The 132,291-nt window shown below is 45.3% G+C and overlaps 2 protein-coding genes, 1 non-coding gene and 3 pseudogenes across 10 annotated transcripts; 3 read left to right on the top strand and 3 right to left on the bottom strand.

Moving 5' to 3' along the window:
• Positions 1-5,305: 5,305 nt before the first annotated feature.
• GSR (glutathione-disulfide reductase) lies at positions 5,306-60,185 on the bottom strand. Of its 2 annotated transcripts, XM_053578758.1 has the most exons (13): positions 59,838-60,185; positions 49,086-49,112; positions 43,520-43,608; positions 41,884-41,953; positions 38,170-38,317; positions 29,478-29,532; positions 25,712-25,811; positions 23,198-23,284; positions 20,166-20,324; positions 15,337-15,448; positions 13,238-13,369; positions 11,022-11,155; positions 5,306-7,024 (listed from the first exon to the last, which is right to left on the bottom strand). In XM_053578758.1, exons 1-13 carry the CDS (start codon positions 60,099-60,101, stop codon positions 6,875-6,877), a joined length of 1,527 nt encoding a protein of 508 aa, XP_053434733.1. In that variant the 5' UTR covers positions 60,102-60,185; the 3' UTR covers positions 5,306-6,874. The 2 variants fall into 2 exon arrangements, with proteins under 2 accessions (XP_053434733.1, XP_053434734.1); XM_053578759.1 differs by lacking the exon at positions 49,086-49,112 and having other exon boundaries at positions 59,838-60,164.
• On the bottom strand, positions 44,028-47,432 carry LOC128576541 (60S ribosomal protein L37a-like; annotated as a pseudogene). Its single transcript, XR_008377418.1, has one exon. The product of XR_008377418.1 is annotated as a 60S ribosomal protein L37a-like (transcript).
• Positions 60,186-60,510: 325 nt separating the features above from the next.
• On the bottom strand, positions 60,511-60,701 carry LOC128576614 (U2 spliceosomal RNA). The gene has a single exon (XR_008377450.1). It is a non-coding gene; the product is annotated as a U2 spliceosomal RNA (small nuclear RNA).
• Positions 60,702-77,701: 17,000 nt separating this feature from the next.
• Positions 77,702-120,669, top strand: UBXN8 (UBX domain protein 8). Of its 5 annotated transcripts, XM_053578208.1 has the most exons (9): positions 77,702-77,993; positions 82,984-83,106; positions 95,415-95,485; positions 98,624-98,746; positions 102,859-102,996; positions 109,190-109,228; positions 112,480-112,546; positions 116,608-116,682; positions 120,182-120,319. In XM_053578208.1, exons 1-8 carry the CDS (start codon positions 77,906-77,908, stop codon positions 116,664-116,666), a joined length of 708 nt encoding a protein of 235 aa, XP_053434183.1. In that variant the 5' UTR covers positions 77,702-77,905; the 3' UTR covers positions 116,667-116,682; positions 120,182-120,319. The 5 variants fall into 5 exon arrangements, with proteins under 5 accessions (XP_053434183.1, XP_053434182.1, XP_053434184.1 ...); XM_053578207.1 differs by lacking the exon at positions 112,480-112,546 and having other exon boundaries at positions 77,855-77,993; positions 120,182-120,669; XM_053578209.1 differs by lacking the exons at positions 98,624-98,746; positions 112,480-112,546 and having other exon boundaries at positions 77,855-77,993; positions 120,182-120,669.
• Positions 79,760-81,442, top strand: LOC128576232 (spermine synthase-like; annotated as a pseudogene).
• Positions 120,670-123,691: 3,022 nt separating the features above from the next.
• LOC128576231 (hsc70-interacting protein-like) lies at positions 123,692-125,540 on the top strand (annotated as a pseudogene). The gene has a single exon (XR_008377314.1). The product of XR_008377314.1 is annotated as a hsc70-interacting protein-like (transcript).
• The last annotated feature ends 6,751 nt before the right edge of the window (positions 125,541-132,291 follow it).

Genomic DNA, 132,291 nt, shown 5'->3' with positions numbered 1-132,291 from the left:
GCCCTAGAATCCCCTGAACTTGTAGGTATTTATCTGTTTCTTTTTTTATTTTTATTTTCATTTTTTAAATATCTATACTCAACATAACACTTTAAAAAAAAAAGATAGCCTGGTGTTGTGGCATGCCGCTGTAGTCCCAGCTACTCAACAGGCTGAGGCAAGAGACTCGCCTAAGCCCAGGAGTTGGGGGTTGCTATGAGCTGTGTGAAGCCACGGCACTCTACCGAGGGTGATAAAGTGAGACTCTGTCTCTACAAAAGTAAATAAATATAGCCAGGAATTGTGGCAGGTGCCTGTAGTCCCAGCTACCAGGGAGGCTGAGGCAAGAGGATCGCTTAAGCCCAAGAGTTTGAGATTGCTATTAGCTATGGCATTCTAACCAGGGCAACAGAGTGAGACTAGCTTCAAAAAACAAACAAACAAAAACACCTGTAATCTTAGCACTCTGGGAGGCAGAGGTTTGCTTGAATTCTCTAGTTTGAGACCAGCCTGAGCAACAGCAAGACCCCGTCTCTAAAAATAGCCAGGCATGGGCATCTGTGGTCCCAGCTACTCAGGAGGCTGAGCCAAGAGGTCACTTGAGTCCAAGAGTTTGAGGTTGCTGTGTCACAGCACTGTAGCCTGGACAACATAGCGAGACTCTGTCTCAAAAAAAGAGAGAGAGAGAGATACAGAAACTATAGAAACACAATTTCCCCTCTTCCATCCAAAGTTGCTGCAATGCATCCCAATAATACATGAACATAACATAGAGAAGACAGAAATGACTGCCCTAAGTTCAAAATTGACATACACACTGGCATGGTAGCTCATGCCTATAATCCTAACACCCTAAGAGGCCAACCCCAGAGGATCATTTGAGGTCAGGAGTTTGAGACCAGCCTGAGTAAGAGGGAGATCCCATCTCTACTAAAACTAGAAAAACTAGTTGGGTACAGTGATGCGCACCTATGGTTCCACTACCTGAGAGGCTGAGGCAGGAGGATCACTTGAGCCCAAGAGTTTGAGGTTGCTGTGAGCTAGGCTGAGGCCATGGCACTCTAGCCTGGGAGAAAGGGCAAGACTCTGTCTCAAGAAAAAAAGAAGATGTACAAAAGGTGAAGACGTAGCATTGACCTACTATGTGTCAAGGTGTTAGGAGAATGCACAAAACTATTAAAGAAAGCTTCACAAAGGTACTACTTTAGTCAAGACTTCTGAGTGGGAGATTGCCAGGTCTGATTAAAGATAGCTACAAATTCTTTACCACTGAGCGGTGAAGTCCCAGTCACTTCCTCCCGCATCTGAGCTGGCCTTAGTGACTTGCTTAACAAATGTCATGTGGCAGAAGTGACATTCTAGAACCTCCAAGCTTAGGTCATAAGGCTTACAGCATCTCACTGGGATTCTCAGAACACTCTGACAGCCCAGAGCTCCCACGTAAGTCCAGTACTCTGAGGCTGCCATGCTGAGGGGGATACATGCAGGTACTCTGGTTGACAGTCCCAGCTGAGGCCAGCTTTCCCTTATCCCTGCCTACTTGACAAATGTAGAAATGACTCTCTTTTAGATGGTCTAGGGCTGTCCATCTGCCAGTTGAATATCATCAAATGACCTCTTCATTACCAACAGAAGAATCATCCAGCTGAGCCTTGTCCCAATGCCTGACCCACAAAGTCATGAGATTTAAGAAAGATGGTTTCGGGCGGCGCCTGTGGCTCAGTCGGTAAGGCGCCGGCCCCATATACCGAGGGTGGCGGGTTCAAACCCGGCCCCGGCCAAACTGCAACAAAAAAATAGCCGGGCGTTGTGGCAGGTGCCTGTAGTCCCAGCTACTTGGGAGGCTGAGGCAGGAGAATCGCTTAAGCCCAGGAGTTGGAGGTTGCTGTGAGCTGTGTGAAGCCACGGCACTATACCGAGGGCCATAAAGTGAGACTCCTGTCTCTACAAAAAAAAAAAAAAAAAAAGAAAGATGGTTTCTGTTTTAAGCTATAGGTAGTTATGCAGCAATACAATAATTTGTCCAATCCTGCCTTCACTATACTTTCCACCTGGTCTTTTTCCCTCCAGTCTCCAAACTCCAAATCCTACATAACCTTTTCTCAAAGCCTTCTCTTTTCCAGCAACAAGATGCTTTTGCCTCCTCTGAACTTAAATACTTTTACCTTTCTAATAATATGTAACTAGGATAGTGGCAATGTCCCTTTTGTTTGGGAAAGTACTAATTTCCACCTATCATGTCAATGTTTTGTTTTGTTTTGAGACAGAGCCTCAAGCTGTTGCCTTGGGTGGAGTGCTGTGGCATCATATCTCACAGCAACCTCCAACTCCTAACTACCGGGCTCAAGCGATTCTCTTGCCTCCGCCTCCCAAGTAGCTGGAAGCACAGGAGCCTACCACAACGCCCAGCTATTTTTTTGTTGCAGCCGTCATTGTTTGGTGGGCCTAGGCTGGATTTGAACCCACCAGCTCAAGTGTATGTAGTTGGTGCCTTAGCCACTTGAGCCACAGGCCCCAAGCCTCAATTTGTTTGTTTGTTTGTTTTTTTTGAGATGGAGTATCACTTTGTTGTTCTCAGTAGAGTGTCGTGGCATCATAACTCATAGCAACCTCAAACTCTTGGGATCAAGTGATCCTCTTGCCTCTGCCTCCCAAATGGCTGGGACTACAGGCGCCAGTCACAATGCACAGCTATTTTTTTTTTTTTTAAAGAGACGGGGGGGGGGTGGGAGGTAGGGGAGGTGGGCGGTGTTGTTAAGACCAAATTGCGCCATTGGGAGATCACCAGACACACATGCAAAAAACAAAGGAGTGACTTTCTTCAAGCATGCTCAGGCAGTACCTCTGGCAGAACTCTGCTTAGAGGGGATGATCCCGAGGTAGAAATGACGTCAGGTTTTATACTCTTTGGCGTGATGCATTTGGGTTGCAACAAAACGTGGGGGAAATTTCCTGGGGAAATCGGGACCAAGTTGGGGGGTTGGTCGGTGCAGGGACTGAGGTAACTTAGGAGGTTTAGGATTGGCTGGCTCTATCTGGGACTGGCTCTACCTGGAGGCTGTGAGAACAAAGGCGTGCATGTTGGATTGGTTGGCTCTATCTGGAACTGACCCAGCCCAGAGGCTGTGAGACCAGGGAGGGTGGGCTTTCCCTGGTTTTGGCTGGGGCAACTAGGGCCAACTTTCACCCAGGGGGCGGCCACTGAGAATCTCAGTTCCTGGTGAAAGACCCACTCTGCCCGCCCTGCCTCACCCTGCTAACTAGCCTTTTTATCTTCTCTCTCTCTTATATCCCCTATGTCTTCCACTGTCCTTAACATCTCTGGGTGGGAATTAGTTAACATTGTAGTGTTGCAGTCCAAACCCTCTCTTTCCAGCTATTAAAGAGTTACTACAGAGTTCATTAAAAACTATTTTTTCTGGCTGCAGAAAACCTGTGGTTGCTATGTTACAGTCTTGAGATAAGGTGCTGGCCTTCAGCAAAAGACCCAAGGACAATTTACTCATTTAGAACTAAAGAAGAAAAAATGGTTCTTTGTAAACTGCAGCCACTTCCCGCCCCCCCCCCCTTAGGTGCTGGGCCCTTCAGTGTCTCCCGCTTTCTCAGGCTGATCTGAAACTCATGAGCTCAAGCAATCCACCCACTTCAGCCTCCCAGAGTGCAAGGATTATAGGCGTAATCCACAGTACCTAGCCCTTATTGTCTAAATTATTAAAAGTGCCCTTCATTTTCCACAGTGTCTCATTTTTATCAATAAATCATACGATCATGCTGTGCTTAATTTTGCCCTATTATGGAAATGATTTACCTCATTTTATTTTACTTATTTTTTTTTTTTTAGAGACAGTCTGACTTATCGCCCTTGGTAGAGTGCAGTAGTGTCACAGCTCACAGCAACCTCCAACTCCTGGGCTTAGGGGATTCTCTTGCTTCAGCCTCCTGAGTAGCTGGGACTACAGGCGCGCACCACAGTGCATGGCTATTTTTGTTGTTATTGTTGCAGTTGGGCTGAGGCTGGGTTTGAACCCACCACCCTCGGTACATGGGGCCAGTGCCCTACCTCCTGAGCCACAGGCGCCCACCCGATTTACCTCACTTTAGATAAGGTTACTTGAAAGCAAGTATCCTGCCTTTCCTTCAATGAATATCCACTGAGCGCCTATATTGCCACATATTATAGAACATGTGTCGTTATATTCCCCTGTGCTGTGGGTAATAGAGGTTGTTAGACCACATCATTGAAATGACTGAGCTGGTTTGAGGACTAATGAGAACGCAGACAGAATAGTTACTTTCAAGTTGGTTGTTGAACCAGTTCATAGGCAGCACAAAAGATATGCATGGGGTCAAGAATGCAGGGTGTTAGGATGAATAAGACCATTGGGACCTCCCTCTTCCTGATAGACACACCACAGGTTAGGACCTGTGCAGATGAAGAAACCCACAAGGACAGTGGAGCCCACACCCTTGGCACACTCTTTTAGGCTAGAGGGGAAGAGGACGAAAATGGTTACGTCAGTTTGTACCCAGGTTGGAAATCCAATTTCTTACCCCACAAATATATAACCTACTCATCCAGTATTTTTCTTTCATTGGCATTGGGCCTATTTTAAAAGTCAGTGCAACAACTAGCCATGGCCAACCAGAACGATTTTCAGTAAAAGGGGCAGGTGCGGTGGCTCGTGCCTGTAAGCCTAGCACTCTGGGAGGCTGAATTCAAGGAGGATCCCTTGAACTCAGGAGTTTGAGACCAGCCTAAGCCACATTCTGGGACTCCATCTCTACTAAAAATAGTAAAAACTTAGCTGGGCACTGTAGCGGGTGCCCATAATCACAGCTACTTAGGAGGCTGAGGCCATGGCACTCGAGCCTGGGCAACAGACTGAGACTCCTCACCCTTACCCCACCCCGCTGAAAGGAATAATTCAAGTAGCCTCCCTAGCTGGTATGGGCTAATTAACAGAAATAAGGTGCTGAAAACCTAAGTGATTTCTAGGCTATTCTTCCAACTCAACCATTAATCTGTTAAATCTTTCTTTCATACCAGAGGTTCTCAGTGTGTGGGTCACAACCCCTTTGTAACAATGAAAATACATTGTGGCATTAGGAAGGTTGAGAACCACTGTTTTATACCACTGGTCTTTATTTGTAAAGAGAAATCTCCGTCTGGCATGGTGGTACATGCCTGTAGTCCCAGCTACTCAGGAGGATGAGGTGGGAGGATTGCTTGAGGTCAGGAGTTCCGAGGCCAGCTTGGACATCATACTGAGACCCCCAACTCTCAAAAAACAAACAAAAACTGGTAACAAGTAAATTAATAACAAATTTGATAAGACTGATTTTATTTTCAAGTTTTCAGAAAAAATAAAATGACAAGAACGCATACAGATATTGACATTATTCACTGACATATAAAACCCTTGGCAAAGAAAGAGACTTTTTTGTATCTGAATCCACCTCCTTTGGAAAGCAGAAATCTCTTCTAAGCTGTCCCTCACACATTTAACCAGCTTCCTCCAGTCTTTCCCAAATTTGATACACATTATCTCATAAAAATAATACAAACCATTTTTTTTTTTGTAGAGACAGAGTCTCACTTTATGGCCCTCAGTAGAGTGCCGTGGCCTCACACAGCTCACAGCAACCTCCAACTCCTGGGCTTAGGCGATTCTCTTGCCTCAGCCTCCTGAGTAGCTGGGACTAAATACAAACCATTTTTAATAAAACAAAAGAAAAAGCATAAAATAAAGGAGGCAGGCCTCCTGTGTTACATGCTTTTAGAGAAAGGTCACATCCTGGAAGCAGCTTTGTAATATGCAGACCACAGTACTGGCTTCAAAAAGTCTATACAAATTCTGTGCACCTGCATTGTTGAACTAGAAAGAGCTGTCATCATCTTCCTCTATAAAAATGAACAAGCTATATCCATTCAAGTACATTAACCTAATTGTACTTCACATAGTTTTATACTTCCTTTTTATATTTGGGATGAAGGTAGACAGGAAGAAAAAGAAACTAGCACAGATCTCTTAATAGAAAACTTCAGGGCGGTGCCTGTTGCTCAGTGAGTAGGGCACCGGCCCCATATACCGAGGGAGGGTGGCAGGTTCAAACCCAGTCCCGGCCAAACTGCAACAACAACAACAAAATAGCCGGGTATTGTGGTGGGCACCTGTAATCCCAGCTACTCAGGAGGCTGAGGCAAGAGAATCGCCTAAACCTAAGAGCTGGAGGTTGCTGTGAGCTGTGATGCCACAGCATTCTACTGAGGGCAACAAAGTGAGACTCGGTCTCAAAAAAAAAAAAAGAAAAGAAAAATTTAAGGCTCAGCACCCATAGCTCACTGAGTATGTCGCTGGGCAAATACATCAAGGCTGGCAGGTTCGAGCGTGGGCCCAACTTGCTTAACAAATGACAATTGCAACCAAAAAAAATAGCCAGGCGTTGTGGCGGGTGCCTGTAGTCCCAGCTACTCAGGAGGCTGAGGCAAGAGAATCACCTAAGCCCAAGAGCTGGAGGTTGCTGTGAGCTATGACGCTACAGCACTCGACCAAGGGCGACATAGTGAGACTCTGACTTAAAAAAAAGAAAAAAAAAAATGAAAAGAAAACTTTAAAATACTGTGAGACATGAGCAAATGAAAATCAATTCTGGGGGTACGGCACCTGTGGCTCAGTGAGTAGGGTGCCGGCCCCATATATCTACGGTGGCAGGTTTGAACCTGTCTCCAGCCAAACTGAAAATCAATTCTGGGTGACAACAAATTTCTGATTTATGTACTAAAAATTTCCACTATCAGAAGATCCTGATTAGAATAAAGTAGTATGTAAAATTGGAACAGAAAGTGAATGTGACTGCTTGGTTCATTTCAGAGGGTCTACAAGTCTCTAGGTTCCTAACGGAGTGTGACCAGCTCTTCTGAAGAGGTAGGGTGGATGGCAACCGTGTTGTCAAAGTCGGCCTTTGTTGCTCCCATTTTCACTGCCACAGCAAAACCCTGTAGCATTTCATCACATCCAATTCCCTGCATATGGATTCCGACCACCTGGGGGGGAAAAAGGAGGAAAAAAAACAACAATAATTTCTTTTTTTGAGACAGGCTCAAGCTATCACCTTGGGTAGAGTGCCTTGACTTCATAGCTCACAGCAACCTCTCACTCTTGGGCTCAAGCTGTCCTCTTGCCTCAGCCTCCCTGGTAGCTAGGACTATGGGCACCTGCCACAATGCCTGGCTATAGTTTTAGAGACTTTTGCTCAGGTTGATCTTGAAGTCCTGAGCTCAAGTAATCTACCCACCTTGGCCTCCCAGAGTGTTAGGATTATAGGTGCCAGCCACCTCACCCGGCCCCATTATTTTATTTTAATATTTTTTCCTTTTTCATAACCACTTCTCCCAAGATTTTTTTTTTTTTTGTAGAGACAGAGTTTCACTTTATGGCCCTCGGTAGAGTGCCGTGGCATCACACAGCTCACAGCAACCTCCAACTCCTGGGCTTAAGCGATTCTCTTGACTCAGCCTCCCAAGTAGCTGGGACTACAGGCACCCGCCACAACGCCCGGCTATTTTTTTGTTGCAGTTTGGCCGGGGCTGTGTTTGAACCCGCCACCCTCGGCATATGGGGCCGGCGCCCTACTCACTGAGCCACAGGTGCCGCCCTTCTCCTAAGATTTTAATCACCAGATGGTGGGTATCCTTCCTGTGTTTGCTCTCCACTCAATCTCCAAGGCCAAGCACAAAGGGGCTCAGTCCACATGTGCTGGTTTGGCTAAGTTAATGATCATAAAGAGAGAATTGTTTCAAATCACATTCTCTCGTCAGGTTTCTCAATATATTTAAGAACTCTGTTAATGTTTCTCTTGAACAAATACTTTTAGGGTAACTATTCCATTGGAAATCAAGATTAGAGAACACAAAAGTTAGCCACAAAAATAACTCATTTAAAAACAAATCAAGTGCAGGGCGGCGCCTGTGGCTCAGTCGGTAAGGCGCAGGCCCCAAATACCGAGGGTGGCAGGTTCAAACCCCGCCCCGGCTGAACTGCAACGAAAAAATAGCTGGGCGTTGTGGCGGGCGCCTGTAGTCCCAGCTACTCGGGAGGCTGAGGCAAAAGAATCGCTTAAGACCAGGAATTGGAGGTTGCTGTGAGCTGTGTGACACCACAGCACTCTACCGAGGGCCATAAAGTGAGACTGTCTCTACAAAAAAAAAACAAATCAAGTGGGCAACACCTGTGTCTCAGTGAGTAGGGCGCCGGCCCCATATACTGAGGGTGGTGGGTTGGAATCCAGCCCCGGCCAAACTGCAACAATAGCCAGGCGTGGTAGGCACCTGTAGTCCCAGCTATTCAGAAGGCTGAGGCAAGAGAATTTCCTAAGCCCAAGAGCTGGAGGTTGCTGAGAGCTGTGATGCCATGGCACTCTACCAAGGGCAACAAAGTGAGACTCTGTCTCTAAAAAAAAAAATAAAAAATAGAAAATAAATAAAAACAAATCAAGCATAGGGCAGCACCTGTGGCTCAGTGGGTAGGGTGCCGGCCCTATACAACAAGGTGGCGGGTTCAAACTCGGCCCCAGCCAAAATGCAACAAAAAATAACTGGGCGTTCTGGCGGACACCTGTAGTCCCAGTTACTTGGGAGGCTGAGGAAAGAGAATTGCCTAAGCCCAGGAGTAAAGGAGGAGGTTGCTGTGAGCTGTGACGCCATAGCACTCTACTGAGGGTAATAAAGTAAAGACTCTCTCTCTCAAAAAAAAGACAAATCAAGCATATTCTAATGGCCAGGCACTATGGCTCGTGCGTGTAATTCTCACACCCTGGAAGACTGAGACCACTAGATTGCTTTAGTTCAGGAGTTCAAGACCAGCCTGTGCAAGAGTGAGACACTCTGACTACTAAAAAAAAAGAAAACAAAACAAGAAAAATTAGCTGGGGCACCCCATAGCACAGTATATGGGGCTGGCACCGTACTCACTGAGCACAGGTGATACCCGCTTATGGCACCAGCCACATGCACTGAAGGTGGCGGGTTCAAACCCTGCCCGGACCAGCTAAACAAAAATAAAATAGCCCCGCGTTGTGGTGGGCGCGTGTAATCCGAGCTACTTGGGAGGCTGAGGCAAGAGAATCACTTAAGCCCAAGAGTTGGGGGGTTGCTGTGAGCTGTGATGCAACAGCACTCTACCAAGGGCTACATAGTCAAACTCTGTCTCAAAAAAAAAAAAAAAAACAAGAAAACTCTCAGTATTTCTAGTTTCTTTGTTTTTTTGTAGAGAGTCTTACTTTATGGCCCTTGGTAGAATGCTGTGGCCTCACACAGCTCACAGCAACCTCCAACTCCTGGGCTTAAGCGATTCTCTTGCCTCAGCCTCCCGAGTAGCTGGGACTACAGGCGCCTGCCACAACGCCCAGCTATTTTTTGGTTGCAGTTTGGCCGGGGCCGGGTTTGAATCCACCACCCTCGGTATATGGGGCCGGCGCCTTACCGACTGAGCCACAGGCGCCGCCCCTTGTTTTTTTTGAGACAGAGTCTCACTTATCACCCTTGATAGAGTGCTATTGTATCATAGCTCACAGCAACCTCCAACTCTTGGGCTTAAGCAATTCTCTTTCCTCAGCCTCTGGAGTAGCAGAGACTACAGGGGACTGCCACAATGCCTGGCTATATTTAGAGATGTCTCGATCTGATTGAGGGTGGTTTCAAACTGGTAAGCTCAAGCAATCCACCCACCTCAGCCTTGGCATGCTAGGATTACAGGCATGAGCCACCGTGCCTGGCCCACTAAATTTCCTATCTAATTTGCCTTATTGGTCAACCATGGCAAACTTCTGGTCGTTTTGATGTTTCTCCCTTATTTTAAAATATTATTTTAATTAATTAATTAATTTTTTGTTGTAGTTGTTACTGCTATTTGGCAGCCCTGGGCTGGGTTCGAACCTGCGAACCCTGGTATATGTGGCCGGCGCCCTAGCCACTTAGCTACAGGTGCCAAGCCTATTTTACCTTATTTTATGTATGTCTTGGAGATAGAGTCTTGCTCTGTCACCTTGGCTAGTGTACAATGGCAACAGAATGAGACTGTATCTCTTCTCACTGCAACCTCAAACACCTAGGCTCAAGCTACCTCCTGCCTCAGCCTCCCAAGTAGCTGAGAAGTATAGGGATAAGTGTGGGTTACCACGTCTGGCTAATTTTTCTTTTTTTGTAGAAATGGGGTGTTGCTCTTCCTCAGGCTGGTCTCGAACATCTGGCCTCAAGCAATCTTCTTGTCTTGGCTTCCCATAGTGCTAAGATTGCAGGTGTGAGCCTCTTTGCCTAGTTCCCCACCACCTTATTTTTTAAAAAAGGAGTGGAACCTTTTTTTCTTTTTTGAGACAGAGTCTCACTTTGTTGTGCTTGGTAGACTGCCCTGGCATCACAGTTCACAGTAACCTCAAACTCTTGGGCTTAAGCAATTCTCTTGCCTCATCTCCCAAGTAGCTGGGACTATAGGCACCCACCATAATGCCTGGCTATTTTTAGAGACAAGGTCTTGATCTGGGCTCAGCGCCTGTAGCTCAAGCGGCTAAGACGCCAGCCACATACACCAGAGCTTGCGGGTTCAAATCCAATCTGGGCCTGCCAAACAACAATGACAACTACAACCAAAAAATACCTGGGTGTTGTGGCGGGTGCCTGTAATCCCAGCTATTTGGGAGGCTGAAGCAAGAGAATCTCTTAAGGCCAGGAGTTGGAAGTTGCTGTGAACTGTGGTGCCACACCACTCAAGGTCTCTATCTGGGTCAGGCTGGTTTCAAACTAATAAACTCAGTCAATCCACCTGCCTTGGCTTCCCAGAGTGCTAGGATAACTACCTCAACTGGCAGAACCTTCTTTCTAAATGAAATATTATGAAGAATCCCAAAATATGTATGAGACAGATAATAACTGTCCCACTTAATCAGAAAGTTTAACAACCCTGTGCCCTTCCCCTTAAGCACACCAACATACCACCGTCCCTGTGAACTTGGCAAAGCACTGTGGGGCTTACTCCATCTTTCCATACCTTTTCCTCTTTGTTGGCACAGACCAGTTTCATCACACATTTTGTTTTCCTTTTGGTAACCGCATGATACATTGGAGTAAAGGAGGTCGAATAGGTCTTCACATTTTCTTTTCCATACTTATGAAAGGCCTCATCTATAACACACATAAAGAAAGCATCTATAAAAAAAACTAAACAGGGCAGCGCCTGTGGCTCAAGGAGTAGGCTGGTCCCATACGCCAGAAGTGGCGGGTTCAAACCCCAGCCCCAGCCAAAAAAAAAAAAAAACCCACAAAAAAAAAAAAAAAACTAAACAATTGGGCAGCTCCTGTGGCTCAAAGGGGTAGGGCACCGGCCTCATATGCCAGAGGTGACGGGTTCAAACCCAGCCCCGGCCAAGAAAAAAAAAAGAAACTACAAAAAAACTAAACAATTATACTGAGTTGTCAAAGGAAAGATGGCCGGAAATAACCCTAATCAAGTCATGAGGAAACAAACATCAAACACTACCAAGATGAGGAACATTCTATAAAATAAATGCCAACGTCAAATGAGACAAAAGAAAGACTGAGGAAGTTTTGTCTTTAAAGAAGCCCAAACAATTATGAAAATTAAATCCAGGGCGGCGTCTGTGGCTCAAGGAGTGGGACGCCGGTCCCATATGCCAGAGGTGGCGGGTTCAAACCCAGGCCCGGCCAAAAACCAAAAAAAAAAAAAAAAAAAAAAAGAAAAAAAAAGAAAAATCCAATACATTATTCTGGACTTGGAAAAATAGTATTAAAATGATATTTTTTTTGGCTCAGTGCCTATAACACAGTGGTTACGGGGCCAACCACATACACCAAAGGTGGTGGGTTCAAGTTCAGCCAGGGCCAGATAACCAACAATGACAACTTCAACAAAAAAATAGCCAGGCATTGTGGTGGGCGCCTGTGATCCTAGCTGTTTGGGAGGCTGAGGCAAGAGAATCATTGGAGCCCAAGAATTTGAGGTTGCTGTGAGCTGTGACGCCATCGCACTCTATTGAGGGTGACATGGTGAGACTGTCTCAAAGAAAAAAAAAAATTTTATTTGGAGACAACTGGCAAATTTTACATAAGGTTTAGATGATATTACATTGAAACAGTTTCATTTTGAAAGCTCCACCATATTCACGTAAGAGAATAGCCTTGTTCTTAGAAAATACATACTGACTATGTTGTATACAGTGAGGAAATGATAAAGGAAAGACATTAAGGGTATACAGAAGTCTTCTGTACTATATTTGCAACTTTTTTTTTGGAGACAGAATCTAGTTCTATCACCCAGGCTACAGTGCAGTGGCACTGTCATAGTTCACTATAAATGTCAACTCTTGAGCTCAAGTGATCCTCCTGCCTTTGCCTCCTAAGTAGCTAGAACTATGGTTATAGGCCATGCCTGCAACATTTTTTTTTTTAATTTAAATTCAACATTTCTTTAAATGTGAAATTAGCGCAAATAAAAAAGCTGAAGAAAGGCTTGGCGCTTGTAGCTCAATGGTTAGGGTGCCAGCCATATGTAAAAACCCAGCTTGGGCCTGTTAAACAACAACAACTAAAAATAAAATAGCAGGGCGTTGTGGCAGGAGCCTGTGGTCCCAGCTACTTAGGAGGCTGAGGCAAGAGAATCGCGTGAGCCCAAGAATTTGAGGTTGCTGTGAGCTGTGACGCCATAGCACTCTACCAAAGGTAACATAGTGAGACTCGGTCTCAAAAAAAAAGCTGAAGAAAGCTCAAAAAGAAAGGGTGGTGTTAGGGAAAGGCACTGTACTCTCGAAGTATTAGTAGTTATAGAGGAAATGAAATTGTGATAAGAGACAGCAAAAACGAGTGTAACTTGCGGCTGAGACAGATTTAATCAGCTGACAGAGACCTAATTTAACGTTGGGAGTGTAGAGAAGGAAACCATAAATGACCTTCATTTTTTTTTTTTTTTTTTTTTTTTTTGTAGAGACAGAGTCTCACTGTACCGCCCTCGGGTACAGTGCCGTGGCCTCACACGGCTCACAGCAACCTCTAACTCTTGGGCTTCCGCGATTCTCTTGCCTCAGCCTCCCGAGCAGCTGGAACCACAGGTGCCCGCCACAACGCCCGGCTATTTTTTTGTTGCAGTTTGGCCGGGGCTGGGTTTGAACCCGCCACCCTCGGCATATGGGGCCGGCGCCCTACTCACTGAGCCACAGGTGCCGCCCATGACCTTCATTTTTAAATACTTACCTTCTGTGAGTCCCACTGTGCCAATAGGAGGGTGACTGAAGACCACAGTTGGGATGTTGTCATAGTCTAATTTGGAATCTTCTTTGCATTCAAAAAGTCGATGGGCAAGTTTTCGGCCAGCAGCTATTGCAACTATGAAGGTATTTTAAAATTAGTGTTTACCTTATTGTTAAATAGCACAGTCACTATTTATCCCACTTGGTGTAATGCACTAATTCTGACAAAGTTTTACATCAGTGCTCATCATAATACCTAGTTCAATGTACAGAAGACATTATCAATATTCTAGTGAACAAGTCAAAACCATTGGTTTGTGTCAGTTCTGTGTGGAACAAATAATATTAGTTTTGAGCATCTCCAGTTCTACTTTCTAACCCTATTCATTTTGCTTAAGCCCAAGAGTTTGAGGTTGCTGTGAGCTGTGATGCCACGACACTCTACCAAGGGTGACAAAATGAGACTCTGTCAAAAAAAAAAGGAAAGAAAAAGAAAGCATGTTTTAATTATTCTTGCCACAAAATCATGACAAGTATATGAGGTCCATTCATTACCTTGATTTAGCCATTGCCTGGTCTATACACATTTTAAATAATCATATTGCATACCATAAAATATATAAAACTTTTATTTATTTGTTTTTAATTAAAAGCAGGAGCTCATGGGCCGCGCCTGTGGCTCAAAGGAGTGAGGCACTAGCACCATATGCTGGAGGTGATGGGTTCAAGCCCAGCCCTGGCCAAAACCTGAAAAAAAAAAAAAAAAAAAAAGCAGGAGCTCAAGGTTCATTGCCCATGTGGGATTCTGGCAATGGCCATACTTAATTAAAAAAAAAAAAAAAAATTTTTTTTTTAGGGCGGCACCTGTGGCTCAGTGGGTAGGGCGCTGGCGCCATATACCAAGGGTGGCGGGTTCAAACCCGGCCCCGGACAAACTACAACAACAATAAAAAATAGCCGGGTGTTGTGGCAGGCACCTGTAGTCCCAGCTACTCGGGAGGCTGAGGCAGGAGAATCGCCTAAGCCCAGGAGTTGGAGGTTGCTGTGAGCTGTGTGATGCCACAGCACTCTACTAAGGATGATAAAGTGAACTCTGTCTCTACCAAAAAAAAAAAAAAAATTTTTTTTTAAAGAGGGAACTTTTTTTTTGCAGTTTTTGGCCAGGACTGGGTTTGAACCTGCCACCTCCGGCATATGGGGCCAGTGCCACACTCCATTGAGCCACAGGCGCCGCCCAACTTTTTTGTTTTTAAAAGTGTCTAACTCTGTTGACCCAGGCTAGTGTGCCATGATATCATAGCTCACAGCAACCTCAAACTCCTGGGCTCAAGTGATCCTCGTGCCTCAGCTTCTTGAGTAGCTGGTACTATAGGCGCCCCCACAATGCCCAGCTAATCTATGTTTTTTTGTTTTTTGACAAAGTCTCACTTACATCACCCTTGGTAGCTCATAGCAACCTCAAACTCTTGGGCTTTAAGCAAGTCTCTTGCCTCAGCCTCCCAAGTATCCGGGACTACAGGTGCCCACCACAACACCTGGCTATTTTATTTATTGCAGCTATTTAGCTGGCCCAGGCCAGGTTCAAACCCACCACCCTCGGTGTATGTGGCTGGTACCATAACCACTGTGCTACAGGAGCCGAGCCCTAATCTATTTTTTTTTTTTGAGACAGAGCCTCAAGCTGTTACCCTGGGTAGAGTGCTATAACATCACAGCTCACAGCAACGTACAACTCCTGGGCTCAAGCGATTCTCCTGCCTCCACCTCCTAAGTAGCTGGGACCACAAGTACCCACCACAACGCCCAGCTATTTATTTATTTTTTTTGGTTGCAGCGGTCATTGTTGTTTGGTGGGCCTGGGCTGGATTCGAACCCACCAGCTCAGGTGTATATGGCTGGAACCTTAGCTGCTTGAGCCACAGGCACCGAGCTTACTTTAAGCTTTAAGAAAAAATGAATATTATTCAGAAAAAGGTCAGGTACCCAATCAACATCTATTTTAATACATTTCCACCATTTTGACCATGCAAAGACACTCATTCTTTTAACTGTGAAGGGCTGCTTCGGCGGGGCACCCCTCACCAAGCATGGAAGAGGCCTTACCTGGAGTAAGAAGAGCTCTTCCACACACATCCCCAACTGCATAGATGCCTTTCACGCTGGTATTCTGGAATTCATCTACCAAGATATGACCTTTGGCGTCGGTCTGAATCCCCTAAAATTATAAAGAGACATCATGTACAGACTTGGCCTATCTACTAAAAACGGCAGATCAGACTTCAGGATCACTCTCATCTCACGATGGCAACTCAGCCCAGCTTCAAAAAACCTCAAGACTCAACAGTAATGTGAAACACATTTAAAGTGGGCAAGCTTCTGATCTTTTGCTTAATGTAAAAGGTAATATTTTATCCACTTTGGAAGTCTTTTTTTTCTTTTTGAGAGAGAGTCTCAAGCTGTCTCTCTGGGTAGAATGCCATGACATCACAGCTCACAATAACCTCAAACTCTTGGGCTTAAGCAATTCTCTTGCCTCAGCCTCCCAAGTAGCTGGGATTACAGGCGCCCACCATAACGCCTGGCTATTTTTCAGGTTGTAGTGGTCATTGTTGTTTGGCGGCCCAGGCTGGGTTTGAATCTGTAGCTCAGGTGTATGCGGCTGGCGCCTTAGCCACTTGAGCTATAGGCGCCAAGCCTCTTTGGAAGTTTTTTAACAGGATGTGATATTGCAATACACAACTCAACTGGCCAGGTAAACATGCAGAGGAAATGGCTCAACTGTCAGAGGCCCTCCTGGCTACCTCTTGGAGCTGGTGCTTCTCACCTCCTTCCACCAATGGAAGCACCTTCCAGAAGCCCACCAACTCATACTGCAGGAGGCACAGCCCACAGCAGGTACCAAAAACACATTTCAAGTGAAGTTTATCAATTTATCTTTTTTTTTGAGACACAGTGTCACTCAGTCACCATGAGTAGCATGTTACAGCGTCATAGCTCCCAACAGCCTCAAACTATTGGGCTCAAACAATCTTCTTGCCTCAAACTCTCAAGTAGCTGGGATTACAAGCACCCGCCCGCCATAATGCCCAGCTATTTTTTCTACTTTCAGGAGAGACAGAGTCTTGCTCTTGCTCAGGCTGGCCTCAAACTCCTGAGCTCAAGCAATCCACTCATCCCAGCCTCCCAAAGTACTGAGATTACAGGCATGAAACACCATGTACACCGGACTGGCCTATCATTTTATCTTTTAAAAAAATCCAAGCAAAGGCTTAGTCCCTGTACCTTAGCAGCTACAGCGCCATCCACATACACAGGAGCTGGTGGGTTCGAATTCAGCCTGGGGCTTCCCAACAATGACAACTACAACCAAAATATAACTGGATGTTGCGGCGGGCGCCTATAGTCCTGAATGCATCAATGGCTATATCTGTACAATGGCAAAATATCTCTTAAAAGGTAAAATGTCAGATGATTAGTTTTGTTAGTATGAAAATAGACATGTAATTTTACTAAATTTCATTGAATGATAAGAATAAAAGAAGAACAAGCAGGGCTGGGCATGGTAGCAGGCACCTGTGGTCCCACCTACTTGAAAGGCTGAGTGAGAGGAGGGCTTGAGCCCAGGAGTTCAAGTCTGGCCTGGGCAATATAGTGACATCCCATCTCAAAAAACAAAAAAGAAGGGAAGGAAAGAGCAAAGTATCACCCTAGACATTTTACATTTTCTTTCAAATGCTGAAAAATAACCTTTATAGAAATGAAAAAGTAAGAAGTATGGTTCAGTGCCTATAGCTCAGTGGATAGGGGGCCAGCCACATACACTGAGGCTGGTTGGTTGGAACCTGGCTCAGGTCTCCTAAACAGCAATGACAAATGCAACAAAAAAATACCCAGGCGTTGTGGTGGGCACCTGTAGTCCCAGTTACTTGGGGAGCTGAGGCAAGAGAATCACTTAAGCCCAGGAGTTGGGAGGTTGCTGTGAGCTGTGATGCTATAGCACTCTACCAAAGGAGACACAATAAGACTGTCTTAAAAAAAAAAACCAACAGGGCGGCTCCTGTGGCTCAAGGAGTAGGGCGCCAGTCCCATATGCTGGAGGTGGCGGGTTCAAACCTAGCCCCGGCCAAAAACCACAAAAAAAAAAAAAAAAAAAAAAAAACAAACAAAAAAAACCAACAAAAAGAACAGGGGTGGTGTCTGTGGCTCAAAGGAGTAGGGTACCGGCCCCATATGCCAGAGGTGGCAAGTTCAAACCCAGCCCCGGCCAAAAACTACAAATAAATAAATAAATAAATAAAGCTTAAAAAAAAAAAGGGGCGGCGCCTATGGTTCAAGGAGTAGGGTGGCGGTCCCATATGCCAGAGGTGGTGGGTTCAAACACAGCCCCGGCCAAAAAAAAAAAAGAAATAAAAAAGTATAACAGAAATTAATATTAGAACATAAATCAGAATGTTACATACTAGTCAAGAGGCTCTATTAAACATATAAACCTGAAACACAAAATACTCTATTATTAGTAACAGAGTGGTACAGCACATCAGAAAAAACATCATCATAGCCGGGTGTTGTGGCGGGCGCCTATAGTCCCAGCTACTCAGGAAGCTGAGGCAAGAGAATCGCTTAAAGCCCAGGAGTTGGAGGTTGCTGTGAGCTGTGCGATGCCATGGCACTCTACCGAGGGCCATAAAGCGAGACTCTGTCTCCACAAAAAGAAAAAACATCATCATCAACACAGCAGGTTACACTTCTGTGTTCACACTATAGCCCTGTCTAGCTGGTAGCTTGTACACGCTTCCTCATTTACTCTTCTCTAGAACCCAATGAGGAAAGTGCTTTTTTTTTTTTTTACAGACAGAGTTTCACTTTATCGCCCTTGGTAGAGTGCTGTAACATCACAGCTCACAGCAACCTCTGACTCCTGAGCTTAGGCGATTCTTCTGACTCAGCCTCCCGAGTAGCTGGGACCACAGGCGCCCGCCATAATGCCTGGCTATTTTTTTGTTGCAGTTTGGCTGGGCTGGGCTCAAACCCACCACCCTTGATATATGGGGCCAGTGCCATACTCACTGAGCCACAGGCACCACCCGGGAAAGTGCTATTTTTCGAGTGCTATCTGTCTCTTTTTTTTTGAGACAGAGTCTCACTATGTCACCCTCAGAAGAGTGCTGTGATGTCACAGCTCACAGTAACCTTGAGCCCAAACTCTTGGGCTTAAGAGATTCTCTTGCCTCAGCCTCCCAAGTAGCTGGGACTACACGTGCCCACCACAACGCCTGGCTACACACACACACACACACACACACACATATATACACATACATACATACATATATACACACACATTTTTTTTTTTTTTTTTTTTTTTGTAGAGACAGAATCTCACTTTATGGCCCTGGGTAGAGTGCCGTGGCCTCACACAGCTCACAGCAACCTCCAGCTCCTGGGCTTAAGCGATTCTCTTGCCTCAGCCTCCCGAGTAGCTGGGACTACAGGCGCCCGCCACAACGGCCGGCTATTTTTTGGTTGCAGTTTGGCCGGGGCCGGGTTTGAACCTGCCACCCTCGGTATATGGGGCCGGCGCCTTACCGACTGAGCCACAGGCACCGCCCACATTTTTTTTTTTTTTTTGCAGCTGTTATTGTTGGTTAGCTGGTGCTGGATGGGCTCAAACCCCCCAGTCTTGGTGTATGTGGCTGGCACCGTAACACTGTGCTACGGGCGCCAAGCCTATACCCTTCTCTTTTTTTATTTTTTGAGACAGAGTCTCAGTCTGTAGCCCAAGGCAGACTGCCATGGTGTTAGCCTAGCTCATAGCAACCTCAAACACCTGGGCTCAAGCAATTCTTCTGCCTCAGCCTCCCAAGTACCTAGGACTACAAACCAACATTGAAACATCCAGCTAATTTTTCTATTTTTGGTAGAGATGGGGATCCCACTTTGGTCAGGCTAGTCTCAAACTCCTGACCTCAAAGGATCCTCCCATCTTGGCCTAGAGTGCTAGGATTATAGACATGAACCATGCCTGACCTTAAATATGAAGCAACTGGAATTTAGAGAAATTAAGCTGCTTGCTCAAGGCTATGAAACTGTTAAGTAATAGAACTCATGTTCAAATTCGGGTTAAACTCTGGCAACCATGCTGCAAGCTACTACTATTCCAGATTCTACTTCAAAATTATAAAAAAACAAACAAATAAGAATGTCAGCTGTCTGCATATGTAGCATTGGTCCAGCCAAGAGAGAGATGGCTTCACATTTTTTTCCATCTCCAAGTACCACAATGTCCAGGACAGTTACACACCCAGCAATCTGGATTAGATACTGTAGATGATAAGGGATCAGTATAGGACTTTGAAAAGACATTCACATAGCAAAAAGGAACTCCGTAAGAAGGTCAGGCAGGAAACTGCTAGGCAATCTAGATCAGAGGTGGCAGGGGCTTGATCCAGGGTAATAACGAGAAAGAGAAAATAATTTCCTTGTTTTTTTTTTTTTAGGGATAGAGTCTCACTATGTTGCCCTCGGTAGAGTGCTGTGGTGTCCCAGCTCACAGCAACCTCCAGCTCTTGGACTTAAGCGATTCTCTTGCCTCAGCCTCCCAAGAAGCTGGGACTATAGGTGCCCACCACAATGCCCGGCTATGTTTGTTTTTTTTTTTAATTGCAGTTTGGCTGTGGCCGGGTTGAAACCCACCACCCTCGTATATGGGGCCAGTGCCCTACTCACTGAGCCATAGGTGCCACCTGAGAAAATAGTTTCTTGATTTCAAAGGAAGAAGCGATTGAATCTGATGACAAAGTGGATATAGAAAATAAGGAGAAAATCCAATATCCAATATCACCTAATCAAGCTCTGGCTGTCTAGGAGAAAGGGGTGGAACTCACAGGGCTACTAACAGATTTGAGAGTGTTCCAGGCACACTGTCAGCTTACCAGTTTGTTTAAGTTCAAACCCCCAGAATTTGGGTCCCTCCCAATGGCCCAGAGCAGGCAGTCAACATCTGGAATCGTGGACACAGTGGGTTTTCGACCAGGAACTGAAGTAACCATGATGAGTTCCAAGCCTGAAGAAGTCTTTTTAACCTCCTTGACCTATTGGCAAAAAAAAATATGTTCAATGGGGTAGGGGGGTAGAACAAACTAGAATTTTTAACGTTTTAAAAAAATCCCCGGGCGGCGCCTATGGCTCAGTGAGTAGGGCGCCGGCCCCATATACCGAGGGTGGTGGGTTGAAACCCAGCCCCAGCCAAACTGCAACAACAGCAACAAAAAAAATAGCTGGGCGTTGTGGCGGGCGCCTGTAGTCCCAGCTGCTCGGGAGGCTGAGGCAAGAGAATCACGTAAGCCCAAGAGCTGGAGGTTGCTGTGAGCCGTGTGACGCCACGGCACTCTACCGAGGGCGGTAAAGTAAGACTCTGTCTCTACCAAAAAAAAAAAAAATCCCCACCAAATTGTATATACTGTCATAAATATTTACTTTTACCCAAAGTCCACCAACACTATAACTCCCTGAAGCCAATCCTGTTCCCTGGGTGGCCTCAAATCTTTCAGGCAATGGCCAGGAACATCAGCTCATATTACCATAGAAACACCTTAAAACTGAGTACCTTTTTTGTTTGTTTTTGAGACAGAGTCTCACTTTGTCACCCTCAGTAGAGTGCCGTAATGTCACAGCTTACAGCAACCTCAAACTCTTGGGCCCAAGCAATTCTCATGCCTCAGCTTCACAAGTAGCTGGGACTACAGGCACCTGCCACAACGCCTGGCTATTTGTTGTTGTTGCAGTTGTCATTGTTGTTTACCTGGCCTGGGCTAGGTAGCCTCACTGTATGTGGCTGGCACCATAACCACTGTGCTATGGGCACCGAGCCACTATCTTCAAGTATAAGTCTTAAAAACTGTGATAAAATTTTAAGTCATAAATCTAAAGCACAGTGGTTAGAAGTGAGATATGGCAGCATCACTAGGAATCTTTCTAAACTGTGCAAACAGTGCTTCTCCCTGGACCTTCTCCCTTTGAGAAGGATTTTGCTCTGTGGCCCAGGCTGGAATTTGGCACAATTATAGCTCACTGCAGTTTCCAACTCGCTGGCTCAAGCCATCCTCCCTGTCAACCTCCCTAGTAGCTAGGATTACAGTCATGTACCACCATGACTGGCTGTATTTAATTGTTTTGTTTTAGAGATGGTCCTGTTGTGTTTGTCCAGGCTGGTCTCAAACTCCTGGCTTCAAGCATTCGTCCACCTCAGCCTCCGAAAGTGCTGAGATTACAGGTATGAGCCAGCATGCCTGGCAGAGCCTAGCATTTTTGCATTCATTATTTAAAGTTACATGGGTAGGCCAGGCATGGCGGCTTACGCCTGTAATCCCAGAACTCTGGGAGGCTGAAGCAGGTGAATTGCCTAAGCTTACAGGTTTGAGACCAGCCTGAGCAAGAGTGAGACCCCGTCTCTAAAAATAGCCAGGCATTGTGGCAGGTGCTTATAGTCCCAGCTACTTAGGAGGCTAAGACAAGAGAATCACTTGGGGCTCAGCACCCATAGCACAGTGGTTATGGTGCCAGCCACATACACTGAGGGTGGAGGGTGTGTACCTATCCTGGGCCAGCTGAACAACAATGACAACTGTAACAAAAGATGGCCAGGCAGGTGTTGTGGTGGGTGCCTGTGGTTCCCAGCTACCTGGGAGGCTGAGGCAAGAGAATCACTTGAGCCCAAAAGTTGGCGATTACTGTGAGCTGTGACATTACAGCACTCTACCGAGGGCCACATAGTGAGATTCTTGTCTCAAGAAAAAAAAAAAAAAAAAAAAACAACATTCCAAGCTCAGCACCCATAACTCAGTGGTTAGGGCGATGGCCACATACATGGGGGCTGGCGGGTTCAAACTGGGCCTGGGGCCGGCTACACAATGACAACAACAACAACAAAAATAGCCAGGGGCTTGGCGCCTGTGGCTCAACGGCTAGGACGCCAGCCACATATACCAGAGCTGGCAGATTCAAATCCAGCCCGGGCCTGCCAAACAACTATGACAACTACAACTAAAAATAGCTCAGCGTTGTGGCGGGCGCCTGTAGTCCCAGTTACGTGGGAGGCTGAGGCAAGAGAAACACTTAAGCCCAAGAGTTTCAGGTTGCTGTGAGCTGTGACACCATAGCACTCTATTGAGGGCGACAAAGTGAGACTGTCTCCAAAAAAATAAAAAGATTCCTGGGCAGCGCCTGTGGCTTAGCGGAGTAGGGCGCCGGCCCCATTAGCCAGAGGTGGCGGGTTCAAACCCAGCCCCTGCCAAAAACTGCCAAAAAAATAAAAATAATAAAAAGATTCCATAATATTTATTTTCTAAAAAATATATAATTCTGAAAAATAAGGTTGTGCTATAAGGCATCTGAACACAAAAGTCAAAGTTTTAAAATTAAAATCAAAGTTGATCTAAATTCAAGTCAGTTTTCTATAATCTCTTGTACCTTGAGTTCATTAATACTGTGCTGTGGGCTTGGCATCTATAGCTCAAGCGACTAAGGCTCCAGCCACATACACCAGAGCTGGCGGGTTTGAATCCAGCCTGGGCCTGCCAAACAATGACAACTACAACCAAAAAAAAAAAATAGCCGGGCATTGTGGCAGGTGCCTGTAGTTCCAGCTACTTGGGAGGCTGAGGCAAGAGAATTACTTAAGCCCCGGAGTTGGAGGTTGCTGTGAGCTGTGACACCACAGCACTTTACCCAGGGTGACAGCTTGAGGCTCTGTCTCAAAAAAAATAACTGTGCTGTGAAATACTCCTGCTCAGGAGAAAGAAAATAATCAGGAGTACTTGAGAAGTGAAATAAAGTGAATGGAGTAGACAGAGAGTTTGTGATTACAAAACTAATTTTGTGAGCCAAAAGGGAAAAAGTGTGATTGGAGGCAGAAAGGCAGACAGCTGGCCAGGGGCTGCTGGCGTGGTGGGCTCGGCCCGCATACCTGGGTGAACTTGAGCACCTCTACGCCGCCATTCTCCAGCTCTTCCGTGCAGTTGGTGCTGATCATGGAATCAAAATTTCTAAGTACCTGTGTATAGACCATAGGGATGGATGGTGGGAAAGGAAATTTCAGTATTATCCTTGTTTTAATCTTCATTAGTGGCTAAATTGGGAGAATTTGAATCAATTCTCTGCTTTCCCACGTAGCCAAGGATGTCCATGTTACATGTAATCTCTTTAACTCCTGTCTTATAATTAAATAGATAACCAAACTTTAGGCCTCTCCTATCTTCATGGTCCTCTCCTACTAAGCTTAGTTCTCTTTTCCTTAAGTTCAGGCAACAGAAACCATCTCTCCCCTTTTAGTGTCCCAGGGCCTGATTTCCCTGATACCCATGAAGGGAAGATTCTCTAGCAAAATGTCCTTGTCTAAACAGAAATCTCAACAGCTTAGCCTTGGATAACCTACACACAGGGCTCAGGTGGAGGACATGAGTTATTTATAGAGAAGTTCTAGAATGGACTTAGACGGGGATGCAGACAAGAGAGAGAATGAGCCTGAGGCATTAGGGATGGAGCAGGCAGGAAGCCCACGCAGGATGTGGCTGCAGAGGAGCCAATTTTCCAGATGCAGGAATTGTCTACTCTACTGATAGACAGCTGTCGTTTATTTACATAAAAACTTAGGTTCTGGGGCGGCGCCTGTGGCTCAGTCGGTAAGGCGCCTGCCCCATATACCGTGGGTGGCGGGTTCAAACCTGGCCCCGGCCAAACTGCAACCCAAAAAAAAATAGCCGGGCGTTGTGGCGGGCGCCTGTAGTCCCAGCTACTCGGGAGGCTGAGGCAAGAGAATTGCTTAAGCCCAGGAGTTGGAGGTTGCTGTGAGCTGTGTGAGGCCACGGCACTCTACTGAGGGCCATAAAGTGAGACTCTGTCTCTACAAAAAAAAAAAAAAAAACAACAAAACACTTAGGTTCCCTATCTCTCTGCCTTTCCTTTCTTCCAGCTTGCTGGATATATTCCAGGGATGCAAAGAACTGTTTACCTATGAAAAACAGTATTGGGACGTAAATCACCTGGGGTTAATTATAGGGCAAATCTCAAAGCTAAAAAGAGAAAGTTCCTTGGAGTCCACATTGCCTGTGATTGTTAGCATCCCTTGTTGCCCTCCATTTGCTAGTGTGAGAAACAAAACTGTAGCATTTGGGCAGTCAGAGGTCTGATAAATCCTGTTGCTGCAGAACTAGGCTCCAATGATATTAAAATGGCTTGCCCAGGTTTGGCGCCGGTAGCTCAGCGGCTAGGGCACCAGCCACATACACTGTGGCTGGTGGGTTCGAACAGAGCCCAGGCCTGCCAAACAACAATGACAATTACAAAAACAACAAAAAAATAGCCGGGAGTTGGGCGGATCCTGTGGCTCAAAGGAGTAGGGCACCGGCCCCATATGCCGGAGGTGGCGGGTTCAAACCTAGCCCTGGCCAAAAACTGCAAAAAAAAAAAAAAAAAAAAGCCGGGCGTTGTGGGGGGCGCCTGTAGTCCCAGCTACCTGGGAGGCTGAGCACGCCATGGCACTCTACTGAGGGCAACACAGTGAGATTCTGTCTCAAAAAATAAATTAATTAAATGAAATGGCTTGCCCAAGTCACATGTCTGTGAGGGACAGCCAGCAATGGGACCAGATTCTTAGACCAACACTTGCTGCGGCCACACAGTTTCTCTGGAAGCTCCAATATGGTGTCACAACAGCAGCAGGGCTCAGTAAGGGTTAATCAGCCACACTAAACAACACTTCATCAAACAATGATGGACATGGGGGCTGCATCTGAGCGCAGAGAGGACTGGCTTGGGCTTTCAGAAACCTTAGCTGACGCCCAGTTTGATACTAATTAGCAGCCACAGAACCTCTCTTGGCCTTGGTTTCCTCATCTATAAAATGAAGTTCAAGTGGGTGATCTACAAGTTTCCCTTGATTGCAAAGAATTTAGTGAATGTCCTGAGTGGCAAGAAGCCAACAGTACCTGACAATATGAAATGGCTTTCGAGAACTGAGAAAGTCACCTAGCAGTGTGTTTACCAGGACTAATACTTACCCTGCATCCTCCCTCTCAGGGCATCTGATAACTATCGACCAGTTTGACCAACTCTAAATTATCATCCTCAATTACAGCTGAGAGGGATACAGGCCAGAGCCACGTAACTCGGACACAGCTGCCTGTGAATAGACCACCTGAACTTTGCCTACCCACCTCTTCCTGCTTCCCACCCTAGTATATAATGACAAGGTAAGAAAAAATTCTCCCTCTAATTTGTTTTTTTAATTAACATCAAGGCCAAGGCCAATGTAGTCAATAGACAACTAATACACACCCACATAGAGAAAAACTCAATTTAATTCAAGTTAGGGGAGGGAGGAGTAAGGAATGGAGAGAAGAGAAAAAAGAAGAGAAATTTTTAAAATTTTAATTGTAAAATTAAATTATCAAGGTAAGGAAAGAAAAAAGGCAGAATTTACCTTATCATGCCGTATCATTAGTGACGTCTTAGAACCCAGGGCTGAAAGGATCCCAGCTATCTCCACAGCAATATAACCTGCACCAACTATGACACTGCGGCTAAAATGAAAGCAGAGGGTTAGTATCTTTTTTAAAAACTTGTTTTGGGGTCGGCGCCTGTGGCTCAAGCAGCTAAGGCACCAGCCACATACACCTGAGCTGGCGGTTCGAATCCAGCCTGGGGCCCGCCAAACAACAATGATAGCTGCGACCAAAAAAAAGGAGCTGGGCATTGTGGCTGCTGCCTATAGTCCCAGCTACTTGGGAGGCATTGGCAGGAGAATCGCTTGAGCCCAGGAGTTGGAGGTTGCTGTGAGCTGTGATGCCACGGTACTCTGCCCAGGGTGACAGCTTGAGGCTCTATTTCCAAAAAAACAAAAACAAAAACTTATTTTGGGCTTGGTGCCTGTAGCTCAGTGCTTAGGGCACCAGCCACAAATACCAGGGCTGGTCGATTACAAACATACCCACCTCCTGCTAAACAACAACAAAAAATAGCCAGGCATTGTGGCAGGTGCCTTAGTCCCAGCTACTTGGGAGTAAGTACTACTTGGTCAGACAAGAAAATCACCTGACCCCAAAAGTTTGAGGTTGCTGTGAGCTATGAGCAACGTAGTGAGACTGTCTCAAAACAAAACAAAACAAAAAAACCTTCTTTTGGAGTAATTTTAGATTTGCAGAGAAACTGCAAAGATAGTACAGAGATTTACTTGATATCAATGTTTTTCCTTTCTCAGTTTTCCCTAAAGTTAACATTTCACATAATCAGGGTACATTTGTCAAAATAAATTGACAGCAGTCACAGTGGCTCACAATGCCTGTAATCTTAGCACTCTAGGAAGGTGAGGCAGGAGGACCCCTTGAGCTCAGGAATCTGAGGTTGCTATGAGCTAGACAGACACCAGGGCACTGTAGCCTGGCCAACAAGTGAGACTGTATCTAGAAAGAAAAAAATTGAAATCGGCACATCACTACTGACTAAAACCTGGACTTCACATTTCACCAGTTTTTACGTTAATGTGTTTTTTCTATTCTAAGATCTGGTCAAAGAGGCCACACTGCAATTTATTTTAATTTTTTTTTAGAGACAAGATCTCACTTTGCCACTTAGACTACAGTGCAGTGGCAAGATCATAATAGTTTACTGAACCTTGAACTCCTGGGCTCAAGAGATCTTCCTGCCTCAGCCTCCCAGGTATCTGGGATATATAGGGGCATTATCACACCTGGCTAATTCTACTTTTTTTTTTTTTTTTTTTTGTAGAAACAGAGATTTTGCCATGGTGCCCAGGCTTGCCTTGAACTCCTGGCCTCAAACGATCCTCCTGCCTCGGCTCCCCAAAGTGCTGGGATTACAGGTGTGAGTGACTGTAGCCCATCTACATTGCAATTTTGGTTTTTTTTTTTTTTTTTGAGAGAGAGTCTGACTTTGTCACTCTAGGTAGAGGGAAAAGGTATAAGCATGTGAAAGGCTTTATGTAAGCACAGAATTAGGGCCTCAAACTGTATTGGCAATAGCTGCTGAGGGAATTGAGCAAATACGGACTCTAGAGCAGTGTTTTTCAACCTTTTTATTTACTCTCACAGCACACTTGAACCTATAGTTAAACTCCTGCGGCACACTTAAATTATGTTGCTCAAAAAAAAAAAAGAGTAAAAGGAAAATATATACTTACTGTGCTTTGAACTTCTTTTGAAAATAATTTAATTAATGATCTTTAAAAATTTTCCCAGCACACCTAAGATCCTCCCACGGCACATCAGTGTGCCACAGCACACTGGTTGAAATTCATTGCTGTGCAGCAAAAGCTACTTGAGATGCCAGTCTTTGAGCCCATCAATTTCACTTTCACTTCATTCCTTTTCATTTCTTTCTTCCTTCCTTTCTCTCTCTCTTTTCCTTTCTTTCCTTTCCTTCTTTCCTTCCTTCCTTTGTCTCTCTTTCTTTCTTCCTCTCCTTTCTCTCTTTGACAGAATCTCACTTGGTCACCCTCAGTAGACTGCCCTGATGTCTTAACTAAACAGCAACCTCAAACTCTTGGGCTCAAATGACCCTCTTGCCTCAGCCTCCCTAGTAGCTGGGACTATAGGCACCCACCACAACGCCCAGCCATTTTTAGACATGGAGTCTGTCTCTAGGCTCAGGCTGGTATCGAACTCCTAAGCTCAGGTGATCCACCCGCCTCAGCCTCCCTGAGTGCTGGGATTACAGGTGTGAGGTACCACACCAGGCGCCCCCAACCCCCGCCAATTTCCTAAGTGTCCTCTCTTTTCATGAGTGAAGTTAGGAATCCTCTAACCTACAAAGCCTGCAATGTGCAACATATTCAAATTAGAGAAAGAATCATCCTCATTATCTGTTTTCCCCTCTATGACTCGAAATCCTTATCTGAAGTTTATTAAGGTTATTCAGACAAACATGTATAAAAAACAATGTCAAAAAAATGTATTTTTGAGGCTGGGCATGGGCTAACTCCTGTAATCCTAGTACTTCGGGAGGGTGACACAGGAGGATGGCTTGTGGCCAGGAGTGCAAGGTCAGCCTGACCAAGAGTGAGACGCTATCTATAAAAAAACAGAAAAGAGGGCAGTGCCTGTGGTTCAGTGGGTAGGATACCAGTCCCATATACTGAGGGCTGCGGGCTCAAACCCGGCCCCAGCCAAACTGCAACAAAAAATAGCCAGGCGTTGTGGCGGCACCTGTGGTCCCAGCTACTCATGAGGCTGAGGCAGGAGAATCGGCTAAGCCCAGGAGTTGGAGGTTGCTGGGAGCTGTGTGATGCCACAGCACTCTACCGAGGGCAATAAAGTGAGACCTTGTCTCTACAAAACAAACAAACAAACAAATACGGAAAAGAGTGAGATCTTGTCTCTACCAAAAAAACAGAAAAATTAAGTGGATGTTTGGGGGCTGCCTGTAGTCCCAGCTACTCAGGGGGCTATGGCAGGAGGATCGCTTAGAGCTCAGAGTTCAAGGCTGCAATGAACTATGATCATGCCACTGCACTCCAGCCTGGTGACAGAGTGAGATTCTTTCTCTAAAAAACAAAAAGGAAAGAAAATGTATTTTTGTGAGACTGAAGAACCTTCATTTGTGGAGTCCCATCTGCACTTAGAGGCTTTGAAAATCAGAATTAGCTACTTTGGACACTATCAATGCTAAGAAAAGAAGGGCGGTGCCTGTGGCTCAGTGAGGAGGGTGTCCGCCCCATATACTGAGGATTCAAACCCGGCCCCGGCCAAACTGCCACTGGGCATTGTGGCGGGCGGCTGTAGTGCCAGCTACTTGGGAGGCTGAGGCAAGAGAATCACCTAAGCCCAAGAGCTGAAGGTTGCTGTGAGCTGTGATGCCACAGCACTCTACTGAGTGTAACAAAGTAAAACTCTTCTCTAAAAAAAGTAAATAAATGTTGAAAAAAAGAAGACAGTTTTAAGACTTTGCTATTTAGTCTTCAGATCACTCTGTACCCAGTTACCAGGTACCCAGTTAGCCAGGCTCAGTAACCGCAGATCTGGTTCTAAAAATCTGGTCAATTGAAAAATGTGATTGATCTACTGAGGGTTCCTAGTAGATGGGAACCCCAAGGTCATAAAAGAGAAGACATAGGACAATAGAACTCAGGAAAGACCTACATTTTAAGTGGTTGGGAGGGAGAGGAAGAAAAAAATGTTACCAGGAGAGTTGGAGGAAGCATGAATCACTGAGGTCAGGTCAGTTCAGCTTACCTAGGCAATTCTTCCAGCTGAAAAAATCCATCACTGGTTATTCCAAGACTGGCACCTACATAGAAAAATGCAACCTGGATCACACGAGGATTATTCTTTCTCTTGTAAAATAGTCACAACACTTTATACAAGAATCACTTTCTCAGCCAACATTCCATCTGTTTTGACAAGTTTTGTGAAAGTCTCCATTTGGGAAGCTGCCAACCAAATCATCCCTGGCTGAGTCAACATTTTTATTTTCTCTCCAGAAGTAGAACCCATGATGACTAAATAACTTTTAAATTTCTCCGAGGACCTAAAATCCTCTCAGCTTTCATGAATAAGCTCTTTGCTGGCTTCGCCTCACCCTTTCTCCCCCAGAGTTGGCAAGAACCCTCCTGGTTCAGCCCTGACCCTCTTCTTGCAGCTTGTTCCTTCAAAGGTTTCAACCAAACTTCACTATGGAGGATTTCCAAAGGCAGAGTTCTGCATTTGACCTTCTCCCCAGGTGCCAGGTCCAGTTTTGAACTCAACACTTAATTCTCAGGCTATTTAGAATTGAACCTTAACTTTATCTCCCAAACTACATCTCTCTCAAGTTTACCACTTCTGTTAAGGAGCCACCCTCCCTCATTAATCCAGACAAAGCTTTGAGTTGTCAAGCTGTGATTCCTTCTCTTGGTAACTGATGGGACACAGGAGTAGGGAGGAGGTAAGTATGTTGCATTTTATCAAATCCTCATTTCAGAGGTGTTGAATATTTTTTTCTAAATGTGTCTTGGAATCAATGAAGTACAGTAACTGATGCTTCCTTCTGTCTTTTTACACCTGTTGTTGCCTCTAGTACTTGACACAGTGAAGCCTCAATAACTCTCTACACATTTGAACTGAGATTTTTCTAGCACGTGCCAGGGGCAAACACTAACTAAAAACCCTACCACCACCTTCTGAACAAACAACTGCAGCTTTCTTCCTTTCTCTCTCCCTTTTTTTTTTTTTTTGGAGGCAGAGGTAGAGTGCCGTGGCATCACAGCTCACAGCAACCTCAAACTCTTGGGCTGCTCGAGCGATTCTCTTGCCTCAGCCTCCCGGGTAGCTAGGACTACAGGCTACTCCCACAATGTCCAGCTATTTTTGTTGTTGTTGTTTAGCAGGGCTGGGCTGGGTTTGAACCCACCAGCCCTGATGCATGTGCCTGGTGCCCTAACCACTGAGGTATGGGTGCAGACCCACAACTGCAGTTTTCTAACTGGTCACCTTCTGCCCTGTTCAAGTCACTGTCAGATAAGTTTCTAAAACTGCCACTTGGATCTTCTCACTACTCTATTTATACACTAATAATAATTTTTTGTCACAGTTGCCATCTATTTAGAAGACTCCTTAATTTGGCTTGAGAAGTCTCCACAATCTGGCCCTAACCCAATTCCATTCTCAGCTCAGAATTTTAGTGCTACAAACATTGGTTGAATTGACTGATGTATTTCAAAGACATCTTTAGTTATCTAATGGTTCTACTACTCCTCAGTACATATGCTCAATTTGCAAGCCCTTGTCCTAGGAAGTCTGAGTCATGCCTGTCCCACCTTTTAACATATCGGCCCTCACTGTCTGGCAATCACCTTGGAACATGTACATTTTATTCTTTGCATTTGTACATATATACATATATATATAACTGCCACCAGAGTGTGTATATATATATAGTTTGTAAGTTTTAAATATATATATATTTTTTTTAAGAGACAGAATCTCACATTATTGCCCTCGGTAAAGTGCCATGGTATCACAGCTCACAGCAACCTCCAGCTCTTGGGCTTAGGCGATTCTCTTGCCTCAGCTTCCCAAGTAGCTGGGACTACAGGCGCCCGCCACAACGCCTGGCTATTTTTTTGTTGCAGTTTGGCCAGGGCCATGTTCGAACCACCACCCTTGGTATGTGGGGCTGGCGCCCTACTCACTGAGCCACAGGTGCCACCTACATTTTTTTTTTTATTAAATCATAGCTGTGTACATTAATAAATTTGTGGGATACAATGTGCTGGTTTTATATACAATTTGAAATACTTTCAGCAAACTGGTTAACTCAGCCTTCACTGCACTTTCTCAGTTATTGTGTTTAGGCATACTCTACACTAAGGGTCCTCAAACTGCGGCAGGCAGGGTGTTTTTGCCACGGCTGCCTGTCCTGCTTAGCAGCCGACTTGTCCTGGGCCTCAGTGCACATGTGTGGAATGTGCACCAACCCTCCAACTCCAGGTCCTTCTCTCTGTCTCTCCCCGCAGGGTGTTTTTGCCCTCCTGCCTAGCAGCCCACTCGTCTGGGCCCGCAGTGCAGGGCGCATATGTGGAATGTGCCCCACACCCTCCGACTCCCCTCCTTCTCTCTCTTGACTCCTCTCAGTCTCTGGTGTAATCGGAGGAGTCACCAGGTTGCCTGTGCAGAGCCTGCTGCTGCCTAAGGATGGAGGTAAGAACAAATTAGGATTTTTTTTTTTTGAAGTTAGGAGATCTATTTTTTTTTTTTTTTGCAGTTAGTAGGGCCTTTTTTTTCCCTGAAGTTAGGAGGTCTTTTTTTTTGCAAATAGGGGGTGCCTTTTTTGAAGTTAGAAGAGCCTTTTTTTGAAGTTAGGAGAGCCTTTTTTTTTTAAGTTGGTTAGCTGGGGGTGGTTTCTAGGAGGGTCGCATCACAGTGATAACTCAAATAGTCAGCGCTCAGTGCTAATGCAAATTGTCAGTACTCAGACGTAATGCAAATGGTCAGAGCTCAGAGGTAATACAAATTGTCAGCAGTGTTATCGTAAATGGTCAACGCTCAGTGTTATTCCAAATGGTCAGTGGTCAGTGTTAATGCAGATGGTCAGTGCTCAGTGTTATTGCATGGGGGCCCCAAACTGGTAATCTGCCTAGGGATCCATGGGAACTTAATCCAGCCCTACAGACAGCCAGCTCTGCAGACAGCCGAGGAGTAGGAAACCCAATTTAATTGACAGTAAGTGCATTTATATTCTGATTGCTGTTCAGTTGTGTATAATGTTGTAAGCTGGGTGCTGTGTAAGCCCGGTTCACACTATTGCGATCTCTGAGCAGTGCAAGTTCAGCCATACAAGCATATGGCTGAACTTGCATTAGATTTGGAAGAAAAAGGCATACATGCCTTTTTTTTTCCTGCAGTGGAATCTGATCGCTATTAGTAAATAGGTGACCCATGCAATCAGATTCTTGTGTGAGTTCACAGATCGCAGTGCAGTTCACACAGGGTACTGTGAACTGGCAAGGTGGTGGAGGAACCGGCTTTGTAATTGTGCCTGTTCCCACACCACACCAGTGCGAGCCTGACGGAAAAGCGAACTTCCACCATATGGGCACTGGCGAGGCTGAAATGATGTGGACTAGCAAGGCTGCATTGACGGACACTGATCAGACTGCACTGATGGGCAGTGCAGTCTATATGTCTCTGTGTGGGCAAAGTTATTGCTGGTGTATTGTTTTTGGAGTGCTGTATATATATATTGGTATTTTACTAACAGCAATTTGGAATCCCTAGGAAACAATGATATCAAGAAAGAGAAAAACTGACTCGGAGTATAGGATATTCAAAGAACAGTGGACTTATGATTACTTTTTCATGCAGTACAAGGAAAGAGCTGTGTGTTTGATATGCCAGAATATAGTGTCTGTGTTCAAAGAATACAATTTGCATCGATACTATTAAACTCAACATAAAGATAAATATGATTGTTTGGTCAGAGAAGTAAGAAAAGATAAAATATTAAAACTGAAATATACATTGACAACTCAGCAAAATACTTTTGTGAAGCAGAAACAGCTAAATACTTCATCACTGCGAGCAAGTTTTCAAGTTGCCCAGCTAATAGCGTGCACTGGCAGACCATTCCTGGAGGGAGAATTTGTTAAAGAATGCCTTCTTTCTGTTGCCAAGAGATGTGTCCAGAGAAGGCCGATTTATTTAGTACAGTGAGTCTTTCAGCACCCTCAATTACACAACGGATTAAAGAAATGGGAGACAATTTGCATCAGCATTTGCAAAACTCCACAAAAAAACTTTCCTATTTTTCCTTGGCACTCAATGAAAGTAATGATGTTCGTGATTCTGCACAACTTCTAATTTTTATTCGTGAGACAAAAGACTATTTTAAGTCACAGAAGAGCTTGCTGCACTGCAAATTTGGCATCAAAGGAACAACTACAGGAGAGGATATCTATGAAAAGGTTTGCCAAACTGTGAATAGTTTGGAGCTGGACTGGGCAAAACTAGCCTGTGTGACAACTGATGGTGCTCCTAGCATGGTGGGGTCTAAGAAAGGAGTAACTGCTCACATTAACAAAGAGATGGACAAACATAACCATTCTCATCCAATAGCCATACACTGCCTCATCCACCAACAAGCGCTGTGTAGTAAATCACTGAAGTGGAACTCTGTTATGAAAACTGTGGTATCTTGTGTTAATTTCATTAGAGGTAATGCACTAAACCACAGACAATTTCAGGAATTTCTGTCTGAACTAAATGTTGCCTGTGAAGATGTTCCGTACCACACAGAAGTCTGTTGGCTGAGTTAAGGAGAGTTTTGAAACATTTCTGACTTACTTCCACAGATTACAGCTTTTCTGCTTTCAAAAAACAAAGAAGTGGGCGGTGCCTGTGGCTCAGTGAGTAGGGCTCCGGCCCCATATGCCAAGGGTGGTGGGTTGCCAAACTGCAACAAAAAAATAGCTGGGCGTTGTGGTGGGCGCCTGTAGTCCCAGCTGCTCGGGAGGCTGAGGCAAGAGAATCGCGTAAGCCCAAGAGTTAGAGGTTGCTGTGAGCCGTGTGACGCCACGGCACTCTGCCCGAGGGCGGTACAGTGAGACTCTGTCTCTACAAACAAAAAAAAAAACAAAGAGGGTGGCGCCTGTGGCTCAGTCGGTAAGGCACCGGCCCCATATACTGAGGGTGACGGGTTCAAACCCAGCCCCAGCCAAACTGCAACCAAAAAAATAGCCAGGTGTTGTGGCGGGCGCCTGAGACAAGAGAATCGCTTAAGCCCAGGAGTTGGAGGTTGCTGTGAGCTGTGTGAGGCCACGGCACTCTACGGAGGGCCATAAAGTGAAACTCTGTCTCTACAAAAAAACAAAAAACAAAAAACAAAGAAGTACCAGAGCTCAATGATACAGAATGGAAATGGCACTTTGCCTTTCTGACAGATGTAACAAAGCTACTCAACAGTTTCAATGTGCAACTTCAAGGAAAGGGGAAGCTTATTTGTGATATGCAATCACATGTGAAAGCATTTGAAGTAAAAGCAGGCCCATAGTTCCCATTGAAGTACTGGTAAGTTTGTTGATTTAACTTTACTTGTTCTTCATTTTTAATATTGTATTTGTTCCCCTTTTGTTTTTTTACTTCAAAATAAGATTGTGCAGTGTGCAAAAGGAATTTATTCATAATTTTTTTTTTAAACTACAGTCCGGCCCTCCAACGGTCTGAGGGACAGTGAACTGGCCCCCTGTTTAAAAAGTTTGAGGGGCGGCGCCTGTGACTCAAGGAGTAGGGCACCAGTCCCATATGCCGGAGGTGCCGGGTTCAAACCCAGCCCTGGCCAAAAACCACAAAAAAAAAAAAAAAAAAAAATTTTGAGGACCCCTGCTCTACACTTACTAGATTTGACATGTACCTTTGTAAAATGCACCATAGGTGTGCTTCCACCAATTACCTTCCCTCCACCCAGCCTCTCCCTTCCCCACCCCTCCCCCTCCTCTTTCCCTTTCATCTTGGGCTGTAGTTGCATTACAGCTTTCATATGGAAGTGTGGGTGCTTATATATTGGTTTCATAGTAGAGCTGAGTACATTGGATACTTTTTCTTTCATTCTTGAGATACTTTACTAAGAGTATGTTCCAGCTTCATCCATGTAAACCTAAAAGAGGTAAAGTCTCCATCTTTTTTTTTTTTTTCATTTTTTTTGTAGAGACAGAGTCTCACTTTACCGCCTTCAGTAGAGTGCCATGATGTCAAAGGACTCACAGCAACCTCTAGCTCTTGGGCTTCTGCGATTCTCCTGTCTCAGCCTCCCGAGCAGCTGGGATTACAGGCGCCTGCCACAACGCCCGGCTATTTTTTGGTTGCAGTTCAGCCCAGGGCTGGGTTTGAACCCGCCACCCTCAGTATATGGGGCCGGCGCCCTACTCACTGAGCCACAGGCGCCACCCAGTCTCCATCTTTTTTTAAGGCTGCATAATATTCCATGGTATACATATACCACAATTTATTAATCCATTTGTGGGTTAATAGGCACTTGGGCTTCTTCCATGACTTAGCACTTATGAATATTATACAACTTTGTATTAATAAATGCATGTTAAAATTTTCAAAATGGGCTCAGCACGTTGGTTACAGCACCAGCCACATACACCTAGGGTGGCCAGGCCAGCTAAACAACAACAACTGTAACAAAAAATAGCCTGGCACTGTGGTGGGCACCTGTAGTCCCAGCTATTTTGGAGGTTGAGGCAAGAAGATCACTTAAGCCCAAAAGTTTGAGGTTGCTGCGAGCTGCGATGCCACAGCACTCTACCAAGGGCAACGTAGTGAGATTGTCTCAAAAAAAAACAAAACAAAACAAAATACCCCCAAAATTCAAAATGTACAGCAGGGGAGTATATAGTGAACTAATGGTGAAAAGGAGGTCTCTTTTCAACCCTCCAGCTCTCACTCTGTCCTTGGATGGAGGGATGACATGGTTTCGGAGTATCTTTCCAGAGATTCAGTGCCTATTATGGTCTCCCTGCCTTTTTAAAAAGACAAAAATTAGGCTCCACACCTGTAGCTCAGTGGTTAGGGTGCCGGCCACATAGCATACTACATACACTGTTCTACTCTTTTTTTTTTTTTTTTTACTTAACAATAAACCTTAATCATTCTTGAAATATGCTAACATCCAATATGCCCCCCTTTGAGACACAGAGTCTCGTTCTGCTGCATAGGATAGAGTACAGTGACGTCAAGCTAGCTCACCACAACCTCACATTCCTGGGCTCGAATGACCCTGTTGTCTCAGCCTCCCAAGTAGGCCTACAGGTACAAACTAGCACATGTGGCTGATTTTTCTGTGTGTATGTGTGTTTTTTTTTAAGAGGTGAGGTCTCACTACAGTGCTCAGGCGGCTCTCAAACTCCTGGCCTCAAGCAATCCTGCTGCCTTGGCCTTACAGTGTGAGCCACCACACCCAGCCCCAACTAAATTTTTTTTTTTTTGGGGAGCGAAGTCTTACTATGTTGCCCCCGGTAGTTCACAGCAACCTCAACCTCTTGGGCTTAAGTGATTCTCTTGCCTCAGCCTCCCAAGTAGCTGGGAGTAGGTGTCATTGTTGTTTGGCAGGCCAGGTCTGGATTTGAACCTGTCAGTACTGGTCTATGTGGCTGGCGTCCTAGCTGTTGAGCGACAGGCACCAAGCCCCAACTAAATTTTTTAAGTTACTTGAGAATAATTATCTTTTTATCTTTTATAGCAGTTTTTCTTTACCCTTTGGGGTAATGAAACTTTTTCTTTTTTTTTGCAATTTTTGGCCAGGGCTGGGCTTGAACTCGCCACCTCCGGCATATGCGCCCAGCGCCCTACTCCTTTGAGCCACAGGCGCTGACAGGTAATGAAACTTTTTTAAAAGCAGGTGAAAGTGATGAATCCTCCCACTAGAGAGAACGTAAAAATGTGTAAATGCATACATGCTCAAAATTTTGCATATAAATTCAGATTGGCCATGGGTCTTTTTGTTTTTTTGAGACAGAGTCTCATTGTGTTGCCCACGGTAGAGTGCCGTAGTGTCATAGCTCACAGCAACCTCCAACTCTTGGGATTAAGTGATTCTCTTGCCTCAGCCACCCGAGTAGCTGGGGCATGGCTATTTTTTGTTGCAGTTTGACCAGAGCCAGGTTCGAACCCCCCACCTTGGTGTATGGGGCTGGTGCCCTACCCACTGAGCCACATGGCCGTGGCACCACCTGGCCATGGGTCTTATGAAATCAGTCTTTGGAGACATACAAAGACACATAAACTATGTTCATCATTCACAAAGTTCTTATTATCTAGTTGCAGAGAAATACATGGACAATTCTTTTTCTTTCTTTCTTTTTTGTCTTTTACAATGTTTCTTCTGAGAGAGTAAGCAGGTATGTTCATGATTCATTCCAGAGGCTTAGCTCCCAAGAATGCATAGGCGGATATGACCGTCTCCGAAATTCCTTACTGTTTTCCTCTACAGTGTAATTCTACATTTGAGAATTACTGTTTTCCTCTACAGTGTAATTCTACATTTGAGAAAAGTAGGCATGTAAACGTTTACTTAGCTAGTTAAGCAACATCTTTACAATTTTTCTCTCCTATAAACAAAGCAGTAAATACATCATGTATCTTAGAAATAACCCATTGGACAAACTGAAGCTGGAAACAATCTAGTCCATGCTGAGAAGGCAAGGATGAGGCTCTCCCTGATTTTTCTCTATCATCTGTGATATGTCCAAAACTTGAACCCAGTGAGATCTCTTTCTTTGTCCCATGGTGGGCGACCACTTACATTTAGTTAGGCTCTGCAGAGACCTTCTCTAGTGGGCTTTTGGAGAGAACCAGCATACAGATACCCCGGTTTGGCGTGGCAGGTTGAAAGCTATAGTACACTCCTCCCCACTGATGTTAATAAGTATTTGCCTTGAAGACTCACCAGGGATCTGGCTGTCCTGAGGAATGGAGGGCACACCACCAGTGGCAATCAGGATGTGCGGAGCAGTGTATTTTTTCCCATTGACCTCTACTGTGGGTTGGGGATCGCTTGTGAATGATGCATGGCCATAGATGATTTCTATATTGGACTAGAGAAGAAATTGAGGCATTAGCCTGTTCTTAAGATAAAACAAAAACACCTGCTGTAACTTATCAGATCTTTCATTTCTCTATTGAAATGATTTGCTGATGCTAAAAAAACAAATCTGCATTGAATTTCTGTAGAATTCCTGACTGGTATCTGAAATGTAGGGGAGGGGGTTGCCATTAGATGCCAGAAGTGCATAAGATAAACAAAGGTGCTATCTTTGGTCAACACCCAGTGACCAAAAATGCAATGGTTGCTTGTGTTTTTTTTTTTTTTTTTTTGAGACTGTCTCAAGCTGTTGCCTTGGGTAGAGTGCCATGGCATCACTGCTAACAGCAACCTCCAACTCTTGGGCTCAAGCAATCCTCTTACCTCAATTTTTCTATTTTTAGTAGAATGAGGTCTTGCTTTTTGCTCAGGCTGGTCTCAAACTTGTGAGGTCAAACAATCCACTCACCTCAGCCTCACAGAGTGCTAGTAATCGATTACAGGCCTGAGCCACCAAGTCCTGCTGCTTGTATTTTTTTGTTTGTTTGTTTGAGATAGAGTCTCACTATATTGCCCTCAGTAGTGTGCCGTGGCATCACAGCAACCTCAAACTTTTGGGCTTAAGCAATTCTCTTGCCTCAGCCTCTCAAGCAGCTGGGACTACAGGTGCCCAGCACAATGCCCAGCTATTTTTTGTTGCAGTTGTCATTGTTGTTTAGCTGGCCTGGGCCTCGGTATATGTGGCTGGCGCCGGAAACACTGTGCTGTGGGCACTGAGCCCGCTTATGTTTTCTTAAAACAAAAAAGGAAGAATATCACAAAATTACATGACAGTGTAAGTCTATGCTAAGTATGCTGAGAACTCAGACTTTGGTTTGCTAGAATCTCCTGCACTAAGACTTCCACTTGGGGGCTGCTGGCAAGCTTCTGCCAGCCATGGTACGTGTCCTGGCATGCAAATATGGGCAACTTAGGAGGACAATGGAACCAAGGAAGCATGATTACTGAGTGGAATGTGTTAACATTTTGGAATAGCCTTGGCTCTGAATTGAGTTATCTTCTCCTCTCCTTTCCAACCTCCCCTCCAGGCCAGTTCCTACAAGTGCCTGGCTTAAACTGAATCAAGATCAAAGATAACCCACAAGCCTCCAACAATCTTTCCTCAAGGAGGTAATGAATGATAAAAAGGAGAGTGGGGGGTGGCGCCTGTGGCTCAGTCGGTAAGGCGTCAGCCCCATATACCGAGGGTGGTGGGTTCAAGCCCAGCCCCAGCCAAACTGCAACCAAAAAATAGCCGGGCATTGTGGCGGGTGCCTATAGTCCCAGCTACTCGGGAGGCTGAGGCAAGAGAATCGCTTAAGCCCAGGAGTTGGAGGTTGCTGTGAGCTGTGTGAGGCCACGGCACTCTACCGAGGGCCATAAAGTAAGACTCTGTCTCTACAAAAAATAAATAAATAAATAAATTAAATTAAATTAAAAAAAAAAAAGTTTATTCCAAAAAGAAAAAAAAAGGAGAGTGGGTCAAGTGGCCTAGTTTAGGGGGAGAAGTTTAGAGACTTTTATTTTGACTTTCTAGCATATTAGAAAGTTTCCTCCCTCACACAGAATTTCTGGATCAACTATACTAATTCCTCCATATGGCCATTGTAAGGTATACCATACAATGAGATTATTAAGGGAACTCTTTTTTTTTTTTGGTTATTGGCCAGGGCTGGGTTTGAACCCGCCACCTCTGGCATATGGGACCAGCGCCCTACTCCTTGAGCCACAGGCGCCACCCACAATGAGATTATTAAGTATTAAAAAATGCTGATTCTGGCTCGGCACCTGTGGCTCAAGCGGCTAAGGCGTCAGCCACATACACCTGAGCTGGCGAGTTAAAATCCAGCCTAGGACCACCAAACAACAATGACGGCTGCAACCAAAAAATAGCCGGGTGTTGTGGCAGGCGCCTGTAGTCCTAGCTACTTTGGAAGCGGAGGCAGGAGAATTGCTTGAGCCCAGGAGTTGGGAGGTTGCTGTGAGCTGTGATGCCACAACACTCTACCCAGGGCAACAGCTTGAGGTTCTATCTCAAAGAAAAGAAAAGAATCTACTGATATAACTAGAACCTAAGAAATCTAAGAAAATGCAAAGTGAGACTACAAAGACAAAAGAAGGTGCTGGGAATATACCGTCAAGAAAGAAGAAATGAGGGGCGGTGCCTGTGGCTCAGTGAGCAGGGCACTGGCCCCATATACCAAGGGTGGTGGGTTCAAACCCGACCCGGGCCAAAATGCAACAAAAAAATAGCCGGGCGTTGTGGCAGGCACCTGTAGTCCCAGCTACTCGGGAGGCTGAGGCAGGAGAATCGCCTAAGCCCAGGAGTTGGAGGTTACTGTGAGCTGTGTGACGCCACGGCACTCTACCGAGGGCAATAAAGTGAAACTTTGTCTCTACAAAAAAAAAAAAAAAAAAAGAAAAAGAAAAAAGAAATGAAATGACACACAATTTATCAATGTCACCTGCATGTTCACAGGTAGAAGAGGTCTGATATCTACCCACTAAGGTTCAAAATGCCTCAGGATTTGTTGGAGGCAAATACACTTCTGCCCAGTTTTTTTGAGACACAGTCTTACTATGTCACCCTCAGTAGAGTGCTGTCGCGTCACAGCTCACGGAAACCTCAAGCTTTTGGGCTTAAGCGATTCTCTTGCCTCGGCCTCCCAAGTAACTGGGACTACATCCACCCGCCACAATGCTGGCTATTTTTTATTGCAGTTGTCATTGTTAGCTGACCCAGGCCAGGTTTGAACCTGCCAGCCCTTGTATACGGGCTATGGGTGCTGAGTCGTGCCAGGTTTTCCCCAGACTTCACTCACAAAAACAACCTTCTGAATCACAATTTGGTCTCCGGAGTAGATCCAGCCACCAAGGATGAGGCTGTTCTGTCCAAATGAACACTAGCAGGTTTTCAGCCAGATAGTGTTTCTGATCTGAATTAAAAAACTGACATTCTGGCTTGGTGCCCGTAGCTCAGTGAGTAAGGGCGCCAGCAACATACACTGAAGGTGGCGGGCTCAAGCCTGGCACGGGCCTGCTAAACAATGACAACTGCAACCAAAAATAGCCAGGCGTTGTGGTGGGTGCCTATAGTGCCCAACTACTTGGGAGGCTGAGGCAGAAGAATCGCTTAAGCCCAAGAGTTGGAGGTTGCTGTGAGCTGTGATGCTACAGCACTCTACCGAGGGCAACATAGTAAGACCCTGTCTCCAAAAAAAACCTGACATTCTGAAGCATAAACACTCTCTCATGTGTGGGATTTCAGAATCTATGTAGCACACCAGATCCATAGATGCAGCCTCAGGGGAGGTCTTGTCTACCATCTTGGCAACATCACACTCATTCTCCACAGAAAAAAGACTGGATAACGGGTCAGAGGTTTCTCCTCTGACAGGTCAACTTTATAAATGTTAATCACAAACAAGACAATGGAAAGAACAGGAACTATATATTCAAAGGCTACAAGTCTAACCAGACGTGGTTGTATACTCCAGCCGAGAACATCTCTTTTCAAAGTTGAAACCCAGCATTACCCACCTTGGTTAAATTGTTTTGATATATGGTGTTCAGGCGGCTCACATAGGCATCTCGCTTTTCCTTAATAACACTGCAACGAAACCTGAGTCAGTTCTCATAAACAGGATTTTCCTCTTTCAGTTACTACCAGGGACATCTGTCCCTGAACACCCTTGAGCAGAGAATCACAGACTGTCAACAATTCATTCACTACAGTGAATGAAATGAAAGTCTCTGAAAATAGTCATCCCTTCCCCAAGCCCATCTGCTTCTCTACGTGTTGAGAACCCTGATTCTACTCAGCGGGGAATGCTCGGTTGGCTTCCTCTTTCTGCAGAGAAGACAAGGAGAGAGGCTTCAGCACAATGTCTAGGATGTGGTGGCCACTCAATAAATATGTGTTGAATAAATGAATTTGCTAGTCTCGGCGCCTGTGGCTTAAGCAGCTAAGGTGCCAGCCACATACACCTGAGCTGGCGGATTCGAATTCAGCCCGGCCCTGCCAAACGACGGCTGCGACCAAAAAAATAGCCGGGCATAGTGGCGGGCGCCTATAGTCCCAACTACCTGGGAGGCGGAGGCAAGAAAATCGCTTGAGCCCAGGAGTTGGAGGTTGCTGTGAGCTGTGATGCCATAGCACTCTACCCAGGGTGACAGCTTGAGCGTCTCAAAAAAGAAAAAAAAAAAGTGGTATATCCATGTGATGGAATTTTTCATTTCCTTAAAAAGGAATGAAGTTATACATGCTACAAAATGTATAAAACCTTGAAAACATTATGTTAAGTGAAATAAACCATAAAGGTTTATACATATATCGTATAATTCCACTTACATGAAGTACTCAGAACTGGAGACATAATTCATAGAGACAGAAGATAGAATATAGCTACCTAGGGGCTGGGGGGTGGAGGGCATGAGTTTCCATTTCGGATTTCTGGAAATGGATGTGGTAATGGTTGAACAACAGTGCAAATGTACTTAGCGCCACTCAATCATACACTTAAAAATGGTTAAAATAGGGCGGCGCCTGTGGCTCAGTGAGTAGGACACCGGCCCCATATACCGAGGGTTCAAACCCAGCCCTGGCCAAACTGCAACAAAAAAATAGCCAGGCGTTGTGGTGGGCGCCTGTAGTCCCAGCTACTTGGGAGGCTGAGGCAAGAGAATCACCTAAGCCCAAGCGCTGGAGGTTGCTGTGAGCTGTGACGTCATGGCACTCTACCAAAGGTGACAAAGTGAGGCTCTGTCTCTATAAAAAAAAAAAAAGTTAATAGTAAATTTTATGTGACATATATTTTACCCACAATAATACCACCATAAAAGATTATGCCTTAGTTATGAAAGAAAATATTTTTTTTTTTTTTTGTAGAGACAGAGTCTCACTGTACCGCCCTCGGGTAGAGTGCCGTGGCGTCACACGGCTCACAGCAACCTCTAACTCTTGAGCTTACGCGATTCTCTTGCCTCAGCCTCCCGAGCAGCTGGGACTACAGGCGCCCGCCACAACGCCCGGCTATTTTTTGTTGCAGTTTGGCCGGGGCTGGGTTTGAACCCACCACCCTCGGCATATGGGGCCGGCGCCCTACTCACTGAGCCACAGGCGCCGCCCGAAAGAAAATATTTAAATAAATTGAATCCTCTCAGCATTAACACTTACCGCCAATTGAATTTACTCTCACAACTTTGAAAGCCGTAATCAACATGATCGTGCATGAATTCAGAGTGGACTGCTGTGTTCCACATTACCTGTAAAAAAAGGACCCAAGGGAAGACAGGAATAGCAGATGAGTGGTAACTCAGTAATGGCAGATAAAAGTACTAATCTTAAATTAAAAACCAGGCCACGTACAGTGGCTCAAACCTATAATCCTAGCACTCTGGGAGGCTAAGGCAGGTAGACTGCTTGAGCTCAGAAGCCACACTCTACCGAGGGCAATAAATTGAAACTCTCAGTCTCTAAAAAAAAGGAGTACAGTTCAGAATAAAGATACAAGGATACAGGGGAAAGTGTCTTTTTTTTTTGAGACAGAGACTTATTCTGTTGTCCTCAGTAGAGTGCGATGGCATCACAGTTCACAGCAACCTCAAACTCTTGGGCTTAAGCAATTCTCTTGCCTCAGCCTCCTAAGTAGCCGGGATTACAGGTGCCCGCCACAACACCTGGCTATTTTTTTTTTTTTTTTTTACATAAATTAACCCATTTATTAGTAGCTTGTGTTGTCTGAAAAGGTTAGAGCTTCTATTGGTCTTTCAGTTCCTTCAGTCTTCTAATCACAGACTTTACTGTAACAGCAGAAGTGGTGTTGTAGGTCCAGGCACCACCAGCTACTGTTTTCATGCAGGAACCACAGTGCCAGATCCCCACAGCTCGTCTCTTCATCTTGGTTTTGCCACAGAAGGAGCAGCACTTGGCGTGCTGGCTGATTTCTCTCTTCTTCACCATTTTCCGGAGGGAGGCACCATAGTGGGTTCCGTACAATCCCAACCTTCTTGGTGCGTTTAGCCATGTCTCCACGAACCAGGCCCAAGCCCAGAAAGGAAGAAACGCAGGGCGCAGGCGCTGTATCAGTTGGCGGGGCGGAAGTCAACACCCGGCTATTTTTTGTTGTTGTTTTAGAGACAGAGTCTCACTGTGTCGCCCTTGGTAGAGTGCTGTCGCGTCACAGCTCAAAGCAACCTCCAGCTCTTGGGCTTAGGCAATTGTCTTGCCTCAGCCTCCCAAGTAGCTGGGAATATAGGCACCCGCCACAATTTTGTAGTTGTAGTTGTCATTGTTGTTTAGCAGGCCCCAGCTGGGTTCAAACCCATCAGCCCCAGTGTATGTGGCTGGTGCCCTAGCCACTGAGCTATAGCACCAAGCCGGAAATTGTTCATTTTATGTTCCGGTTCAATAACGCATGGACAGCCTTGTAGAAATATGACAGGACAAAGGGTGGTGCCTGTGGTTCAGTGGGTAAGATGCTGGCCCCATATACCAAGGGTGGTAGGTTCAACCCAGCCCCAGCCAAACTGCAACAAAAAAATAGCCGGGCGTCTTGGCGGGCGCCTGTAGTCCCAGCTACTCGGGAGGCTGAGGCAAGAGAATCACCTAAGTCCAAGGATTTGGAGGTTGCTGTGAGCTGTGACACCATGGCAAGACTCTGTCTCAAAAAAAAAAATTAAATAAATTAAAAAAAAAAAGAAATATGACTGGACAAAAAGGGTATGCTCTAATGCTAACAGACTGAGTGGGGAAGTCCAGCTAGGCCTGTCTATCTAGAATCTAGACAGATTTGCATTGTTGTGCAACCATCACCACGATCCATTTCCAGAAATCACAAATGATCCTTTTTGACCTCTCTGAGCAGCCTCCTTCTTTGGGTGTTGGGCAGGGCCCTCTCTGGAAGTCTCACGACCCACAGTGAAACAAGGTAGGTCAGATAACTTTTTACGGCTAGTTTTTATAAGGAATAATTTGGGGTTTTATGGCTGGCAGTAGGGAAAAAGGTTCTGGCTTTTACAACCTGCCCTGAGGTAAGAGCAATCCTAGTTTCTGTGGTTAATCTCAAGGAAGAATGGGACTGAGGGGCTGGCGAACAAGAGACTTCAGAGAAAAACCTTTGTTTCTGAGGCCTTCATTTTGGGGTACTGTTTTCTGAGCTCCAACACAGCTCACAATCTGTAAAGGTCTTATATCTGTCATGAAAACAGACAAATTGTCACCCAGAACTCTAGATGACAAACTACCATTTTCCCTTATCAGACAAGCTTAGAGTCCTTTTTTTTTTTAAGACAGTCTCATTTAGGGCAGTGCCTGTGGCTCAGTGGGTGGTAGGTTCAAACCCGGCCCCAGCCAAACTGCAATAAAGTTAGAAACAAGGCAAAGGAACAGACATGAGACATAGAGTAGAATTAACAGTGGGAGCTCAGGGAGCCACTGCCCCTTTGTTTCACTCTGCTTTTATCAAAGTCTATTTGCCCAGAGGGTAAGATGAGGGAGGGAACAAAGATACCAGCAGTTTCTAAGTGAGTGTATCAGCTCCTATTGTTATTATTTAAGGGTTTGACTAGCCTTGAGAAATCTGAGCCTTATATTGGGAGAGGCTCCCGCTGGAGATCACACACACAGATTTCTAGGATGGCATTAAACTCCTCTGAGGAACTGGTGGGAGGGAGGAATTTTCCTCCCATCACCACCATAAGGAATATAAGCTCTTTTGCCCATATCTCAGGGCTCCAGCTATTCCCTTGATCTCTGCCCCAGGCAAACGCAAATCTCCACAATGGGTATCCGCTTTGCCTCTTTACTAGGCAGGAGACCACCCAGTTAATGTATCTTTCTAAGTCTTTGCCATAGCCTCTTCTATGACCATTTTTCCTCAGAGTGCTCACAGATGGGGGGGGGGGAGGTGTTTATAAGCTGTATCCCCAACAGGCTAGAATTTCAGAAAAGGAAGGAAGCTTGCTAGCAATAGTTAGCTTAAATGTAAACTAGCTGACTTTGTTCCGACTCACTCAACCTACTTTTTAATTTTCTTCTTTTTCTGGGGGAGCTTTCCCTTGCCAAGAATGGGGTCTTCAGTCCCCATTCTCCCAGGAAGTCACCCTCAGTAAAGTGCCATAGCATCATAGCTCACAGCAACCTCAAACTCCTGGGTTCAAGAGATCCTCTATTGCCTCAGCTTTGTAGGTAGCTGGGACTACAGGTGCCTGCCACAACACCCAGCTATTTTTTTTTTTTTTTTGCAGTTTTTGGCCAGCGGTGGGTTTGAACCCACCACCTCCGGCATAGGGAGCTGGCACCCTACCCCTTTGAGCCATAGGCACCGCCATAGCTTTTTTTTTTTTTTTTTTTTAAGAAATGGGGTCTCACTCTTGCTCATGCTAGTTTCAAACTCTTAAACTCAAGCAATCCAGCCACTTCAGCCTCCCAGGGCACTGGGATTACAGGCTGAGCCAGCCTACACTCCATTTTTGACAAGCCTTAGCCTTCTTTGTACCCCTCTCTCCTTATGCCTAAAGATGGATATATTTGGTAACTCTGCTAGTTTTTAGAATCATGGTGAAATTCATGTAGCATGGAATTAACCATTTCATCTGTTTATTCTTTATCTTACACAATGCATATGAAAGATTTGTAAGCACAAATAAATCATGTTAATGAACATCACTTCACCTCTTCACATTACCTCATTCTCATGAGGTAATGCATTTATTTACTTCTAATCTGCACTGTGTGCAATGCTATGGCTTTAAACACCTTTGGGGGAGGTGCTTCTACATGAACTGCTCTGGGGATTCAGGCAGACCTAATCAGGGCGGTATGCACCAAGCAGGCCCATCCTTCTGGTTCCTTCTCTACTGCTACCTCACTGCCAGGGGGAGATAATCTGGGCTTCAGTCTGTTCAAGAAAATAAGAGGCAATTAACAACTGATCCTCAAGAATGTAAAGCACTTTGAAATCAGTAGAGTCCTAAAAAAATATAAGATCACTGCCTACCACATGTGATCAGAAGAAGTAAATAAAACACTATATGAGACAAAATATTTCAGATTCAGGTTTCTATGTAGTATTAGCTCTGTGGTATTGTTTTTAAATAAGAAGGCAATACCAATCAACACTGAATTTACTATCATAATTGGCTTAAACTACATAAAACCACCTTACAGTTCATTTGCATGACTCCAAGTAGAATAGATTCCAAAAAGCAGAACTAAAAGGAAAGAAAAAAAATTGAGAGAAAATGCCCCAAAGGAAAAAAGAAATCTTCCTAAAACAGAAAGAAGAAAAAAAATGTACCTATCCTAGGGAACAGAGGTCAGAAAACCTTTCTGGAATTAGATGCACCACTGATGAGATTAGGATATTTACATACATAATAACAAAAGATTTTCTTTCCTGTCCTGACTACAAATATTACAAATATTTTCAGCTGGTCGTTGTGCCTGTTAGGCCATCAGAAGTTTGAGACCACTGTGTTCCATTCCTGGCTACCTCCCACTGGGCCCACCCAGGAACACTGTCACTCTGAGAATATGCCACATGGTGAAGGATCAGAATGACTTTCTTCTGCATGTGCGATACTATCAGTTAGTGTCCAGGAGCTAACACTTCCATGGTTATCTCCCCCTCCTCCATTTCTTCCTACCTAAAAATGCCACTCACTCGCCTGTAGTCCCAGCTGCTCGGGAGGCTGAGGCAAGAGAATCGCTTAAGCCCAGGAGTTGGAGGTTGCTGTGAGCCGTGTGAGGCCACGGCACTCTACCGAGGGCCATAAAGTGAGACTCTGTCTCTACAAAAAAAAAAAAAAAAAAATGCCACTCACTGTCCACATAAAGCAATCTGCAGACATTGCAGGGTGAGGATATCCTATCTGGTGCTCCTGGAACCAACTGAGGCCACAGGATACTGATTATACACACCCAGGATGGCAGGAAAGGCAGCAGAAGCCAGGATCTTTCTAGATATCCTCAAGTGCTAAGCCAATCTCAGCAACTCCCCATGTCCAGGATTTTTGGGGGGTTTTTTGGCAGTTTTTGGCCGAGGCTGGGTTTGAACATGCCACCTCCAGCATATGGGGCCTGAACCCTACTCCTTTGAGCCACAGGTGCTGCCCTATCTCCAGGCTTCTTGATAAGTGATATTAAAAAATACAAACATAAGGGCGGCGCCTGTGGCTCAGTGAGTAGGGCACCAGACCCATATGCCGGAGGTGGCGGATTCAAACCCAGCCCCGGCCAAAAAAAAAAAAAAAAAAAAAGCCACAAAAAAATACAAACATAAGCCAGGTATTGTGGCAGGTGCCTGTAGTCCCAGCTACTCTGGAGGATCACTTAAACACACTAGTTTGAGGCTGCTGTGAGCTAGAATGATGCCACAGCACTCTAGCCCGGGTGACAGAGCAAGACTCTGTCTCAAAAACAACAACAACAACAACAAAAAAAACAAACCCAAAATAAAAAACCTAACAAATAAAAACCATCTATTGCTTAAGCCACGTTTAGTGGGTCCTCAATTAGTTTTTGCAGAAAGGATTGTAACTGATATATTTGGAAAACGTTTTTTTTTTTTTGCAGTTTACGGCCAGGGCTGGATTTGAACCAGCCACCTCCGGCATATGGGGCCGGTGCCCTACTCCTTTGAGCCACAGGCGCCGCCCTGGAAAACATTTTTATTCTGATCATGATTTACCAAATAGAAAAATGATTATGAAAGGAAAAAGAAATTTTAAAAAAATCCTACCTTTTTGGGTACACATCCAACATTTACCTAAAAAAGAAAAAAGACACACTTTAAGAATATTGAACTCCAGCCATCAAACGAACCTGGAAGAAGTAATACATTAAGCCAGGAAACTGTCCCAAGTTCTGAGTCGCAATGAATTAAATCCTATAATTACTTCTTTTTGTCTACTATAGAATTTTTTTTGAGACAGAGCCTCAAGCTGTTGCCCTAGATAAGAGTGCCCTGGCATCACAGCTCACAGCAACCTCCAAATCCTGGCCTCAAGTGATTGTCCTGCCTCAGCCTCCCAAGTAGCTGGGACTACAGGCACCCGCCACGACGCCCGGCTATTTTTTTTTGGTTGCCACCATCATTGTTGTTTGGCAGGCCTGGGCTGGATTCAAACCCACCAGCTCAGATGTATGTGGCTGGCTCCTTAGCTGCTTGAGCCACTGGTGCCGAGCCTCTATTATAGAATTTATATAAGAACATTATTTTCCTTATGTGATGAAGTAAAGAGTGTTACTCATTAGCATTTTCTGAGGAAAAGCACACAGAGACAGAAAGGACAATTAGACCATCTGAGCAGCTGCCTTAGGAGATTTCTGGGAAATTGACTGTGGGGTAGGTGGTAAAACACCCTCGATGGCGGCTCAGCGCCTGTGGCTCAAGCGGCTGAGGCACCAGCCACATACACCTGAGCTGGCGGGTTTAAATCCAGCCCAGGCCTGCCAAACAACAATAACGGCTGCAACCAAAAAAATAGCCAGGCGTCGTGGCGGGCGCCTGTAGTCCCAGCTACTTGGGAGGCGGAGGCAGGAGACTCGCTTGAGCCCAGGAATTGGAGTTTGCTGTGAGCTGTGATGCCACAGCACTCTACCCAGGGTGACAGCTTGAGGCTCTGTCTCAAAAAAAAAAAAAAAACACCCTCGATGGCCCACTTAATATAGCCTCTAGTGAGCTACATTATTCTTTGGGATCAGAGGACAACGAACCAAGCAATGAGATTCATCCATGCTATTGAGTTTTTTTTTTTTTTTTTTAGAGACAGAGTCTCACTTTATGGCCCTCGGTAGAGCGCCGTGGCCTCACCCAGCTCACAGCAACCTCCAACTCCTGGGCTTAAGCAATTCTCTTGCCTCAGCCTCCCGAGTAGCTGGGACTACAGGCGCCCGCCACAACGCCCGGCTATTTTTTGGTTGCAGTTCAGCCGGGGCTGGGTTTGAACCCGCCACCCTCAGTATATGGGGCCAGCGCCCTACCAACTGAGCCACAGGCGCCGCCCCATGCTATTGAGTTTTACAGACTAGCTGCTATAGAGCACAAATTTGACTCTTAGCCTTCTGGCAGACAATACACAAAGCGAAATACAAATCGTTGTAAGATTTCATCATGAAAAAACTAGCCAGGGCAGCGCCTGTAGCTCTGGGTTGAGCGCCAGCCACATACACTGAGGCTGACAGGTTCAAATCTAACTGGGCCAGCTAAAACAACAATGACAATTGCAACAACAACAACAAAAAGCCTGGTGTTCTGAAGGGCACCTGCAATACTAGCTGCTCGGGAGGCTGAGTTAAGAGAATCACTTAAGCCCAAGAGTTTGAGGCTGCTGTGAGCTATGACGCCATAGCACTCTACTGAGGGTGACAAAACGAGCCTGTCTCAATTGAAAAAAAAAGAGGGGTGGCGCCTGTGGCTCAGTGAGTAGGGCACCGGCCCCATATGCCGAGGGTGGCGGGTTCAAGCCCAGCCCCAGCCAAACTGCAACAAAAAAATAGCCGGGTGTTGTGGCGGGCGCCTGTAGTCCCGGCTGCTTGGGAGGCTGAGGCAAGAGAATCGCCTAAGCCAAGGAGTTACAGGTTGCTGTGAGCTGTGTGACGTCATGGGACTCTACCCGAGAACGGTACAGTGAGACTCTGTCTCTACCAAAAAAAAACAAAAAACAAAGTGGGGCTCTGCGCCTATGTCTGAAGCAGCTAAGGCGCCAGCCACACACACCTGAGCTGGCGGGTTCGAATCCATCCCAGGCCCGCCAAACAACAATGACAGCTGCAACCAAAAAATAGCCAGGCATTGTGGCTGGCACCTGTAGTCCCAGCTACTTGGGAGGTGGAGGCAGGAGAACTGCTTGAGCCCAGGAGTTGGAGGTTGCTATGAGCTGTGATGCCACAGCACTCTACCCAGGGGGACAGTTGAGGCGCTGTCTCAAAAATAAATAAATAAATACATAAATAAAATAATAAACAAATAAATAAAAGAAGGCAGTGTCCGTAGCTCAGTGGTTAAGGCGCCAGCTGCATACACTGAGGCTGGTGGGTTCCAATCCGACCCAGGCCAGCTAAAGCAACAATGACAACTGCAACGGATAAATAGCTGGGCTGTGAGCTGTCTACCCAGGGCGACAGCTTGAGACACTGTCTGAAAACAAAAGAAAAAAAGTTAAATTAGACTCTAATTTACAAGCCTTTGAGGGTAAAAACTTTGAACTTGACTTAATAAATAAGCCATTTAGTTAATACCAAATAATACCCTACCCTTTTGCTTACAAAAGGAAAACTAGATAGAGCTCTCATTTTCGAAAGATAAATTAAACCCTTAGCTCTCCTGACCTATGGCTGAATGTGTATTTCAGATGTCCTTTTAAACTTGTAAACATTGACTGGAAGGCACTGGTGATAATGTCTTTGCCAATACAATGAAGTTCTGAGACTTAATTGTGTAACTTAAAAAAAACAAATCAGGCGGCGCCTGTGGCTCAGCCGATAAGGCACCAGCCCCATATACCGAGGGTGGCGGGTTCAAACCCAGCCCCTGCCGAACTGCAACCAAAAAATAGCCGGGCGTTGTGGCGGGCGTCTGTAGTCCCAGCTACTTGGGAGGCTGAGGCAAGAGAATTGCTTAAGCCCAGGAGTTGGAGGTTGCTGTGAGCTGTGTGAGGCCACGGCACTCTACCGAGGGCCATAAAGTGAGACTCTGTCTCTACACACACACACACACACACACACACACACACACACACACACACACACACACACACACACACACACACACACACACACACACACACACACACACACACACACACACACACACACACACACACACACACACACACACACACACACACACACACACACACACACACACACACACAAAAAAAAAAAATCAGTGGATAGGGCGCCGGCCCTATATACCGATGCCCGGGCCAAACTACAAGAATAACAAATAACAAGAATAACAAATAACAAGAATAACAAATAACCGGGCGTTGTGGCGGGCGCCTGTAGTCCTAGCCACTTGGGAGGCTAAGGCAAGAGAATCGCCTAAGCCCAAGAGCTGGAAGTTGCTGTGAGGCCACAGGACTCTACTGAGGGTGACAGTGAGACTCTGTCTCAAAAAACAAAAACAAAAACAAACAAAAAACCCCAAAGAACTATGTTTTGTAGAAAAACAGAAACCATGAGGGATTCAGAGGTAGTCTTTCTTTTTCTAGCCCTGTAGACTTAGCAAGTTTTGAGGCAGATGGCAAAGCAATGTTATACTAAGACAGGTGCAAAAAATTAAAAATCAACAAGGTAATTAAAAGTCAAATTTCAATAGCAGTATTTGCCTTCTTCAACTAACCCCACACTTCATGAGCACACCTTTATTTGGCACTTTATGAATATAGGTGGGCCCTATTTTGAGAAGGAAACAAATTACAGAGTCTTCTTTTGTGTTTGAGAGGTATCTGTCAATATTGAGGGAACCGACCTCCTTTTAGTAAACTATATTTAAAAATGCATGTTTAGCCTTATCGAGAGACAGGCATCATAATACCAAGTACACAGTATCACTTCTGAGTTAGCTTATGATTTACATGTTTCTGTGTGACTGTTTTCAGCCTAAATGAGCAATGATCTACTGAGCAGCCTGTTCCTCGGGGCTCTTTCAAAACCCCAGCCTCTCCTGTAGTTGGTGCCTTGCAGAAGGGAGGGTTCACAGAGACTTAGTGATCTAGAAGTCACATGATCAAACCTTACTACCCAACTCTCCTGGTGAGAACTACAAGCCAAAACCACAGGAACCTGGTACTTCTTATCACAGAATCAGTACACTCAGCAAGAACCTGTGAGCTCCCACAGGCCCTGGAGCAAAGGGAGCAGCGAGTAAGAAAGGTTTTCCCAAGCTGACTCTCCCACCACCAGCCACATGGGGAGAGAACTGAAGGGCAGACTAAGCTCCCAGAAGGTTCTAACTCATCTTGCCTTTGGACAATCTTTGTAATTCTCCTCAGTCTACATGTGATGATGAGAGAAGAGCACGCACTCTCTCTATATATATACTTTTTTGTTTGTTTGTTTTTTTGAGACAGAGCCTCAAGCTGTCACCCTAGGTAGAGTGCTGTAGCATCACAGCTCACAGCAACCTCCAAATCCTGGGCTCAAGTGAGTCTCCTGCTTCCTCCCAAGTGCTAGGACTACAGGAGCCCACCACAACACCCGGCTATTTTTTGGTTGCAGCTATCATTGTTGTTTGGTGGGCCTGGGCTGGATTTGAACCCACCAGCTCAGGTGTATGTGGCTGGTGCCTTAGCCGATTGAGCCACAGGCGCCGAGCCTTTTTTTTTTTTTTTTTTTTTTTTTGAGACAGTCTCAAGCTGTTGGCCTGGGTAGAATGCCGTGGTGTCACAGCTCACAGCAACCTCCAAACTTGGGCTTAAGTGATTTTCTTGCCTCAGCCTCCCAAGTAGCTGGGACTACAGGCGCCCGTCACAATGCCCAGCTATTTTTTGGTTTAGTTATCATTGTTATTTGGCAGGACCTGGCTAGATTCGAACCCACCAGCTCTAGTGTATGTGGCTGGTGCCTTAACTGCTGAGCAGCATTCACTCTGTTGCCTTAGGTAAAGTGCTATAGCATCATAGCTCACAGCAACCTCAAACTTCTGGGCTCAAGCGATCCTCCTGCCTCAGCCTCCTGAGTAGCTGGAACTATAGACATGAACCACCACACGTGGCTAATTTTTCTATTTTTAGTAGAGATGGGGATCTCACTCTTGCTCAGGCTGGTCTCAAGCTCCTGAGCTTAGGCAATTCACCTGCCTCAGCCTCGTAGAATGCTGGGATTACAGGTGTGAGCCACTGGAGTCAGCCAGAAGCAATATATTTAGCTTTTTGGAGAGTTTAACAACTGGACTCAAGCCAGGGATAGTAGTGCACATCTGTTGTCCCAGACACTCAGGAGGCTGAGGCTGGAGGATCACTTAAAGACCTGCTAGAGATAGACCACAAGGAGGTGGGAGGCTGGGAGGTTGAGGCCAGCCTGCGCAACACAATGAAATTCTATCTCTCAAAAAATTAAAAACTTGGCTTGACACCTGTGGCTCAAGCGGCTAAAGCGCCAGCCACATACACCTGAGCTGGTGGGTTCGAATTCAGCCCGGGCGCCACAAAACAATGATGACAGCTGCAACCAAAAAATAGCCAGGCATTATGGCAAGCACCTGTAGTCTCAGCTACTTGGGAGGTGGAGGCAGGAGAATCGCTTGAGCCCAGGAGTTGGAGGTTGCTGTGAGCTGTGATGCTACAGCACTCTACCCAGGGGGACAGCCTGCGGCTCTGTCTCAAAAAAAAAAAAAGTTAAAAATTTTTTTAAAAAACTGAGTTCAAAGATCATCTCATATTTTCTCTGCCTCCAGAAACAACTGAATTGTAGGAGACAGCAAGGCATTACTTACCTTTATGGAATTCCAGAGAATAAGAGATGATTTCTTTCAGTTTTGAATTTTTAAAGTCTAATCCAATAAACTATAATTTTTTGATCCAAAAAAATAAAGATAAATTTAAGTGTGGAATCACAGCATTAGAGCTACACACACACACTGCTTTCTATGGTTCATCCACTAGACTTTAGTGGTAGTTCTGGCCTCTGTCACTTCTTGAGCTTTGAACACAATATGGGGCAAGGTCATCTCATACCTGAGCTTCTAACCCTTTTCCTTCAAATGTCTCCAGGTAACAGGTTCTATCAAAGAAAAATGAACTTCAAGCTGCTCTCACAAAAATACCACCATTGAGTAGCGTAAACTGCAGACATTTACTTCTCAGAGTTCTAGAAGCTGGAAGTCCAAGATCAAAGTGCTGGCAGGTGTGCTTCCTAGTGACAGCACTGTTACAGACTTTCCCTTCCTTCTCGCTGTGTCTTCACATGACACAAAGAGAATTCTGGAATTTTTTCCTCTTCTGAGAAAGGCACCCCACTCTGATGGCCTCATCTAAATCTATCTCCTCAAAGTGCCCCTCCGAAACTATCAGACTGGGAGTCAAGGCTTCAAGATACGAATTTGGGGGCTGTGGGGAGACACAGTCATTCAGTCCATGCACCAACACAAGTCCCTCATCTGAAAATACATGTCTCCTAGGGAAGGGGAGGGAAATCCTTCCAGAGGAAGACTGAGGAAGTGTCAGAAAAACCAAGATAAGTAGTCACAGCGTACAGACACCCTCAGAAAACTGAATTCAAGGATCAGGCTGGTTACGTCAGAAGCACAAAATTATGCAGGTAGAAAATCTAAAGATCTCTAGGACCAAACTCATTGTCATCTGTGTCCTACAATTATTCAGGGTTCCATTGCATGAAAGTCTTCCCACAGCCCCTACCTCCACGAAGACCAGGCATGTGCCTGGCTCCTGTACCAGAATCATAATCAAGTTTTTACTTTTTTTTTTTGTTTCCCAGTTTTTGGCCAGGGCTGTGTTTGAACCCGCCACCTCCAGCATATGGGGCCAGTGCTCTATCCCTCTGAGCCAAAGGTGCCACCCTTTTTTTTTTTTTTTTTGCGGTTTTTGGCCAGGGTTGGGTTTGAACCCGCCATGCCACCTCCAGCATATGGGGCCGGCGCCCTACTCCTTTGAGCCATAGGCGCTGCCCCCACAATCAAGTTTTTAAAAATCATACCATAGGCTCAGTGCTTATAGTTCAGTGGCTAGAGCGCCAGCCACATACACCGGAGCTGGTGGGTTCAAACCCAGCCCGGGCCTGCCAAACAACAATGACAACTACAACCAAAAACTAGCCAGGCGTTGTAGTGGGTGCCTATAGACCGGCTACTTGGGAGCCTTAGGCAAAAGAATCGCTTAAGCCCAAGAGTTTGAGGTAGCTGTGAGCTCTGACCCCATAGCACTCTATCGAGGGCGACATAGTGAGACTCTGCCCAAAAAAACAAAAAGTCTCGGCACCTGTAACACAGTGGTTACGGTGCCAGCCACATGCACTCAGGGCAGTAGGTTCAAACCCAGCCCGGGTCTGCTAAAACAATAACAACTGCAACAAAAAAATAGCCAGCTATTGTGGCAGGCACATGTAGTCCCAGCTACTTGGGAGGCTGAGGCAAGAGAATCACCTAAGGCCAAGAGTTGGAGATTGCTGTGAGCTGTGATGCCACGGCACTCTACCAAGGGCGACATAGAGAGACTCTGTCTCAAGAAAACAAAAATCATACTCTAGGCTGCTGGGACCTGGTGCAGAGGGCTGATACAAAACAATGACCTCCTAAACTTTGTTGAATAGCTGAATACCTAAATGAAAGAACACAAATAGCAAGAGACACAACAATCCCACTAGCTGTAAATAACCACTGCTGGAAGAAAACTATTATTCGAACATTCTGTGTGGTTTCATCCACCAACTTCAAAAATTTACCAGGCTTTAGAATTAATGTATTTTGTGGAGTAAGGAACTAGTTGAGAAAGGCCAGGAGAGGTGGCTCAAGGCTGTAATCTGAGCACTCTAGGAGGCGGAGGCAAGTGGATTTCCTGAGCTCAGGAGTTCAAGACCAGCCCCAACAAGATTGAGACCCTATCTCTAAAACTTAGCTGAGTGTTGTGGCTTGGGCCTGCAGCTACTTGGGAGGCTGAGGCAAGAGGATTGCTTGAGCCCAAGAGTTTGAGGTTGCTGTGAGCTATGACGCCAAGGCACTCTGGACAAACTGAGACTCTGTCTCAAAATAAAAGAAAAAGAAGAAGTTGTCACTTGCTTGGTTTATGTGGTATGTCCTAAAATTCTTTTCCTGGTTTTCACCAAAAATTTAGAAAAACCACCACTCGGAGGTCACTAAAAAGATGAGATAGGCCAGGCACTCTAAAAAGCATCAGTAAATAGCTGACCATCCTGAGCTGCTCTTTGTTCAACACTCAGAAGTAGTTTATCTCTCGGTATATTCACATTTATAACAGAAATCCAAAAATGGGTAAGCCTCTTCCAGATTAATACCAGCGGAACCAGGCAACCACAGCAGATGCCACAAGCAAATTCCATCATAAACAGGTTAAAAAGGCCGGAAAAAGCAAAGAGATAAGAAGAAGTGTTCAAGTACTCTAACCATCTGTCCTTAGTGGCACCCTGTAGAGACAGACTTCAGGTCTAGAATAAGGTGTCAAAGTACAAGTTAATAATTAGCAAGGTTGGCAGGGCACGGTGCCTCATGCCTGTAATTCTAGCACTCTGGGAGGCCGACGTGGGTGGGTGGATTGCTTGAATTCACAGGTTCAAGACCAGCCTGAGCCAGAGCAAGACCCCCTATCTCTACTGAAAATTAAAAAAAACAACAACAAAAAAACAACTGAGGCAAGAAGATCACTTGAGCCCAAGAGTTGGAGGTTGCTGTGAGCTACGACACCACAGCACTCTACCCAGGGCGACAGCTTGAGACTCTGTCTCAAAAATAATAATAGGCTCGGCGCCTGTAGCTCAAGTGGCTAAGGCGCCAGACACATACACCTGAGCTGGCGGGTTCAAATCCAGCCCAGGCCTGCCAAACAACAATGACAACTGTAACCAAAAAATAGCCAGGCATTGTGGCAGGCGCCTATAGTCCCAGCTACTTGGAAGGCTGAGGCAAGAGAATCGCTTAAGCCCAGGAGTTGGAGGTTGCTGTAAGCTGTGATGTCATAGCACTCCACCCAGGGCGACAGCTTGAGGCTCTGTCTCCAAAAAAAAAATAATAATAATAAACAAGGTTTCTTCCTTTCTTCTCATCTCCATGTTCATTTTGAAAATAAGAACAATGGGGGGCGGCGCCTGTGGCTCAGTCGGTAAGGCGCTGGCCCCATATACCGAGGGTGGCGGGTTCAAACCCGGCCCCGGCTGAACTGCAACCAAAAAAATAAATAAATAAATAACTGGGCGCTGTGGCGGGCGCCTGTAGTCCCAGCTACTCGGGAGGCTGAGGCAAGAGAATTGCTTAAGCCCAGGAGTTGGAGGTTGCTGTGAGCTGTGTGATGCCATGGCAACTCTACTGAGGGCCATAAAGTAAGACTCTGTCTCTACAAAAAAAAAAAAAAAGAAAAGAAAGAAAATAAGAACAATGGAGTCAGCCATTTTATAACTGTCCATTTTTTTTTTTTTTTTGTAGTTTTCTGGGGCTGGGCTTGAACCCACTACCTCCTGCATATGAAGCCGGCGCCCTACTCCTTTGAGCCACAGGCACCACCCTCATTTTTTGTTTAATTCATTTCACAAATGCTTTTGGAGCAAGGGATTTTAAGGTAAGAGGTACATAAACATAGGACTCCATCCCTGCCCTCAGGAGTTCCTCATTTAAAATAATTTAAACATCAGTCACCAAAGAAATTTAGTGAACCCACCCTCAAGCCCAGGTTCCTCTTGGATACAGCACTTTAATAGTCAACACCCAAGTCTTGTGATAGAAAAGGCCACACCAATAAGGTGGGAACAAAACTTATTTTTAAAAACTATGGGCCAAGCATAGTAGTTCACACCTTTAGTCCCAGTTACTCCAGAGGGTGACGCAGAATTGCTGGAGCCCAGGGAGTTTGGGACAGCGATGAGCTATGATGATACTCCTGTACTCCAGCCTGGAAGACGGAGGGATACCTCACCTCTTAAAAAAAAAAAAGTTTAAAATGGGAGAGGCACAGTGGTTCAACCCTTAGGTGGTAAGATCCTTTGGGGACAGGAGTTCCAGATCAGCCTGGGCAGCATAGGGAGACCCTGACTCAAAAAAAAAGAAAAGAAAAGAAAAAGAAAGAAAGAAAAGGGAAGGGAAGAGAAAGAAAGAGAAATTATTAATAGCTTTTTGGTAGTTTGAAGTCCATCCCAAACCAAGACAAAACAAACAAAAGCAAATGGTCTGAGAAATCTTATCCTAAGCCCTACACCAGGGCAGCCTGTGTTCAACACCTTGGTTGCAATTCAGATCACCTGCCAGGTTTCTCAAAATCCCAAAGCCCAGGCTACAACTCCAACCAATTTACATCAGCTCTGGCAGCGAAACGAAGACAGCAGGCTGTCTCCAAGTGATTCGAATGTGCGCCCCACGTTGAGAACTACTGCTACATAAATGGCTCTGCCCTGGAAATGGGAGGTCAAGCATCCTCATTCCTCAGGGATATGTACCACCCGCCTCGCCCCTACAGAGACCACTAGCAATTTTCCTAGATGCGGTTTTGTGCTGCACGAGATCAAGCAAGGGAATACAATCCTCTCCCACCTGCAGGGCGGAGCAACGATGCAAGAAATCCATGTTTGATTTTTAACAAAGCCACAGCTCTGGCTAATGTAGCGTCTGTGCGGGAACAGTCGCGGGCTCGGCTCTGAGGGTACCAGAGAAGCACCTCAACTCTTCTCCCATCTCCACTTGGCTTGGAGGTGGGGAAGCTCAGCGCCGGGGCACGCGAGCACAAAAGGAAGACCACAGGCTGCCCCTGAGAGGCCGGGACAAAGCGGTACAGCGGGGCGCGGGACAAGTGGCCAGGGGCCGGGTACTCACGCAAGTGCCACCGAGCTTGTGGCTCTCCACCACGGCGGCCCTGGCGCCGAGCTCGGCCGCCCTGCGCGCACTGGCCAGCCCGCCCGAGCCGCCCCCGATCACCAGGTAGTCGTAGCCGACGGCGGGCTGCTGCGACTCCGGCCGGCCAGCCATGGCGCAGAAGAGGGCGCGCGGGACGCCGGCGGGCACAGGTAGCGGGAGGCCGGGGGTGGAGCGCGCCGCCCGCAGCCAGCTCGAGCTCAGCACCCGGGGCAGCAGGGCCATGCACGCGGAAGTGGCGCGCCGCGGGGGGCGGGCGGCCTGGGGGCGGGCCCGGGAGTGGGGGGACGCGGGAGGGGGCCAGCGCAGCCTCACCGTGACTAAGCACCTCGCCGCGGCGGCGGAGGGGTGGGGGGAAGCAGGGGGGCGGGGAGGGCGACTGGACCCGAGGACGCGCCGCCTCCCTGGGCCCCGCCCCCATTGAGCCGGCTGGCAGCTTCAGCCCCAGGGCCTTGGTCTTCACCTCGCAGTCTGAGTCCCCGCCCCGGGCGGCACTTGCCAGATGTAAGTTTCTGGAGTCCTGAGGTTCAAGGACGCCTTCCCTTGCTTTACCAGCTCTACCGGAGCGGAGGCTTTGGGGAATTACCAGTGGTGCCGGCTTCTTTTTTTTTTTTTTTTTTTGTTAGCCCCCCGAGGGGGGTGCACCGTTCCTGGAAGTACTGCAATACCAGGTCGATGCGTGGAGTGGACGGAGCAAGCTCCTATTCCAACTCCCTGCTCCAAAAATCCATTTAATATATTGTCCTCGGATAGAGGACGTATCAGATATTAAACTGATAAGAACAGATACTACACTTGATCTTAGCCAAAAGGCAGAGAAGCGATAAGGTGCCGGCTTCTTGAAATTTATCGTGTTTGGTTGTTGATGTTTCTCAAAGTTTGTTCCAGAGACTACCTGGCGTGCTGATTCCTGGCCTTAATCCTGAGTTGTAGAATCAGAATCTAAGAAGGCAAAATCCCCAAGAATCACTTTTTTCTTTATTTTCCTTCCTTACTTTTTCTTCACCCCTTCTTGAAGTAGGGTCTTGATTTGTCGCCCAGACTGGAGTGCAGTGGCGCGATCATAGTTCACTGCAGCCTAGAACTCGTGGGTTCAAGCGATCCTCCCACCTAAGCCTCCTGAGTAGCTGGGACTATAGGCAAATAACTGGGACTAAAGGCACGCAGAAGCCGCCATGCCTATTTTGCAGTTTTTGCAGTTTTTGGCCAGGGCTGGGCTCGAATCTGCCACCCCCTGCCTATGGGAGGGGGCCTATGGGCCTCCCAGGAACCTACATTTTAAACAACAGCCTCGGGCGGCGCCTGTGGCTCAGTGAGCAGGGCGCCGGCCCCATATACCGAGGGTGGGGGGTTCAAACCCAGCCCCGGCCAAACTGCAACAAAAAAAAAATAGCCGGGCGTTGTGGCAGGCGCCTGTAGTCCCAGCTACTCGGGAGGCTGAGGCAAGAGAATCGCCTAAGCCCAGGAGTTGGAGGTTGCTGTGAGCTGTGTGACGCCACGGCACTCTACCGAGGGCAATAAAGTGAAACTCTGTCTCTACAAAAAAAAATAATAATAAAATAAAAAATAAACAACAGTCTCTCCCACCTTGAGGTGATTCTTAAGCTCGTTTAGTTTGAGAAACATTGAAATACCGGGGTGAATCAGAGGAATGCTATCTGTGATCCTCAGGTGAAGCATAAGGATAGGGTTGAAGGCCTAGTGGGGTGCCTGCCCGTAATCCTAGGGATACAAGATTCCCCCACTTAGGGCTGGATAGGGACCCTCCCATTCTATAGGCCCAAGTGAGCTTAGAAATCGGACCCCCATCTCTGGGCACACAAAGGCTGCTCTTTCCAGGCCACACCCTCTGGGCTCTAGCAAGGTCAGGAACAAAGCACTGGAACGGTTTTTTTTTTTTTTTTTTTTTTGTAGAGACAGAGTCTCACTGTACCGCCCTCGGGTAGAGTGCCGTGGCGTCACACGGCTCACAGCAACCTCTAACTCTTGGGCTTACGCGATTCTCTTGCCTCAGCCTCCCAAGCAGCTGAGACTACAGGCGCCCGCCACAACGCCCGGCTATTTTTTGGTTGCAGTTTGGCCGGGCCTGGGCTTGAACCCGCCACCCTCGGCATATGGGGCCGGCACCCTACTCACTGAGCCACAGAAGCCGCCTGGCCGGAACGGTTTTTTTGGGGTGGTTCCACCTTGAGTGGGGAGCACACACCCTAGTCCCTTACCTGAGAGGAAAACTGCAAGGACCTGATAACCTTGCCTTTGTGGAGGAGGGACTGCATTCATTTATTAATGTGCTCATTAACTGAAAAGATCAAACTGGAGAGACTAGAGACTCGGTGACCATAACTCAGTTTTTCTACCTACCAAGTCCTGGCAAAACGTAATATGGAACCCTACCAAAGGGCCCATATGAGAGACTTCCAACTTAGGTCTTCACTTTGCCAGAAGCTCTGGTGCTTTTTATTCCTGTATTCCCTTTTGTCTAATAAAAATCCTGTCTTGGCTTGGCAACTGTGGCTTAAGCGGCTAAGGCTGAGCTGGGGGGTCCGAATCCAGCCTGGGCCAGCCAAACAACAATGACTGCTTCAACCAAAAAAAAAAAAAAAATAGCTGGGCATTGTGGTGGGCACCTGTAGTCTTAGCTACTTGGGAGGCCCAGGCAGGAGAATCGCTTGAGCCCAGGAATTGGAGGTTGCTGTGAGCTGCGATGTCACAGCACTCTACCCAGGGTGACAGCTTGAGGCTCTGTCTCAAAAAAAAAAAAAAAATCCTGTCTTACCACTGATCTGTAGTCAGTGACTTCATTCTTCGAATCCCTTACCAAGGACATACTGAGGAAGAAATTCTGATAACCTAACACTCTGGGAGGCCGAGGTGGTGGGTGGACTGCTTGAGCTCACAGGTTTAAGATCAACATGAGCAAGAGCGAGATCCCGTCTCTACAAACAGCCAGGCATTGTGAGGGGCACCTGTAGTCCCAGCTACTCAGTTTGAGGTTGCTGTGAGCTACAGCATTCTACCAAGGGTGACAAAGTGAAACTCTGTCTCAAAAAAAAAAAAAAAAAAGGCCCCCAAAAAAGTAATGTTGAGATGGAAACAAACAAGCACTGTCTGCTCAAACTGGAGAGACTGGAGGCTCGGTGACCATAACTCAATGAGTAGGCACCAGCCACATACGTCAAGGCTGGCAGATTTGAGTCCAGCCTGAGCCTGCTAAACAACAATGACAGCTGAAGCCAGAAAATGGCTGAGCGCTGTGGGGGGCACCTGTAGTCTCAGCTGTTCAGGAGGCTGAGGGAAGAGAATTGCTTAAGCCCAAAGAGTTTGAAGTTGCTGTGAGCTATGAGGCCATAGCACTCTAATGAGGGTGACATAATGAGACTCTGTCTCAAAAAAAAAAGAAAGAAACTGGAGAGACTGGAGTATCCTTTTGGAATTTCTAGCAGGACCAACTGCACAATACATAGTAGTAAGGGTGGCTTTGAATTTGTGTCCTGATAGCCTATGATCCCATGCTCACAAGGACAGTATACAGGTTATCTGACCACAAGGCCGAGTGCTGGAGGCAAAGAAACGAAGGTCAGGGTGGTAGAATAGCTCCTCCAGGCTTGCTTGGGGAATGGTAAACAACTATACCAAATTAGAATGGTATCCTGGGTAGAGTACCATGGCATCATAGCTCCCAGCAATCTCAAACTTTTTTTTTTTTTTTGCGGTTTTTGGCTGGGTCTGGGTCTGAAACCGCTACTTTCGGCATAAGGGGCCGGTGCCCCACCCCTTTGAGCCACAGGCACTGCCCCAATCTCAAACTCTTGGGCTCAATGAATCTTGCCTTAGTTTTTCTGTTTTCTGTGACGCCACGGGGGTCTGGGTTTTTGCTCAGGCTGGTCTGGAATCCGTGAGCTCAAGCTATCCACCCGCCTCAGCCTCCCAGAGTGTGCTAGGATTACAGGCTGAGCCACCACACCCAGCCTAGTATACAATTTTTTAAGCTTCTTTTTTACCTTAAGAAATAATACAGGAGGCTCAGCGCCTGTGGCTCAAGCGGCTAAAGCGCCAGCCACCTACACCTGAGCCTGCGGGTTCGAATCCAGCCCGGGCCCGCCAAACAAGGACGGCTGCAACCAAAAAATAGCCCGGCATTGTGGCGGGTGCCTGTAGTCCCAGCTACTTGGGAGGTGGAGACAGGAGAATCGCTTAAGCCCAGGAGGTAGAGGTTGCTGTTAGCTGTGATGCTACTGCACTCTACCCAGTGGGTAGGTGCCAGCCCCACATACCGAGGGTGGCGGGTTCAAACACAGCCCCAGCCAAACTGCAACAAAAAAATAGCCAGGCGTGTGACAGGCGGCTGTAGTTCCAGCTACTCAGGAGCCTGAGGCAAGAGAATCACCCAAGCCTAGGGGTTGGAGGTTGCTGTGAGTTGTATGACACCATGGCACTCTACCGAGGGTGATAAAGTCAGACTCTGCCTCTACAAAAATAAATAAATAAATAAAAATGCTGTAGGCGGGCCCTGTGGCTCAGTGGGTGGGATACCGGCCCCATATACCGAGGGTGGTGGGTTTGAACCCAGCCCCAACCAAACTGCTGCAAAAAATAGCTGGGTGTTGTGGTAGGTGCCTGTGTTCCCAACTGCTCAGGAGGCTGAGGCAAGAGAATCTCCTAGGCCCAGAAGTTGGAGGTTGCTGTGAGCTGTGATGCCATGGTACTGTACCAAGGGTGATAAAGTGAGACTCTGACTCTAAAAAAAGAAAATGCTGGATGTAGGCTGGGCACCCGTAACACAGTAGTTATGGCATAAGCAGCAACATACACCAAGGCTGGTGGGATCGAACCCAGGCTGGGCCACCTAAACAACAATGGCAACTGCAACAAAAAAATAGCCGGGCGTATAGTCCCAGCTACTTGGGAGGCTGAAGCAAGAGAATCACTTGAGCCCAAGAGTTTGAGGTTGCTGTGAGCTGTGACGCCACAGCACTCTACCGAGGTGACATAGTGAGACTGTGTCTCATAAATAATAAATAAATAAATAAGATGGACGTTTTAAGCCCAGTACGATGGCTCACACCTCTAATCCTACGGCTCTGGGAGGACGAGGCAAGAGGATCCCTTGAACTTGGGAGTTCAAGACCAGCCTGAGCATGAACAAGATCCTATCTCTATAAAAAAATAGAAAAATTTGGGTGGCGCCTGTGGCTCAGTCAGTAAGGCACCGGCCCCATATACCGAGGGTGGCGGGTTCAAACCTGGCCCCGGCCAAACTGCAACCAAAAAATAGCCAGGCGTTGTGGCGGGCGCCTGTAGTCCCAGCTACTCGGGAGGCTGAGGCAAGAGAATCGCTTAAGCCCAGGAGTTGGAGGTTGCTGTGAGCTGTGTGAGGCCACAGCACTCTACAGAGGGCCATAAAGTGAGACTCTGTCTCTACCAAAAAAAAAAAAAAAAATAGAAGAACTAGCCAGACATCGTGGTGGCACTTGTAATCCCAGCTACTGGAGAGAAAGAGGCAGGCGGATCACTTGAACCTGCAACTTTGAGGTTGCTGTGACCTATCATGCCATGGCACTCTACTCAGGGCAACAGAGTGAGACTCTGTCTCAAAAAAAAGAAAAAAAAAGGAAAAAATAGATGTTTTGGCTCTGCACCTTTAGCTCAGAGGCTAGGGCGCTGGCCACATACACTAGAGGTAGAGGTTCAAACCCAGCCTGGGCCTGCCAAACAATGACAACTACAACCAAAAAATAGCCGAGCGTTGTGGCAGGCGCCTGTAGTCCCAGCTACTTGGGAGGCTGAAGTAAGAGAATCACTTAAGCCCAGGAGTTTGAGGTTGCTGTGCACTGTGACGCTACGGTACTCTACCAAGGGTGACATAGTGAGACTGTCTCAAAAAAAAAAAAAAAAAATCAATGTTTTGAAAACAAAGCAAGGAGGCCAAGGAAGTTTTCCAGATTAAAGATGATTGAAGAGGGCGGCGCCTGTGGCTAAAGGAGAAGGGCATCGGCCCCATATGCCGGAGGTGGTGGGTTCAAACCCAGCCCTGGCCAAAAACTGGAAAAAAAGAAAAAAGAAAGATGATTGAAGAAATTTGCTCCAAAAGACAACTGCTGAAATTTGAATGTGGTCTGTATAATATATAACAGTATTACATCAATGTTAAATCTCTTGAGTTTGATAATTGTCCTGTGGTTCTGTGAGAGAGTGTCCTTGTCAAGAAGTTCATACTGACGAATTTAGGGCTAAAGAGTCTGAGTCAGAGAAACTTGGATTCAAGTCCTACTCCAAGCACTGCCATAATCCCTTAAACTCTCTGACTCTCAATTTCTTCATCCATGAAATGGGGCGGGGGGGGGAGGCTGATAAAAAGGAGAGGAACATGTGTTAACGGGAAAGAATCCAAACTCCATAAAATAATTTAAAGAGGTTTATTCTGCGTGGAATGTCTCTTTCTTTTCGCCTATGTCAGTATCTTGCTCTAGTGTGCCTGAAAAACATTACTCAGGGGACAGATGGTTAGGCCTCTCTCCCTATCTGGGTTTTCCAGTGGCTGGGAAACTTTTCGAATTAGTTTGGGCCATGCTGTCCCATGTTGTCTCCCTTGGTCATAAGTGTGGCCTAAGTCCTGTCCCTACACTGTCTCACAGGTGTGGTTTCAGCTTTGTTCAATGGCCTTAGGCCTGTTAATGATTTACTAAGTTATTGTTACAAAGAGTAACTTCAAAGGGAAGAGGGCATGACAAGGCCTGTTTGACTTCCCTTGTCCTCATGGCTGGCAACTCAGCTTTGAGGTTTTTCCAAAGTCCCCTTGGCCAAGAGGGTATTGGTTCTGTCTGTTGGAGTGCTTAAGATCTTATTTTAGTTCACACGTCAAGAAAAGAGAATAACTAGCCGGGCCTTGTGGCGGGCACCTGTAGTCCCAGCTACTCGGGAGGCTGAGGCAAGAGAATCACCTAAGCCCAAGAGCTGGAGTTTGCTGTGAGCTGTGACACCGTGGCACTTTACCGAGGGTGACAAAGTCTCACTTTCTTGCCCTCAGTAGAGTACTGTAGCATCACAGCTCACAGCAATCTCTAGCTCTTGGGCTTAGGCGATTCTCTTACCTCAGCCTCCCTAGTAGCTGGGACTACAGGCGCCCACCACAATACCCAGCTATTTTTTGTTGTAGTTTGGCCGGGGACCCGCCACCCTTGGTATATGGGGCCAGTGCCCTACTCACTGAGCCACAGACACCGCCCAAGATAACAAATCATTTTTTTTTTTTTTTTGGTCCAGGGCTGGGTTTGAACCTGCCACCTCCAGTACATGGGGCCAGCACCCCACTCCTTGAGCCACAGGCGCCACCCACAAATCTTGACATTGGATAAATGGGAGAAAAAAAGTGCCATGAAACAAAAAGAAGATGAAAGATGGGAAAGTTCTATGTGTCTGCTAGTATTAAAGGAGAGAAGAATTTTTTATCACCTAATTACATAATCCCATGCAATGTGTTAAAACCAAAGATTCATAAGGTATTATTTGGGACTACAATACTTTTTATTTATTTATTTTTTATTTATTTTTTTTTTTTTTGAGACAGAGTCTCACTAGGTCACCTTCAATAGAGTGCCATAGTGTCACAGCTTACAGCAACCTCAAACTCTTGGGCTTATGTGATTCTCTTGCCTCAGCCTTCCAAGTAGCTGGGACTACATGCCCCTGCCACAACACCTGGCTATTTTTTTGTTGCAGTTATTTAGCTGGCCTGAGCCAGGTTCGAGCCAGCCACCCTTGGTGTATGTGGCTGGCATCGTAACCACTGTGCTACTGGTGCCCAGCGGATACTTTATTTTCATGTAAGCAGTTCTTTTTTTTGCTCTGAGTTAGGTGGGAAGGTGGAGACTTTATTTCTAAGCTTTCTCTTCTTCAAGCAAAGAAATGTCAGCTAAAAGTTAAAATTTAGGGCTCAGCGCCTGTAGCTCAGCAGCTAGGATACCACCGGCCACATACACCGGGGCTGGCTAGTTCAAACCCGGCCTGGGCCTGCCAAACAACAATGGCTACTAGGATAACAATTAAAAAAATACCCCGGCATTGTGTCGGGTGCCTGTAGTCCCAGCTACTTGGGAGGCTGAGGCAAGAAAATCACTTAAGCCCAAGAGCTGGAGGTTGCTGTGAGCTGTGACGCTGTGGAATTCTATCCAGGGTGACAGTTTGAGGCTCTGTCTCGAAAAAAACCCCAAATAAATAAAAATAGGGAAAAAATTACCCAGACATTGTGGCAGGCATCTGTAGTCCAGGTACTCCAGAAACTGAGACAAGGAGAATTGCTTGAGCCCAGAAGTTAGAGGTTGCTGTAAGCTATGATGGCATAGCACTCAATCCCAGGGTGACATACAGAGACTCTGACTGAAAAAAAAAGAAGTTTTATTTCAAACACTAGACAAACTTAGGTGATTTCTACAAAGCCTCAGTGAAATATTTGTCCCAGACGAATAAACCCACAGTTAATATACATTGAGCTGAGCACTGTGCTAGGACTTCACATGTTATTCCCCCAACCCAAGAACTAAATACTGTACTATTATTGTCTCCATTTTATAGATGCAGAGACTGAGGTTCAAGAGGTTTAATAACATGCACAAGATTAAACAGCTCCTGAACAGGAATTCAAATCATGGAGGCCTAACTCAGGAGCCTCTGATCTTACTCATGAATACAATGAAGCCATTATACTGAGTGTCCCTTCCTCTGCATTTTTTCTGTAGGATAATTTATAGGAACTGTATTTATGACTCATAAGTGACTAATTTATATTACAACTTTGTGTTAAGGTTGAAGGTCAAGAGCTATTATGTTAGCAGGAAGGTGTAAATGGTGCTTCTGTAAACAATTTGAGAAATTTACACAGGAAGTAGTGTTATACAAAGAACCTTACACATGTTACTCAATAAAATGCAGTTCTCGTGTCCCACATATGGAGGTAATTACAGTCTATTAGGAGAAGGATAAAAGTAATATGAGGAAAGGAATAATTGAGTATTACCTAATTATACGATGTCAATGCTTAATGTTGAGATGACAGATAAACACTGAGAAGACAGAATAGTAACTATAATTGAACGTGAAATTAACCCAAAGCAAAATTATACTGTGAAGAAAAGACGCTGTCAGAGAGGCATAGCAAGTCAGCTTTATTGAGAAACTGGATAGAACCTCAGAAGATACGTATTTTGCAATATTGAAGATAAACAAAGTACCTGTATAAAGCATCATATGACTGGGTGTGGTGGCCCACACCTATAATCCTAGCACCCTGGGAGGCGGAGACAGGTGGGTTGCTTGCGTCCATGACTTCAAGACCAGCCTGAGCTAAAGGTGAGATCCCAGGTGGTGCCTGTGGCTCAGCGAGTAGGGCCCCGGCCCCATATACCGAGGGTGGCGGGTTCAAACCCAGCCCCAGCTGAACTGCAAGCAAAAAATAGCCGGGCCTTGTAGTGGGCGCCTGTAGTCCCAGCTGCTCGGGAGGCTGAGGCAGGAGAATCACGGAAGCCCAAGAACTAGAGGTTGCTGTGAGTCCTGTGACGTCATGGCACTCTACCGAAGGCGGTAAAGTGAGACTCTGTCTCTACCAAAAAAAGAAGAAAAAAAAAAAAAAAGGTGAGATCCCCATCTCTACTAAAAATAGAAAAAATTGAGGCAAGAGGATCTCTTGAGCCTAAGAATTGGAGGTTGCTGTGAGCTACAATGACACCATAGCCCTCTACCCAGTGGGACAGCTTAACACTTGTTCTCAATAAAATAAAATAAAGGATAATACCATGCACATTCATAACTTTCAGTTTAAGAAATATACTCTTGGGGGCGGTGCCTGTGGCTCAGTGAGTATGGCGCTGGCCCCATATACCAAGGGTGGCGGGTTCAAACCCAGCCCCAGACAAAAACTGTAAAAAAAAAAATAGGGTGGCGCCTGTGGCTCAGTGAGTAGGGCGCCGGCCCCATATGCCAAGGGTGGTGGGTTCAAACCCAGCCCCGGCCAAACTGCAACAAAAAAATAGCCGGGTGCTGTGGCGGGCACCTGTAGTCCCAGCTACTCGAGAGGCTGAGGCAAGAGAATCACTTCAGCCCAGGAGCTGGAGGTTGCTGTGAGCTGTGTGATGCCACGGCACTCTACCAAGGGCCATAAAGTGAGACTCTGTCTCTACAAAAAAAAAAAAAAAAAATAGCCCGGGGTTGTGGCAGGCACCTATAGTCCCAGCTACTCAGGAGGCTGAGGTAAGAGAATCGCCTAAGCCCAGGAGTTGGAGGTTGCTGTGAGCTGTGTGGTGCCACGGTACTCTACCGAGGGCGATAAAATGAAGACTATCTCTACAGAAAAAAAAATAATAATAATTAAAATAAAATAAAATGAAAAAGAAATATACTCCTGGCTTGGTGGCCGTAGCACAGTTTTCATGGCACCACACCGAGGCTGGCGGGTTTGAACCTAGCCTGGGCCAGCTAAACAAGACACCTACAAGAAAAAATAGCCGGGCATTGTGGTGGGTGTCTGTAGTCCCAGCTAATTAGGAGGCTGAGGAAAGAGAATTGCTTAAGCCCAAGAGTTTGAGGTTGCTGTAAACTGTGACATCCCAGCACTCCACCTCTACTGAGGGTGACAATGCGAGACTCTGTCTCAAAATAAAAAAATAAATAAATAAAATAAACCTCAGCATTGGGCGGTGCCTGTGGCTCAGTGAGTGGGGCACCAGCCCCATATGCCGAGGGTGGCGGGTTCAAACCCAGCCCTGGCCAAATTGCAACAAAAAAAAATAGCCGGGCGTTGTGGCAGGCGCCTATAGTCCCAGCTGCTCGGGAGGCTGAGGCAGGAGAATCGCGTAAGCCCAGGAGTTAGAGGTTGCTGTGAGCCGTGTGACGCCACGGCACTTTACCAAGGGCGGTACAGTGAGACTCTGTCTTTACAAAAAAATAAATAAATAAAATAAACCTCAGCATTTATGGACAGTTGCCTGTGAAACACTGAGAAGTTGAGAAGTTCAGTTAATCACTTAATTGTACAATTCTCTACCCTGTCAAAAATAGGCCAAATTTGGGCGGCGCCTGTGGCTCAGTGAGTAGGGCGCCAGCCCCATATGCCGAGGGTGGCGGGTTCAAACCCAGCCCCGGCCAAACTGCAACCAAAAAATAGCCGGGCGTTGTGGCGGGCGCCTGTAGTCCCAGCTGCTCGGGAGGCTGAGGCAAGAGAATCGCGTAAGCCCAAGAGTTAAGAGGTTGCTGTGAGCCGTGTGACGCCACGGCACTCTACCCGAGGGCGGTACAGTGAGACTCTGTCTCTACAAAAAAAAAAAAAAAAAATAGGCCAAATTTGTCTCCAATTCCTTTACCTTATTGGGTGTACCAGTTTCAAAATATTATGCTTTTTCAGTGTTATCCTAGTGAGATTCCCGTATTGAAAAGACCATCTGGGGCAGTGCCTGTGGCTCAAGGAGTAGGGCGCTGGTCCCATATGCCGGAGGTGGCGGGTTCAAACCCAACCCCGGCCGAAAACCACAAAAGAAAAAAAAAAGAAAAGACTATCTGTTTTTTTTTTTGTTGTTTGTTTGTTTTTGAGACAGAGTCTCAAGCCATCACCCTGGGTAGAGTGCCTGGTATCACAGCTCACAACAACCTCCAACTCTTGGGCTTAAGTGATTCTCTTGCCTCAGCCTCCCAAACTACAGGCACCCGGCACAACACCCGGCTATTTTTTTTTTTTTTGTAGAGACAGAGTCTCACTGTACCGCCCTTGGGTAGAGTGCCCTGGCATCACACGGCTCACAGTAACCTCTACTCTTGGGCTTACGCGATTCTCCTGCCTCAGCCTCCCAAGCAGCTGGGACTACAGGCGCCTGCCACAACGCCCGGCTATTTTTGGGATGCAGTTTGGCCGGGGCTGGGTTTGAACCCACCACCCTCGGCATATGGGGCCAGCGCCTTACTCACTGAGCCACAGGCACCGCCCCAACACCCGGTTATTTTTTGATTGTAGTTGTCATTGTTGTTTGGTGGGCCCAGGCTGGATTCAAACCTGCCAGCTGCAGTGTATGTGGCTGGCGCCCTAGCCAGTTGAGCTACAGGCACTGAGCCACCATTTTTTTTTTTTTTTTTTTTTGAGACAGAGTCTCACCATATTACCCTCAGTAGAGTACCCTGACATCACCACGCACAGAAACCTCTAACTCTTGGGCTTAAGCGATTCTCTTTTTTTTTGCAGTTGTCCTTGTTGTTTAGCAGGCCTGGGCCTGGTTTGAACTTGCCAGCCCGGGTGTATGTGACCAGCGCCCTACATTGAGCTATGGGTGCCGAACCTGATAAGACCATCTTAAACCACTGCAACCAAACCACAGAACCCTATAAAAACAGTTTTGATCTCCTCTCTGAAACACTACTAGTATTTTTTAAAATTATTATTCTACCTTTCTGAGACAGAGTCTCACCATGTCATCCTTGGTAGAGTGCTGTGGCATCACAGCTCACAGCAACCTCCAACTCTTGGGCTTAAGTGATTCTCTTGCCTCAGCCTCCAAAGTAGCTGGGACTACAGGCACCCGCCACAACACCTGGCTATTTTTTGGTTGCAGTTATCATTGTTGTTTAGCTGGCCCAGGCGGGGATTGGACCCGCCACCCTCGATGTATGTGACTGTGCCGTAACCACTGTGCTACAAGCACCAAGCTGTATTATTCTCCCTTAATGCAGTAAGAAACTCAGCTTTACTTAAGGAACAGACTTATTCTGGTGTCTTTGTTGGAGGGGAGGAGGAGTTGGCAGTTGCAGTAAAGAGAATTCACAACCAACAAATTTTGGGGGATGCTGGCTTCCCAAAACTAAGCTGGAATAGTTGGGAACCTCCACTTTATGGTCCAGGCAGAGATTCACTGGCACAATCAACAGATTTAATTTGGTAATATAAAAAGCAAGGATGAAGAAAAAGTACCATAAGGAGGAAATCATACCAAATAGAAGATGGTTAGAACTGGGCGGCACCTGTGACTCAGTGGGTTGGGCACTGGCTGTATCTACCAAGGGTGGTGGGTTTGAACCTGGCCCCAGCCAAACTGCAATAAAAAAAACATAGCCAAGTCTTGTGGCAGGCACCTGTAGTCCCAGCTACTTGGGAGGCTGAGGCAAGAGAATAGTCCAAGAGCTGGAGGTTGCTGTGAGCTGTGATGAAACAGCACTCTACAGAGAGTGACATAGTGAGTCTGTCTCAAAAAAAAAGATGGTAAGAACCATAGGACTTATTCTTTTTTTTTTTTTTCTTGAGACTGAGTCTCACTTTATTGCCCTTGGTATGGTGGCTCACACCTGTATTCCCTCCACTTGGGAGGCTGAGGCGGGTGGATTGCCTGAGGTCATAGGTTCAAGACCAGCCTAAAACAGAGTTGAGACCTCCTCTCTATAAATAGCCGGACACTGTGGTGGGTGCCTATAGTCCCAGCTACTTGGGAGGTTGAGGCAAGAGAATTGCTTGAGTCCAGGAGTTTGAGGTTGCTGTGATCTATGATGCCATGGCACTCTACTGAGGGTGACAAAGTGAGAGTGTCTCTAAAATTAAATTAAAATAAAAATAGAAAAATCAGCGTTCTGGAGGCTGAGGCGAGAGGGTTGTTCAAGACCAAGAGTTTGAGGTCGCTGTGAACTATCATGCCATTGCACTATACTCAGGGCCACCAAATCAGTAAGACTGTGTCTCAAAAAATAAAAATAAAAATAAAAACAAAGATCCTAGCCTCTAGAATTCAGCCCAAACCATCTGTCCTATGAGTAATGTTTTATAGGGTGACTGAAACAAGATACTGACACAGTCTTATACGGCATCTAGCTATAGAAGAAGCCTATCTATGTAGATCCAACCACCTCAAGCCAGAAGAGACCACCCCACAATCCTGACCTTACACTGACATTTCACCATAATCTCATTATTATGCTATAGATCATGTCCATTTAATATACTAATGGGACAGAAGATGCTTGTAGAAACATATAATAGAACTACCTAGACACAAGAAAAATCTCTACCTCTATCTGCATGTATGTCACCCTTTTACCACCTAAGGCCTTTTTCTTTTCTTTCTTTTTTCTTTTTTTTTTTTGAGACAGTTTCACTCTGTCACTCATTCTTGAGCTCAAACAATCTACCTGTCTCGGCCTCCCAAAGTGGCCACCTGGTCCAGCTAGGAAAGGCCTCTTCAAAATTCTCCCTGAATGGGCCAGCAGTGGCTCACACTTTAATCCTAGCACTTTGGGAGGCCGGGGCAGGTGGATCACCTGAGCTCAGGAGTTTGAGACCAGCCTGAACAAAAGCAAGTTCCTGGTCTCTAAAAATAGCTGGGAGCTGTAGTGGGTGCCTGTAGACCTAGCTACTGGAGAGGCTGAAGCAAGAAAATCACTTGTGCCCAGGAGTTTGAGGTTGCTGTGAACTATAATGCTATGGCACTCTACCAAGGGTGACAAAATTGAGACTCTGTCAAATAAAAAATAAAACAAAATAAAAAATTAAATTCTCCCTGAATGCCCTCAGGAGTGGGCCAGACAACTCTTAATCCTGTGCTGTGTCTCCCTTGTGCTGAGGCTCAAGCTGTAATAAAGCCTTGCGGGGGACTCCCCTTTGGGTTCTTGGTAATTTCTACTGCAGAGGAGGCCGAGGGCTTGTCCTGGTAACATTGTTATAATTTACATTATCTCATCCTTAGTGATCTTGACATTGTACTCCTTATATTTTGCAGCTTCATTTTTTTTTTCATGAGCAATCTTAGTTTATTTATTTAAGCCATCTCCTGCCACAAGTAAAGGGATGGAAGACTGGTAATCATATGATAAAAGAAGGTGAGCTTAAGGTCCCGTACACTTTCTCTGGTCCATGTACAGAGAAATGATCCAAACTGATGCTGTGGTCCCCAAGGTCTGGGTAGTGGTCTAGGTTCTCTTTATTCATCTTCATAACCAGTTGGAAGCGGATTCACGTGAGGGTTGTAGAATAGAGTATGGTTACCATCTCCCCAGGGAAAGGGCTTGGTCCTGATGAGAAGATGGGAGTAAGGGATGAACTCAGGGTCTCTTGTGTTCTCCATGGTGGGATTTCAAGAAGACATTCAGCATGCTCACTCCCACCCTGGGAAGGGTGATGAAGAAGGTGAGGGCCCTCCACATGTGAGCTGAGCGCTCCTCACCAGGGGTGCCACTCAACATGGGCTGCCCCAGCTGTGAGCAGGACCGACCCTGTGGCATCATAGCTCACAGCAACCTCAAACTCTTGGGCTTAACCAATTCTCTTGCTTCAGACGCCCAATTAGCTGGGATTACAAGCTCCCACCACAATGCCCAGCTATTTTTAGAATAGGGGGTATTGCTCTTGCTCAAGCTGGTAAAAAAAATAAGCTTCATTTGGGGTCAGTGCCTGTGCTTAGTGGCTAAGGCACAGGCCACATACACCGGCCTGGCAGGTTCGAATCCAGACCGGGGCCTGCTAAACAACAACAACTACAACGAAAAAATAGCCGGGTGTTGTGTTGGGCGCCTGTAGTCCCAGCCACTTGGGAGGCTGAGGCAAGAGAATCACTTAAGGCCAAGAGTTTGAAGTTGCTGTGAGCTGTGACTACACAACACTCTACTGAGGGCAACGTAGTGAGACTCTGTCTCAAAAAAAAAAAAAGCCTTCATTTTGAAGATAAAGTTCCTGTTGATGGAAAAGAAGCCATACTCTGTAAAATAACTGAAAGAGGTTTGTTTATTCTGAGCTACATTTGAAGACTGTGACCCAGAGCCTTAACCAAGAAGCCCTGGCAAGTGTGAAAGCACATATAGAAAGAATAAGATGGAGTCTGGGGCGGCGCCTGTGGCTCAGTGAGTAGGGTGCTGGCCCCCGCCAAACTGCAACAAAAAATAGCCGGGCGCCTGTAGTCCCAGCTACTCCAGAGGCTGAGGCAGGAGAATTGCCTAAGCCCAAGAGCTGGAGGTTGCTGTCAGCTGTGACACCACAGCACTCCACCAAGGGCGACAAAGTGAGTCTCTGTCTCTAAAAACTAAAAAAAAAAAAAAAAAGATGATGGAGTTTGTTAGGTTGGGCAAACATGACATAGCTGGTCTGGTGTCTAGGTCCGGTGTGACCTTCACCCCCTCCATTCTTACTGTTTTGTAAATTTTAGCTCCCACTGGAAAGACTGTTTATTGTTTGTGAGTCATGGATTCTGCTGATTATTGTTTAAGATACGGGAAACAGGAAAGCAGAAAGGTTCTTTGAGGATATATCCTCACTCTTCTCTCCAGAATTGCTGGCTTTTCTGTAAACAAAGAGAAATTGTTGATCCACTTCTCCCTTGATTGGCTTAGGTGATAGGCAGACAGACTCCTTGGTCCTGCAACAAGGATGCTGGTTTTGTAGCACCGTGTGGACATCCTAATCACAGGATGGAGGCCCTGTACGTCTTTATCTATTCAGAGGGTTATCTTTCCCACCAAGTTGAGTTTCTTGAAGGCAAAATCAATAATGTGCATATACTTGAATCTCCTTGAGTTCTACAGTACCAGGCAGGTTGCAGGGTTCAATGAATGTTAGATATAGTAAATTAAAGAATGAAGCTGGCGGGTTCAGTGGCTCATGCCTGCAATCCTAGCACTCTAGGAGGCAGAGGCCAGTGGTTCTCCTGAGCTTAGGAGTACAAGACCAGCCTGAGCAAGAGGGAGACCTCACCTCTACTAAAAATAGAAAAACTGAGGCAAGAGGATCTCTTGAGCCCAAGAGTTGGAGGTTGCTGTGAGCTATGATGTCACAGCACTCTACCCAGGGCAACAACTTGAGACTCTGTCTCAAAAAACAAAAAAAAAGAAAGAAATACTAAATACTAGCCTGGCCTTTTGTGGGGGTAGGGGGTGCCTGTAGTCCCAGATACTAGAGAGGCTGAGGGAAGAGGATGGCTGAGCTCAAGAGTTTGAGTTGGCTCAGTGTCTGTGGCTCAAGCGGCTAAAGCCCCAGCCACATACACTTGAGCTAGCGGGTTCAAATCCAGCCCCGGCCCGCCAAACAACGACGGCTGCAACCAAAAAATAGCCTGCCGTTGTGGCAGGCGCCTGCAGTCCCACCTACTTAGGAGGCGGAGGCAGGAGAATCGCTTGAGCCCACGTAGTTGGAAGTTGCTGAGTTGTGATGGCAGGGCACTCTACGCAGGGAGACAGCTTGAGGCTCTGTCTCCCCCCCCAAAAAAAGCTAGAGCTATGACGCCATGGCATGTCGCCCTACTTAGGGCGACAGAGATTGTTTAAAAAAAAAAAAATCAAGCACAAGGATTGATGGATGGTCAGAAAAATGAATGTCAATGTCAATGTATGAATTCTTGTAAGTTGGGAGGACGTCAATGGCTTAACTTGAGTTGCAAGTGGAGAGATTCGCCATAGAGATGAGTGGTCATGGGCTACCAATGACGTCACAGAACTACAAGACCAAGGTTATGTCATTAACAGTAACCCCTACAGGGAAAACTGACAAGGGGTGGAACAAAGGGTAGCAGTCTCCGGGACCTGGTGTTAGGGTGTGGGTGGGCAGGGGGCAAGTATCTGGCCTGAGGCCCCACTTCTGCGTTGTCTTATCCCAGGAACCATTCATTAGGGAGACAAGCAGGTGCGTGGTAGCTGGGTTCCAAAAGCTCACAATCACCCTCTAGGGCCGCAAGCTCCGGGGGCGAGGCTACCTTCTCACCGGGTCAACTGCCAGTGCCCTTTCCTTCCCACTTCATTTCGCTCCTGAGAGCTTTCTCAGACTGCACAGGCCTACCGCCTGAAGGGCAGGGAGCCACCGCTTCCCGGGCATCGTGTGACTTGGTGACGTCACTCGTATTCCTTCTGACACAGGCTACAGACGGTAAATTCAAAATCAAAGGCTCTAATCTCAGTCTGATCTCCGGCCGGATCTCAGCGTCCAGCTCTCACCTCACATTCCCGAGGTCAGGAAGGGCCCAACCCCCGCCCCCTCCGGCGGGCGCGACCGGAAGGGGTGGGCCTTCTGCCCTGAGGAGGGCTGCGCCACCATGGCCTCTCGAGGGGTCGTGGGCATTTTCTTTCTCTCTGCTCTCCCCCTCTTGTGTCTGGAGCTCCGGCGTGGGATTCCAGAAGTAGGTAAGTGTTGATGTCTTCCCTCTGGCCACTCACATCTGGGTGATTTTCACAGGAACCTTGGGTAGAATTACCGTCTCTCCGGGGGCGTCGCCTGTGAATGGCTTTACTACAGTTCCCAGACTGCAGCGCGCCTGCTCCCACTTCCGGGGTCGGCTCCACTTCGCGCGGGAAGCCGGGCTGGCGCCCTCGGGAGAAGTTGTGCGTGTAGAGGCAGAGAGGCGAGAAGCGCTTAACCACCGAGCTACGGGCGCCCAGCCTGGACCCAGATTTAAATAAGGAGGCAAATCTGTGAAACGCCGGTGTGTGTGTGGGGGGTATATGCTCGGCGGCGAAAGGATTGTGAGACGTTGGAGGTAAAGGATGTAGACAATCGAGGCTGGATCAAGGAGACTCTTAACTTCCTCAAATGAAAATAAAATGTTTTCTAAAAAAATCTACATACACTCTCCAGAAGCCTCCTACTCAGACTATATTGGAATATAAGACCATTATCCAAGTGAGTAGGAATGTTGAATTCACACTCACCTTTTCCAAAATTCACCTGTTCCCTTGCCTTTTTCTTTTTTTTTTTTTGTAGAGACAGAGTCTCACTTTATTGCCCTCGGTAGAGGGCCATGGCGTCACACAGCTCACAGCAACCTCCAACTCCTGGGCTTAGGCGATTCTCTTGCCGCAGCCTCCCGAGTAGCTGGGACTACAGGCGCTCGCCACAACGCCCGGCTATTTTTTTGTTGCAGTTTGGCTGGGGCTGGGTTTGAACCCGCCACCCTCGGTATATGGGGCTGGCGCCCTGCTCACTGAGCCACAGGCGCCGCCCTGTTCCCTTGTCTTTGAGTCTCTCGTCATTGGGTCTTTCACATTGCACTGATATTTGAGTCAATAGTCCAGGAGAATGTCGTCACTGAGGGTTGCATAAGTTTGCTTCCACGATCAGTTCTGATTACAGAGAAATATACTTCTTTTCTTTTATACTTCTTTTCTTTTTTTTTTTTTTTTTGAAACAGAGTCTAACTTTGTCGCTTCTATAGAGTGCTGTGAGGTCACAGCTCACAGCAACCTCCAGCTCTTGGGCTTAGGCGATTCTCTTGCCTCAGCCTCCCAAGTAGGTGGGACTACAGGCGCCTGGCTATTTTTGGGCAGTTTGGCCCAGGCCGGGTTTGAACCCGCCACCCTCCGTATATGGGGCCGGCACTCCACTCACTAAGCCACAGGCATCACCCGAGAAATACACTTCTTAGGATAAGAGGCCACATCAAGTTTGTTTCTGTATTCCCAGCTCTTGCCACACTGTTTCATTTAATAAAACTAGGCCAAGACTTTTAGAAAATGCCAATATTATAGGTATTAAATTAATTTGTAATGTCCAGAGATACCCTAGATTTAATATACGTCATGTGTTGTATTGAACACCTGAATCAGTTAATACAGTTGAGTTGGATGACAGAAAAATGATACTTCTTGCCTAAATTTCTCAGCTGTAGCTCAGTAGTTAAGGCACCAGCCACATGCACAGGGACTGGTGGGTTCGAACCCAACCCGGGCCTGCTAAACAACAGTGACAACAAGAACAACAAAACATAGCCGGATGTTGTGGTGGGCGCCTATAGTCCCAGCTACTTGGGAGGCTGAGGCAAGAGAATTGAAAGAGTTTGAGCTCGCTCTGAGCTGTGACGCCACAGCACTATACCTAGGGCAACAAAGTGAGACTCTGTCTCAAAAAAAAAAAAAAAGTTACATAGCAGCTGACCACAGCCTGACACGCCACATGGCCCCCCAGTCTCCCATAGTCGCCTCCCCTAGGCATGGCATAGAGCCTCACTTCACTATGGCAGCAGCACGGCACAGCACGCTGGTCTTCATGCTTGGTGCCAAAACTGATGGCGAAACCATCCTGAAAGGCCTCCAGTCCATTTTCTAGGAGCAGGGATGCATACCTGGCAGGACCATGGCTACTCAGCAACCTACACAAACAAAAACGGCAGCTTTGCCAATTTGAGAATTTACCCACATGGATTGGTGCTGCTGGACCTTCAGAGTTAATGACACAGAGCAATGAAGAAATTGACAGGCTTTTGAACAAAGTTGAAAAAAGAATGAAAGAATTGAGTCAGGACAGTACTGGGTGAGTAAAGTGATTACCACCCATAGTTCGAGGAGAGGCCATTGACAGATATTGGCCCACTGCTGATGGGCGCCTAGTTGAATATGACATAGATAAAGTGGTGTATGATGAAGATTCCCCTTATCAAAACATTAAAAGTCTACACTCGAAGCAATTTGGAAACAGTCACATCCTTAGTGGGCATGTTAATTTGGTGGAGAGTGATTTGCCATGTAACTGGGCCATCATGGGTAGTGGCAAAGAAGATTACACTGGCAAAGGTGTACTGATTTTAAGAGGTGGAAATGGGGGCATTTTAGGTGAAATAATCAAACTGAAACCAAAGATGGTCACCATGGTGGAGATTCACCAAGTGGTAATTGATGGATGTAAGAAATACATGTGAAAAATGTGTGGTGATGTCTTAGACAATCTTAAAGGAGACTGCTATCAGGTTCTAATAGAAGACTGTATTTGAGTACTTAAGAGGTACGCAAAAAAGAAGGGAGAAGGTTTGATTATGTGATTAATGATTTGACGGCTGTTCCAATCTCCATGTCTCCGGAAGAAGATTCCACATGGGAGTTTCTCAGACTGATTCTTGACCTCTCAATGAAAGTATTGAAACAGGATGGGAAATATTTTACACAGGGGAACTGTCAATCTGACAGAGTCCTGTCGCTCTATGAAGAACAGCTCTGACGCCTGTATTGTCCTGTGGAATTCTCGAAGGAGATCATTTGTGTCCCTTCGTGTTTGGAATTGTGGGTATTTTACACTGTTTGGAAGAAAGCTAAACTTGGAAGATGAATATCCCTAATCACGTGTGCTGCAAATAGCCTTCCTGACCTCCATATACTGTACAAGACATCAAAATGAGTCAGGCAATTGATTGTGAATCCCTTACTCTTTTTTTAATTATTATTTTTAATTTAAAAAAGCAAACCAAAAATGTATATTTTGATCAGCTAGGGTGTTATTTTTTTGAAAGTTAGCTGAAGGACAGACAGCACAGCGAAGACTGCTAAATGCACTGACCCCCTAGAATGTGAGTTTTGTTTTTATTTCTGTGTGGCTTTTTTTTTTTTTTTTTGGGTAGACTTTGAATTTGGATGTTTGGAGGAATGAACATTTATTCTTTTGTTCTGGAGGGAAGTTCTTGATGGTGTTTCTTTCCTCAAAAAATTGACTTTGATATTAAAATTGTTGCTTATAAGAGTTAAAAAAATGAATAGCAATGCTTCAATTAAAGTTACAAAAGAGAAAAAAGTTACATAGCAGAAATATAGAGGACGCATCTTACCAATGTGATCAGGGTTCATAATGAGTCAATCAACTAAAGCACAAAAAGGAGATTATAAAAACTTACATATAGGGCGGCACCTGTGGCTCAAGGAGTAGGGCGCCGGTCCCATATGCCGGAGGTGGTGGGTTCAAACCCAGCCCTGGCCAAAAAAAAAAAAAAAACAAAAAACTTACATATATGCAAACTTCTGTTTTATTTTTAACACAAAATATAGATATATTATGTAAAATAAAAACTAAAACGCAGCAAATTGCACACAGTTATACAATTTAATTGTGAGAAAAAAGAGAATTATATATCCTGAAAACATTTTGTGGAAATGACAACCATGATGAGTTTTAGTGCCCAAAGGAGAATGTGGTTGGCCTATGGCAGGCGTCCTCAAACTGCTGCCCGCGGGCCACATGAAGTGGTGTGAATTGTATTTGTTCACGTTTTGTTTTTTACTTCAAAATAAGATATGTGCAGTGTGCATAGGAATTTGTTCATAGTTGTTGTTTTTTTGTTGTAGAGACAGAGTTTCACTTTATTGCCCTCGGTAGAGTGCCGTGGCGTCACACAGCTCACAGCAACCTCCAACTCCCGGGCTTAGGCAATTCTCCTGCCTCAGCCTCCTGAGTAGCTGGGACTACAGGTGCCCGCCACAAAGCCCGGCTATTTTTTTGTTGCAGTTTGGCCAGGGCCGGGTTTGAACCCGCCACCCTCGGTATATGGGGCTGGCGCCCTGCTCACTGAGCCACAGGCGCCACCCTGTTCATAGTTTTTTTTTATTTAAACTATACTCCGGCCCTCCAATGGTCTGAGGGACAGTGAATTGGCCCCTTGTTTAAAAAGTTTGAGGACGCCTGGGCTGTGGTATCTATCCATGGGTTCTACATCTGTGGATTTAACCAGCTGTGAATTGGAACATATTCAGGAAAAAAGAAAAGGTGGTTGCATCTGTACTGAACATGGGTAGACTTTTTTTCTTGTGATTATTCCCTAAATAATACAGTATAACAATATAGCATTTACTTTGTTTTAGGTATAATTTGCCTACAGGTAATTGAACGTGTACAGGAACCAATCCCCTACAGATACCAAAGGAAAACATGTGCACCAAATCGAAGGGAAATGTAACTTTCACTCTGCTTTTCTTTTTATTTATTTATTTATTTATTTTTTTGTGGAGACAGAGTCTCACTGTACCGCCCTCGGGTAGAGTGCAACCTCTAACTCTTGGGCTTACGTGATTCTCTTGCCTCAGCCTCCCGAGCAGCTGGGACTACAGGCGCCCGCCACAACGCCCGGCTAATTTTTTGTTGCAGTTTGGCCAGGGCCGAGTTTGAACCCGCCACCCTCGGCATATGGGGCCGGCGCCCTACTCACTGAGCCACAGGCGCTGCCCTATTTTTATTTTTTTTTTATTTTGGCCAGGGCTAGGTTTGAACCCGCCACCTCCGGCATATGGGACCTGCGCCCTACTCCTTGAGCCACAGGTGCCGCCCTTTACTCTGCTTTTCTAGTACAAATAATCTTCTAATGTGTTATCATTAGTATATCAAAAAAAGTGTTTTTAATTTTAATTTCTTTTTCTTTGTAAGGAATTAAAGATTTCATTTTGCTGTGTGGCCGAATTTTCTTACTACTTGCTATTCTTACTTTAATTATTTCTGTGACTGCTTCATGGCTTAATTCATTTAAATCTTCTGAAGTTTATCTGAAAGGTAAGTTTATTATTTATGCTACTCTTATACTTTTCTACTTAAATTTCTTTTTTTTTTATTGTTAAATTATAGCTGTGTACATTAGTGCAATCAAGGGGTACAATGTGCTGGTTTCATATACAATCTGAAATATTCTCATCAAACTGTTCAACGTAGCCTTCGTGGCATTTTCTTAGTTATTGTATGTAGACATTTGTATTCTGCATTTGGTTAAGTTTCACTTGTACCCATTCTAAGACGAACCGTAGATGTGGCCCCAACCATTACCCTCTCTCCACCCAAACCTCCCCCCTCCCTTCCCCTTCCTTGGCCCTTTCCCCATATTCTTGTGCTATAGTTGGGTTATAGCCTTCACGTGAAAGCTATAAATTAGCTTCATAGTAGGGCTGAGTACATTGGATACTTTTTCCTCCTGAGATACTTTGCTAAGAAGAATATGTTCCAGCTCCATCCATGTAAACGTGAAAGAGGTAAAATCTCCATCTTTCGGGCGGCGCCCGTGGCTCAGTCATTAGGGCGCCGGCCCCATATACCCAGGGTAGCGGGTTCAAACCTGGCCCTGGCCAAAATTGCAACCAAGAAATAGCTGGGCGTTGTGGCGGGCGCTTGTGGTCCCAGCTACTCGGGAGGCTGAGGCAAGAGAATGGCTTAAGCCCAGGAGTTGGAGGTTGCTGTGAGCTGTGTGAGGCCACGGCACTCTACCGAGGACCATAAAGTGAGACTCTGTCTCTACAAAAAAACAAAACAAAACAAGTCTCCGTCTTTATTTAAGGCTGCATAATATTCCATGGTATACATGTACCACAATTTGCTAGTCCATTCATGGGTCAATGGGCACTTGGGCTTCTTCCGTTACTTAGCAATTATGAATTGGGCTGCAATAAACATTCTGGTACAGATGTCTTTTGTTATATCGTGATTTTTGATCTTCTCCGTATAAACCTAGTAAAGGAATTATAGGATTGAATGGCAGGTCTATTTTTAGGTCTCTAAGTATTCTCCAAACATCCTTCCAGAAGGAACGTATTAGTGTGCATTCCCACCAGCAGTGTAGAAGTGTGCCCTTTTCTCCACCTCCATGCCAACTTCCCTGGTTTGGGGATTTTGTTATCTGGGCTACTCTTACTGGGGTTAGGTGATATCTCAAAGTAGTTTTGATTTGCATTTCTCTGATGATTAAGGATGATGAGCTTTTTTTCATGTGTTTGTAGATCGTGCATCTGTCTTCTTTAGAGAAGTTTCTCTTCACGTCCCTTGCCCACCCTGAGATGGGATCACTTGTTCTTTTCTTGCTAATACATTTGAGTTCTCTGTAGATTCTGGTTATTAGACGTTTATTGGAAATATAACCTGCAAATATATTCTGAGGGCTGTCTGCTTGCCTTACTTACTGTGTTCTTGGCTGTGCAGAAGCTTTTTAGTTTGATCAGGTCCCAGTAATGTATTTTTGATACTGCTTCAATTGCTTGGGGAGTCCTCCTCATAAAATATTCACCCAGGCCGATTCCTTCAAGAGTTTTCCCTGCACTTTCTTCAAGTATTTTATAGTTTCATATCTTAAGTTTAAATCTTTTTCCCAGTGAGAGTCTATCTTAGTTAATGGTGAAAGGTGTGGGTCCAGTTTCAGTCTTTTTAGAGACAGAGTTTCACTTTATCACCCTCGGTAGAGTACTATGGCATCACAGCTCACAGCAACCTCCAACTCCTGGGTTTAGGTGATTCTCTTGCCTCAGTCTCCCAAGTAGCTGGAACTACAGGTGCCTGCCACAACGCCCAGCTATTTTTTTGTTGGAATTTGGCCGGGGCTGGGTTTGAACCCACCACCCTTGGTATATGGGGCCGGGACCCTACTCACTGAGCCACAGGCGCCGCCCTATTCGAGGTTTTTTTCTGATTCCATATAAAACAACGTATTATTTTTTCAAGATCTTTAAAATATGACAGTGGAGCTTTAATAGAAATTGCATTAAAATTATATATTGCTTTGGGTAGTATAGACATTTTAACAATGTTGATCCTTCCCAGCCATGAGCATGGTATGTTTTTCCATTGGTTAACATCTTCAGCTATTTCTTTTCTTAAAGTTTCATAGTTCTCTTTGTAGAGATCTTTCACGTCCTTTGTTAGGTATACTCCCAAATATTTCATCTTCTTTGGCACTACTGTGAAAGGAATAGAGTCCTTTACTGTTTTTTTGGCTTGGTTATTGTTGGTATATATAAAGGCTACAGATTTATGGGTGTTGATTTTGTAGCCTGAGACATTGCTGTATTCCTTGATCACTTCTACAAGTTTCGTAGTAGAATCCCTAGTGTTTTCCAGATATACGATCATATCATCTGCGAAGAGTGAAAGTTTGATCTCTTCTGACCCTATGTGGATACTCTTGATCACCTTTTCTTCCCTAATTGCAATGGCTAAAACTTCCATTACAATGTTAAAGAGCAATGGAGAAAATGGGCAACCATGCCTGGTTCCTGATCTAAGTGGAAATGATTTCAATTTAACTCCCTTCAGTACGATATTGGCTGTGGGTTTGCTGTAGATGGCCTCTATCCGTTTAAGAAATGTCCCTTCTGGGCAGCGCCTGTGGCTCAAGGAGTAGGGCGCTGGTCCCATATGCTGGAGGTGGCGAGTTCAAACCCAGCCCTGGCCAAAAAAACACACACACAAAAAAGAAATGTCCCTTCTATACCAGTTTTCTTAAGTGTTCCGATCATTAAGGGATGCTGGATATTACCAAAAGCTTTTTCTCCATCAATTGAGAGAATCATATGGTCTTTATTTTTTAGTTTGTTTATGTGCTGAATAACATTTATAGATTTACGTATATTGAACCAGCCTTGAGACCCTGGGATAAATCCCACTTGGTCATGGTGTACAATTTTTTTTTTTTTTTTTTTTGTAGAGACAGAGTTTCACTTTATCGCCCTTGGTAGAGTGCCATGGCGTCACACAGCTCACAGTAACCTTCAACTCCTGGGTTTAGGCGATTCTCCTGCCTCAGCCTCCCGAGTAGCTGGGACTACAGGCGCCTGCCACAATGCCCAGCTATTTTTTTGTTGCAGTTTGGCCGGGGCCGGGTTTGAACCCGCCACCCTCGGTATATGGGGCCGGCGCCCTGCTCACTGAGCCACAGGCGCCACCCGGTTTACAATTTTTTTGATGTGTTGTTGGATTCTGTTTGTTAGGATCTTATTGATTATTTTAGCATCAATATTCATTAGTGATATTGGTCTATAATTTTCTTTTCTTGTTGGGTCTTTCCCTGGTTTGGGGATCAAGGTGATGTTTGCTTCGTAGAATGTGTTGGGTAATATTCCTTCTCTTTCTATATTTTGGAAGAGGTTTAGAAATATAGGTACTAGTTTTTAAAGGTTTGGTAGAATTCTGACGCAAAGCCATCTGGTCCTGGCCTTTTCTTTTTGGGGAGATTTTGTATAGTTGATGCTATTTCAGAACTTGATATAGGCCTATTCAACATTTCCACTTTGTTCTGGCTAAGTCTTGGTAGGTGGCATACTTCCAGGTATTGGTCGATTTCTTTCAGATTTTCATATTTCTGAGAGTAGAGTTTCTTGTAGTATTTGTTAAGGATTTTTTGAATTTCTCAGGGGTTTCTTTTTATTTCATTGTTACCATTTCTGATTGATGAAATTAGGGATTTTACTCTTTTTTTCCTGGTTAGGTTGGCCAAAGGTTTATCTATTTTATTGATCTTTTCAAAAAACCAACTTTTGGATTTATTGATCTATTGTATAATTCTTTTGTTTTTAATTTCATTTAATTCTGCTCTGATTTTGGTCATTTCTTTTCTTCTCTGGGTTTGGGGTTGGAATGTTCTTCCTTCTCCAGTTGCTTGAGATGTCCCATTAAGTTATTAAGTTCTCCTCTTTCCGTTTTCTTGAGGAAGGCTTGTAGTGCTATAAATTTCCCTCTTACAACTGCCTTTGCCGTATCCCAGAGGTTCTGATAATTTGTGTCTTCATTGTTGTTTTGTTCCAAAAATTTGGTAGAAGAAATTTTCTTCTTAATCTCATCTATAACCCATCTATCCTTCAGCATAAGGTTGTTTAGCTTCCATGTTTTTGTATGGGTATGCAGGTTCCTATTGTTATTGAGTTCAACTTTTATTCCATGATGGTCTGAGAAGATGCAAGGAATAATTTCTATTTTTTTAAATTTGCTGAGGTTAGATTTGTGGCCTAGGATGTGGTCGATTTTGGAGTATGTTCCATAGACTGATGAGAAGAATGTGTATACAGTTTTGTTGGGATGAAATGCTCCGTAGATTTATGTTAAGTCCAGATGTTGAATGGTTAAGTTTGAATCTAAAATTTCTTTGCTTAGCTTCTTTTTGGAGGATCTATCCAACACTGCTAAAGGGGTGTTAAAATCTCCAACTACTATGGAACTGGACGAAATCGAGTTGCTCATGTCTGTTAGAGTTTCTTTTATAAATTGAGGTGCATTCTGGTTGGGTGCATAAATATTAATTGAAATCTCATCATATTGAGTATTACCTTTAACAAATATGAAGTGTCCATACTTATCCTTCCTTATTTCGGTTGGTTTAAAGCCTATTGCGTGTGCGAATAGGATTGCAACGCCTGCTTTTTTCTGCTTTCCATTTGCCTAGAGTGTAGATGACCATCCCTTCACCTTGAGTCTGTATTTGTCTTTTAATGTAAGATGCGATTCTTGTATGCAGCAGATATCTGGCTTGAGTTTTTGTATCCAGTCAGCCAACCTGTGCCTCTTTAGAGGACAATTTAAACCATTCACTTTATAATTGAGAATATTGATAAGCCTTTCAAGAGTCCAGTGGACATTTTTAATCCTTTTGCGACTGTGGAAGTTGGAATTTGATCAAAATTTTCTGGGTGGATTTACTTTTGTGGTGGAGGGTTACGCTGGTCTTTATGAAGGATAGGTCTGAGAATATCCTGATTTAATTATGGCAAATTTCTTTAACTGTTAATGTCATTAAAGTATTTAATTTTTCTGTCATAAATGAAACTCAGTTTAGGTGGGTACAGGATCCTGGGTTGAAAGTTATTTTGTTTTAGGAGATTAAAAGTTGATGAACATCCTTTTCTAGCTTGAAAGTTTTCAGCAGAGAGATCTGCAGTTATTTGAATATTCTTCCCCTTGCAGGTTATGGTTTTCTTTCGTCTGGCTGCTTTCAGAATTTTCTCCTTCATATTAACTTTAGTGAAATTGATTAACACGTGTCTGGGGGGTGTCTTATTTGGGTTAAGTCGTGCTGGAGTTCTGATACTGTCTGCTATCTGAATTTCAGAATCTTTTGGCATGTCTGGAAAGTTCTTCTTCATAATCTCATGGAAAAGAGACTGCCTTGTGAAGCCACTTCATTGCTTTCGGTGATCCCTGTAAGACGACTATTGGTTGTTTTTGAATTATCCCAGCGCTCTCTGAGAGAGTGATCTGTTTTTGCCCTCCATTTCTCTTCGTCTTTGAGAGTCTGGGAGCCTTCGAAAGCTTTGTCTTCAATGTCAGAAACCCTTTCTTCTGCTTGCTCCATTCTGTTACTGAGGGATTCTACTGTGTTTTTCAGATCTTTGAGGACTGCAACTTCTTGTCTCAATGTGTCAAAATCTTTGGTCATTTGGTCTTTGAATTCGTTGAATTCTTGAGATATCTTTTGGGTTACTGCTTGAAATTCTAATTCGCCTGTAGTCCCAGCTACTCTGGAGGCTGAGGCGGGAGAATCGCCTAAGCCAGGAGTTGGAGGTTGCTGTGAGCTGTGTGACTCCATGCACTCTACCGAGGGCAATAAAGTGAATCTCTGTCTCTACAAAAAAAAAAAAAAAGAAATTCTAATTCGATCTTATTTGATATCCAGATTCTGAATTCGATTTCTGACATCTCAGCTATTTGTTTGTGTATGGGATCTTGTGCTGTGTTTGCCCCATTGATCTTTGGGGGAGTTGATCTACTCTGATTATTCATATTGCCAGAGTTTTTCTGTTGATTTCGCCTCATGATTGTTTTTCACCGTTGCCTCTGGCTGTCCTCAGAGTTGGGAAGGTGTCTCTCCAAGATTAGACCCCAGCAGGATCACTCTATTGTTGCTGGATCTTTGTAGGGAGTGGCCCTGTGTAGTTCCTCTGGGGCTGCCCCAGCCAGGGAGTTCTGGTTGTGGAAGCAGCTCTGGAGTGTTACACACCTGGATCCTTAAGAGATGGCAAGTAACAGGGCGGCAAGTGGTGTACACGGTTCTGGGAGTGCCTGGCACCCAGTGATTTTGGAACAGAGAGCCCAAGGCTCCAGCAGTCTGTGGCTAGGAGAAGGGCTCCGCGCGGAGGCAGGGAGCGCTCTGGAGGGCACGCGGCTACCAGAATCTCTGGCCAGACAAATGGGTCGGTGTGGAGGCAGGGAGGGTACAGGAGGGAGGATGCGGGGTTGCGTGGCTCCTGCAGTTCCTGGTCAGGGTGTGCGGAGGCCTGGCTGGCGCGGTTGCGGGTCGGGGGTCTCGGTGCAGCTCTTACTGAGGTCCCGGCAGGCGCCAATCACAGTCGCGGCGCAGTTCTTACAGAGGTCTGGGCAGTGCATCTCTTAAGGAGGTCCAGGCGGGAGCTGATGGCGGTCGCAGTGCACCTCTCTGTACTGGACTTTTATAGGTTCTATCTTCCCTCAGTTTACAGTCATGCCTTATTCATGTCTTTGGTTTCTGGCAGCCCCTATAGTTGCAAGCAACCGGGGCCTCTCTGCCAGGAAGACCGCCTGTGACTCAAAACACGCTCTCCAGTGACCTAAATTTCTTTATTTATTCTGGAACTTGGCAGAATAAGAACTATTACCATTAATTTCAGATGTATAATTTCTGTTTTTTTTTTTTTTTTTTTTTGAGACAAGAGTCTCACTATGTCACCCTTGGTAGAGTGCCATGGTGTTACAACTCACAGCAACTTCACAGCAACCTCCAGCTCTTGGGCTTAAGAGATTCTCTTGCCTCAGCCTCCCATATAGCTGGGACTGCAGGCGTGTGCCACAATGCCCCACTATTTTTTTTTTTTGTTGTTGTTGTTGTTGTTGCAGTTGTCATTGTTAGTTAGCTGGCCTGGGCCAGGTTCAAACCCATCAACTTCGTGTATGTGGCTGGTGCCCTAACCACTGTGCTATAGGTGCTGAGCCTCTTTTTGTTTTTTTTTTTGAGACCGAATCTTTGGGCAGCGCCTGTGGCTCAAGGAGTAGGGCGCCAGTCCCATATGCCAGAGGTGGCGGGTTTGAACCCAGCCCCGGCCAAAAAAATAAAAAATAAATAAATAAGAGACCAAGTCTTTTTTTTTTTTTTTTTTTGTAGAGACAGAGTCTCACTTTATGGCCCTCAGTAGAGTGCCGTGGCCTCACACAGCTCACAGCAACCTCCAACTCCTGGGCTTAAGCGATTCTCTTGCCTCAGCCTCCCGAGTAGCTGGGACTACAGGCGCCCGCCACAACACCCGGCTATTTTTTTTTTTTTTTTTTTTGGTTGCAGTTTGGCCGGGGCCGGGTTTGAACCCGCCACCCTCGGTATATGGGGCCGGCGCCTTACTGACTGAGCCACAGGCGCCGCCCGACCAAGTCTTTTTTTTTTTTTGAGACAGAGCCTCAAGTTATTGCCCTGGGTAGAGTGCTGTGGTATCATAGCTCACAGCAACCTCAAACTTCTGGGCTCAAGCAAGTCTCCTGTCTCCATCTGCCAAGTAGCCAGGACTACAGGCGCCCGCCACAATGCCTGGCTATTTTTTTGATTCCAGCCATCATTGTTGTTTGGCGGGCCCGGGCTGGATTTGAACCTGCCAGCTCAGGTGTGTGTGGCTGGCACCTTAGCCGCTTGAGCCACAGGCGCCAAGCCAAGACAGAGTCTTACTTTGTCACCCTCAGTAGAGTGCTGTGGCGCCTCAGCTCACAGCAACCTTCAACTCTCTGGGCTTAAGCAATTTTCCTGCCTCAGCCTCCCAGGTAGCTGGGACTACAGGTGCCCGTGACAATGTCCCACTATTTTTGTTATTGTTGTTGCAGTTGTCAGTTGTTATTGTTGTTTAGCTGGTTGGGGCCAGGTTCAAACCATCACCCTCCATGCATGTGGCTGGCACTGTAACCACTGTACTATGGGCACCGAGCCTTGTGATACATAATCTCAGAAGGATTAATTGTTACAAGTTTAGTTATGATTGGTTTGAATGGACTATAAATCCTAGCCTTTTCATGAGAAATTGTTCATTTTGGCCAGATGTAGTGGCTCACGCCTGTAATCCTAGCACTTTGGGAGGCCAAAGCGTTGGGTTGCTTGATCTCACAGGTTGGAGACCAGCCTGAGCAAGAGTGAGACACTGTCTCTACTAAAAATAGAAAAACTGAGGCAAGAGGATCACTTGAGCCCAAGACTTTGAGGTTGCTGTGAGCTATGACCCCATGGCACTCTACCCAGGGCCACAGCTTGAGACTCTGTCTCAAAAAAAAGAAAAAGAGAAATTGTACATTTTCCTTATACGTGTTTTTTGAAACTATCATTTCCAAGTTGCTACACTATGGATTTTTTTAGTTTCAAATTATGTATTTGTGCCCCTTAATTACTGGTTGACACCTACAGTTTATAAACTGTTCTACAAACAGTAAATTTATCTACCATTAATCTCTAAAAGCTTTTCATCCTAATTTTTCATTTCATTCTAACAGTTTTTCTTTAATCACCTATATCTTATGTATAGTTAAGTGCTTTTTTTTTGTTAAGTGCTTTTAATATTTGTTAATGATGCTTGTTCTTATATTTTTGTTTCTTTTTTAATAAGCAAAAATCCTTACCTTTTTTTTTTTTTTTTTTTCTTTGGTAGAGACAGAGTCTCACTGTACTGCCCTTGGTAGAGTGCCATGACGTCACAGGACTCACAGTAACCTCCAGCTCTTGGGCTTCCGTGATTCTTCTGCCTCAGCCTCCCGAGCAGCTGGGACTACAGGTGCCCGCCACAACACTGGCTATTTTTTTTGTTGTTGCAGTTCGCCGGAGCTGGGTTTGAACCCACCTCCCTCACCATATGGGGCCGGCGCCCTACTTACTGAGCCATAGGCGCCACCCTTTTCTTTTTTTTTTTTTTTGAGACAGAGTCTCACTTTGTCGCCCTTGGTAGAGTGCTATGGTGTCACAGCTCATAGCAACCTCAAATTCTTGGGCATGAGTGATTCTTTTGTCTCAGCCTCCCAAGTAGCTGGGACTACAGGCGCCTGCCACAATGCCTTTTAAAACAGCATTGTAGGGTGGCGCCTGTGGCTCAGCGGGTAGGACGCCGGCCCCATATGCCGAGGGTGGCGGGTTCAAATCCAGCCCTGGCCAAACTGCAACAAAAAAATAGCTGGGCATTATGGCGGGCGCCTGTAGTCCCAGCTACTTGGGAGGCTGAGTCAAGAGAATCGCCTAAGCCCAAGGATTTGGAGGTTGCTGTGAGCTGTGTGACGCCACGGCACTCTACCAAGGGCGATAAGGTGAGACTCTGTCTCTACAAAAAACAAAACAAAACAAAACAATATTGTACTTAGCCTCAGAACAAATGAATCTTAAAACTAAAAGCTGCATCTCTTATATGCTATCAGGAAGAGGCTTGCCAATAGTGAATTTGGTACACTGTGTTTTGTTTTACTGTTTAGTTAGGTGTAAGTAAACACAAAGAAAATAAGTAGTGTTTAATTTATATCTCTTGCAAATTAACTGTGAATAAAACCATAATCTGAAAAGGTTTTACTACTCAACACAGACATAAAAGACAACGGGGATGTTTCAAGGCCTCTCATAGAGTTTGGATTTTGTTTTTCCTTTTTTTTTTTTTTATTGAGACAGTCTCACTTTGTCACCTTGGGTAGATATATGGTGTCATAGCTCACAGCAACCTCAAACTCTTGGGCTCAAGCGATTTTCCTGGCTCAGCCTCCTGGGTAGCTGGGACTACAGGCACCTGCCACAACTCCTGGCTATTTTTAGAGACGGGGTATCGATCTTGCTCAGGGTGGTCTCTAACCTTTGAGCTCAAGAAATCTACCCGCCTTAGCTGGGATTACAGGCATGAGATTGTTGTTTAGCGGGCCCAGGACGGATTTGAACCAACCTCGTGCATGTGGCCAGCACCCTAACCACTGAGCTACAGGCGCCAAACCTACTAAGGAATATCTTTTTTTTTTTTTTTTTTGGCCCGGGCTGGGTTTGAACCCCCCACCTCCGGCATATGGGACCGGCGCCCTACCCACTGAGCCACAGGTGCCGCCCGGAATATCTTAATACTACTATACATAGTACCTAATTATTGTCAGATTTTCTTCAAAGTAGTAAAAAATCAGCTTGCTCACATTTTCTATTCTTCCTACTGTCATTAGATATTGAGATGTAAACATTTACAAGATGAGGTGTATCAAAAGTTCAAAAGCAGTAAGTTCTCAGAGGCTTTAAAGATTATCCCTTGGTGATCAATCAGAACCATCAATTGTAGGTAAATAACAGTTCCCTGAAGCTGCAAGCCCTCCCCTTAAAAGCGCTTTATTTCCAGGGAGGGCAGTTTTACTTTAAGATGGGAGTCTGCTATTCTCTCATTTGCTGGCAAATTAATAAATCTGTTTCCTGGCTCTGCGCCTGTATCTCAGCAACTAGGGTGCCAGCCACATATACTGGAGCTGGCAGGTTCAAATCCAGCCCGGGCCTGCCAAACAACAATGACGCTACAACCAAAAAATAGCCAGATGTTGTGGCGGGAGCCTGTAGTTCCAGCTACTCGAGATGCTGAGGTAAGAGAATTGCTTAAGTCCAGGAGTTGGAGGTTGCTGTGAGTTGTCACGCCACAACACTCTACCCAGGGCGATAGCTTGAGACTCTGTCTCAAAAAAAAAATCAAAAATAAAAAATCTGTTTCTTCTTAAAAAAAAAAAAAAAAAGAAAAAAAGGGCTGGGCACCCTGGCTCATGCCTGTAATCTCAACACTCTGGGAGGCCAAGGCCGGTGGATTGCTTGCACTCACAGATTCGAGACCAGCCTGAGCAAAAGCCAGACCCTCTCTGTACTAAAAATAGAAAAAAAACTGAGGCAAGAGGATCTCTTGAGCCTGAGTTGGAGATTGCTGTGAGCTACGACCCTACAGTACTTTATCCAGGGTGACAGCTTAAGACTCTTGTTTCAAAAAAAAAAAATTATCCCTTGTTATCGATTAATTTTAAAAGTATTTTATTCACAGCTTGGGAGGTGTCTTAAGAATACTGAGTCTGGGGTGGCACCTGTGGCTCAAGGAGTAGGGTGCTGGTCCCATATGCCGGAGGTGGCGGGTTCAAACGCAGCCCCGGCCAAAAACCACAAAAAAAAAAAAAAAAAAGAATACTGAGTCTGATTGATCACACAGCAAATCAGTGGCCCAATTGGGCCCTCTGATTTCTTGCTGAGTTTACTACCCTAAACTTAGTTTTATAAAGTTTGGGAAATATTTACTGCCATAGTAATCAAGTTGTCAGTAAAAGGATATGCTCCTATTTAAGGAGCCAAGCAGTTCAAAGGATGTATTTTCCTGAAAGATGTATTATTCCTCAAGGCAATGCAGTTTCTGGTTCATTTTTAATATTTGTCAGCCATTTTTTTTTTTTTTTTTGTAGAGACAGAGTCTCACTTTACTGCTCTCGGTAGAGTGCCGTGGCGTCACACGGCTCATAGCAACCTCCAGCTCTTGGGCTTACGTGATTCTCTTGCCTCAGCCTCCCGAGCAGCTGGGACTACAGGCGCCCGCCACAACGCCCGGCTATTTTCTTTTTTTTGTTGCAGTTTGGCCGGGGCTGGGTTTGCACCCGCCACCCTCGGTCTATGGGGCCGGCACCCTACTCACTGAGCTACAGGCGCTGCCCCTTTTTTTTGGTTGCAGCCATTATTGTTGTTTGGCGGTCCCAGGCTGGATTCGAACCCACCAGCTCAGGTGTATGTGGCTGGCGCCTTAGCCGCTTGAGCCACACACGCTGAGCCAAGACTAACTACATTTTCAATCTGGAGTTGGCTGATGCCGTGAAACACTTGGATTCAGAGGGCTGACTGTACATACAATATTAGTACACATTGGAGAATTTTTGGTTCAGAACAGAGCTTTTATTACTGATTTTACTTGTGGATTTCCTTGTATAAGCTGTCTGTCTATATCACATTTTCATTACATGAGAGAATAGAATCTGTTTTGAAAGCTTCTTATTGTTTCCCAAATGTTAAAATCTATAAACTATTTTCAGAGAAAAATACATTTGATCTGTTGATAGCTGGGATTAAAAAGCACTTTTATGTTTTGGTATCTTAGAAGAAGAAGAGAAGAATGAGAAAAGGCAAAAACTTACGAGAAAAAAACAACAAGAGATACAAGGTGAAAAGGTAAAGCATAATTTTTGGAGTGCATATAGAAAGAATCCAAAAAATGGCTGGGGGCTTTTTTTTTTTTTGTAGAGACAGGGTCTCACCTTATGGCCCTCGGTACAGTGCCGTGGCCTCACACAGCTCACAGCAACCTCCAACTCCTGGGCTTAGGCGATTCTCTTGCCTCTGCCTCCCGAGTTAGCTGGGACTATAGGCGCCTGCCACAACGCCCGGCTATTTTTGGTTGCAGTTTGGCCGGGGCCAGGTTTGAACCCGCCACCCTCGGTATATGGGGCCGGCGCCCTAATAACTGAGCCACAGGCACCGCCCATGGATGGGGGATTTAAAATTAAGCTTTCTGTATTTATGATAAAAATTTTTCTTTTTTTTTTTTTTTTTTGGTAGAGACAGAGTTTCACTTTATTGCCCTCGGTAGAGTGCCATGGCATCACACAGCTCACAGCAACCTCCAACTCCTGGGCTTAAGCGATTCTCTTGCCTCAGCCTCCCAAGTAGCTGGGACTACAGGCGCCCACCACAATTCTCACTTAGTAGAATGCTGTGGTGTCTCAGTTCACACGAACCTCAAATTCTTGGGCTCAAGCAGTCCTTTTGCCCCAGCCTCCCAAGTAGCTGGGACTATAGGTGCCCGCCCCAACACTGGCTATTTTTTATTTTTATTTATTTTTATTTTTTTCTGAGACAGAGCCTCAAGCTGTCGCCCTGGGTAGAGTGCCGTGGCATCATAGTTCACAGCAACCTCCAACTCCTGGGCTCAAGCGATTCTCCTGCCTCAGCCTCCCAAGTAGCTGGGACTACAGGCGCCCACCACAATTCTCACTTGGTAGAATGCTGTGGTGTCTCAGTTCACACGAACCTCAAATTCTTGGGCTCAAGCAGTCCTTTTGCCCCAGCCTCCCAAGTAGCTGGGACTATAGGTGCCCACCCCAACACTGGCTATTTTTTATTTTTATTTATTTTTATTTTTTTCTGAGACAGAGCCTCAAGCTGTCGCCCTGGGTAGAGTGCCGTGGCATCATAGTTCACAGCAACCTCCAACTCCTGGGCTCAAGCGATTCTTCTGCCTCTGCCTCCCAAGTAGCTGGGACTACAGGCACCCACCACAATGCCTGGCTATTTTTTGGTTACAGCGTCATTGTTGTTTGGCGGGCCCAGGCTGAATTCGAACCCACCAGCTCAGGTATGTAGCTGGCGCCTTAGCCGCTTGAACCACAGGTGCCGAGCCCCGGCGATTTTTTTAAAGACAGGGTCTCCCTCTAGCTCAGGCTGGTCTCTACCCTGTGATCTCAGGCAATCCATCTGCCTCAGCCTCCCTAGTGATGGGATTACAGGCGTGAGCCACCAAGCCTTACAATTTTTCAAATTATTGAGATCAAATTCATATGACATAAAATTGACCATTTTATTCATTCATTCATTCATTCATTCATTCTTTGAGAGAGAGTCTCATTTTTTTCACCCTCAGTAGAGTGTCTTAGTGCCATAGCTCACAGCAACCTCAAACTCTTGGGCTCAAGTGATCCTCTTGCCTTAGTCTCCCTAGTAGCTGGGATTATAGGCACTTGCCACAATGCCTATTTTTTTTAGAGGCAGGGTCTCCCTTTTGCTCAGGCTAGTCTTGAACTCCTGAGTTTATTACACCAATCTTGGCCTTGGCCTCCTAGAAAATTGACCATTTTAAAGTGTATAATTCATGGCATCATAGCTCACAGCAGCCTCAAATTCTTTGACTCAAGCGATTCTCTTGCCTCAGCCTCCTAAGTAGCTGGGACTACAGGTGCCCACCACAATGCCTGGCTATTTTTTTGTTGTTGCAGTTGTCACTGTTTAGCAGGCCCAGGCTGGGTTCAAACCCGCTGGCCCCAGTGTTTGTGGTCAGTGCCCTAACCACTGAGCTACGTGTGCTAAGCCAAGGGTGTTATACCTTGAAGAAACTGCTCAGATGTTAAGCTCCTTATAGTCAGAGATTGCATCCTCTTCACCTTTGTATTCCTAGATCCTAGCAAGTTTTTATTGCACTGAAAACCCAAAGGATCAGGTATGGTGGCTCAGCACTGTAATCCTAGCACTTTGGGAGGCCAAGGTGAGTAGATTGCTTGAGCTCAAGAGTTCAAGACCAACTCAAGCAAAATTGAGACCCTGTCTCTAAAAACCAGCTGGGTGTTATGGAGGGCATTGGTAGTCCTAGCTACATGGGAGGCTGAGGCAGGAGGATCACTTGAGCCCAAGAGTTTGAGGTTGCTGTGAGCTATGCTGCCATGACACTCTACCAAGGGTGACAAAGTGAGACTCTCTCCAAAGAAAATAACACAATTAAACAATATGTAGTCACATCTCTAAAAATCTGCATTTACAAAATGCAAATAAATACAAACGTTGTATATTTATGTTTGTAAGTGCAGATGTTTAGAGAGTGAGGCACAGTGGAGGGTGCTGATTTTTTTTCACAACTGAATTAGTAGCCAGGTACATGGTTCATGCCTATAATCCCAGCACTTTGGTACATCGAGGAAGGGGGATAGCTTGAGGCCCCATGTTGGTGACCAGCCTGGACAAGATAGTGAGACTCTGCCTCTCTAAAAGATAAAAGAAATTAGCTGGCTGTGGTGGTGTGTATGTGTAGTCTCAGCTACTCAGGAGGCTAAGCCAGGAGGATTGTTTGAACCCAGGAGTTCCAGGCTGCAGTGAACTATGACTACACCACTACATTCCAGCTTAGGCAACACAGCAAGACCCTAACTTAAAAAAAAAAAAAAACATGGGCGGTGCCTGTGGCTCAGTCGGTAAGGCGCCGGCCCCATATACCGATGGTGGCGGGTTCAAACCCGGCCCCGGCCAAACTGCAACCAAAAAATAGCCGGGCATTGTGGCAGGCGCCTGTAGTCCCAGCTACTTGGGAGGCTGAGGCAGGAGAGTCGCTTAAGCCCAGGAGTTGGAGGTTGCTGTGAGCTGTGTGAGGCCACGGCACTCTACCGAGGGCCATAAAGAGACTCTGTCTCTACAAAAAAAAAAAAAAAAACATTAGTGTGAGAACACAGTTTCTTCCCTGGTTTGTATTTATAACTTTATAGACAATGTCAGTTTTTTTAAACTATAATAATAATATTTAATTTTTATTTTTATTTTTTTGAACAGGCCAAAAAATACAAAGAGAATGTTTTAAAACCTCACCAGGAAATGAAATTGAAAAAACTGGAGGAGCGTTTTTATCAAATGACGGGTGAAACCTGGAAGTTAAGCAATGGTTATAAACTTGGGGTTAGAAAATATTCTTATTTTATGTTCTGAATCCTGTTATTACTTATGTTTTCTTTTACATTTTTGATTTTTGGCCGGGGCTGGGTTTGAACCTGCCACCTCTGGCATATGGGACCGGCGCCCTACTCCTTGAGCCACAGGCGCCGCCCACATTTTTGATTTTTTTTTAAGTTGAAAATGATGCTGAGCTATTAATAGTCTGTTCTTAGGAGTTTTTACTGATAATAATTATATTAATATATCAGTTTTTATTCAGTATATTTGTATGGCAAATGGTTAAGTGGTTTTTGGTGCCTAAAAAGCATGTAACTTGGATCATTAAAAAGCTCTAATGGAATATAGTTTTTGAGAAAATGGTTGATCGGTGCACATAGCTCAAGCGGCTAAGGTGTCAGCTACATATACCAGAGCTGGCGGGTTCGAATCCAGCCCAGGCCTGCCAAACAACAATGACAACTACAGCCAAAAAATAGCTGGGCACTGTAGCGGGTGCCTATAGTCCCAGCTGCTTGGGAAGCTGAGGCAAGAGAATCACTTAAAGCCCAGGAGTTGGAGGTTGCTATGAGCTGTGAGGGCACAGTACTCTACTGGGGAGACAAAAGTGAGACTCTGTCTCAAAAATAAAAAAACTCAAAAGATCTCTCTTTCTAAAATAAAACAGGGATCTTACTATGTTGCTCAGGCTGATCTACAACTCCTGGCCTCAAGCAATCCTCCTGTCTCAACCTCCTCAGTCACATGAGCTACCTTGCTGGGTGGCACTAGATTCCCATTCCCTATGCTCTTTCTACCAAATTTCCTTAGTATAAATAAAGAGGGTCAAACTCTACCAAATAGTGAACATTTTAGTCTGATAAAAAGAACTTTACTTAGAAGGTTAGTAGCTAGGGAAGGAAGTGTAAGAGGAGAAACAGCCTTCCCTCTTAGCTGTAAAATTTACTTATTGATCTAACAAATTATAGATCGATCACATCAGCCAGTCGTCTCTTGGTTCCAACACTGTGAAGGCCATAACTACCCTGGGCTGAAGAAGAAACAAATGCAACCTGTGTAAATTAGAAATGTGACAGAGGGGCGGCGCCTGTGGCTCAGTCGGTAAGGCACTGGCCCCATATACCGAGGGTGGCGGGTTCAAACCCAGCCCCGGCCAAACTGCAACCAAAAAATAGCCAGGCGTTGTGGCGGGCGCCTATAGTCCCAGCTACTCGGGAGGCTGAGGCAAGAGAATCACTTAAGCCCAGGAGTTGGAGGTTGCTGTGAGCTGTGTGAGGCCACGGCACTCTACCGAGGGCCATAAAGTGAGACTCTGTCTCTACAAAAAAAAAAAAAAGAAATGTGACACGAGTTCTACAGCTGGAGATAGGAGGGCTGGATGATTTATAAGTTACTAAAAATAGTAACTTTTGAGGTCAGACATAGTGGCTCACACCTGTAATCCCAGCACTTGGGAGGCTGAGGCAGGTGGATTATCTCAGGTCACAAGTTTGAGACTAGCCTGAGCAAGAGTGAGACCCCGTCTCAAAAAAATAGCCAGGACTTCTGGTGGGTGCCTGTAGTCCCAGCTACTTGGAAGGCTGAGGCAAGAGAATTGCTTCAGCCCAAGAGTTTGAGGTTGCTGTGAGCTTTGATGCCACAGCACTCTACTGAGGGCAACAAAGTGAGGGCAAAAAATAAAAATAAAAAAAAAATAGTAACTTTTGCACAGGGCATAAGAACTTCTTGGGAAGTTCTCTCAAAGTAAGGCAGGCTTTGAGAATGATAACCTTGTCTTCCTGGGATTCTGCATCTTGGTAATAAAGGACAGCTTTGACCCACACGTGTATTTGGCTCTTGCTCCTGCTTCTGGCACCCCCATTACAGAAGGAGTTACTGAACTAACAAGCATATGTTTGAGAATTTGACATTTAAGTAAATTATTTTGCTGAGAAAAAGTTTTTTTTTTTTTTGAGACAGAGTCTGACAATGTTGCCCTCAGTAGAGTGCCATGGTAGCACAGCTCACAACAACCTCAAACTCTAGGCCATAAGCGATTCTCTTGCCTCAGCCTCCCAAGTTGCTGGGATGACAGGCCCATGCCACAACACCCAGCTATTTTTCCTTTTTGCAGTTGTTATTGTTTAGCTGGCCTAGGCTGGGTTCGAACCTGCCAGCCTCGGTGAATGTGGCCAGTGCCCGTAATTGAGACTCTGTCTCTACAAAAAAAAAAAAAAATCCTTTGACTCCTGAGGTGATTAATTAAAATGGAAGATCAAAGTTTGAATTTGAAAAGTCTTACTAAAAGAAATTATTATTTCTTTTGAGACAGAGTCTCAAAAGAAATTATTATTTCTTTTGAGACAGAGTCTCAAAGAGTGCAGAGTGCCATGGAATCGCAGCTTATAGCAACCTCAAACTCTTGGGCTCAAGTGATCCTCTTGCCTCAGCCTACCAAGTAGCTGGGACTGTAGGTGCCCACAACACCTGGCTAGGTTTTTCTATATTTAGAGAGATGGATTTTTTTCTTTTGCTCAGGCTGGTCTTGAACTCCTGAGCTCAGGCAATTCCCATGCCTCGGCCTCCCAGAGTGCTAGAATTGCAGGTGTGATCCACTGCAGCCAGCCAAAAGAAATTATTTTTGAGACTAGTCAAGTGCAGTAGTGAGAAGGGGGAAGAGTTTATATATAACAAGATTCCAAGGCAACATTCAGTTCTGGAAATTTGCATGATCACATACAAAGATGGGTTTTTACATAATGTTCTATTTTCAGTCTTTTCTTTCTTTTTGGGGGGAGAACAGAGCCTCAAGCTGTCACCCTGGGTAGAGTGCCGTGGCACTCTGACTATAGGTGCCTGCCACAACACCCAGCTATTTTTGGTTGTAGTTGTTGTTGCTTGGCAGGCCCGGGCTGGATTCAAACCCGCCAGCTCTGGTGTATGTGGCTGGCGCCTTAGTCGCTTGAGCTACAGGCACCGAACCTTTCTTTTTTTCTTTTTTGAGACAGAGTTTTATGATGTTGCCCTCGGTAGAGTGCTATGGCGTCACGGCTCACAGCAACCTCAAATTCTCAGGCTCAAGTGATTCTATTGCCTCAGCCTCCCACGTAGCTGGGACTACAGGCGCCCGCCACAACACCCAGCCATTTTTTGGTTGTAGCAGTCCTTGTTTGGCGGGCCTGGTCTGGATTCGGACCTGCCAGCTTGTGTATGTAGCTGGCACCTTAGCTGCTTGAGCTATAGGCGCCGAGGCACAGCTATTTTTTTGTTGCAGTTATCACTGTTGTTTAGCTGGCCCTGGCCGGGTTTGAACCCATCAGGCTGGGTGTATATGGCTGGCTCCCTAACCACTGCGTTACAGGAGCCAAGCCTCTTTTCTCAGTCTTTTTTTTTTTTTTCTTTTGTAGAGACAGAGTCTCACTTTATGGCCCTCGGTAGAGTACTGTGGCCTCACACAGCTCACAGCAACCTCCAACTCCTGGGCTTAAGCGATTCTCTTGCCTCAGCCTCCTGAGTAGCTGGGACTACAGGCGCCCGCCACAATGCCTGACTATTTTTTGGTTGCAGTTTGGCCGGGGCCGGGTTTGAACCTGCCACCCTCTGTATATGGGGCCGGTGCCTTACCGACTGAGCCACAGGCGCCTCCCTGTTTTCTCAGTCTTAAAGCATAATGCCTTGCACTGCCTTGCTTCCTTTGCTTAGGAGAGGAAGGGATGTCATCCAGGCTGTTTTTTTTCTTCCATGCTACTGAGAAACTTGAGGTTAAAGGTAGAAAGGGCCCGGTCAGTCTTTTGTCTGTCCAAGGGGACTCTTGAAGTGGATAAGGCTAGTGACTAATAGACATTAGGCTGCGTGTTTTCTTTTCTTTTTTTTTTGGGGGGGGGGGGGTTTTGGCCGGGGCTGGGTTTGAACCCGCCACCTCCGGCATATGGGACCGGCGCCCTACTCCTTGAGCCACAGGCGCCGCCCAGGCTGCGTGTTTTCTTGTCTAAGGAGATAATACTTTAATTTTCTGTATCTCATAATGGCTTGCTTATATTTTTACCCTGAAATGCCATCAGGGTAAAGAAAAGCCATTCTGAATGGAATAAAGTCTATAGAAAGCATCTCTTTAGAAACTGCTTGTTGTTTTTGACCAGGGTAATGAAGATTCGGCACTTGAACATGCAAGTCAGACATCTTTCAGAACATCAAACAGAGAAGCTGCAAGGAGACGGAGTCTTCCTAAGCCTTTAACCAAAGCTCCACCACCTGCAGAGCAGCCCACTGGCAAGGAGGTTCAGTATCTTATGCCTGTCACTGAATTGTAACTGTGTTCTGGGCGAGGTGGTCTACTGAGTGAAAACTGGAGCTGCCTTTTCATCCCCTTGGTATCTGCCTACTGTCTTACAAAGTAATCACTTTCAGCCAGGGATGGCGGCTCATAGCTGTAATCTTAGCACTCCAGGAGTCCAAGTTGAGAAGATTGCTTGAGGCCAGGAGTTCCGGACCAGCCTGAACAAGAGTGAGACTCACATCTCTACTAAAAAAATAGAAAAATTGGGCGATGCCTGTGGCTCAGTGAGTAGGGCGCCAGCCCCATATGCCGAGGGTGGCAGGTTCAAACCCAGCCCCGGCCAAACTGCAACCAAAAAATAGCCAGGCGTTGTGGCGGGCGCCTGTAGTCCCAGCTGCTCGGGAGGCTGAGGCAAGAGAATCGCGTAAGCCCAAGAGTTAAGAGGTTGTTGTGAGCCGTGTGACGCCACGGCACTCTACCCGAGGGCGGTACAGTGAGACTCTGTCTCTACAAAAAAAAAAAAAAAAATAGAAAAATTAGCTGGGCACTGTGGATTGGGCCTGTAGTACTAGCTACTTGAGAGGCTGAAGCAGGAGTGAAAGGCTGAAGCAGGAGGATCACTTGAGCCAAGGACTTTGAGGTTGCAGGGAGCTATGATGATACTACTTTACTTCTAGCCCAGGGAACAGAGTGAGATTCTCTTTTCTTCTTTTTTTTTGAGACAGAGTCTCACTTTGTTGCCCTCAGTAGAGTGCTGTGGTGTCATAGCTCACAGCAATCTCAAACTCTTGGGCTAAAGCGATTCTCTTGTCTCAGCCTCCCAAGTAGCTGAGATGACAGGCACTCTCCACAGTGCCTGGCTATTATTAGAGACGGGGTCTTGCACTTGCTCAAACTGGTCTTGAACCTGTGAGCTCCGGCAGTCTACCCACTTGGGCCTCCCAAATTGCTAGGATTACAGGTGTGAGCCACCGTGCCCCAGTCTCTTCTCTTTTTTGGGGTGGGGGGAGAGTCTCTGTTGCCCTAGATTAGAGTTCCATGGCATCATAATGGGTCACAGCAACCTCAGACTTCCAGGCCTAACTGACTCCAAGAGTGTTAGGATGACAGGTGTGAGCCTCTGCACTTGACCTGAGACTCTGTCTCAAAAAAAAGAATCACTTTCATAAAGAATTACTTACCTTCTTTAGGCCAGGTAAACAAGGTAACAAGTATATAATATACAACCATTTTGTGTTAATTTTTTTTTTTTTTTTTTTTTTGTGGTTTTTGGCCGGGGCTGCGTTTGAACCCGCCACCTCCGGCATATGGGACTGGCGCCCTACTCCTTGAGCCACAGGCGCCGCCTGTTTTAATTTTTTTAATTCAATTTTTTATTTCTTTATATTCAGGTACTTATTTTTATATTACTAAGGAATTTTAGCATTTATTTTTTATTATTTTCTTTTTTTTAGAGACAGAGTCTCACTCTGTCGCCCTTGGTAGTGTGCCGTAGCATCACAGCTCACAGCAACCTCCAGCTCTTGGGCTTAGGCGATTCTCTTGCCTCAGCCTCCCAAGTAGCTGGGACTATAGGTCCTGCAACAATGCCCGGCTGTTATTTGTTGCAGTTTGGCCGGGGCTGGGTTCGAACCCACCACCCTCGGTATATGGGGCCAGCGCCCTATTCACTGAGTCACAGGCACCACCCTAGCATTTATTTATTTATTTTTTAAACAATTTTTTTTTTTTTTTTTTTTTGTAGAGACAGAGTCTCACTTTATGGCCCTCGGTAGAGTGCCGTGGCGTCACACAGCTCACAGCAACTTCCAACTCCTGGGCTTAAGCGATTCTCTTGCCTCAGCCTCCCAAGTAGCTGGGACTACAGGCACCCGCCACAACGCCCGGCTATTTTTTGGTTTTGCAGTTCAGCTGGGGCCTGGTTTGAACCCGCCACCCTCGGTATATGGGGCCGGCGCCTTACCGACTGAGCCACAGGCGCCGCCCAACAATTTTTTTTTTTTTTTTTGGCCGGGGCTAGGTTTGAACCCGCCACCTCTGGCATATGGGACCGGCGCCCTACTCTTTGAGCCACAGGTGCCGCCCTAGGGTTTATTTTTTAATATAGTATGGTATAGACTTGGCGCCTGTGGCTTAAGCAGCTAAGGCGCCAGCCACATACACCTGAGATGGCGGTTTTAAATCCAGCCCAGGCCCGCCAAACAATGATGGCTGCAACCAAAAAATAGCCAGACATTGTGGCGGAAGCCTGTAGTCCTAACTACTTGGGAGGCAGAGCAGGAGAATTGCTTAAGCCCAGGAGTTGGAGGTTGCTGTGAGTTGTGATGCCACAGTACTCTACCCAGGGCAACAGCTTGAGGCTCTGTCTCAAAAAAAAAAAAAAAAAAAAATAAATAAATAAATATATATATATATAGTATGGTATAGGAAATTTTAGGCCAGGCTCAGTGACTCATGACTGCAATGGTAGTACTCTAGGAGTCTGAGGTGGACAGATTGTTCTTGAGCTCATGAGTATGAGACCAGCCTGAGCAAGAGTGAGACCCCCATCTCTACTAAAAACCCTGGGCAGCACCTGTGGCTCAGTGAGTAGGGTGCTGGCCCCATATCCCAAGGGTGGTGGGTTCGAACCCAGCCCCAGCCAAACTGCAACAACAACAACAAAAAAAGGTCTTTAAAAATAGAAAAATCAGCCAGGTGCTGTGGCAGACGCCTGTAGTCCCAGCTAGTTGGGCAGCTAAGATAAGAGGATCACTTGAGCCCAGAAGTTTGAGGTTGCTATGAGCTATGATGCCATGTCACTCTATCCAGGGTACCAGTGTGAGACTCTGTCTCAAAAAAGTAAAAATATTGTGGTGGGCGCCTATAGTCCCAGCTACTAGAAAGGCTGATGCAAGAGAAGCGCTTGAGCCCAAGAGTGGAGGTTGTTATGAGCGATGATGCCACAGCACTCTACCGAGGGTGACAAAGTGAGACTCTGTCTCAATTTAAAATAAGTAAATAGGGTGGCGCCTGTGGCTCAGTTGGTAAGGCGCTGGCCCCATATACCGAGGGTGGCGGGTTCAAACCCGGCCCCGGCTGAACTGCAACCAAAAAATAGCCGGACATTGTGGCGGGCGCCTGTAGTCCCAGCTACTCGGGAGGCTGAGGCAGGAGAATCACTGAAGCCCAGGAGTTGGAGGTTGCTGTGAGCTGTGTGATGTCACGGCACTCTACTGAGGGCCATAAAGTGAGACTCTGTCTCTACAAAAAAAAAAATAATAATAAGTAAATAAAACAAAAAAATAAGAAATTTTATGTAACAGTTAATTACAAAACACAAGAACAGATATAAGTAAGGTATAAGAAATTTTATGTACTAAAAACAAATTTACCATATTTATGCATTATAGAGGGGGAAGAGCTCATTTTCACTGTCAGTATCCCAAGTATTATCCTTCCAGGGCTTCAGGTGGCTGGGACCTCTGCAGGCCCATATGCCCTCCAAAAGGTGCAGACGATGCACTTGTGAGGGGTGCTGTGCTATTCCCTGCTCCAAGGGCCAGCTGCAGGGATAGCAAGCTATCTACCACCTGGAGGCCGAGGTCTAGACTCCTTTCCACAGTGTGCTCCACCAAGCCAGCACTGCCTGGGGGTCCCTGGGCAGGGTCACCTGCACTGCCATGTTACAGCTGCTGGCCCTGTGGAGGTGCCAGCCCTGGCTCACCTGCAGTAGGAGGCTGTGAGCTACCTCCTGGTAATTATGGGAGAACCTGCTTTCCCTGCAATCAACACCAATTACCATATTCTAGTGTATTATTTTACATATGGATATTGTTGTTTTCTAGAGTTACACTTTTAATGGATAAGTATAAATAAAAGATTTAAACATTTATATAGACATGGAATAAGTACTACCCATGTATAATGTGCATCTGTATATATTCCAAAAAAATTTAGGCAAAAAGTATGCATTATATAAGGTAAAAAATATGGTACTCAGTTCTTTTTAAGGAAGTAATTTAATTATGTAGATAGGAAAAATATAATGTTTACTAAGGGAAACCATCCTATGAGGTAGCTTAAGACATTATTAAGCCATATTTTATGAGTGCTTAATACCTTTTATTAACACGGGTATATAGTTTTCCTTACTGGTGCTTCCAGGAAGTAGGTTAGTAATCAGTCACTTTGGAATACAAAAGTTATTATACATGCTTTTCTTTTTTTTTTTTTTGGCCGGGGCTGGGCTTGAACCCGCCACCTCCGGCATATGGGACCGGCGCCCTACCCGTTGAGCCACAGGCGCTGCCCTACATGCTTTTCTTTAAAATCTTTATTCCCTAAATTGATTCTGGTTTGGAGCTGGAAAAGACTGGAAATAAATATTTTTACTGACTCTTAGGGAAAGCTGGGAAACTGTCTATTCCTTGAAAGCAATATTTAATATATTACATTTTTATTTATTTATTTTTTTTAGAGACAGAGTCTTATTTTGTCGCCCTCGGTAGAGTGCCATGGCGTCACAGCTCCCAGCAACCTCCAGCTCTTGGGCTCAGGCGATTCTCTTGCCTTAGCCTCCTGAGTAGCTAGGACTACAGGTGCCCGCCACAACACTCAGCTTAATATATTACATCTTAATCTGGTCCTATAGTGGAGACTGAGGGTAGGTTATTGAACTATTACTAATGTTTCAAAAAGGTCTAATGAACTAAATGAAATAATTAAAATTCAACTTTTTTTTTTTTTTTTGAGACAGTGTCTCACTACGTTGCCTGGGTACAGTGCCGCGTGACGTCACAGCTCACAGCAACCTCAAACTCCTGGGCTTAAGCAATTTTTCTGCCTTAGCCTCCCAAGTAGCTGGGACTACAGGCACCTGCCAAAACGCCCCGCTATTTTTTTTGGTTTTGGTTGCGGTTGTCGTCGTTTTAGCTGGTCCAGGCTGGGCTTGAACCCGTCAGCTTTGGTGTATGTGGCTGACACCCTACTCACTGAGCTACGGGCGCCGAGCCTTTCTTTGTTTTTTGTTAATAATAGTCTTATACTGATGGTAAATTTTGCTTGATAGTAACTTAATGCTTTTGACACCAGAGGAATATTTAGTAATGGAAATCAATGGAATATTTAGTAAATGCAAGTAATGTTTGTTAGATAAAATGTAATAAAACATGCAGTCTATGGTATTAAAAAATAAAAGAGTCTCGAAAAATAAATAAATAAATAAAAGAGAGTCTAGAGGTAAAGTCATTGGTAACTAGTATTTAATGAGAGAAAATGGTGTGAATATCTGATTTCTTAGTAGGTGAACAGAAATGGGGAAATCTGAATAAATGACAAAAACAACCAGTAAATAGTTGCCAATAATTTCCTGGGAGTGTCAGTGAAGAAAAATACATATTCATGTTAAAATGTGTGTATCAATGAACCTAAATAATTTGGGTGTCTTATTGAACTTAGTTCATGTTAATATTTATCCTCTGTTTTTATATGTGGGTATATATTTTTCTTTTTTTTTCCTTAAAGAGACAAGGTCTTACTATATTTTCCAACCTCAAACTCCTAGTCTCAAGTAATCTTCCCACCTAAGCCTCTCAAATAGCTGGGACTACAGGCATGAGCCATAGCGCCTAGCTTGTTTTTCTTTCTTTTTTTTTTTCTTTTCTGCAGTTTTTGGCTGGGGCTGGGTTTGAACCCGCCACCTCTGGCATATGGGGCCGGCACCCTACTCCCTTGAGCCACAGGCGCCGCCCTAAATTTTTATTTTTTTAAGAGATGCCGTGTCGCTATGTTGCCCAGGCTGGAGTGCAGTGGCTATGCACAAGTGCAATCCCACTACTGATCAGCACAGGAGTTTTGACCTGCTCTGTTTCCAACCTGGGCTGGTTCACCCCTCCTTAGGCAACCTGGTGGCCCCCCACTCCCAGGAGGTCACCATATTGATGCCGAACTTAGTGCGGACCACCTGATTGGCATAGCGCACTACAGCCCAGAACTCCTGGACTCAAGGGATCCTCCTGTCTCAGCCTCCTGAGTAGCTGGGACGACAGGCATGCGCCACCGTGTCTGGCTTTTTCACTGTAAATTTTTTAGGGATGTATATTGAAGGAAAAGATTTCATTAAGCTTAGATGTATTGAAAGGAACTCTTCTTACTGATTTTTTTTTTCTTGAGAATGTTTATATTCCTTTCACTAATACTTAACTTTTCTTTAGGTTGATTTACCTGAAGAACCACCTGAAACAGCTGAAGAAGTAAGCATTTTTTTCTTTGAAAATTAAATGTATTTTTCTTTTTCTTTAACATCCAGTAATTATGTCTTATCTAATCTAAACTTGAATTAGATAGAAAAGATAGCATAATTGTTCTTGCCTTACTGTAATTAGGTCTTGCTTTGAATTTCTGGAAGTCTGTATTCTGCTGAGTTATCTTTTAGAGCCTATCTATTGCCTCAGGCATGGAATACTTATAGGGTTTTCCATAACTTCAGGTCAGCAAATGAGTTAATTATTAAAATGGAATCAAAATAGGCAGAAGACATAAAACTGTACTTCTCCTTTTCAAAAAGAGAAAATGAAGACTGTAGTAAAGGTTTTCATTTAAGGATGGTTTGCTGTTTGGGGGTTGGGTTCGGGACTCATTCTCTCTTTTGCATTGAGCTGCCTTCTTTCCAGCTTCATGGTCTGTGCTGCCTTCCTGTCATCAGCCAGCTTTTTTTTTTTTTTTTTTTGTAGAGACAGAGTCTCACTTTATGGCCCTCGGTAGAGTGCCATGGCATCACACAGCTCACAGCAACCTCCAACTCCTGGGCTTAAGCGATTCTCTTGCCTCAGCCTCCCGAGTAGCTGGGACTACAGGCGCCCACCACAACGCCCAGCTATTTTTTGGTTGCAGTTCAGCCGGGGCCGGGTTTGAACCCGCCACCCTTGGTATATGGGGCTGGTGCCCTACCAACTGAGCCACAGGCACCACCCCATCAGCCAGCTTAGTTAGACACTTCTCTAATGTACAGGGAGTGTCATTTGAGCAATAAACCCAGAAGCCCCAGAACCCAAAGCCTTGGGGCTCAGCAGCTGTTCACACACATTGGAAACCACTTTTGAGGTAGTCATGAAAGAACTGGGAGGGTCTCTCTCTCTTTTTTTTTTGAGACAGAGTCTTACTCTGTCGCCCTCAGTAGAGTGCACAGCTCACAGCAACCTCAAACTCTTGGGATTAAGAAGTTTCTCTCTTTTTTTTTTTTTTGCCAGGGCCAGGTTTGAACCCACCACGTCTGGAATATGGGGCTGGCTCCCTACTCCTTGAGCCACAGGTGCTGCCCTAAAGCGATTCTCTTACCTTAACCTCCCAAGTAGCTGGGATTACAGGTGCCCACCGCAACACCTGGCTATTTTTTATTGCAGTTATCGTTGTTTAGCTGGCCTGGGCTGGGTTCGAATCCACCAGCCTCGGTGTATGTAGCTAGCACTGTAACCACTGTGCTATGGGCACTGAGCCAATGTGTCTATCTTTTTATTTATTTATTTTTTTGAGACAGAGTCTCACTGTGTTGCCCTCAGTAGAGTGCCGTAGAGTCACAGCTCACAGCAACCTCAAACTCTTGGGCTTAAGTGATTCTCTTGCCTCAGCCTTCTGAGTAGCTGGGACTATAGGTGCCCACCACAACACCCAGCTGGTTTTTTTTTTTTTTTTTTTTTGTAGAGACAGAGTCTCACTTTATGGCCCTCGGTAGAGTGCCGTGGCCTCACACAGCTCATAGCAACCTCCAGCTCCTGGGCTTAAGCGATTCTCTTGCCTCAGCCTCCCGAGTAGCTGGAACTACAGGTGCCCGCCACAGCACCCGGCTATTTTTTTGTTGCAGTTTGGCCGGGGCTGGGCTTGAACCCGCCACCCTCGGCATATGGGGCCGGTGCCCTACTCACTGAGCCACAGGCACCGCCCAACACCCAGCTAGTTTTAAGGATGAGGTCTCGCTCTGTCTCAAGTTGGCTTTGAACCCATGAGCTCAGGTAGTCTACCCGCTTTCGCCTCCCAGAGTGCTAGGATTACCCGTGTGAGCCGCCATGTCTGGCCTTTTCTTTTCTTTTCTTTTGAGACAAAGACTCGCTTTGTCGCCCTGGGAAAGGTACCATGGCACCATACCTCAGAGCAGCCTCAAACTCTCTTGGACTTGATCAATCCCCTTGCCTCAGCCTCCCAAGTAGCTGGGACTACAGCATAAGCCACAATGCCTGGCTAATATTTTTCTATTATTAGTAGAGATGGGGTCAATCTTGCTCAGGCTGGTCTTGAACTGCGGAGCTCAAGGAATCAACGCACTTCGGGTTCCCCACAGTGCTAGAATTACAGCTGTAATTACAGCTGTAATTACAGCTACTGCACCCAGCACCTAATAAAGTATTTTCAAGGGAAAAAATCCATGTGTAGATTAGGGAATGTGAAGTGCCATAGTTTTCAAGGTTTGGAGATGCTTATCCTTGTATATTAATGTGTTTATATTATTTTGTCTTTCTGCAAGATACTATTTCCTGGCTGAGTGAATTGATTCCATGAGTTTAGGAGTTCTACACCAAAAATAGAGAAATTAGCTGGGCACCGTGCAGGCACCTATAGTCCCAGTTACTTGGGAGGCTACGGTAAGAGGATTACTGGAGCCCATGAGTTTGAGATTACTATGAAGCCACTGCACTTTAGCCAGGGCAACAGAGTGAGATTCTGTCCTAAAAAAGAAAAAGATACTATTTCCCATTTTTCAGCGTAATAGTTTTTATCTACCATAACATTATATTTGAGTCTCTAAGCTATGTAACTGTTTTATGAGTACATATGTAAAAGGAGAATTTCACTTTTAGGAATTCCAGAAATCATCAATACGAGGTTTACCAATGTCACGGTACATACATACATACCAGGAAATCGTAGCTGGATGTACCTTTACTTACGAAATATTGATCACAAAGTTTTCCACATATATAAAATATTTATCTACATGTTGATACATAAATATAAAAATCACATAAAATATAAAATATGAGTTTGTTAATTTTTTCCTTTTTTTTTTTTTTTTGTAGAGACAGAGTCTCACTTTATGGCCCTCGGTAGAGTGCCGTGGCCTCACACAGCTCACAGCAACCTCCAACTCCTGGGCTTACGCAATTCTCTTGCTTCAGCCTCCCGAGTAGCTGGGACTACAGGCGCCCGCCACAACGCGTGGCTTTTTTTTTGGTTGCAGTTTGGCCGGGGCCGGGCTTGAACCCGCCACCCTCAGTATATGGGGCCGGCCTTACCGACTGAGCCACAGGTGCCGCCCTTGTTTTGTTTTTTTTTTTTAAGACAGAGTCTGACTCTGTTGCCTAGGGTGGAGTACCTTGGCTTAGTCTTGCTCACAGCAAGTCCTGGGTTCATGTGATCCTCCTGCCTCTCAAGTAGCTGGGACTACAGGCATCCACCCCAATTTCCAGCTAATTTTTCTATTTTTAGTAGAGACCGGGTCTTTCTCGCTCAGGTTGCTCTGGAATTCCTGAACTCAAGGGATCTTCCTGCCTCAACCTCCCAGACTGCTGGGATTACAGGTACAGGCTTTAGCTGCTATACCCAGTCTAAATTCTCTATTATCTTATCAAAGTTAGGCCCACTAAATGTCTGGCCTCATCCACAAAATAGGTAATTTTTCAACTCTCTATTGCTAGGGTAGATGATAACAGTCACATTATAAAGATTATCAGAAATAGGGCAGCGCCTGGGCTCAAGGGGTAGGGCGCCAGCCCCATATACCAAGGGTGGCTGGTTCAAACCCGGCCCTGGCAAAACTGCAACAAAATATAGCCAGGCATTGTGGCGGGCGGGCGCCTGTAGTCCCAGCTACTCAGGAGGCTGAGGCAAGGGAATCACCTAAGCCCAGGAGTTGGAGGTTGCTGTGAGCTGTGTGATGCCATGGCACTCTGTTGAGGGCGATAAAGACTCTTGTCTCTACAAAAAAAAAAAAAAAAAGATTATCAGAAGTAGGCTTGGCACCTGTGGCTCAGTAAAGAGGTGGTGGGTTGAACCCGCCACCCTCCGTATATCTAATACGAGCCACCTGAGCTGGCAGGTTGAATCTAGCCCAGCCCTGCCACAATGACAGCTGCAACAAAACAAAAAATAGCCGGGCGTTGTGGCAGGCACCTGCAGTCCCAGCTACTTGGGAGGCCGAGGCAGGAGAATCGCTTGAGCCCAGGAGTTGGAGGTTGCTGTGAGCTGTGATGCCACGGCACTCTACCCAGGGGGACAGCCTGAGGCTCTGTCTCAAAAAAAAAGAAAAGAAAAGACAGCATAGAATTTAAGATAATTTATATATATATAATAGAAATAATATATAATAATATAAATGCAATAAAATAATGTAAATATATATTATATAAGTAATTATATTTATTATATAATAAATATAATATAATAATATAAATATAATAAAATAATATAATATAAATAATAATATATATTTATATGCCCGCCACAGCACCCGGCTATTTTTTTGTTGCAGTTTGGCCGGGGCTGGGTTTGAACCCGCCACTCTCAGCATATGGGGCCGGCGCCCTACTTACTGAGCCACAGGCGCCGCCCTTTCTTTTTTATTTTTATAAAAATTTTTTATATTTATATATAATTTATAAATATATATATATATATTTTTTTTTTTTTTGCAAGACAGCACCTCAAGCTATTGCCCTGGGTAGAGTGCTATGACGTCACAGCTCACAGCAACCTCAAACTCCTGGGCTCAAGTGATTTTCTTGCCTCAGCCTCCCACGTAGCTGGGACTACACGTGTCCGCCACAACGTCCAGCCATTTTTTGGTTTTAGCGGTCGTTGTTGTTTGGCAGGTCTGGGCTGGATTCGAACCTGCCAGCTCTGGTATATGTGGCTGGCACCTTAGCTGCTTCAGCTACAGGCGCCGAGGCTGAAAATACTTTTTTAATCATTATTTACTGTTACCATATTGCTACAGCAACTGTTTTCATTATTGTATGCTGTCTTGTTTGCGGGGAAAGAAATTTTAATTATTGCTGCTAGTTTTAAATTAGGCTTCATTTAACAATCTGTGTTTGAGATGCTGATTTTCTTTCCAATTTGAATTGCGTCCCATGTATTTTATCCATTCATATGGCAATCTATTACACTGTCAGTAACATTAGGAGAAATTGCACGACCCAACCTCAGAATAACAAATGACAGTTCATTTGTCTCAAGTATTTATCTAATCATAATGAAAAACATTAATTCACTGTATTTTAATACTAGTTTCTTACAAGGCAATTGGCTTTAATTCTCCTATCAGATCACTGTAGTAAACACAACCTCAATGTAAAATTAAATTTTATTGTTTCTAAAAATAAGCAAAATTGGCCACAGTAACTCATGCCTGTAATCATAGCACTGTGGGGGCCAAGGTGGAGGATCCCTTAAGCTCAGGAATTCGAGACCAGGCTAAGCAAGAACAAAACTCTGTCTCTACAAAAAATAGAAAAATTATTTTTTATGTTATTTTTTTATTTTTTATTATTATTTTTTAGACAGAGTCTCACTTGGTCACCCTCAGTAGATTGCTGTGGCGTCATAGCTCTCAGCAACCTCAGATTCTTGGGCTCAAGTGATCCTCTTGCCTCAGCCTCCTGAGTGGCTGGGACTATAGCTGCCCACCACGATTCCCAGCTATTTTTTTTTTAGAGACAGGGTCTCATTTTGGCTCAGGCTGGAGAATCTCCAACCTGTGAGCTCAGGCAGTCCACCCGCCCGGGCCTCCCAGAGTGCTTGGATAACAGGCGTGAGCCACTGCACCTGGCCCTAAAAATAGAAAAATTAGTGGGCACTGTGGCAGGTGCCTGTAGTCCCAGCTACTCGTAAGACTGAGGCAGGAGGATCGCTTGAACCCAGGAGTTTGAGGTTGCTGTGAACCAAGGGTAAGGCCACAGCACTCTAGCCTGGGCAACAGAGTCAGACTCTTGTCTCAGAAAAAAAATTTTTTAAACAAATTGGGTTATTTATGTAGTTGTTTTATTCTAAAACTTTTTTTACTAGACGTCTTAGCATTTGCCGTGGAACTTTCATTTAACAAGCCTCAAAATTACACTGATTTGGTTGAATGAAATTTTTTTTTTTTTTTTGAGACAGAGTCTCACTATGTCGCCTTTGGTAAAGTGCTTGGTGTCACAGCTCACAGCAACCTCAAACTCTTGGGCTTAAGCTATTATCTTGCCTCAGCCTCCCAAGTAGCTGGGACTATAGGCGCCTGCCACAATGTCCAGCTAATTTTTGTTGCGGTTGTCATTGTTGTTTAGATAGCCTGGGCCGGGTTTGAGCCTGCCAGCCTGGGTAGATGTGGCTAGCACCTTACACACTGAGCTACGGGCGGTGCCCTATAAGTCACTTTTGAAGCACAACTGAGATGGTGGGTATTATCTGGGCATATAGAAGTGTGTAGTCTCGGGTGGCGCCTGTGGCTCGAGAAGTAGGGCACTGGTCCTATATGCCAGAGGTGGCGGGTTCAAACCCAGCCCCGGCCAAAAACCAAAAAAAAAAAAAAAGAAAGAAAAAAAGAAGTGTGTAGTCTCTAGTCTTTGTCCTTAACCAGTGGGAAGAAAAATTATTTTTTTGGCTTGGTGCCTGTGGCTCAAGCCGCTAAGGCACCAGCCACATACACCTGAGCTGTCAGGTTCAAATCCAGCCCGGGCCTGCCAAACAACAGTGACAGCTGCAACCAAAAAATAATAGCCAGGCGTTGTGGCGGATGCCTGTAATCCCAGCTACTTGGGAGGCAGAGGCAGGAGAATCACTTAAGCCCAGGAGTTGGAGATTGCTGTGAGCTATAATGCCTCAGCACTCTACCCAGGGTGACAGCTTGAGGCTCTGTCTCAAATTGGAAGAATTATTTTCACATTTAGAGTAAGTTTTATCTGAACCTTGGTGTTGGTCTACTACCCTCAGAGCTAAATTCCTCTCCACCCAAGCGTTATAAATAATTACAGATGTTTCCTTAGGAGCAGTAATTTTGGAATTGTAAAGGGCAATGGATTAGAATTCTTTTTTTTTTTTTTTTGTAGAGACAGAGTTTCACTTTATTGCCCTCGGTAGAGTGCCGTGGCCTCACACAGCTCATGGCAACCTCCAACTCCTGGGCTTAGGCAATTCTCCTGCCTCAGCCTCCTGAGTAGCTGGGACTACAGGCTCCCGCCACAACGCCCGGCTATTTTTTTGTTGCAGTTTGGCCGGGGCTGGGTTTGAACCCACCACCCTCGGTATATGGGGCCGGCGCCCTACCGACTGAGCCACAGGCACCGCCCTGGATTAGAATTCTTTTTTTTTTTTTTTTTTGTAGAGACAGAGTCTCACTTTATGGCCCTCGGTAGAGTGCCGTGGCCTCACACAGCTCACAGCAACCTCCAACTCCTGGGCTTAAGCGATTCTCTTGCCACAGCCTCCCAAGTAGCTGGGACTACAGGCGCCCGCCACAACGCCCGGCTATTTTTTTGTTGCAATTTGGCGGGGGCTGGGTTTGAACCCGCCACCCTCGGCATATGGGGCCGGCGCCCTACTGACTGAGCCACAGGCGCCGCCCCTGGATTAGAATTCTTAACTGAACATTTTTATTCCTCAGATAGTTACCATTGCTCTCCGATGTCTGAGTGGGAGTGTCCAGAGGAGAAGGTTTTTTAAGTCTTCTAGTTCACAGGTAAGTGCAGAAATTCACATTTGAGAAATATTTTTGTTGAATTTGGCAATAATTTATTCACATGCAGTGGGGAAGGTATTATCACACTGTCTGATACTCCCATCAGATGAAGATAAAGGGCATTCTGTGTAGCTCTGGGTTGCAGAAATTTGGATACCTACATAGACATGTTGTGCTGCTTTGACCTGTGACCTGTGCATTCAGGTTTTGTTCAGTTCTTCCCTTTGCAATTTTTTTTTCTTCTTTTTTGGTTTTAATTACATTTTCACAGTTTTGTGGACAAGATGCCTTAAATCCTTAGGAAGCAGCCAGCATTCACTTTGTTCCCATTCTCTCTGATGGATTATTAACCTAAGCTCTGCTACTTATATATAATTTTCAGATCATTCTTTCTTTGTTTTTTTTTTGTTAAATCGTAGCTGTGTACATTAATGCGATCATGGGGCACCATACACTGGTTTTATAGATCCTTTGACACATTTTCATCACACTGGTTAACATAGCCTTCCTGGCATTTTCTTAGTTATTGTGTTATTTCAGATCATTCTTTAGGACTTTTTTGTTGTTTTTGCTTTTTTTTTTTTGAGACAGCGTCTCACTATGTCACCTTTGGTAGAGTGCTGTGGCGTCACAGCTCACAGCAAACTCAAACTCTTGGGCTTAAGCGATTCTCTTGCCTCAGCCTCCCAAGTAGCTGGGACTGCAGACACCCGCCACAATGCCTGGCTATTTTTTTGTTGTAGTTGTCAATTGTTGTGTGGCAGGCCCAGGCTGGGTTCAAAGCTGGTGTATGTGGCTGGCGCCCTAACTGCAGAGCTATGGCAGCGGAGCCAAGCTTTTCTTTCATCTTAATAGATTATTTTTCCTTTTGGAAACAATATTGTGTGAGTGATAATTTGGAAAACACAGAAAAGTAAAGAGAAAAGAAATTATATCTGCAGTGTGATGCCTAAACCAATTCCTAATGAGTGTGGGTTATATTTCCATTTATTATTATGAATACATTTAAACATATAATTATGTGGTGCATTAAAAATATATGCAAATAGGCTGGGTGCGGTGGCTCACACCTATAATCCTAGCATTCTAGAAGACTGAGGTGGGTGGAATGCCTGAGCTCAGGAGTTCCAGACCAGCGTGAGTTAGCTAGAGTGAGATCCCCATCTCTAAAAATAGCCAGGTGTTGTGGCAGGCACCTGTAGTCCCAGCTACTCAGAAGGCTGAGGCAAGAGAATCTCTTGCCCAAGAATTTGAGGTTGCTATGAGCTAAGATGCTACAGCACTCTACGGAGGGAGACAAAGTGAGACTCTGTTAAAAAAAAAAAAAAGAGGGTGGCGTCTGTGACTCAAAGGAGTAGGGCACCGGCCCCATATGCCGGAGATGGCAGGTTCAAACCCAGCCCCAGCTAAAAACTGCAAAAAAAAGAAAAAGAAAGAAAAGAATTATAGGAATGACCCAGCATAAGGCAGTCTATAGAGCCTGGGCATATCTATTGTGATAGAGTACAGAGTTCCTGAGTGATATGATGTTCAGATTTTCTTTTTTCTTTCTTTTTTTTTTTACAGACAGAGTCTCACTTTGTTGCCCTCAGTAGGGTGCCTTGGTGTCACAGCTCCCATAACTTCCAGCTCTTGGGTTTAGGCGATTGATTCTCTTGCATCAGCCTCCCATGTAGCTGGGACTACAGGTGTCCGCCACAATGCTGGCTATTTTTTTGTTGCAGTTTGGTCAGGGCGTGTTCAAACCCGCCACCGTCGGTATATGGAGCCGGCGCCCTACTCACTGAGCCACAGGTGCCTCCCAGTTCAGATTTTCTCTTTCTTTTTTCTTTTTTTGAGACAGAGTCTTAGTCACCCTGGTAGAGTGCCGTGGTATCATAACTCATAGCAACCTTAAACTCTTGGCCTCAAGTGATCCTCTTGCTTCCACCTCCTGAGTAGCTGCAGCTACAGGTGCTCACCCCAATGCCCAGCTAATTTTTCTATTTTTAGTAGAGATGGGAGTCTTGCTCTTTCTCAGGCTGGTCTGGAAACTCCTGAGCTCAAGCAGTCTACCTGCCTGGGCTTCCTGAGTACTAGGATTACAGGTACGAGCCACTGCACCTGGAACTTTTTTTTTTCTTTTTTTGAGACAGAGTCTCACTTTGTCTCCCTCCATAGAGTGCCATGGCATCATAGCTCACAGCAACCTCAAACTCTTGGGCTCAAGTGGTTCTCTTGCCTTAGCCTCCCAAGTAGCTGGGATTACAGGCGTCTGCCACAATGCCTGGTTATTTTTAGAGACGGGGGTCTCACTGTTGCTCAGGCTAGTCTCGAACCTGTGAGCTCAGGCAATCTGCTTTGGCCTTCCAGAGTGCTAGGAGGCATGAGCCACCATGCCTGGCCCCCAGCTAATTTTTTTTCTATTTTTTCTAGAGATTGGGTCTCACTATTGCCTGGGCTGTCTAGAACTCTTGGCCTCAAGAAGTCCTCCCACTTGGCCTCCCAAATAGCTGGGATTACCAGATGTGAGGACCATGGCTGACTTGGTTTAGATTTTTTTTTTTTGAGACAGAGCCTCAAGCCGTCACCCTAGGTGAGAGTTGTCACCGTGGCATCACAGCTTACAGCAACCTCCAACTCCTGGGCTCAAGCAATTCTTCTGCCTCTGCCTCCCAAGTAGCTGGGATTACAGGCGCTTGCCACAATGCCCAGCTATTTTTTGGAACTTGGTTTAGATTTTGATCTAAAATAATTTCTCCCCCAAATGCTAACCTGTTATTCACAACCTTATTTATTTATTTATTTATTTATTTATTTTTTAATTTGGCCGGGGCTGGATTTGAACCCGCCACCTCCGGCATATGGGACCGGAGCCCTACCCGCTGAGCCACAGGCGCCACCCCACAACCTTATTTATTGAACACATTTTATATCCTCTATGGATGGGGCAGTCATGATTGTTCAGTGAATTCTGTCCAGAGGTGCTGGGATTCCCTATGCCGCTTCTAAAACAAAAGGGATTAAAGATTATTTGTATCTCTAAATTTGTGGCAAGCTGTTTTCTTTCTTTTAAGTTGTTTTTTTTTTTTTTTTTTTTTTGAGATAGAGTCTCAAGTTGTGGCCCTTGGTAGAGTGCCACAGCATCAAATCTCACAGCAACCTAAAACTCTTGGGCTTCAGTGATTCTCTTGCCTCAGCCTCCCAAGTAGCTGGGACTACAGGTGCCGGCCACAACGCCCAGCTATTTTTGTTGTCATTGTTGTTTTTAGCAGGCCAGGGCTGGGTTTGAACCTGCTGGTGTCGGTGTTTGTGGCCAGCACCCTACCCACTGAGCTACGGATGCTGTAAGCAAGCTGTTATCTTTTGAGCTTTAGAAAGTTTCTTTGAAAGGTGGGAAAGTTCTGTTTGATTACTCCTAGGGACATGATTTGACAGTGAAAGAATTACACAATGTCAGGGATCTGGAGGGACACAGTGTGTACAGGGTTTGATAATGACCAAGCTTTTTATCTTCTAGGTCTTATTTGACTGGATGATGAAAATTGGATACGACACATCCCTTTATAGCCTTTTTACTTCCTTCCCCAGAAGGGCTCTGGAATTGGACAGAGGCTTGTCACTGGAGGAGATAGGGATTACTGTGGACACTGTGCTCAACGTGGAAGAGAAAGAGCAGAGCCACTAGGAGAGTAATGAGAACCACCTGTTCTACATAAACTCAGTTATGCCAGAACTCACAGGACAATAAAGGCTTCACACTGAACCCGTGCTCTACCTTGACTGAGTTCAAGGCAGAAAACACTTTTAATGTTGATAACCGTGGGAATATCAACATGAAGGATTAGAGAAGTATTGTTCTCGCACATAATAATCGGTGGAATATGCCGTCTTACGATGTATTAAATGAGAGTGAGGTAAAAATGTACATAAGGCCATCCATAATTTGTATGTTTTCCAGCTGACGTGATTTCTCAGTATGTTAAAAATAAAGTCATAGAACTTTGGTTTCTGCCTCTTTAATCTGTCTTACTGCACAATGAATATTTCACAATTCAGTCAAACTTTTCAGAGTGTTATAAGTAGTAATGTTTATTCTGCTGTATTTTACACTTTATTTATTTTTATTTTTTTTGAGATAAGAGTCTCAAGCTGTTGCCCTGGGTAGAGTGCCATAGCATCGTAGCTCACAACAACCTCTAAGTCTTGGGTTCAAGCAATCCTCTTGCCTCAGTTTTTCTATTTTTAGTAGAGACAGGGTCTCACTTTTTGCTCAGGCTGGTCTTGAACCTGTGAGCTCAAGCTATCCACCTGCCTCGGTCTCTCAGAGTGCTAGGATTACAGGTGTAAGTCATCGTGCCCAGCATATATTTTACACTTTAAAAAGAAGTTTGAAAACTCTTTAAGGCTTTAAAGTTCTTTTTCATAGGTAGATACTGTACTTAGTATTTGCATTTTGTATGATTTTGCCTTGTATTAAATAGTAACATTTAAAAATTCCAAGTGAATTGGTATTTATATATATATATATAGAGAGAGAGAGAGATGGGAGTCTCACTACATCCACTGTGCTGCACAGGCTGGTGGAGTACACTGGTTGTTCACAGGTGTGATCACAGGTCACTGCAGCCCCAAACTCCTAGGCTCAAATGATCCTCTTGCTTTAGTCTCCTGAGTAGCAGGGATTAGGTGTGCATCTAATATATATATATTTTTTTTTTGAGACAGAGTCTCACTTTGTCAACCTCAAACTCTTGGGCCCAAGCGATTCTCTTGCCTCAGCCTCCCAAATAGCTGAAACTACAGGCGCCTACAACAATGCCTGGCTATTTTAGAGATAAGGTTTTGCTCTGGCTCAGGCTGGGCTCAAACGTGTGAGCTCCGGCAGTCCACCTTCCCGGGCCTCCCGAGTGCTGAGATTACAGGCGTGTGCCTCTGCTCCTGGCTCGCCCATCTACTCTCTGTCTCTGACCAGTAGCCTGAGAGCCCTAAAGCAGAACTACTACTCCACTAAGGTGCTCCCAGATTCTTGGCCCTCAGAATTTGAGGTAATATTTTTTATTTTTATTTTTTGTGACAGAGTCTCATTCTGTCACCAGTGTCATGGTGTCATCATAGCTCAAGAAACTTCAAATTCTTGGGCCCAGCAATCTTCTTGCCTCAGCCTTCCCAGTAGCTGGGACTACAGGCACCTGCCACAACACCTGGCTAGTTTTTCTATTTTTAGTTGAGATGGGGTCTCACTCTTGCTCAGGGTGGTCTTCAACTCCTGAGCTCAAGAAATCTGCCCACCTGGGCCACCCAGAGTGTTGAGATTATAGGCGTGAGCTACCATACCCAGCCTGTGCGGTAATAAATAATGTCCAGGGCAGCATCTGTGGCTCAGTGGTTAGGATGCTGGCTCCATATACCAAGGGTGGCAGGTTTGAACCCTGCCCCAGCCAGCTAAAAAAACAACAGGGGCAACTACAACAAAAAATTGATGGGCATTGTGGTGGGCGCCTGTAGTCCCAGCTACACAGAGGCTGAGGCAAGAGAATCACTTTAGCCCAAGAATTGGAGGTTGCTCTGAGCTGTGATGCCACGGCATTCTACCAAGGGCAACATAGTGAGACTGTCTCAAAAAAAAAAACCCATATGAGCAGTTATCTCATCAGCTTGAACTGAAAGAGAGTAAAAATTAAGAGGCCTTTGGACTCTCAAAAGTTCTGTTGGTATTGCAGGAAGACAAGGCCCAATGGAGAGAAAGAGCATCCAAACACCATGTTTATAAGAGGAAGAAGGGCTTTATTTCAGCTGGCTGAGCCATGGCCCAGAAGAATGGCTGCACTCCCCAAATGGCTTACTCTTCTCCTTTTTATCCCCAAGCAAAAAGTTCTGGCCCATAGGGTGGCCCTCACCAGCCCCATATACCAAGGGTGGTGGGTTCGAACTTGGCCCTGGCCAAACTGCAACAAAAAATAGCCGGGTGTTCTGTGGGTACCTATAGTCCCAGGTACTCGGGAGGCTGAGGCAAGAGAAGGTCACTGCAGCCCCAAACTCCTAGGCTCAAGTGATCCTCTTGCTTTAGTCTCCTGAGTAGCAGGGATTAGGTGTGCCCAGGAGTTAGAGGTTGCTGTGAGCTGTGACGCCACAGCACTCTACCAATGGTGATAAAGTAAGACTCTGTCTATAAAAACAAAAAAGTTCTGGGTGGCACCTGTGGCTCAAAGGAGTAGGGTGCCGGCCCCATATGCCGGAGGTGGCAGGTTCAAACCCAATCCCGGCCAAAAAGGGCAAAAAAAAAAAAAAGTTCTGGCCCACGCGCACCTTTCTCATTGGTCAATTGGAATCAAGCTGGAGAAGCTGGCTCTAGCTTTTACAGAATCACGGGTTTTTACAGAAGCAAAAGTCAGCATTAGTTTTCAGGTCTGATTTCTACAAATTTCTTCAAGCTGAGTCACCACAGGGAGGACCTTGGCAGGTGTATCGTTGGGTCTCCTTGAGAAGACATCTGTTCTCTTAGACCTTAATTTTTCTGGGTATCCTCTTTCATTACCCCCTTTTGAGACTCAATATATATTTTAATTTGAGTTCTATTAGCTTGCTCTACAGGAGCCAATAGTGAACTTGGGCAATCCATCCGCCTCAGCCTTCCAGAGTGCTAGGATTACACCAATCCCAGCCTGCAATACCTATTTTAAGAGTCCCTACAGAACCAATATGAAGTTCTGGACTATTCAAGTGTCATTCCTGAACTTCAGTTAGGTGTGGGGCTGCTTATGAGGCTATCTTACAGCCACATCACTTATAGGAAATTTTTATTCAGGTTCCAATTTTTCCTGAGGTACCTATATTGACACAACAGATAGCATTTAATACTGCACAGATTTTTCCATCGTAGCCAATAGGCGACCTTTTGAGCCTTAAGGCTTCAGAGCAAATATAACTACTATATACAATTCTATATGCAGTATAGAATTCTATATAAAGACAACCTTAATTCCTTAACGTAGTCTGGACACCTTTGAAAATGCTATTCCAGGAGCTACTAGTGTCCGGGCCTGGAATTGGACCGCAGCGTCCTCAGCCGCGTCGTCTGCCTCCTGACTATGGACCCCCGCAAAGTGAACGAGCTTTGGGCCTTCGTGAAATTGTGTAAGCAGGATCCGAGCATTCTGCACACCGAGGACATGCGCTTCTTAAGGGAATGGGTGGAGAGCATGGGGGGTAAAGTACCACCTGCTGCTCAGAAAACTAAAGAAGAAAACATCAAGGAAGAAAAAACAGATAGTAAGAAGGCAGAAGAAAACATAAAGACAGAGGAACCATCAAGTGAGGAGAGTGATCTAGAAATTGATAGGGAAGGTGTGATTGAACCAGACACTGATGCCCCTCAAGAAATGGGAGATGAAAATGCAGAGATAACTGAGGAGATGATGGATCAGGCAAATGAGAAGAAAGTGGCTGCCATTGATGCCCTAAATGATGGTGAGCTACAGAAAGCCATCAACTTGTTCACAGATGCCATCAAGCTGAATCCTCGGTTGGCCATTTTGTATGCCAAGAGAGCCAGTGTCTTCATCAAATTACAGAAGCCAAATGCTGCCATCCGAGATTGTGACAGAGCCATTGAAATAAATCCTGATTCAGCTCAGCCTTACAAGTGGAGAGGGAAAAGCACACAGACTTCTGGGCCATCGGGAAGAAGCAGCCCATGATCTTGCCCTTGCCTGTAAACTGGATTATGACGATGATGTTTGTGCTATGCTGAAGGAAGTTCAACCTAGGGCCCAGAAAATTGCAGAACATGGGAGAAAGTATGAGAGAAAACGTGAAGAGCGAGAGATCAAAGAAAGAATAGAAAGGGTTAAGAAGGCTCGTGAAGAACATGAGAAAGCCCAGAGGGAGGAAGAAGCCAGACGACAATCAGGAGCTCAGTATGGCTCTTTTCCAGGTGGCTTTCCTGGAGGAATGCCTGGTAATTTTCCTGGAGGAATGCCTGGAATGGCAGGAGGCATGGCAGGGATGCCTGGACTCAATGAAATTCTTAGTGATCCAGAGGTTCTTGCAGCGATGCAGGATCCAGAAGTCATGGTGGCCTTCCAGGATGTGGCTCAGAACCCAGCAAATATGTCAAAATACCAGAGCAACCCAAAAGTTATGAATCTCATCAGTAAATTGTCAGCCAAATTTGGAGGTCAAGCGTGATGCCCTTCTGACAAATAAAGCCCATGCTGAAGGAAAAGCAACCTATATCACCTAATGGATGTCGCAATAATACAAACCAGTGTACCTCTCACCTTCTCATCAAGGGAGCTGGGGTGCTTTAAAGATAATCCCTACCCCTGTCCCCCAAATGCAGCTCAAGCATTTTGCAGTGGTTTGCCATTAGGGTATTCATTCAGATAATGTTTTCCAACTAGAAATTACAATCTTTAAAACACTTTTTAAAACTTAAAAATATTTAAAACTAATTAAAAGGGTGTGGTAATTTCTACATTTTTCTTACTAATCATTTTGGATTTTTTTCTTTGAATTATTGGGCAAGGAAGATAGATACATGGAAGATAATTGCTCTAGTTTGAGTAAAAGTTTATTAGGAGGGTACAAATACAACTCATTTAAATATATAAATGTTTGAGTTGGATGGATGGTTACTGAGGCATTTTGATTTGTCTTTTTAAATGCTTTATTTAAAAAAAAAAGATTTATTTCAGTAAGACTAATGGGACCACCAGTAATTCAGAAGGACCTGGGTAGGGACTGGAAGTACTTGGCAGGACGGCAGCAGTCTTGCTGTGTTTTACATAACATGCACCCTTGTGCAGGTTGCATTTAAATCTTACACTGTGGTGAAGGGTTGAATTTTTTTGTAATGCTGCAGTAGAGTTGGATTAACTTAGCTCTATTCTTGTCCAATATATAAAATAAATGTTTCATATAATTTCCACAGAGCATAAATAAGGGAGTAATTTTCTTTATATTTCTGTGTTTAAAATTACCTTTCCTGTTCAAAAATTGTCCAACTCTGTCTGCTTTCTGCTTGTTATATTTTTTCCCTTTAATCTTCTTGGATTAAAAGACAGTCCTTTTTTCATTAGCATCGTCACTGCTATCATTTTTTGCATAATTATACAGGCATATTTAATGCTGGGTTTAATTTAATATGTAATACATATGGTTGACAGTAGGGTAATACCCATCACAACTGCAGTTTCTTACTTGGTCTTGGGATTACTTAAGTGATAGATCTTATATCAAAAGACATCAGACATTGGAAGACAAGATTAGCTTTGGTATTTGGTCTTCTACTTAGGAAGTACCTACCGCAATTAGAGTTTATTTTGGATTCATTTTTATATTTTGAAGAGAATGAGGTTTGAAATTTGATGTACATAGAGTCCCTCTGACTTTTTGATATAGCATAAATTATAAAGTAGATGAGATGTCCACAGTTATTCAATATGGAGTTAATTCGAACTATGAATGATTCATTGTCTTCGTTTTAGATCTTCCTTAAATAATGCAACCATAACCCCACTGCTTTCTTTACAGAAAATGGTAAATTTTCTGTCATGTAATTCTTATCTTAAATAAGAATTCAATTCTCATTTTAAATAAGACCAAGTAGAGTATGTAGGCCTTTTCCCGATAATGCTATTTTCTACCTAGCTTATACTTAAAATGCTAGTGTTTAAAGGCAGATTTAAGGAATGAGGCCTGTACTTTGCTTATGTTAGGAATCAGTGGTAGGAGCAATGAAGTAAATGCTATAGCATTCATTTCTAAAATAGCATATATAAGTTCAGTTTCTAACCGTTTGCTGTACACAGACAGAATTCATCTGTTGTATAAATGAGGAAAAAGCTGTGTGCTTTAATTCCTTTGAAAACATTCACCATATAAACTTAAAAAAAAAAAAAAAAAGAAAATGCTATTCCAGGGTGGCGCCTGTGGCTCAGTGAGTAGGGCGCCGGCCCCATATGCCGAGGGTGGCGGGTTCAAACCCAGCCCCGGCCAAACTGCAACAAAAAAATAGCTGGGCGTTGTGGCGGGCGCCTGTAGTCCCAGCTGCTCCAGAGGCTGAGGCAAGAGAATCGCGTAAGCCCAAGAGTTAGAGGTTGCTGTGAGTTGTGTGACGGCTACGGCACTCTACCAGAGGGCGGTACAGTGAGACTCTGTCTCTACAAAAAAAAAAAAAAGAAAATGCTATTCCAGGTTGAACAAGATGGCAGACCAGAAGGATTGTTCAGCTGAGCTCTCCTAGAATGGGGAAAAAGAGAACCCAGCCATACCTGGCACAAGGACCTTACCCAGAGTCATAGCTCAGGGAATTCAGCAAGGAGGTGGTGAGCTGGGTACAGCATGGGGTCTGGAGTGGTGGGAATCTGGTGAATTAGGCAAATGATTGTGACCAGCTTGGATCAGCTGGCTGCCTACAGAGGCCTGGTAAAGAAGGAAGCCTTTCTGGAGTTTTCAGTTGTTGGCGGAAGCTGCACATTGAATGGCAAGCTAGGAAGAAGGGGCAGACTCGAATAGTATACGGCAACCAGATTTGAATGCCGATTGGAGTGGATTTGCCATAAATTTGGTGGCTGGCAAGGGAGCCATACTGAGAAGCCCCTCCCTAGCTAGGGGCCTGCCACTGGGGGAAGGTCATGAGAGGGTCTTAGCTGGGACCTAAAGCACAGCCATCTTAATTCTTCCTGGCAGGATCAAAACTCCAGTCTTAGGACAGGCTGAGGGACTCCTGCATCCCACAGGTACTGGAGTCAGGGGGCATCGTGAGACCTGCCCCTGAAGGATTCTTGTGAGGTTTAAATTCCCAACCTGGCAGGGTCTGAATGCCGAGGAAACATAAGGACCATAGAGGTTGCTGGCTGTGCTCTCTGTCTCCTAAAAATACACAGTGCCAGGTGGTGCCTGTGGCTCAGAGAGTAGGGTGCCGGCCCCATATACCAAGGGTGGCAGGTTCAAACCCGGCCCCAGCCAAACTACAACAAAAAATAGCTGGGCATTATGGCAGGTGCCTGTGGTCCTAGTTACTCGGGAGGCTGAGGGAAGAGAATCGCCTTGCGTGTTGGAGGTTGCTGTGAGTTGGGATGCCACAGCACTATACTGAGGTTTAAAAAGTGAGACTCTGTCTCAAAACAAACAAACAAAAACTACATAGTGCCCGCTGGTGTCCCAACAGCACATTGCAACATACTGTCATCAAGATTAAGGACTTCTATTTTAAAAAAAGGAGGCAGTGATAAGAATAAAGTAGGAAGAGGAGGTGAACAAGAAGAGCACATGAGGAGGAACCAATAGAAAAATTCAAGCAACATGAAAACCCAAAACAGGAACTCCCCCCAAGGGACCATGAGGCAGCTACTGCAGAAGACTCCACCTATAAAGAATTAATGGATTTGACAGAAAGCGGATTTAAAATATGGATCATAAAGACAATGAAAGGAATGGATGAAAAAATGGAAAGACAGAACCGAAAGTTGGACAAGAGATATGTAGACTATAGAAATACATGGCGGAGCTTAAGGAAATGAAGGAGTCAATTGGGGAATGTAAAGAAGCAGAAGAAAGTATCAAAAATAGGTCAGACCATGGAGAAGGAAGAGCCTCAGAGCTAGAGGATGAAGTTCTCAAGTTAACTCAGATACTTAAACAGACAGAAGAGAAGAAAGAGAAAGCAGAGAACTACGAGACTTAGAGAACTTAGAGAACTACGAGACTCCATGAAGTGTACAAATATACGAATAATAGGGATTCCTGAAGGAGAAGAAGATTGTCCCAAAGGAATGGAAGCCCTGCTGGAGACCATCACAAAGGAAAACTTCTCAAGTTTTACTAAAGACCCCCAGACACTCCTCTCAAATGAATATCAAACTTTGGGTCATCTCAACTCAAACAGAGCCTCTCAAAGACACATTGTAATGACCTGTCCAAAGTCCAGATGAAAGAAAAAATTCTGGGAGGCTCCTGTGGCTCAGTGAGTAGGGTGCTGGCCCCATATACTGAGGGTGGTGGATTCGAACCTGGCTCCAGCCAAACTGCAACAAAAAATAGCAAGGCGTTCTGGCAGGCACCTGTAGTCCCAGCTACTTGGGAGGTGATGCCCAAGAGCTGGAGGTTGCTGTGAGCTGTGATGCCACAGTACTCTACTGAGGGTAACAAAGTGAGGAAAGGAAGAGAGAGAGAGAGAGAGAGAAAGAAGAAAGGAGAGACAGAGAAAGAAAGTAAGAGAGAAAAGAAAGAAAGTCTGCAAGCAGCCAGAAATAAGCACCAACTGACCTACAGAGGCAGAGCCATTAGGATGACAGCAGACTCTTCTTTTTTTTTGAAACAGAGTCTCACTATGTCACCCTTGGTAGTGTGCTGTGTCATCACAGTTCATAGCAACCTCCAACTCTTGGGCTTAAGTGATTCTCTTGCCTCAGCCTCCTGAGTAGCTGGGGCTACAGGTGCCTGCTACAACATTCAGCTATTTTTTTGTTATAGTTGTCATTGTTTGGCAGGCCCATCTGGGTTTGAACCCACCAGCCTTGGTGTATTGGCACATGTGGCTGGCGCCCTAGCTGCTGAGCTACAGGCGTAGAGCCCACCTTCAACATTCTTTTTTTTTTCTTGAGACAGAGTCTCAAACTGTTGCCCTGGTTAGAGTGCCGTGGTGTCACAGCTCACAGCAAACTCAAACTCTTGGGCTCAAGCGATTGTCTTGTCTCAGCCTCCCAAGTAGCTGGGACTACAGGTGCCAGCCACAACACCTGGCTATTATTATTTTTTGAGGCAGCATCTCACAATGTCACCCTCGGTAGAGTGCCATGGTGTCACAGCTCAATGCAACCTCAAACTCTTTCTTGGGCTTAAGCGATTCTTGTGCCTCAGCCTCCTGAGCAGCTGGGGCTATAGGTGCCTGGCACAACACCCAGCTCTTTTTTGATTGCAGCTCTCATTGTTGGTTAGCTGGCCCGGGCAAGGCTCGAACCCACCAGCCTCTGAGTATGTGTTCCTACGCACTGAGCTATGGGTCCCAACCCAACATTTTTTTTTTTTTTTTTGAGATGGAGCCTCAAGCTGTTACCCTGGGTAGAATGCCATGGCATCACCACTCACAGCAACCTCAAACGCTTGGGCTTATGCAATTCTCTTGCCTCAGCCTCTCAAGTAGCTGGGACTACAGTTTGCCAACTATTTTTTGGTTGTAGTTGTCATTGTTGTTTGGCGGGCCTGGGCTGGATTCTGCCAGCTCTGGTGAATGTGGCTGGCACCTTACCCACTTGAGCTACAGGTACCAAGCCCCAACCCAACATTCTTTTTTTATTATTATTGTTAAATCATAGCTGTGTACATTAGTGCAATCAAGGGGTACAATGTGCTGGTTTCATATACAATCCGAAATATTTTCATCAAACTGTTCAACATAGCCTTCATGGCGTTTTCTTACTTATTGTATGTAGACCTTTGTATTCTGCCTTTAGTAAGTTTCGCCTGTACCCATTCTAAGATGTATTGTAGGTGTGGCCCCACCCATTACCCTCCCTCTACCCTTACCTCCCCCCTCCCTTCCCCTTCCTTGGCCCTTTCCTCATAGTCTTGTGCTATAGTTGGGTTATAGCCTTCATGTAAAAGCTATAATTTAGCTTCATAGTAGGGCTGAGTACATTGGATACTTTTTCTTCCATTCCTGAGATACTTTGCTAAGAAGAATATGTTCCAGCTCCATCCATGTAAACATGAAAGAGGTAAAGTCTCCATGTTTCTTTAAGGCTGCATAATATTCTATGGTATATGTGTACCACAATTTGCTAGTCCATTCATGGGTCGATGGGCACTTGGACTTCTTCCATGACTTAGCAATTGTGAATTGGGCTGCAATAAACATTCTGGTACAGATGTCTTTGTTACATTGTGACTTTTGGTCTTCTGGGTCCTAGTAAAGGAATTATAGGATCGAATGGCAGGTCTATTTTTAGGTCTCTAAGTATTCTCCAAACATCCTTCCAGAAGGAACGTATTAGTGTGCCTTCCCACCCAGCAGTGTAGAAGTGTGCCCTTTTCTCCACATCCATGCCAACATTTCTGGTTTGGGGATTTTGTTATGTGGGCTACTCTTACTGGGGTTAGGTGATATCTCAAAGTAGTTTTGATTTGCATTTCTCTGATGATTAAGGATGAGGAGCTTTTTTTCATGTGTTTGTAGATCGTGCATCTGTCTTCTTTGGAGAAGTTTCTCTTCAAATGCCCACCCTGAGATGGGATCACTTGTTCTTTTCTTGCTAATACGTTTGAGTTCTCTGTGGATTCTGGTTATTAGACCTTTATCAGAGGTGTAACCTGCAAATATTTTCTCCCATTCTGAGGGCTGTCTGCTTGCTTTACTTTCTATGCTCTTGGCTGTGCAGAAGCTTTTTAGTTTGATCAGGTCCCAGTAGTGTATTTTTGATACTGCTTCGATTGCTTGGGGAGTCCTCCTCATAAAATATTCACCCAGACTGATTCCTTCAAGAGTTTTCCCTGCACTCTCTTCTAGTATTTTTATAGTTTCATGTCTTAAGTTTAAATCTTTTATCCAGTGAGAGTCTATCTTAGTTAATGGTGAAAGGTGTGGGTCCTGTTTCAATCTTCTACCGGTTGCCAGCCAGTTCACACAGCACCATTTGTTAAATAGGGAATCTTTTCCCCACTGAATGTTTTTAATTGACTTGTCAAAGATCAAATAACAGTAAGTAGCTGGGTTGATCTCTTGGTTCTCTATTCTGTTCCAGACATCTACTTCTCTGTTTTTGTGCCAATACCATGCTGTTTTGATCACTATCGATTTATAGTACAGTTTCAGGTCTGGTAGCGTGATCCGTCCTGCTGTGTTTTTATTGCTGAGTAATGTTTTGGCTATTCGAGGTTTTTTCTGATTCCATATAAAACGAAGTATTATTTTTTCAAGATCTTTAAAATATGACAATGGAGCTTTAATAGGAATTGCATTAAAATTATATATTGCTTTGGGTAGTATAGACATTTTAACAATGTTGATCCTTCCCAGCCATGACCATGGTATGTTTTTCCATCTGTTAAGATCTTCAGCTATTTCTTTTCTTAAAGTTTCATAGTTCTCTTTGTAGAGATCTTTCACATCCTTTGTTAGGTATACTCCCAAATATTTCATCTTCTTTGGCACTACTGTGAAAGGAATAGAGTCCTTGACTGTTTTTTTGGCTTGGTTATTGTTGGTATATATAAAGGCTACAGATTTATGGGTGTTGATTTTATAGCCTGAGACATTGCTGTATTCCTTGATCACTTCTAAAAGTTTTGTAGTAGGGCGGTGCCTGTGGCTCAGTCGGTAAGGCACCGGCCCCATATACCGAGGGTGACAGGTTCAAGCCCGGCCCCGGCCAAACTGCAACCAAAAAAAAAAAAAAAAATAGCCAGGCGTTGTGGCGGGCACCTGTAGTCCCAGCTACTCGGGAGGCTGAGGCAAGAGAATGACTTAAGCCCAGGAGTTGGAGGTTGCTGTGAGGCCACGGCACTCTACCAAAGGCCATAAAGTGAGACTCTGTCTCTACAAAAAAAAAAAATAATAATAAATAAAAATAAAAGTTTTGTAATAGAATCTCTAGTGTTTTCCAGATATACAATCATATCCTCTGC

This window comes from Nycticebus coucang, chromosome 24 (genome assembly GCF_027406575.1).
Source record: "Nycticebus coucang isolate mNycCou1 chromosome 24, mNycCou1.pri, whole genome shotgun sequence".
In the NCBI taxonomy this organism is placed as follows: Eukaryota; Metazoa; Chordata; class Mammalia; order Primates; family Lorisidae; genus Nycticebus; species Nycticebus coucang.
This window is presented reverse-complemented; position numbering and strand designations above follow the sequence as displayed.

What these genes read in the sequence shown, in the direction of transcription:
- GSR (XM_053578758.1), bottom strand. Translation starts at nt 60,101, where the DNA reads ATGGCCCTGCTGCCCCGGGTGCTGAGCTCGAGCTGGCTGCGGGCGGCG. An exon ending in ACAAGCTCGGTGGCACTTGC is followed by an intron (nt 49,113 to 59,837) that starts GTGAGTACCCGG and finishes TTTCTTTTTTAG; the next exon opens with GTAAATGTTGGATGTGTACC. An exon ending in ATCAAAACAATTTAACCAAG is followed by an intron (nt 38,318 to 41,883) that starts GTGGGTAATGCT and finishes TTTCTTCTCTAG; the next exon opens with TCCAATATAGAAATCATCTA.
- UBXN8 (XM_053578207.1), top strand. Translation starts at nt 77,906, where the DNA reads ATGGCCTCTCGAGGGGTCGTGGGCATTTTCTTTCTCTCTGCTCTCCCC. An exon ending in AAGAGATACAAGGTGAAAAG is followed by an intron (nt 95,486 to 98,623) that starts GTAAAGCATAAT and finishes TTTTTTGAACAG; the next exon opens with GCCAAAAAATACAAAGAGAA. An exon ending in CACCTGAAACAGCTGAAGAA is followed by an intron (nt 109,229 to 116,607) that starts GTAAGCATTTTT and finishes TTTATTCCTCAG; the next exon opens with ATAGTTACCATTGCTCTCCG.